We start from the raw sequence: 128,717 nt of genomic DNA on the forward strand, positions 1-128,717 counted from the left end.
AATGCAAACCCCCGAAAACCGCAAAAATCGTGTCACCACTGTGCTCGAGTCATTTCGCATTCGGGGTTGAAAAACGTTAGGAAGAAGAAGATTACAGTTTTGAAGAGCCGTGACATTTTTTGGTTTTGAACGGTCGTGGTTTGCTTTGGATTTTGATGGTCGTGTAGAAAGATGTAAATGTAGAGGCGGTAAATGTTTGCTCCAGTACTTTTCTCATCACTGTTTAGAATTCCATTCAACAACTCAAGGATAATGAAACAGCTAATAAGGATAGTATCGGAGAAAGAAAGGTAACAAGTTGGAGAGTGTGAGAGGGATGAAGCTACACAATCTTCCTTCGTCTGTCACCTGTAATAAATGAGTACGTTTGAGTTTCACACACGTAGAAATCAGACTACCCAAAAAATAAGTTATTTTTACTCAAATTTGGGTAAACTGCATTTAGTTTTTACCCCCGGTTGGGTTGTTTTGCCTCTCTCGCAACAGTAATGTTTTCAAAAACAGAGAGAGACGCACCGACCCAGCGTCGAAGTTCAATGGAATAAAGCCCCAAGCACAATGTAAGCGGCAGCGCGGTACAGCGGCAAAACGGCAAGCCCATCTTGAGCTACACTTTACTTGTCAAGTCAATGTTGAAAAGGATTTAGTCAACACTGGATTGATAAGTAAAGTGTAGATCAAGATGGGCATGTCGTTTTGCCGTTGTACCGCGTTGCCGTTCACATTGTGCTTGGGGCCTAAGCCAAATTTGGATTCTTTCGAGTTTATCTAACGTTAAGTTGTTTTAACCCATCACGGAGACTTCGAAAGCTAACGCTGGGAAGATTTTTTTGCACTGGGTTGTTTGTTTTTTTTTAGCCGCTGTCAAATGAAAACAACCTAATGATAGGTATACATCAGTTAACCCAAATTTGGGTTATCCCACGGAAGAGCCGAATGGATTATTGAAAGTCATTTTTGTCAGTGCTCACCGCATCAAAACAAAGGCGCCACTGTATATGGGATTTAATATTGTGACAGCATTGCTGCTCTGTCAAACACACAAGGCTACGGTGGCGCTATCTATACTTTCCATAGCGGCCGTTTTGGTTATTTTAATGATCCATTGCGTCAAAAGAAGTCAAAGTTGGGTTGATTTGCAGCTCCGTGCACACATGCAGCTGATTAAAATATATTCATAGCAATGGTATCAATAATGCCAAACACCAAATGCCAAATCTATCTACTTCGAAACGCTGCTGATTCCTTTTTTGCTAACAGTCATATCGAAAATAACAAATTCATAATCGAATCGAACAAGCCTAGAAACTCCCCGGTATTGCTCAATTAAATTGTTACCGATTGCCTCCAACAACAAAGGGACATGTTCAAAACCTAACCTCACCCAGCAAAACAACAGCAGCAACCAGTTCGTTTCCTCATCTGGAACAGCACATCCCCCCTGAATCTATCCGCCGCACTTCTCCCTCTATATCGGAGATGACAAACAAAATCATGCCGATCGGATCTCACAAAACTCTGTTGAACTGGAGGCTCTCTGCTGTAGCACATGACATTGTACAATCCAACCGACCGGGTAATGGCGATAGACGACTAGCAGCGGGGAGATGTATTTCAACCGATTACGAAAATCATAAATGTTGAAAGATCAAGTGCATGTTAAAAATTTGCATTTCGAATGCATGCCAACCATCAGCCCTGGCCAGGCTCCTAGGTTTACTAGGGTGGGCCATAATGAGCAACACACAAGTTGCCATTCAAAACAATACATAAGCAATAAGTTTTAGAGGAATCTGATCAATTTTGTAATCAATAAAAAACAATATATCTTATTGTTCTTTTCCAACCAATGTATGAGAAAATATGAATATATATAATATACATTAGAGTGATACGAATTTTGAAATTGTAGCTCCCCTATGCTTAAACGATTATAATTATGGTAAATAGCATCCTCCCAAAGTTTGAAGTGATTCGGAAGAAGTTTGACTGTGTACACGCCATTTGAAGTTTATATGGAGATTACTATGGAAAACGCCAATCTTTTGTGTTCAGCTCTCTATCTCTTCGTCATGAAATTTTATGGAAAAGTGAAAAAATTCTTCTAATGTGAAATCCTCCCAGCTACAACTTTGCCGAAGATCACATTTTGATTGGACGTCAGGATAAATTGTTAGGTATTCATCATCATAAAGTTGGTTTGCATGTAGCATGCTTCATCAACTGTTCGGCAGGCAACAGTGGTGCCAAAGACAAATTAAAGACCTTCATGTCCCTTGCAAATGTTCAAAAATTTTATGACTCATAAGGTAATCTAGAATGCCGTGAAAAGTGTACTGCGATGTGTCAAACTTGGGTACCTTTTGCACTACCGAGGGACCAAATGCAGTACTAGAAGTGGTACCCAATCTGAGCCCGAGTGCGACGGACCTGGTGGTGCTCCTGGCGGGTAGAATGAACCAATGCACGAGTTCAGTCGTTGACGTTTGAGCGGTGCCATGTTATTTACGTTACCATGGTAGCTAGTGAATACGGCACCGCTCAAATATCAAATTAGTGAACTCGTGCAAAGGTCCATAGATCAAAGTAATCCAGGCTACTATGTTCTACAGTCAAAAAAACAGTGTTGCTCTGAAAGTAATTGCATGATCATCTCAGCATGATATGGACCGATGCACGAGTTCACTAATTTGACGTTTGAGCGGTGCCGAATTCACTGGTTGCCATGGTCACATAAATAACACGGCACCGCTAAAACGTCAGATAGTGAACTCGTGCATTGGTCCATAGACTTTGTTATCAATAATAAGTTATTAATAACAAATTATCCTTAGGTCCCATCAAAATGTGGTCTTCGGCAAAGTTGTAGCTGGGAAGTTTTCACATGAGATAAGTGTGTTCACTTTTCCATAGATTATTATGACGAGCAGTTAGAGAACTTAACACAAAAGGTTTGCCTTTTCCATAGTAATTTCCATATAAACTTCAAATAGCGTGTACACAACCAAATTTCTTCCGAATCACTTCAAATTTTGGGAGGATCATTTTCATCATAATTGACATCGTTTAAGCATAGGGGAGCAAAAACTTCAAAATTTGCATCAGTCTAATATACATACATGTACTATTACGAATCTTAACTATACGTTATATGTATTGTGAAAACTTCAATTGTTCCAACCTGTATTATATTGCGTTTGTATTGTATTTTTCAGACCCCCCTCCCCATACAGTTGACGGATTCCGCTAAAATTGTCACACTAGCTTTGGAGGATCCAAATGGAAAAAATTGCGGGATGTAACTGAAGAATTTTAGTTTTTTATTTAAAATTGGGCCACCTCAAGGTACACTCTCGAACAAACGACGCGACCAGTGCAGTTCAGCTGTTTGCATCGATTGTGTTTGTTAGGTTTTTGCTGCCGGCTGGCTGACTATAAGCTCTTTCTATGACTTCTATAGAAATAATCTAACCGGTCCGGGGTTCTCTCTCTATCTCACTTGTTCGACACACGGCTCGTCGTAGTCGTCGATTGGTTCGGTTGTTGCACACAATCATTATTTTATTGTAAATTAATTGACGAGATTCTTAGTTTTCCGATGGAATGCTTGTATGGATTTTTTTGCGCTCGAAAGAGCCAGCATGTCCCGATTTCGTTTGATCGATTGTGGTCAGGTCGTGCATAATGTGGTAACAAAATCGAGCCACTAATGAGATGTTTATAGGCATTACGGCTAAGCAAAATGAACAGATGGATAGTAGTGTGCCGCGCGCGAATGCGTCAGAAATGTTCTGTCCTGTAACTTTTATACTGCCAATCAGCGTTTTAATAAATTTCGGCTGATGGCAGCCAAGGATTTTAGTTGTATCTGGTGTACCAAGGTCGTGCTTTCTTGAAACATTGTCCTGCGACGGAGAAGAGGATACAAAAGTGGAATATTTTAAGAGCCAAACTAAAGAAATCATCAAATACCCCATTGGAATGGAATCAAAGAAAAGATGTTATCTGAACAGTTGGTGAGTTTTTTCCAGTTGGAAAGCTTAATTTGTCTATGCAACAAGCGCCGACTTGCTCGTGTTTAATTAAATTTTAATATACCTCTCTGTTTTCGTCATTGCTAAAACTAACATTTGAATAGTTCGATATTATGTATGTCGACTAGTTTTAAGTAAGAGTCGTATATTCCCTACATGGCTCGCATCACCGACCATGGATGATTCCCAGATCTTTTTCCTCCCTCTCTAATCACACCCGTGATGATTGTAGAGATGCAGAGATAGTCTCGGTCTCTAGAAGCAACGATCATTACACAATAACGTTCCTTCCCCTTCCTAACTGATTGTAAGGACTTGGCCGGCGTTGTTACCTACCTTGATACCTTGATGGCTACAGCGTAGCGTCACGCCATTGCCGGGCGTATTGTAGAGCTCCATCTTCGTCGGTCTTGGGCGAAACTTCTCCAGTTGACCCGAACGTTTAGGGTCACCAGGTCCTCTTCCACTGCGTACAGCCAGCGTATTCGTGGTCTTCCCCGAAGCCGCCGACCTCTACCTGGTTCCCTGCTGAATATTATTTTCGCAATTCTTTCTTCCGACATTTGCACTAAGTGACCAGCCCACTAAAGTCTGCCGTATTTTACACGATTGATTTTATTCGCATCTTTGTACACTTGATACAACTCGTGATTCATGCGTCTGCGCCACACACCATTTTCGAGTTTCCCACCGAGTATTGTCCGTAGCATTTTACGCTCGAAAACACCGAGACCTTTCCGGTCTGACTCTTTCAACGTCCACGCTTCGTACCCGTAGAGAGCCACCGGAAGAATCAATGTTTTATACAGGGCGAATTTTGTTTCCGTTTGCAAGCTGCCGGACCTAAGCTGGTTACGTAGTCCGTAAAAGGCCCTATTCACAGCTGCAACACGTCTTTTCACTTCGCGGGAAATCTCGTCCTAATAGCACCCTCGAGTGTAATGTTGAACAGTTTATTCAAAAGTGCGTCTCCCTGCTTCAATCCATCCAAGGTCACGAACGAGTTTGACACCTCGTCTACGATCTGAACACTTAATTTCGAACCATCTAGCGCAGCACGTATCAGCCTAATTAGTTTCGCCGGAAAACCATTTTCAGACATTATCTGCCAAAGCTCATTTCTTTTCACTGAGTCGTACGCCGCCTTGAAATCAATATGGTGAGTCTGCAAGTTATACTCCCGGAATTTGTCTAGGATCATTCGCAAGCTAAACATCTGGTCCGTTGTCGAACGGCCCTCACGAAAACCAGCTTGGTATTCGCCGACGAAGGACTCCTCGAGCGGTCCTAGTCTGTTAAACAGAATGCGCGACAGAATTTTGTACGCCGAATTCAGCAGGGTAATGCCTGGGTGGCGGGCACTGGTACGGTATTGTGCCGCGCACCATTGACCGTTTCATAAAATCTCCGCATATCATTCCGGTTCATGCTTTCTTGAGCGTCAGCTACCACACTTTCTTCGTGCTGCCTTTTCTTTCTGCGGTGCATTCGCTTTTCTTCGGCTCTCGCTGCCCTGAACCGCTCTTTGTTTTGTCAGGTACTGGCCACAAGCATACGGCTTCTGGCGACATTCTTCATGTCTGTCACTCTCTGGCACTCTTCATCGAACCAGTCGTTTCATCTTCGTCGTTGACCAGTGCCAATCACTTCCCGCGCCGTTGTTGTCACAGCTTCGTGGATAAGGTCCCACAGGCTGTCGACGTCTCCAGCAACGTCGATTCTTCCCAACTGCTCGTCGAGTTGCTGGTGGTACTGTGCAGCTACCCCATCAGTCGACAAGCGTTGTATATTGAAGCGCAGCGTTCTGTCTGTTCTGGTACTCGTGACGCTGGACAACCGTGTCCGAATTTTAGATAATGATAATGAGAGAGATAATGATCCGTATCGATATTAGGGCCTCGGAAGGTCCTGAAATCCATGACATCTGAGAAATGTCGCCCATCAACCAGCACGTTGTCTATTTGGGAGCAGGCATCGCCACTCGGATGTCGCCAGGTGTGTTTGCGGATATTCTTCCATGCAAAGTAGGTACTGCTGATTGCCATCCCTCTAGCAGCAGCGAAGGTTACTAGTCGTAGGCCATTATCATTAGTAACGGAATGAAGGCTTTCCGTTCCAATGACGGGTCGAAAGAAATCTTCTTTCCCGATCTGCGCATTTGCGTCACAGATGACTAACTTGACGTCTTGTTTTAGGCACTCTCCGTAGGCCTCAAAGAACTCATCTTTCATGTCATCGGGCTTATCGTTCGTTGGCGCATATATGCTGATCAGGCTGTAGTTGAAGAACTTGCCCTTCATTCTCAACACACAGATTCGGTCGCTTACCGGTTTCCACCGAATAATTCGCTTCATCTGCTTCCCAATCACTATGAAGCCAACTCCACGTTCTGCTCTGTCGCCACCGCTGTAGTAGATGTGGAATTTGAATGAAGTGTTGGCGATGGGGTCCACCGCTCGGAATTCACGTTCTCCGGTTCTCAGGCAGCGTATTTCCTGGATAGCTGCCACGTTCACGCCGACATTCCGCAGTTCACGAGCCAGGAGCCCAACACGCGCGGGTTCATTCAAAGTTCTCACGTTCCAAGATCCAACTTTTCAATCGTTGTCCTTTATTTGTTGCCAGGTCTGTTGCCGTAAAATCAATCCGTTTGCTCTACTTTTGCCTTTCTTGGTTGGTGAAGAGTCTTCGATAGGCCACCTAACCAGAGTTGCGCTACCTACATCGTGCTAGAGGGGCTGCCTCCTCGATGCTGACACGATACAGCATCGTCCGCTTGTTTTTTACATGATGACCACGGTCATAGCCATCACAACAGTGCTGGGAATGGTAATAGTAGTAGGCTTGAATTTTCGCGAAAATCACGTGGCTCTCCCAGTACAGTAGTTCAAAAACGTGAATCTCATCAAGTAGCCTATGTTGGGTGCACAAATGTTCTAAATCATGAGTGTCATAGAAGGCTCTAAATGCGGAAAATGTAGCGGGAAATAGAACATTTTTCTACAGTAGTTTTGGGTTGCCCTTAGCAACGGGTGTTTTGCTATTTTCAAGGCATTTTGCCTACAGCAGTGATGGGCGTCAGTTTCACTGGCTTCGCTGACTGTGATTGACTTTGCTTGGCTACTGTAGAGTGAATTTCAGATTTTTTCCCAACCCTGATCACAACCATCCACCTTTATCAGGCCTTTGGACCTGTAGCTCTGGTTCTCAATAGTTTCGAGTTCTTTCGGACATGCTACTATGGTGAGCCGTCATGCGCTAGCGGTGTTAAGGATTGTAGCCCCTTAAATATCTACAAAATGGGTTACCTGCATGACCTGATTCGCTACTCATCTCATAGTAACGCACATGCGCTAGTGTCTATGTACGAGAAATCGCTAAAAGGTAACGCAAAAAATATTTGTATGGCGAAAAGCATTTGACGAAATATTTCTCAAAATTGGGAACTCTCTTCGAAAAAGTATTTGGTACCGGTTGTACGTGATCTTTATGGACAAGAACAAAGCAGGTAATCATCATTGCCAAATGAAATTAGCTCAAAAGGAAATTTTTTCTTAAGCAACATCCCTCATTGAGGTTTGAAGAATGAGTTTTCCCTATGGGATGAAAAGTTTGTACTTAAAATTCAAGTACTAACATGCTTGGGACATTTGTCAAAATTTCTCCTTAGCAATGGGTTACATGCATGCCCTGATTCGCTACTCGCCACATAGTAACGCACTTGCGCTAGTATCTATGCACGAAAAATCGCTAAAAGGTAACGCGAAAATTATTTGTATGGCGAAATGCATCTAACGAATTATTTTTTAAAAATTGGGAACTATTTTCGGAAAAATATTTGGTACTGGTTGTGCGTGATGATGATGGCTATCACGCCTACCAAATATTTTTTCGATTAAAGCTTTCATTTACGAGATATTTACAGTTAGATGCCTTTCCCCATACAAAATAAAACGAGAAAACTTCTGCTGATCAACTGTGGACAAGAGAAAAGCAGGTAATCCATTTCCATACAAACCTAATTTGTCCACTTTTAAATCACCACCTAAAAAGCTGCATATTTCACAGAACTCTATTTTCATGATAAGGATGGTAAGACATTTGAAAATTTTGAATCGCTCTACTGTATATACCGAATTAATCAACTTTCTTTCAGATTTGCATTGTTACTAATTCACTCAGTTCTTATTCAGTTAATCAATAATTCAATTTACTATTTGGTAATTTATTTAAATTCAAGAATAATAATAAGAAGAAAGGGAGAAACTAGAAAACTAACAAATTAACACTTGCTACACTAGAAAAATATTTACAGGAAAATTTTAATGACTATTAACACTTTAGCCCTCCGGGAGAATTGTTCAGGGGCGAAGAACTGCGCGAGAAAAACAAGCAATCACAACGAAAGATAGAGAAAGAGAATGGGTTACATGCAAGGCCTGATTCGCTACTCACCGCACAGTAACGCACATGCGCTAGTGTCTATGCACGAAAAATCGCTAAAAGGTAACGCGAAAAATATGTGTATGGCGAAATGTATCTAACGATTGATTTTTCAAAATAGGGAAATTTTTTCGAAAAAATATTTGCTTCCGGTTGTACGTAATGATAATCACTATCACGCCTACAAAATATTTTTTCGATTAATGCTTTCATTTACGAGAAATTTGAAGTAAGATGCCTTTCCCCATACAAAATCAAACGAGAAAACTTCTGCTGAACAACTGTGAACAAGAGCAAAGCAGGTAATCCATTGCACTGGTATTAAATAATTAAGCTTAAACACTGTAACTTTGAAATTCAAATTTTAAACAATAAATTTATTAATTTTGGATGGGAATTGACAGGATATTACAGGATGCGCTGATTTAATTTCACCTGATTACCACGTTTTACGGGCTTATCCGACCTATGGGTGTTCTGATGTCGGTAACTTCGTGTCTGGGCCACCTCAAGCCGGATCTGGACGCCTTCGTTCCGCTCAATTTCTCACTTTGATGATGACTCCACTATTTCGGCACTGGTATGAGAGATCGGCGGTTGCACTCACGACACGGTTAGGAATTTAGTTCCTCAATGGATTAAAATTGAGGTTTTAGGTCTTGAACGAACCGACCAATAGAAATTTAGTTACCAAAAGAGCCTTTTTCCTTGGCATTAACGTCCTCACTGGGACAGAGCCGGCTTCTCCGCTTAGTGTTCTTATGAGCACTTCCACAGTTATTAACCGAGAGCTTTCTTTGCCATTTTCGCATTCGTATATCGTGTGGCAGGTACGATGATACTTTATGCCCAGGGAAGTTAAGGAAATTTCCATTACGAAAAGATCCTGGACCCACCGGGAATTGAACCCAGACACATTCAGCATGGATTTGCTTTGTAGCAGCGGACTCCAACCACTCGGCTAAGGAAGGCCCCTAACGTACCGCAACTATTGGTACACCTGAAGAAAGTTCCAGCAGTTTTGGTGGTATTTCATCTATTTTGAAGCAATTCTAATGATGTTCCAACTACTTCGTGTATCAACAAACCAATACGTCGATTGGCAGTGTCGGTTCTGTGACAAATTCAATGAAATCCGTATAAGAGGCACTACCGCCACTATAGGAACACCCACAACTAATGGATCACTTACCCTATTTAGATAATGTCTGTACAATATCGAGCTAACTCTCTCTTACTCGATATTCCGCATCTCGATATCGAGTTAGAGAACCATAGTAAATAGTAGTTTACGGAACAAGTTGCAGAATAATGATTTTTACAGCACGAGTCGTAAGTTTATCCTACGAGGCTTGCCGAGTAGGATAATTACGACGAGTGCTGTAAAAATCGAGTTCTGCAACGAGTTACGTACAACATTTTTTGCAATTTCGTAGAAGACCACTTGAGGTTATCAGAAATTATATCGGAATGCATTTCACAACCCGCATAGAAAAAAACAGTTCGTCTTATTCTCCAAACAGTAAACTTCTTTTATCTGTTGTGGTTAATGTATAACATACGGTTTCTTTTAAGTTCAACAATATAAAATCTAAAGCTTTAAACTATTAATAACGGTTTCAGTAAGCTATTTGAAACTGTGACAATACGTCAAATTGTACATAAATTATCGAACAATATGGGGCCTAAAACTCGTGATAAATAGTAGAATTGTTACGCCACCTTATGTGGAATGATTTTTGTGCTACACACAAACACATGTGCATTTTACCATATGCTACATATATTAAACAGTTTGTTGAACAGTTGCATGCCTTGGTGTTAGTCATCGAATTGCCGTTGCAAATTTTTCGTTGTGTTCTGTCAAATTAATTTTTTTCGAAGTCAGCCACCATCGTTTCATATAATTTTGGAGCATTAAAACTGTGATAGACACCTAAGAAGTTTTTATAAGTGAGTATTTTTTGTCTTTTCAGTGCAGTAAATAAAAAGTAAATAAGAACGTAGGTACATTGCCGATTTTCTTTTTTTCAGCAACTCGAGCAAAAAGCATTCCATTATACCGCTACTTCTCAGTTTCAGCAAAGTGGAGAAAGTGTTCTGCTGACAGCTGTTGTTTTCTTATCCGATCGACAGAGAGGTGCCGATTGGCATCAAATAGAAATGTGGCCTTGTTCGCTCACCCATCGCTACTGTAGAAAAATGTGTTGTTCCCAAATAACATCTGTTTCCCGAAAAAAGTACCCAGCTTCTCAACCAATCGCGTGGATTGGCTGGGACTCGTGTGGATGGACCCAAGGAAAAGTTGACGACCAACGAAGGAGCCAACTCCAGTGCATCATATTTGCCGTTCAAGTAATGGTAGCAACGACTGCGAAACAGTGGCCTCCGGTAGGTGCCTCTTATGAAGGATCTGGCAAACCATATCTGAGATATAGACCAACGAAGACGATCGCACCCAATGTGATGGATTTTACTAAGGTGGCGCAGATCATTGATGCGTGCCACTAGTTCTCTCTTTCATTCTCCCGCTGTTCTTATGCAGCGCAAATAGTGACGTCACAAAAAATCCATCACATTGGATCGCACCCAGAGCTGTCGAGTGTACGGAGCACAAAGCATCCAGTGGAATACCCAGTTATGTTCAAATATCTCCAGCCAGGAAAAAACGGAGCAGAAATATACGATAAAGGATGAAAACACCGATGTCAATGGGTTATTTTGGTCGTAACCAGGTTGTTTGACGATTCCACGCGTGGGCAATAAAATATTCAACGGTGAGTATTGGGGATTTTTTTTTATTATCGTACAAATTGGGCCGAAGGGTCTCAGATTTTCATGAAACTTTTTCCACAGGCAGGGCTCATGGATATATGAATAAAAAAAAATTGAGAAAAATTCAGGGTCGCCTATTTTTCCGGAAAACTCAGGTGGAAATTTTTTGTTTTCCCTTGACACTACTTACTTTGAAAAATCATAACTCAAGAACGAAGCATCGTAGAAACAAAGTTTTTATATGAAAATTTAAGCAAATTTTCTCAAAAATCCAAAAAAAATAAGAACTAGAAAAAGTTTTCCACAAAATTTTCCACCGTTGGGAAAATTCGTAAAGAAAAGCCGGAAAAACTATGCCCGAACTCGTGGAAAATTTTCAAAAAAATATTTTCGAGAAGGTAATTTTATAAGCTTTAATCACTGAAATTTTTGGAATGCACTTTTTTTTCGTTTTTGAGTTATGGCCAATTTTGTGAAAAATGTCCAGATGTGCCATATAAGACTTTTCTTTGAAAAATCATAACTCAAGAACAAAACATTGTAGAAACAAAGTTTTTATATGAAAATTTAAGCAAATTTTCTCAAAAATCCAAAAAAAATAAGAACTAGAAAAAGTTTTCCACAAAATTTTCCACCGTTGGGAAAATTCGTAAAGAAAAGCCGGAAAAACTATTCCCGAACTCGTGGAAAATTTTCAAAAAAATATTTTCGAGAGGGTAATTTTATAAGCTTTAACCACTGAAATTTTTGGAATGCATTTTTTTTCGTTTTTGAGTTATGGCCAATTTTGTGAAAAATGTCCAGATGTGCCATATAAGACTTTTCTTTGAAAAATCATAACTCAAGAACGAAACATTGTAGAAACAAAGTTTTTATATGAAAATTTAAGCAAATTTTCTCAGAAATCCAAAAAAAAATATGAACTGGAAAAAGTTTTCTACAAAATTTTCCACCGTTAGGGAAATTCATAAAGAAAAGCTGGAAAATCTATGCCCGAACTCGCGGAAAATTTTTATTAAAATATTTTTGAGAAGGAAACTTTATAAACTTCAATTCTAGTAACTTTTAGGATGTACTTTTTTTTGTTCCTGAGTTATGGTCAATTTTGTAAAAAATGCAAAGATTTGCCATACATGCCTTTTCGTTTAAAAATCATGACTCAAGACTCATCATGACTTGTCGAACCGGTAATGGAGCACTTCACGCAAATTTTCATCTTTTCCGTAATCCACCGAACTCCATTCGAATGAAGCTTACTGATGAGGCCTTGGCTGATCGATCGTAGATTTGTCTTTACTGATTTGTGGCCGTCCAGTCCGAAGGGGTTACAGCATAAAGAATTGTATTCGTAATATTGAACTTTGTCCATTTCAACAGCTTCGGGAAAACTTTTTTCACTTTCCAAAAACTAATAACGAGGAATATACAGCTGATAGACAACACTTGCACTTTCTCACTGTTCTTTGTTAGTTTTTGGTAAACTTATGATTCTCAAGCCATTTCAACGCTTTAAACTTGAATTGGTGAATACCTATTTGTCATATTGTCTACCCATTTATTAAACTGTCAATTTTGTAGTTACCTAACAGGAAAAAATTGCCTACATTCTGATTGAAGATAATTTTGTTTCTATGTAGTTTCGTTCTTAAGAAATGTTGTTTATGAACTTATAAATTTGTAAATATATGGTTCAAACAGCTCATCCTAGCAATATTTGATCATGTTTTAGGAACGAAAAATGAGCGTATTGAAAAATATTGTAGGATTGGATCTTATTGATCGCTCTTTTCAAATATACTTTGTTTGAAAGCTGGAATAGTTAATTGGGTTTTCATTATTTGTTTTCATAAACAGTGAAAAATGTCCTGGGAAACTGATTCCATTTCAAAAATTTCATATTTTTGAGATAATTTGAACCCGGTTTGACAAGTCATGATGAGTCTTGAGTCATGATTTTCAAACGAAAAGGCATGTATGACAAATCTTTGCATTTTTTACAAAATTGACCATAGATCAGGAACTAAAGAAAAGTACATCCTAAAAGTTACCAGAATTGAATTTTATAAAGTTTCTTTTTTAAAAATATTTTATTAAAAAATTTCCGCGAGTTCGGGCATAGATTTTCCGGCTTTTCTCAATGAATTTCCCCAACGGTGGAAAATTTTGTGGAAAACTTTTTCCAGTTCATATTTTTTTTGGATTTCTGAGAAAATTTGCTTAAATTTTCATATAAAAACTTTGTTTCTACAATGTTTCATTCTTGAGTTATGATTTTTCAAAGAAAAGTCTTATATGGCACATCTGGACATTTTTCACAAAATTGGCCATAACTCAAAAACGAAAAAAAAGTGCATTCCAAAAATTTCAGTGATTAAAGCTTATAAAATTACCTTCTCGAAAATATTTTTTTGAAAATTTTCCACGAGTTCGGGCATAGTTTTACCGGCTTTTCTTTACGAATTTTCCCAACAGTGGAAAATTTTGTGGAAAACTTTTTCCAGTTCATATTTTTTTTGATTTTTGAGAAAATTTGCTTAAATTTTCATATAAAAACTTTGTTTCTACGATGCTTCGTTCTTGAGTTATGATTTTTCAAAGTAAGTAGTGTCAAGGGAAAACAAAAAATTTCCACCTGAGTTTTCCGGAAAAATAGGCGACCCTGAATTTTTCTCAATTTTTTTTATTCATATATCCATGAGCCCTGCCTGTGGAAAAAGTTTCATGAAAATCTGAGACCCTTCGGCCCAAACCCGTACGGTAATAAAAAAAAATCCCCTATTGTCAGATTATGTTAATAATCTTCCCTTCCCTTCCTTTAATTCGACGAGCACCAGAAAACACCGCTATTCTCCCATAAGAATCATATACTGCTTCGCGTCGAAAAATGGTTTAACCGACGTGCTAAGTTCGTTTTTTGTCCAATTTCACTGCGCTATAGTGCGCATTTATGCCCTCCGCCGTTTATGCACACTATTGAGAATCGAATTGCAACGCGGCGAAGTTGGTCAAAATACGAACTCCGCATGTTCGTTATCCCATTTTCAACGCGAAGCAATAAATCTTTAAACAGGAAGTAAAAAGTGTGACTCGTAGTTCCCTCAGAGGGAGGCCGCGTGAGTTTTGGGGCAAATACGCCAATATTTAGAGCTACCGATCATCAACTCAATTAATGATTTTTTTTTGTTTCCCGTTGCAGGTACGATACCGGTATCACTGACTACAATGACAATCGAAAGGTGGATGTTGAAATCCATTCAGTTGAACGTTATGAAAAAATACTCTAATGGTGGTAAGCTCCATCGAAGTTACGACGCCAATCGCGTATCATCCTCGATTTTACTATAGTAAAATCGAGGATGATACGCGATTGGCGTATTAACTTCGATGGAGCTTACCACTATAAATGTTATTACATGATGCAGCGAAGTTCAAGACAAACAACGAGAACAGTATCCAACATGAAAGCCAATCTATATTTTAAAAATGATTATTCCGTTTTCAATTTTCAAAGTCCATTCATTTTGCATGTTAGATTGACTAACAGGTTTTTTATATTCTACTTCGACGCTCTTGGAGAAGATTCATGGATAGGTAACGAAGCTGGACGCTATTAAGGTCATGATTTATTTAGTGATTAATATTGAAAGATTAACAGTTTATGTTACGAAGATTATGTTTATATTGGGCGTCTATTTAGTTCATATAAACCTATCCAGTCTTTTGTATATTTTAGAATTAGACGTAAATGTGTATACAAATGCATTACCGTAATCCGGGGTATCATTGATCAGCGGGGTAACATTGATCGGAATGACCCATCTCGTAAAACGTTCGTATCATCATTTAATGATGAAATATTTCCAAAGCATGAATTGCGCTTCTCCTTCTTATATTCATGAGCTAATGAAAATAAAGATGTTTACGCAAATTGCATTTACTTCATGTGTAAATTTAACAACTTTTTGAAGCAACGATTTTAATCGCTAAGGATGACACTACCGAAGATTCATGTCTCACATAAGTTGCGCAAGCTATATGAGCAAGGTAAATGTGATTCTTACTGAAAATGACATCGCCAAAAACGATTCCGTTGTCAAAACATTCAAAAGAATATTCAATTAGGCAACATTAACGAATTACTGTTAGGACTGTAGATTTTCCTTAGGAAATTGCCTACCTTTAGGCGTATTTCGCTGTTCGAGGTGTTTTTATTTTTGAAATAACTAAAAAAGTAAATGACTTGTAACATTTTGGTTTTCATATTCGGCTTCAGGGGCCATGATTTAAGTAAGTAACGACATGTTCAATATAACCGTACGTTGTTTACATGGATGATCAATGTTACCCCATATCAGCTAAATAAAAAAATTGGGGTGGGTAATGTCTATTACATTACCGCGGGGTTGACGTAGAACTACGATGATTAATAATTTGATTTGTCATGTGTATGAATTTGTAAGTGTACTAGTTTTGTGTTGTTATTGATCGGATGAAGTTTTCAGAAGTTAACTCTTTTTGGACTCATTTTGGTAGTCCTGAAAAGAACCATTTGTTGTTCGGTGGTTTCGAGAACCAGTGTTTGGTGTTCCAGGAATAATGCCAGATGATTGAATTTGTTTGTTTGGTCGTTGCTTCTTTGTGTTGCTTGGTTGGGTGATCGGTTTCTGGCTCCAGCTGTAGTTCGCCAAACTCCTCCAGTAGATTAGATGTTTGATAGCTCGGGTGCTTCGATCGTGATAATCGATTGAATAGGTCCAGTGCTTTGGTCTGTAGCAATATCCATTGCTTGAGCATTTAGGCTCTGTACATTGATACTCATCCATATGCAGGCTAGGGCACTATGATCCAGTATTTCACGTCTCAAAGCGTCACTAATCGATGATTGCCTAAGCGCTGCAGCTCATTCCTCAAGTCAACCCTTGGAATTGCTGCCTTTGGCGTGATGGAACTGGGAAGAATTGGTAGAGTTTGTCAAAAATAGTCCTTGCAGTGAAGTAACCCGCGACAAACCGACATATACCAATTGCTGATCCTGGCTTTTGTCATAGTCGTACATGTCGTTTACTTACTGAATCCCACATTCCTGTCCAAATAGTTTAATAACTGTTTTAAAAGAGAACGTTGATTTCAAGCAAATTTATAAATAGGGGTGGCTAGCGAAAATTTGACATCATTTGCTTTCCATTCTCCGCTTGGATCGCATCTCAGCAGGCAACAGATCGTCTTGCTCTGACCGGGCGTGCTTCTCAGGCACAGACATCGATAGCGAAGGACCTCCTTGCTACCTGTCTTGCTTCGCTCAAATCAGACTGTCGAGCGAGCGAGAGAAGATGCCGTCCGAAGCCAAAGTCATCACCGCTGCCGCCGCCAAGAAGAAGAGGAAGCAGTCCACAGGAAAAATTGCGGTCGAACTGTGAACACGGTAGGGCAAGTCATTCTCGCTTTGTGGTTCACCGCTTGTTTGCGTTCACCTAGCCATCGTCATCGCCGCCGCAAATTTGACCCGCGCTTCAAAATTTCGACTCGTGATGAAATCATCATTGGTGGTCAAGAAGCAATCCCGTTAGGAGCAAATACCAGAAGCCCCCTGAGTTTTGCTGGTCCGAGCAGTGTTATTTATCCGTAACAACATCGAAGCTAACAAAGCCATCGGTTCTTTTCAGAGCCATCAAATTTGTGGAAAAGAGTTAAAAGAGAAATATTTCCGACTTTATATATGACTTCTTATATTCCTAAATCAATTTCACAGTTTCATACAAAATTTCATTTGTCATGAATAATTTATGACTCAACATTTTGAGACTGTAATCGCAGTGCCATCGGGGTGAGTGCTCAACATTCCACAACAATTGTAAAATAGAGTGGCATTTCCAACAGCGTCTTTGATGTTTCATATATTGTGGGAACACTTTGATTAGCAAAATTATCACATGTAACAAAATTGCGACATATTAACAATGCTTTTGAAAAGACATTCTCATTGAACAATTGTAATAATTTTGGCACCCATGGATCAGAAATTTACCGGCATAATAAAGAAAACTATTGATTATCAATATCTCGTATTGAATATTTAGTTAATCTCAACCCTTCCAGCAATTCATGTTCGACCAATTTCTCACGCATTAGCATTCTCCGCAATTTTCAAGTAATTCTAAGCCCAACACATTATTGGCACATACCCATTTCCCAGATTGGTCGATCAGAAAGCGAAGAGCACAAAAGGGAGGAGCATCATCTGCTATTCTGAGGTTATAAAACATGCTTCCTTCGTCGGATTCAGTTTCATTCTAATTCCGCTTTCGAGCTGGTAAGAGCTCCTCCGAACTTGCTCAGCGAGAAGTACCTCGCTGCTAGAAATCTGCTGAGCTGTTATTCTTCAAGCTGCCAATCCAGCATCTGGTCTGTGAAATCGCTCAAGATTTCTAGGTTGACCGATCCGCGCTTCTAGATTTCGCCTCGTGGTAAACTCGTGGTCACAGCATCCAAGCTCAATCGGCCCTTTTCAGGGCCAACATACGTTCATAAAAGGGTTAATTGGATGATATTTACTGATTTATCTATAATGATCTAAATATCGCAGTATACTACAATTTGGTTCACATAATTTACCCCACATAATTACATGAATTTGAGAATTTACCACTGCAGCGCCGTCGGACCGTAATAACATCATGCTACTCAGCATTGTATGGTATTTCTAACAGCATCGTTGATTTATCATATAATGGGGGAACACTTCCTAAATTCTCGAGTATTAAATTGGAAAATGTATTAAAATTGCGACAGATTTTAAATACTGTTCAATAAACTGTTTCCTGACCAATTCGTCCCCTTAATGCTACAACTAGATAACTCGAAAATCAAAATTTTGAGATGTGCAACTTTGAAAGTATGACCGTTTAACAAGGTGATGGTTAATCGCAGTGATTATGATTTAAAAATAATCTTTAACTTGTGTATTTTGAATCACACGCTTAAGACCTGTGGATATTTTGCAGATCTAATTAAGAAAAATGTTTTGACATATTGAAGTCAAAAATTTCAAATTTCAAGTTATCTAGTTGTAGCATCAAGGGGATGAATTGTAATAAGCAACTATTGATCTGAAATTTTTCTACATGTTAGTCTATTGCGTTAATCTGAGAAATAGGCTATATGAAATTGATGTCTTGGCAAGGGATATACAAGATGAGCATTATGTATTAATTTTCCAATTTCCGTACTCGAGAATTTTGGAAGCGGGGGCCGTGATGCTCGGGATGGATTGTCCTCCATGACTGGTCCTGGCTGGAAATATTCGTGGGGAGAAACTCGACCCTTTGCTGCAGGAATTTCATTAACAACTCTTTGGTAAAGCAGAAATTTCTGATAAAAGTGAACTTTTTCAAAACAACTCTTTTTGATTGGAATATTTATCAACAACTCTTTGTTAAGTAAAATCATCCTTAATAACTCTTTGCTCCATCGCCAAACCAAACCATTTCATTGAATTCATCAAGTACAAGAATATGAATGGTAAGGAGAGGCAGATGGTGTATATTTTGCTGGCGTTACTTTCCAACAGGTCGCCGGTTGGCGCTGACTACTAATCCGTTCACTGAATGATTTTCAGTTGTTGCTTTCGCTCTCTGGTTCCGTTCGCTACTCGCACACTGCTGTGGCTTTCACGCGCTCTTCTTTGCTGCTCCGCTGCTTGATCCGTTCGTTATGCCGTTAGATTTGTGAATGAGCTGGGAGCAGAACAACCAGTGGTTTTATTTGCTCGAGCTCCGTTCACCGATGGCGAGTGGTGGGGCTCTCGCTTGGTTGTTTCGTCACTCCGTTCGCTACTCGCACGCGATTGGTTATTGCTTTCGCGCTATTTTCGTTGATGGTGTGATTCTTCGCTGAGAAATAAAAACTGCAACTCTTTTGATTTTTCATGCAAAATGACCAACTTTGATAAACTATATCTCAGTTATTTATGGACTGATTTCAATGAAATTTTAACAGAATATCAGACACAACTTAAATTTTAACATATGTTTTTGAGTGATTTTTCCAATCACACGTTGAAAAGCAGTAACGGTTTGACTAAAGTGAATTTTTTGACGATTTTTTATGATTGACATAACTAAACATATTGAAGGAATAGCTTCATGGTATCTTCAGAAAAGTTGTAGATTTTGACGAGATGAATAAGTTTGCTGAAGACAGTTTTTGTGTAAGGCTATCAGAATTTAAGATAAAAAGTTTGGAATTTTTCGTCGAAAATTACAGTTTAGTCAAACCGTTATTACTTATAAACTTGTGATTGGAAAAATTATCAAAAATATATGTTAAAATTCAAGTTAAATCTGATGTTCTGTGAAAGTTTCATTCGAAAATATTTCCATGAATATGGATCTAAGATCTAACTTACCAAAGTTGGTCATTTTGTATGGAAAATCGAAAAAGTTGCAAATGCATGCGAATAAGTTGGGGCCTTCCTTAGCCGAGTGGTTAGAGTCCGCGGCTACAAAGCAAAGCCATGCTGAAGGTGTCTGGGTTCGATTCCCGGTCGGTCCAGGATCTTTTCGTAATGGAAATTTTCTTGACTTCCCTGGGCATAGAGTATAATCGTACCTGCCACACGATATACGAATGCAAAAATGGAAACTTTGGCAAAGAAAGCTCTCAGTTAATAACTGTGGAAGTGTCATAAGAAAACTAAGCTGAGAAGCAGGCTCTGTCCCAGTGAGGACGTTAATGCCAAGAAGAAGAAGAATAAGAAGATGTGAATAAGTTCTCTGTTTATTCGACAAACAAGCTTAATATTTCATGGGTACACAACAGCAACAGAGTAGCGTACACAGGGATTTAGTTGAAATCTGGAAACGTAGCTCAATCTTGAAATCTTGAGCGATTTCACAAACCAGATTCTGGATTAACAGCTCAGCAGGCTTCTAGCAGCGAGGTACTTCTTGCTAAGCAAGTTCGGAGGAGCTCTTACCAGCTCGAAAGCGGAAATGAAATGAAACTGAATCCAACGAAGGCAGCATGTTTTATAACCTTGGAATAGCAGATGATGCTCCTCCCTTTTTGTGCTCTTCGCTTTCTGATCGACCAATCTGGGAAATGGGTATGTGCCAATAATGTGTTGGGCTTGGAATTACTTGAAAATTGCGGAGAATACTAATACGTGAGAAATTGGTCAAACATGAATTGTAGGAATGATTGGCATTCCCTAAATATTCAATACGAGCTATTGATAATTAATAGTTTTCTTTATTATGCCGGTAAATTTCTGATCCATGGGTGCCAAAATTATTACAATTGTTCAATGAGAATGTCTTTTCAAAAGAATTCTTAATATGTCGCAATTTTGTCACATGGGATAATTTTCCTAATCAAAGTGTTCCCACAAAATATGGAACATAAAAGGCGCTGTTGGAAATGCCACTCTACTTTGCAATCGTTGTGAAATGTTGAGCACTGCAGCAGCGTCCGCGAGTACAATCTCAAATGGTTGAGTCATACATTATTCACGACAAATGAAATTTTGTATGAGGCCGTGAAATTGATTTAGGAATACTAGAAGTTATAAATAAAGTCGGAAATATTTCTCTTTTAACTCTTTTCCACAAATTTGATGGCTCTGAAAAGAACCGATGGCTTTGTTAGCTTCGATGTTGTTACGGATAAATAACACTGCTCGGACCAGCAAAACTCAGGGGGCTTCTGGTATTTGCTCCTAACGGGATTGCTTCTTGACCACCAATGATGATTTCATCACGAGTCGAAATTTTGAAGCGCGGGTCAACAGCTCCTCGGCCGATGAAATTTGCGGCGGCGATGACGATGGCTGGGTGAACGCAAACAAGCGGTGAACCACAAAGCGAGAATGACTTGCCCGACCGTGTTCACAGTTCGACCGCAATTTCTCCTGTGGACTGCTTCCTCTTCTTCTTCTAGGCGGCGGCAGCGGTGATGGCTTTAGCTTCGGACGGCATCTTCTCTCGCTCGCTCAACAGTTTGATTTGAGCGAAGCAAGACAAACGGGGGCGTCCTTCGCTATCGATGTCTGTGCCTGAGAAACACGCCCGGTCAGAACAAGCCGATCTGTCGCCTGCTGAGATGCGAGCCAATCGGAGAGTGAAAAGTAAATGACGTCAAATTTTCTCTAGCCACCCCTATTTATAGATTTGCTTGAAATCAACGTTTTCTTTTAAAACAGTTATTAAACTATTTGGACAGGTATGTGTTATTCAGTAAGTAAACGCCATGAAGCTTTGATGTCTTGGCTTTCGATTGAGATGCTAATCAAGAAATTTCGTTAAGCCAGCGAAAAGTTATAAACGTTTAAAATATTTCATGCCAACGTAACGCTCTTGGTTTTGAAATTCCAATTTCACTCCTGTATAGAGAAGAGAGACGTACTTCTACGTCAAAATCAATTTAAACATTTATTTAAACATACTTAAATCTTTTGAAAACAAAAATATAGTATACAGAAACGAGCACTGGGTACCAGTACTTTTTTTTTAAAAATACAAAACTTGCGACATTTGGATTTTCAAATGAAAAATTTAAGAAATTTCTCAAAAACTGATCAATGTTACCCCGGATTACGGTACATATAAAATCATTTTGTTTTCCATGTACAACTATGTTAACTTACCTGAATAAATGATAAAGCGACAATTGAAGTAAGACGTATTTAATTATTTGACTTTCATTATTTCATTTTATTATTAAATCATTTCTTCCCATATGGCATGACTACAATGGAACAGTACCGTATAGGGTAAAAAAAACTGTTATGCACTATAAACAGATCATTACACATACATTATATATTTTCTTATTCCCTTATTGTGCAACCAAACCAGTACTGTTTGCTTAATAGTAAAATTGGCATAAAATGGATGGTATGTCAACTATTTGCCGAACTGTAAAGGCAAAATTGTGTTCGCGAAAATCGGCGTTTTAAAATGGTTACATAACTTAACCGCCTATTTCCCACATTGTTATTTATCCAATCACTATTTCCCAAACTGTCAAAACCGTTTGCGATTAAGTGAGCTTATTGTTATTTTGGATGTTAAGCGAAATTATTTGAATACTGTCGTAAATTGTTATAGATAATTTGGGAAACAGTACAAGTGTGGTTCTTAGTTATGCGGGAATTTCTGAAAAATTGTTGTGTTATGCTACTCAAAACAGTTGCGTAATGTGAATGCGTTGCGTAATGAATCATTACAGTACTGGTTTCAGTTGTATAAGGGGCTGTCCATTAATTAAGTAAGGGTTTATGGGGGGAGGGGGGGTTTGAGATTTCTTACGCGTTATACAATTTATTTTTAATTTTTATACCAAAAATCTTACCATGGGAGGAGGGGGGGTTGAAAAACCCCGAAAATTGTCTTACGTAATTAATGGATCGCCCCTAATGACAATTCCCGCACTGTATACTCCACTGCACTGTGACGTCACGCATCAATTTTGACAGGTACTGGTCCTGTTGTTTACAGTTTGGACTTAGTACTTTTTTCGAATCATTCTTAATTTCGTGAAAGTTTGCTGCGAGGAGAGGTCAAACCCACTGCAGATACCCACGGATCGTATTATTCTATCTTCCTACCGTGGAAAATCGTCACCGTCAGCATGCTGGTGATAGAAATGCGAAGATGAAAAAATGATGGAAAAAACGACTAAGTCCGAAACGTAAACAACAGGACCAGCAGCTGTCAAATAAGTGAGGTTAGGCTCGTCATATGCAGCGCTCTATACTTCAGTGCAGGAAAGTAGGCCGTTCCATGACAGATTGGCGTAATGAAAAACAGCCTATTACGATGAGAAATGGATTACCTGCTTTGCTCTTGTTCACAGTTGATCAGCAGAAGTTTTCTCGTTTCATTTTGTATGGGGAAAGGCATCTAACTGCAAATATCTCGTAAATGAAAGCTTTAATCGATAAAGTATTTGGTAGGCGTGATAGCCATCATCATCACGCACAATCGCTACCAAATATTTTTTCGAAAATGGTTCCTTACTTTGAGAAACAATTCGTTAGATGCTTTTCGCCATACAAATATTTTTCACGTTACCTTTTAGCGATTTTTCGTGCATAGACACTAGCGCATGTGCGTTACGGTGTGGCGAATAGCGAATCAGGGCATGCATGTAATCCATTGCAAAAAGTTGGTTTTCATGGCTAACTCGATGGTCCCTTGGATCGCAGTTGCACTGGTTTTGTGTTCTGTAACTCGATACCTCCCTAACTCGATGGTCCCTTCACTGTAGCTCATGACTTCCATAGCACAAAAAAAAATCGCGATGATTAATACCAAAACGGCCGTAAAAAGCCACTTGTGCGACTTATGGGACTGTCGATTCAGGGTACACGACCCTATTAGAATACTGTACTAGAGCAACGATTCCTTGTTGGAAATGATACTCGACCCGCCACCTAGCGACTGCTGGCTAAATCTTTCATCACTAGGGCAATCGCGAAACGAAGTAGCAACGTTCCCTTCTGTACTTTTCACTATATTCCCTAACCACTTCATCAGTGCACGTGACAGTCACACAATCGACTTGAAACGTCAAGCCGGCCGGCTTTTGGCGTTCTCTCTCACTCGATCGCCGCATTTCACTAACACAGACGCAGCCATCGAGAGAGCGACAGAATCAGATTGCCATGATTCGGTGTTGGTGAGCCGACAGCACACAAGTAAAACTCATAAACCCGTGCACTTGTGTTAGAGCAAGTATTGCCACTTCGTTTGGAAGCTACAGTTCTTGAGATGCGAAATATCAATTTTCGATAAATCAACGTGATAACATAACATCGGAAGTAGTGCGCTCAACAAACAATCTAGTGCACTATACAACGCACCATGTCCCACGATAGGTTTTGTCGCAAAGATTCGGAAGAAAGTCGATTTTGGTTTGTCGTAAATTCCGGATTTCATTCGGTCTACACAGAGTGTATCGGTTAAACTATAAAAGTAGGGTGGCCCATTCTTAAGCGAAGTATGCACTTCAACAGAAAAGTAATCGCCTATCTCGATGCGTGGGAAATTTCTTGCAAGAAATGCTCAAGAAAAGCATTTTTCTTTGATCGCAGTTCGCAGTTGAAAAGAAATGTCAATTCAAATGGAGCTCACTGTAGGAAATTTCTTGACCATTTCTAGAGCAGAATTTTTTACTTTTCTTGAGCGGAACAGCATACTTAGCTTTATCTGGATGTGATCGATCTGATAAATCATTACCATCCCAATTTTCTCGCATAATCTGTTATCTCGTCTTAATAGCCATTGGTGACCGAGTGTGTAGCTTGTTGTTACCTGGGAGGGAGGCACCGATACTACACACGAAATATAGAACAAAGTTTGTTTGAACAGCAAGATAACTCCAGCTTGCCAACAACAATCAAGGCAGGCTTGGGAAAAATCGCTAGTTTTCTTTTGTTGTGTACTTTCGATCTTTCCTGACAAACATGGAAAAAGGGCCACAGTTTTCTATGCACCAAATATTAATTTTCATTGGAAAAAGTAAAACCATGCGTTTTTCAATACTTTATATGAAATCAGTTGAAAGGTACCCACGTGACATTACTTGCATTATGTGCATGAATTGATTTTCTTTCAATTTTTGTCACTTTTGATGAAATGCGAAAATGTATTTTAATCAGTTACGCGCTTTTTCCATGTTAGTCCAATGTTTGAGATCTGGGCTCACAGTGACAGTTCGTGACAGCGGAATCCCGGCTCACTATGACGTACATAAATTTTGTATTGGTTTCTCCCTCCCAGGTTGTTACCAAGCATGGAATGGATTTACACGTTATTCAACAATGCTACGATGAAGAGAAGATTCGTTTGTGCTGTAGGGCGAGATCACAGGTTATGCGGGATTTTTTTTCCTTTGCTTTCTTTATAGAGCTCGGACCTAGTTGATCCATCTCGCTATGCGGAAATTTTGGGGATTGTTGCTTACGATTTTTGTAGTTTGATAATTTTAGGCCACCCTACGATAGTTATGCGCTTTGGCTTTCTCAATCTCTCTCAGCAAAGTACGTGTTTACCTCAAATACATTGAAAGCGCATTCGTCGTTGTGATTCCAAACCGAGTCGGGAGAGGAACCAAAAGGCAACCTAACCAGGGTTGCCACTAGAATTTTGAAAATGTCTGGCGAGTTCAAAATAAAAAGTCTTGCAAAGTCTGGCAGATACCATTGTGCAAATATACTACTAGATTTCAATTTCAACGGTAACAAAAAAAAAAAAAAAATATAAATTCACATTTAGGGGACGGACCTGGTGTAGTGGTTAGAACACACGCCTCTCACGCCGAGGACCTGGGATCGAATCCCATCCCCGAGATAGTCACTAAAAATTTCAGTGACGACTTCCTTCGGAAGGGAAGTAAAGCCGTTGGTCCCGAGATGAACTAGCCCAGGGCTAAAAATCTCGTTAATAAAGATAGAAAAAAAAAAAATTCACATCAGCACTAAAACATGGCCTTTTCTAAATGTTTAAGTCTGTATTGGAAAACATTCTAGTATTTCAGCTATGGTATTTATCAAATAAGTCCTTTATGTTTATTTACATTCTGGCACATAGATTCTTATGATTGTACAATTTTAAAGTCAAAACAATGAATCCCTGAGAAAGTTTCACCATGTCTGTTTTCAAAACTCTATATCAAATTTATAAATGAGAATTGCACTCTAGTAGAGTTGATCTGGACACAGTTTAAACTACTACCATCAGTTTTCCAATGAACAGAAGAGTCTAAATGCTATAATACCATTGCATAATAATCAAAGTCACTAGGGTAACCTCTCTACTACCATCATCATTTATCTACCACAAAACAATATTTTATTCACGATGACTTTTTTGTTTTTCAATAGTTTAGCAGTTCTAAACAACTCTTATGTTTTTGAAATCGGTATCGATATGGGGCTCTGCACAAAAATCAATCTCTCTCTTTCACTCTTCCATGAAATTAGTAAACAACAAGGCCATTAAACGTCAAAATCCCATACAAAATCAAAACAGTGCAGAGCCCCATTGAATCATTGGTTACTTGGTTTTAAAAATATTCCCCGTATAAAACTCTTTTGGCCACCATTTTGTTTTTACTTAATTTATAAAAAAAGTACATGGGCAAAACAATGTCAGGTTTAAAGGAGATTCTCTTAAAAAAATCATTTAGATTGGTTGAGTTATCTTCGAGAAAACTATAAATTACAAAATGATGTTTTTCGAAGGTTTCAAGATCTCTTTACGGTCAGGGTGGAACCAAACCCATGAATACTCAATACTCAAAAACGATTGACTGTTTAACGATAAACTTGCGACGATCGACGCGCCACCATATTTCATATAACGGAGGTTATTAGAACTAACTTGGAGGTGATGTTTTGGAGGTTATTTGGCAATTTGGAGGTTAAAATCACCTCCAAACACTAGCGATTTTGCGGTGGGATGTTGACGTTTGATCACGAATTGCACCGATTTCCTTCACTTCTACACTATAGGCTCTCACAAACTATTATTCTAAAAAGCGAATTTACCAATCACAAGAAAAATTCTAAATCTGCGTAATTGAAGTAAGTATGGCTACCCGTCGGTCTGTAAATTTGAAAAAGTCTTGCAAAACGAGTAGTTTGTCTTTTTGTCTTTTCCTCGATTTAAAGTCTTGCAGTGCCAGATTAATCTGGCATAATGGCAACCCTGAACCTAACCCAAACTTTGCATCGCGAAATCAACATAAAGAAAGTGCGGTTCTCTCCTCACACAAGTCTAGCCGAGGAACAGGAACGGTTCTTCACTGTGCAAATTTATCTCCCCTCGGAAAAGTAGTCACCGGATAGACCGAAAAAAAATGTCAGAACCAAGCAAGGACGAACTACGCAAGGAAATTGCCGGTAAGTAATTCTGCCTATTAATTCTAATAAATCGATTATGGTTTCGCGGTGAAATCGACAAAATGTGGTGGTTTGGTGTGGCCCATGAAAAATGGAGATTCTTTTTGGGGTTGATGCCGCTGTAAAAGCGCATTCGTTTGGGATGTGTTTGTGTGTAGGAGATTGGGAAAAATTACTGCTGGAAAATTGGTTTCAAAATGTAAAATTACAATTTTGCCTAAGAATAATTCTTGTGATTTTGGTTTATTTTCCTGTGGATGATCCAAGCCACCCTCCAGAAATAGATAGCTGGAATCTCCATGGTAATGTCGGGGTCGAATGGATGCCGGTCGATTGTTAGAGATCAAAAATGGAGAATTTTTACCTATCTACATACATGCATAGCCTTTCTTTGAAATCTGAAATGATTGGGCTCCCCTTTCAAGTTTTCTCCTGTAAATGTAAAAAAATTTATACATTAATCGAATTTTTGGTACAGTAAATTCTCCATAACTCGATATTCAATGAATCGAGATATAAAACATAAAAATTACGTTTGGAGAGACCATCGAGGTATCTATGAAAACCAAGCTTTACTATGGTTCTGTAGCTCGATATCGAATTATGGAGAGTTGACTGTAGGTATTGCTTTCCCACTGATTTTTCTCCAACATTTGCAATAGAAACATTGATAGCTGTCACATCGCAGCAAACTAGATGTTGGTCACACGAACAGCAGCGACATTAGCATAAGGTTACCAGACGTACTCTTTTTAGAGTACATGTACTCTTTTTGGCCTTTGAAATTTGTGTACTATTCTTTTTGCTTAATGGGCTCGAATGTACTCTTTTCTAGTGATCCTTTATAAGAGAGATACGTGAAAGCTGACATTTCTGTCAAAGTGCGAGTCAATCGAGCTGCGGGAGCTGTCAAAACGTGAGCCAAATGAACATGCGTTATATTTGTTTTGAACTTTTCTTGAGGAGTAATTTAATCCGCTTGAAATTATTTCGGTGAAAGTTGTTTTGCACAGAGCAAAAAGTATGAAGTATTTCTCTTTATTGAATGTTTGTCAATGAGATATTTAGTTGTTGATTTATTTTGCTATTTATTAGTTTGGAAATGTAGCTCAAAGATCTATAACGAAATAAAATACAATTTTTAGCAATGAGGAAGCCATGTCCGTATTACAATGTTATTCTCGACGCCGAGCAAACTCAGCACTGCAGATCAGTTGCCAAATTATTCCATTTTACTTCCGCTTATCTCTCATATAAATGATCACTACTCTTTTCTAGTTATTACTGACGATTGCCGAACATGTCAAATAATTCCCATGAAAACAGGAGATCTGAAAAATTTCGTTAAACTATAAAAAATTGACTGTAAAATCGATTTACTCAGAATCAATGCCCAGTATAGTAAGCAAGCATATTATAGGATTATAGAATGAAAATAAGATTGAATTTCGTGAAATCCATAATAAAAAGATAAGAGGAACTCAACTGTGAATGTGTTTGGCTGTGAATGTGAATATAAAAACTGTTTGCTTCAGTTAGGTAAAAAGGCGTAATTAGTGAATATTCCCAATTTTTTTTTGAAAATAAATTTTTTTCGTCAATAAAATTAATGCGAGAAATGACAAAAAACCAACTTTCATCGAAACAGAAAAATTAAGTAACACGTTAGTAAAAAGTGCATTTTAAACATTTTAAGATTTTAGGCTAAGCGTACTCTTTAGTACTCTTTTACAGAGTTGAAAAAATGTACTCTTTCCGGTGAGAACAAATATGGTAACCCTACATTAGCATACTTAGTTTATAATGCTTCTACTGGTTTTGCATTCGTCAGGATGGTCATGGAAACGGGAATTTGAATCAATCGGGAAAAATTGGGAATCCCAGTCCCAGATGACTACCGGGAAAATCATTTGAATAAATTCTCAAAGCTTAAAACACAGACAAACAGACGTGAACAAATCTTGATCAAAATCATAGTCACGAGAGCATGTACGCCCAATTCTAAAATTAGTTTGTTTGGCCGACAGGCCAACAGATGGCGGTAGTGTGTAAACGTCAAACGCGAACAAAAACGATGCGAGCGCTGCGGGTGGCGGATTGGCCACCTACCATATTTTTGAATCGAACGTTCAAAAGGTGGTCGATGGACAATGATGAGAGTGTGACGTCTGTTTGTCTGTGCTTAAAATTTGCTCATCATTTTATTCAGTAACACCTGGATATACAGTCGACTCTTCACATCTCGTTGTTCTATACAGATCGGACTCGATTATCCGGATTCCGGGATATGTTTTTTCAGTTTTTATGCATAAATTTGAGATAATTTAGTATATGAGATTTAACATTGTGACAGCATTACTGTTCTGTCAAACACACAAGGCTACGGTGGCGCTATCTATGTCTTTCCATAGCGGCCGTTTAGGTTATTTTAATGATCCATATACAAAGATATACAATATGAATGGTTTATCTGTTTTGAACGTAGGTAGGGAAAGAGTGTTTGAAAAAGGGTTTTTTGTGTATGTTGGTCAAAACTTTTCTTCTCAAGACCCCTAAATGCTTCTAGAAATAATTTTTGGTTACTCCACTGCATCATGTAAATAAAACAACGATAAACGAAAATATTTATGCTCTTTTATAGCAGATTTTAATTTTTCTTTTAATGATTCGATTATGAGCCTATGCATGCTATAAAACGTTTGACTTTTACTGTGCGCCCTGTTTTCAAGTTGCCCGTGAGAGAGAGCGAGACAGCACCAACACACGGCGCACAGTAAAAGTCAAGAGAACAAAAGAATTTATAGCACGTGCAGAGGCTCATTTGGAGTGGAAAAAAATCGATAGGGTGATGTGCTAGTATCCATCGTATTAAGCATTGGTCAGTGAGAACTGCAATTTTCCCAGTATTGCAGTGACTGATGCTGATACAAACCGATGCCAAACAATTCTTTCTCAAAACGGCTTTAGCATTGTACAATAAGATTTTGATAAATCTTGATCTCTTTTTGGAAATAATGTAAAGAAAATGCATCTTGGCGTATTCTCAATCCGTCGTATCGTTTTCAATTCTGTCGCAATCAGTTTCCAGATTCGTCTAACAACTTACGGCTCACTGTGATAAAGTTGTTGTTGTTGTTGTTGTTTTAGAGGGACTTTAACCCGAAGGCCATTCGTCCCTTATAAATCAAAAGACCTTTGGTTACTGTCAATACATCAAACGAAAGCTTTCAATCCATGCTCAGCAGGGAAAATATAAAAACTAATCAGAAACTTTGTTTTTTGTATTTAAAATGGTGGTGGCGAATACTGGACCACTTGCACCAGTATTCGCCACGATTTTAATTTCGGTTCCTGAATTCGCCACCTACGTTGATTTATTACGGTGTGATTGGAATGAAATCTTTCAGTGAAGAAGTACGAAGGTTTTCCATAGTGAAAATAAGTGCCTGGCGAAGTAAGTCATATAGGAGGGCAGAAAAAAACTTGTAAGGTTCCCCGGGGCAAGTGGGACATAAAAAAACGATAGTTCAAACAAATTGTTCAGAATAATTTTCAAATGTCAATATTTTGCAAATTCAACAACACGTTCACATTTTAGCACCATGTTTGCTGGTGTGTGCATGAATTCGGTCGAATAATTTCGAAATTGTGAAAACCTTAGAAGAAAGATGTACAATGAGCCATTAGACGCAGTTGCCTCGCTAAACGGGGCAAGTGGGACACATCCAGTTTTGTGCGTAAAACCACATCAGTTAGTCAATCGTTGCAATAATAGGATTGATAAATCATAGATATTTTATTTTGAGTACATATTTGATGTACAGAAGGCATCAACCATAAAATACATAACGTTTTAGGAAGAGACCCTACTTTTAATAATATGTCACATCGCATTTAATTTTAACTGAAAATTTCTCACAAAAAGCGTAAAGAGGTATAAAACATGTTCAAAATATATCATTTATAAGTTATCAATCAAAATGCAGCAAGTAAACGTTTAATAGTTGACGAGTTTTTGAATATGTTCTGTTATTATTGTTATGCATGACGGAAAACCACTTAATCATAGATGGAATGGAATGGGATTGTTTTCCGCAACTATTGTATTTGGTAGAAAAAGCAAATAAAGTTCAATAAAAATAGAAAAGTAATCGTTCCCATGATGTATTTAAATTTTTTTTCTATCGTCGCTCAATTTCGAATTCTTGTTTCAAAAATAAAAATAAAAAAAATATTCAGAAAAATTTGTCATTTTTTCTCCCTTTTCAGCAATAACGTAATTAAGATTGATTATTTTTGGATGAAAATCAATCATTTGAATGTTTTAATGCTACTTTCTAATAAAATGTTTGAAACGTGTAGAAAAAGTTTTTATTCTGGTGCTTGTTTTGATAGGTCCCACTTACCCCGGGTATTAAGATATTTTGAAGTAAATTAGACCATAGAAATTTTCATATGAAATGAAAACAAAATACCTGTTGATCGTAAGCAGCTTGTTATAATACTTAATGTTGTAACTTACTTGGTAATTCGATTTATGACACAATTATTTTTGCGAGCCAATGCAGAACCTGAAACGTGTCACAATTCATCATGCAAGTTGAAAATGGCGCTAAGCTGACAACTGATACAAGGAGCACATGGTAATAAAAATAACAATATTGTTTGTACTAAATACATTCCTTATCATTGTATCTTCAACTTTCTAGAAGAATGCCCCATTGAAAAACTTTTCCTAAACGAGCTATGATGGAAGGTCCCACTTACCCCGTATTCTCACTTGCCCCGGGGTACCTTATCATAAAGTGGTATGACTGGTGTCGATCGTTAAGCATTTCTCTCAAATCGTGTTCGTCCATGCGATTTCGGTGAAAAAGTGCAAAGTGGATAATTGAACTGAAGTTATTTAACGAAATACAGTAGTTTTATTGCATTTTTGATCTACAAGTGTACAAACCATAACAGTTTTCACAAAATTACACTTGAAAAATGAATCTATGTTGCAGGTAAGTTGGAATATCCGCCGTAGTGGACCATTTTAAGTTTGATACGACGGATAATAGCGCTTGCAACGGAGTAGAACGAAACCCTACTCCGTATAATCGAGTCCGACTTGTATCTCGATATCTCTCCCTATGTCGATGATTTTTGCGGTCCCTTCATTCCGCATACATTTTCACTCTCCATATCTCGATGTGATTTTCGTTCCCGATTTTCTCTTCGTATATCGATATGCCCATTATCAAAGGTTACTAGACTAGATTTTAGGGATTCAAAACAATTTGCGTAGACGAAATTATTCTGGTAACGGAGTGATTTTCAATCTAGTGTTTATTACAGGGTGGCCACCGAACCGGGAAAAGCGGGAAAAAGACAGGAATTTGGATCCACCGGGAAAAAGACTGGAAAAACCGGGAATTTGAGAAGATCACCGGGAAAATCGTTTTGTTCATTCATCTTCAAGCTGTAATCTACAAACCAACCTCCAAAATAAGTTATAGAAAGTAGTTATGTTTAATGATATTGCCATGAGGCATCCGTAATTTTGAACAAATATCTTTCAAACATTAATGATTTAATTTCTACATATTTGTTAAAAAAAATTTCACTCTTTTCTTAGCAATGTTTCAATTTTTTTTTTAATTTTTGGTCTTGCTTTGTCAGGGCTAATGTTTTTTCAACTTTTCTCTAAATTTTTGTAATCGACTTTTTGAATCGAAGTTTAATTACTTATTGCAGATTGGTTTAGCACTCTTCTGTAATTGCTGAATACCACAACTTGAGTGAGCCCTAAGTAAGTGCTTCTATATGTGTGGCCTTGTTTCATCCATACCTTGAACTCATTTGCTTTAGAGAACTCTTTATTTTTATGAAGAAAATTCAAAGGATTAAGAATTAAAACAATTTCAATGACGGTAAAGAACTACTTGGGCATCTTGATGATTTACTTAGGCACCTGGGGCTTTTGTCGGCCAAATTATCTAAAATTCAGCACTAAGATGCACTTAAGATGATTATAAACCAAAGCCAAACCTTGAAATTTTAAGAGAACGAGTCTAGAGAACCGAACAGAGCTCTGAGCTGAAATTTTGATCGTTTTATGCTCACCATAATGCAATCAATCCGTCAAATTTTCAAAGCGAACGGTTTTCAGGTTCTCTAGATCTTGAAACTTGAACATAAAAATTCGAAGCTTGTTTTAAATGTTATATTGTAGATAAATATGGTTATAGCATTCAAATTAAATTCAATTCAATTTCATGTCGTGTAGGATCTGTTTTTTTTAGCACAATTAACAATCTCTTTCCTATGATATAGAGCTCCAGAGCTCCATTGATTTCTGACGAACGCGAGGCAAATCGATTCAGATGAATACTATAATATGCCATAGTTTTCAGAATAACATTCTTTATAGATTAGAACAATCTAAGTCAAATTACTATGGAAAAACAATTAAAAAAATTTAAACTAATTTAAAAAAATGTTGCAGTGCTTTTCATAAAAACAATTTAGGAAAAGTCAATTAAAGTCGCTGGAAAAAATGAATAAAAAACGGGAAAATTTTGCAAAATATACCGGGAAAAAAGCGGGAATTTCAAAATCGAAATTGGGTGGACACCCTGTTATTAAACAATTCTCGAAGACTCATTCAAACAGACTCAAGTCAGAAAAGTTAACAAACTTACTTGATCAATCCTACGTGTTTCGCAGACGTAATTCTACAAGTTCCGCTCTAAACCAACTCGATTTTTCACTTTTAGAACGTTTAATTTACGGATTTACAAAACGACGAAAGTAAGATTCTTCACTTTCACAACCTAACCGCTACTTTCGCCGCTCCGTTGTATGGAAGACAAAATGACTTAACCACGAATAAAAACAGAACACTACTTGAGTCGATTTTACACTGGTACAAAAACGTCGTAAAGAACTGATTGAAACGGTTTATCATTTTATCATACAATTTTTGTGGGAAATGATAGGAACTACCTAGTGCGAGCTGATTGCATGTAAAATTTAAGCGATGTACACGGTAAAAAAAAATGTAAAAAAAGGGATTCATTTTAAAACAGTTTTTTTTAGAAGAGAGGTTGTGACTTTTCCTAATTAACTTTCTCAAAACCGTATGAAAGTTACTTACGTCGATTTGAAAAAGTAATCGAGATTTGTTCTATGTCTCGATCTCTCCTATCTCGATGGTTCCTTCGATATCGAGATGTGAGAGTCGACTGTAATATAATTCGTTTTTATTTTCGTTACCTCATGTCGAAGCTGATTTTATTTTTCTTAAATTTGATTAGAGAATTAATCCTAAATTTATGTTGTTTTTTTCGTTTTCAGCCGTTCAAATTTCTTCGATCCTTCTTTTATTTTTTGTCTAGATAAACCAGCTGAGGGCAAAAAGCCTCGTTAGTAAAAAAAAGTATTAGTTTCTACATAAACGTTCCTCTTGGAACATAGCCAATTTTTCAGCTTGGTATATTGCATAATTCTTCCTCCACTAAATTATCGCAGTAGCTGTTAAGTGCGGAAGTGCGAACAGTCCATTTTACGAGACGTTTTTGAACAGTTGATAGCTTATTTTTAGGACGATTTTGAGTTGATTTATGCAAAAAACGCAAATCGGCCATAAGTCGACATGGGACTGTTATGCGAATATGGGCAGCTTAGGAACATTTTTTCAAAGTACTAAAATATGGAATATGGACATGAGATACGTGAAAGAATTTTGAAAATAGGTTGGGCCGTTGCTGAAATATGGCTGATTGAAATTTAAGTTGTTGTTTGAGAGGGACTTTAACCCGAAGGTCATTCGTCCCTTTGACATTTAAGGTAATACTGATATTTGATCCTGGGGCTTCTAGTTATCACATTATATAAATCATTAATAATATCAAGGTGTCCGGCTTTCGAAACGTCCGACAAGTCGATGCAAAACAGTATGACCACTTTGGTTCTTTTTTACACAAATCTCCCAAATGGCGGGGAACGTGCCTCTGGAGCCGGCCTTCTTCTTCTTGGCATTACGTCCTCACTGTTGGCATTTTCGTATTCGTATATCGTGTGACAGGTACGATGATACTCTATGCCAGGGAAGTCAAGGAAATTTCCATTACAAAAAGATCCTGGATCGACCGGGAATCGAACCCAGACACCTTCAGCATAGTTTTGCTTTGTTGCCGCGGACTCTAACCACTCGACGAAGGAAGGCCTGAGCCGGCCTTCTGATACCCAGATATGACCACCAGATATGCTCGTATTATACAGATAACAGTTGTGTCAAATTTTACCAGTCTGCGTCATTTTACATTAAGTCATTTGGCGTAAGGTCATCTGACCCAACGCCATTTGACAAAAAGGTCATTTTTCATAACAATTTTTCATCGATAAAAGGTGAGTGCTTTGCGAAGACCCAAGCAGTCCGATTCATTTTCGCGCGCTCGGAGTGTTTTTTGGCTGGCTTTGTTCGCTTGCCCAGTGCTTTGCGAAGACCAAAGAAGTCTGATTCATTTTTCGCGCGCTCGGAGTGTTTTTTTTTCAGTTAGCACTTCATTCGCGCGCCATCGGAGTTATTTTATATTCCTGCTTATACGTGTTGACGCTGCGATTGTAACTGTTCAGTCGATGATGGATTACCAATTGGTGAGCTCGTTTCATGCTTGTAATAACACATTTGTATCATAACATGTATTTTTTTTATGAATTTGTTGATCAAACTATGAATAGTTCGTCACTTTAAGCGTTGACATAAGCGCTTATTCATGTTTTATAAAATTTCGAGATTCAAACCTTTGAATAGTTAAATAGTTAAGATGTTGACGCATTGATAGATAACTTTTTAAACAGAGGTTACATGAATCGCATCACTTATCAAGGTGAATCCTGATCATGTAGCTTTGAAACCCTCCCACTAACAAAACTCCTTCCCGTGGCAACCATGAAGATGCAGAGGTATACTCGGTCTTTAGTAACAATGGATGTCACACTAACATTCCTTCCCTTCCCCGATGACCGTAAGGACGTGGCCGGCACCGTTAGTGACATTACTAATTTCATAGTGCTCGAAAATGTACATTGAAGATGGTATGCTACTCCCAAGCTACATCTGTTGATTCCCTGTACAATTTCGATGATTCTTGTCAATCACGGAGTAGCAACTACAAATTGTACGGTCATGAATGCTCATGCTAATGCTCACAATTTTTCATCGATAAAAGGTATTTTTTGAAATAAGGGATATAATTCTAGTTATGCCAAATGTCCATTGAACCAAATGATCTTAGGCCAAATGAAATGCTCCCTATTTTACCCCCTATTTTAATTTTTTATATTTAATTTTGAATGTCTATAGCAGTCCTACCTTCCTTACCATTCCAGCCATCCTGAAGGATGCCAACCTGGAGGAAACAGCCGCCAAAAAGGTTCGTCTCCAGCTGGAGGCCAACCTGAAGTGTGATCTGTCCGCCCGCAAGAAGGAAGTGGACGACCTCGTCATGGAGTACGTTAACGCACAGGACGAATCCGGTGAGGAAGAGGAAGAGGACGAGGAGGAGGAAGAGGAAGCCCCCAAAAAGAAGCAATCGAAGAAGAAGAAGCAGGAAAGCGAAGACGAGGAGGAGGAAGAGGATGAGGAAGATTCCGAAGACGATAAGAAGAAGAAGGGCAAGCGGGGTGCTCCGGCCAAGCGAGGCCCGGCCAAAAAGAAGAAGCGCGGATCGGACAGCGAGGAAGAATCCGAAGGATCCGATGGCGGATCGGACGATGACTACAAGCCGAACAAGGGTCCCAAAGCCGGAGCCAAGAAGGCTGGTCGCAAGAAGAAGGGTTCGGATTCCGATTCGGACGAAGACTGGAAGCGATCGAAGCCGGCCAAGGCCAAGAAGGCCCCCGGAGCCAAGAAGGGCAAGGGAACGGGCTTCACTCGTCCCTACAACCTATCGCCGGAATTGGCAGCTATTTGCGGAGCTGATGCTCTGCCGAGGCACGAAGTGGTCAAGAAGGTTTGGACCATCATCAAGGAGCGCAATCTGTATGACCCGAAGAACAAGCAGTACGCCATCTGCGACTCCGAGCTGCAGAAAGTCATCGGCGTCAAACGGTTCCGCACATTCGGTATGCTCAAGTATTTGAAACCGCATTTCCTAGATTAGGATGGGAAATCTACATGATCCTTTCCTGCTTCGCGTAATTGTAAAATTGGGGGACTTCTTCCAAATCAACCTAATAACTGTGCAAAAATTCACACGGGATGGAAATCCTCCTTACTCTGTAGGTTTTAAGCGAAGGACGTGTAAGCTGATGACAAGATATGCCGTTCGTTAGGATCAATTGATCCTAAGCAGGGCAGAATCCTACGAACCTGGGTATAGAAGATATATCCTAATTCAAAGTATATTTTTAACATTTTCAATAACCAATATCAGACGATTAATAAACAAAAAAAGAAAACGGATAAGTAAGCAAGATGGCAGAAAATCGATAGATGATAAATTAGAGTGTTAATTTTAAGTGTGGAAGTTTGAACGACCATATAACGACGCAACTATTTCGTTTAACTGTGTAATGGGAAACCGTGGTAATCGCGAATTTCTCTGAGTAACAAAAATAAAGTATGAACAAACCGGAAGCTGCTTTGACTTTCACTTAGTGATAGCAATATTGTGAAAATACCTCTTTCGTTTTTTTTTAGTTGTCTGGATTAGACCTACCGGTCCATAAAGGCAAGTCATGTGAATGGGAGTGTTTCAAGAATGATTGAATTAATCGTACACGAATAGTGTTGTGCGTACACGAATTCTCTCTGCTCTTGGAAGTTTAAAACTACCTAAAGCAATAAAGCAGTACTTTTCAGTATTATTTTTTCTAATATTGATCCCTTTACGATCCTTGTTTGGACCCGTGCCTTCGATGTTTCGTTGGACCCGTTGGCGAAAGTTAATGGTGGTAATCCTTCTTGGACACCGTCTTGGGGAAAAAAAAACCTCTTAGGAGGTCACGTCTTCTTTCGTTTATTCACTAAACATGATTGCAACTACAAACAAAAGGAAGGGCGAATCTCTGAATTCACAACTTCCTTCCAAAAAAGTGGGTTTTGCTGTCACAAAACGTGGCAAGAATGGAAGAAAGGACGTTTTTCCGGAATGCGATCTTTCTTCCAAGGGTGAAATGAATAATGTTGATAATTGCATCGAAATGAGCAATCAGTTCGATGCTCTAGACCAATTTTCCGAACACCAAATCGAAACAGTCTCTAGCCCATTATATTATCAAGTGGCGAACTCGCTAAGGGCGAAAAGCCACTCTAACAAGGACGGAAATCTAGTGATCATGACAAAATAAATGATGCATCGCGGTTGTTCTTTATCCTGCGATCATAGCTACAACGATTAACCTTTTGTCGTCAAGTTATCATAACAAACTGCGCTCTAATAAAGATAAATAATAATAATAATCTAGCCCAGGCTCTTTGATTCAAGTGAGGAAGCTAAGAGTGACGCCTGTCGTGGTCAGTTGTTCCGAATTTGGGGGATTTAGGCAGGAGATCTTGAACTCCATTAGGGGAATCAAGGTGTAACCTATGAGTCGACTTATCGATCGAAAATAGTCGTAAGCCACGTGTTTGGTTACCTATCGCTAGTGATTTAAGCGCCACCTTCAACTGAAGGATCACTAGTACTGTTAATGTCCGGCCAAGACTCTTTTTTGAGGGCAGGTAGTTATTCCCAATCACCGTAAACTCACTTCCAATTCAATACCAAAATTCAACCATAAAAACCAATCAGAAAACTACCAAATGAAAAACCGAACTATCGAATAAACTACTCGAACCCATATCACACCATTCGAGCACTGATGGAGGCGGATGGTTAATTACTTAGACCTAAAGGAGTTACTACGAAAGAAATAATTCTAAAAAATCAATGAGAGATCAAATTCAAAACTTAATTCTAAAACGTTTCCCAAAGTAATTAATAAAAAAAAAGTAAGCACAAATTCAAGTTAAAGTATTTAATTTTCAACGAAAGAGTGTAAGAGCAAAACTAGTAACTAAGATAGCTATCTACTAATTTATTTACATTTATGTACAATTTTTCAAAAATTCTTTTCAGAGCTCGAGTCAAAGAGTGCACAAGAACGGGCTTACTTGCTGGCCAGCTGGCTTGGGTTCCAACGACGGTTGGCTTCACGTGGCGTCGACGCACTTGTTGTTCTTCGGAGAGGTTCGAGAATCGTCGTATTCTAGAGAGGCCGCACAGCAGATTCTTCGGGTATATTGGCGTCTCGGAGGGTGGTGGACGGCTGCTTGCCCCCCTAGCGACGACCGAGCGTGGAACGGGCACGTACAATGGGCTCCAGACAAACACCCACGTTGAATGGGTTTAGCCTCCTTTAAGTACGACCGATTTTGCTTCACACTCTTTTTAACGTTAAAACCACTTCCGAAAACAAACTAGACTAGTACAATAATTCACCGTATTTCAGGCTAATATCAACTTTAGGTTTTGAATCAATCACTTTTGTAATAGCTTTTAGGTTTAGAATTAACAACTTTTCTTCACCACGGTTTCCACCAAAATGAGATCTGCCCACAACTGTATATTGTATACCGCCCTGTTTTCTGATTGGTCCAAAGATGGTTTCCGGTTTTTCTTTTCAATTTTTAGATGAATTTGGATTGGCTAGGAAAAGGGTTTCCGGTTTCGGGCTGAATGGCAAAAGTCTAGCACTCCTAAGCTTATTCCATATTGAGTCGAGCATGTTTTCGCCTGTGAGTAGGCAACCCACCTATCTCAGACATTTATCGTTTTGGTACTAAACCCGTAGTGAGGCTACTTGACAACAGTTGGCTTAATACATCACAAATAATGTTGCCTTCTACAAAGCGGCTACATAACACGCTAAAATTGATAAATGAATTAAAAGAAGTATTACTAAATTGATCAAACAATCAATAACTAATTTATAACTAAACTTAATGTAACAAAGACATTTGTTACAAAGGTCTCCTTCCAAATCGCAAAGTAAGGAGACTGTCGCGTTTTGCCGGAAACTCTTAAAGATCGCGAACTTCTTTTCAAACATCTTGAAGAGAAGAAGCACAAATTTTTTACTTATGACAACAAAACTGAACGACTTATGTGACATGAGAACATTTCCAGAAACCTGGAGGAAATAACCAGAACCCCACTCAGTGCCGTACTGCCCATAAACGCATGTCAGTCCCATGTTTGCTGGATTTCCTATTCACATGGGACAATTATGCGTTTATGGGCAGCGTAGTTACCAAAAGTGGGGTCATGGTACAAAAAATTGTCGCATGGACGTTAAATGCATGATTTGCGGAGGTTCTTCTCACGCCAAGGACGTCTGTCCAGTGAAGGAAGATATCGATTAGGGTTGTCCGACATTTCGCGGTAAACCATTTCGCGGTATGGTTTTCCCTACGAGTTGCACTGAAAATGGTTGACATTATTACTAGTAACATTTTCATTGGTGATTTACCCTTCTTTTGAACACAGGCAATCCTTCAAATTGCAATGTCAAGATAGATGAAACATCTCGGTACATACCGCGAAATGGTACACCGCAAAATGGTACTGACCGCGAAGTGGCATGTTGCCAAATGGTACACCGCGAAGTGGATTACCGCAAAATATTATACAATCATCGATTAGTTCATATGCGCCAATTGCATGGGCAATCATAAGTCCCAATTTTTGAGCTTGCCCTTCGCGTAGGCAAGTCGTCGAGGCTCGTGCCAGGCAGATGAAAAATAATATCCGTTACGATAACGGTCGTTTCCGGAATTTGCCTATCGAACAATGCACATTTTTCAGTTAACGATCGCTTGATCAAGAATCATACCCATCAGAAAGATCATAATCATGCTCATTCACAAATTAATTTCAATCCGTCGGGTCGCCCTTCGAATCTTTTAATATCGAATGTATCTACCCACGGAAAATTCTTTGCCGATATCGTAGCAGGTAATTTGAACTCCTCCACTATTCGTACTATGAGTAGGGGTGATCGGGGCAATATGGACCGCCTAAGGAAAACGTCATGGAATGCATAGAAAAACAGCAAAAATTATGGTTTAAATGCAAGTGACTTGTACTATAAAATGTTATCTTCCATGTTACGTAGATAATTAATGTTAACATCAACTTGCAAATTATTTCAGGAACTTTTTGGAAAATCATGTTTTTCTACGTGGTCACTAACCATATGAGGCATTATGAGCCACCTCATTCAATCGAATGATTTCTATTAAAAAGGGTAGAGAAGAGTTAGTGGTGAAGAGTACATTATTGGAAAGGAAATTGTATTAGCTTTGTTTGAAATTGTTGATTCTAGCGGCTTATTTTTTAAAGATACATAATACATAGTAAACAGACCATGTTATACTAGTACTATATTGCGATACTTGGTCAACGTATTTTCTAACAAAGTGTTCCACTTATAATGGTGCATAGAGATGACTATGCAGTAAAAAAATAATCTGGTATATTTAGGCAATGCATTTTTATGTTCAAAATATCGTTTGTTTTGCTTAAATCTAGGTGGTTCGTTTTGCCCCGCCTCTCCATCTTGAAAATAATGTATTGTTTTTCAATAATTTTGTTTACGAACAAATCTAGTTTTGCTCACGAACTGTTCATAATGATCACAAGTCTCAATGGATTGGTAAAATTTACCAGAATTATATATATAATTGTCTTATAGGCTTAATTAAAAACTGCTAAAATTATAAGCTTTTCATGACGAAGCGGGGGCTCATATTGCCCCGTATGTTCATATTGCCCCATTGCCCCTACCCATTCTACTTGTTTCAAATCATATGGAAAAACCCTACCGCCACAGGTAACATCTACTCCGCCTCTTCGTCTAACGAAAATTCTAATAGGAAATCATCAAATGTACCCAATTCAAGTGATATGTCTGCCTCTGATTTTAATTTTCTAACTGAAAAATTTACTAATTAAATTGTTATTTGATTACGTTTTTCTAATGGATCCAACAAATAATAATTTAAATATTTTAAATTGGAATGCTCGTTCTTTGAATGGTAAAGAGGACGAGCTGTTTAATTTTCTTACAGTTAATAACGTGCATATAGCAGTTATTACACTGAAATGAATTTTATTGTAGAAACTACTGAATTCATGGCAAAATTTAGAACTGCACCAACGATTTTCAACCGACTACATTAATCTGTTAACTCTACCAAAACATAGTCAACATCACTACACAAGAAAATTTGTTCTGTTGATTTAACCAGAGTTGTAGTATTTTTGACTAGAAACATTCTTGATTTGAGAAGTTTAGCATCATACTTTTGACCACACTTTGTTGTTCGGTGGGTGTCACGGATTGAAATACAATGCTTTGTAGTGGATGCTACTATGGACATAGTCAAGTTTACTGCACTGCTCAGTGACCATGGATTCGGTAGATCATACAACAAAATTTATTTGCGTGTACTGAAACATATTTAAAACCTGGATCCAAACTTAAAAAAGATCCTAACTTTTTTTGTTTATCGTAATGATCGACTTGATGGGGCATGTGGAGGAGTTGCAATCATCATTCATAGGCGTATAAAACATCAACTGTTTTCGTCATTGGAAACTTTAGGTGTTTCTGTTGAAACACAGTTTGGTAAATATACTTTCATAGCTGCCTGTTTGCCTTTCTAATGCACATCAAGTTAATTTGCTCCAAACTGACTTGCGAAAATTGACTCGCAAAATTTTTTGCCATTGGTGACTTTAATGCGAAACATCGGCCATGGAATAATGCTCAAAGTAATTCCAACGGCAAACATTTATTTGATGAGTGCTCTTCAGGATATTTCTCAATTCAATACCCTGATAGCCCTACATGATTTTCCTCTTCTAGAAATCCATCTACGATTGATTTGGTCTTAACTGACTCTAGTCATCTTTGTAGCCAATTAGTTACTCATGCTGATTTTGATTCTGATCACGTCCCTGTAACATTTCAAATATCCCATAAAGCGATTCTCAACCCTATCAGCTCCACTTTCAATTATATTTATATATATATATATATATATATATATATATATATATATATATATATATATATATATATATATATATATATATATATATATATATATACCTCTCTAGTCAATCGCTGATAGCGATCCTAAACCTACATATATATATATATATATATATATACACAGGAAGTTAGGTTTAGGATCGCTATCAGCGATTGACTGGAGAGGTATCGGCATCGCTGTGACACTTGAATCCAAATCAGCAGACCCGTTATCACCAATGACAAACGAAAAAACCATAATTCATAGGTGTGTGAGTGAAATTTGACTCTGGAGTATAAATTATGCTCCCGATAAGGAGGCACAGCTTAAGCTGTCAAATTCCATAGTGAAAAAATAGGACATCATCACTTTGGGGAAACGACATTCGGGGAAAAGTAGCACAACCCTTTTGAACGGCAAAAATTGAAACATTTTATGTGAAACTTTTCCCATACAAAGTTGAGTGTCCGGAATTTAAAGCTGTCCGTAATATGAATTAAAACGGTATTTGTAGCATTCATTTCGGTGCATTTGACTGGAACTGCTCAAAGTCCAAAGGAGCAGCACATGGGCATCTGCATTGTTTTTATTTTGCATGGGATTTTGACGTTTACTGGCCTTGTTGTTTACTAATTTCATGAAAGAGCGAAAGAGAGCGACTGATTTTTGTGCAGAGCCCCATAAAAAATGCAAAATCAGGGGCTACTACGATGATTTTGATGGAAATTTTTGAGATAAATCGTTCTGAATTTACCAGGAATCAAATTTTTTCTTGCAACGCGCAATATCTGAAACGTCTTGATGCGAAATGTATGTACCACCGCCAATACGACAGGTGGTCTTTCATGGACATGAGACCTGAACCATGCTGAAAAAGGACTTGTAGTCTTCGAGCGCCGAGTTCTTCGAAACATAGCTGGCTGTGTACAGGTGAACGGTGTATGGCGTCGGAGGATGGACCACAAGCGAAAATTTAATGTGAATCCTTACATTAAAGGTGGCCAAGCTCAAAGAGTACGATGGAGAGGGCATGTCGCAAACTGGTTGGCCTTTGGGATAGAAGCTTAGATGAAGACCACGATAAACCTTATGGTAGTTGTTCTAAACCTGAGCAAAATTATTTAACGTGATTCATGGACGACCCCTTTCGTGTGTTAATCAATCTTCAAACTCATATATTTACAGCTCTTCTCATCAAGTCCAGGGTACACAAAGCGAGGATCAACTTTTGCCAGTTCTGCGTAGGTGATGTTGAAATTTTCTTCGAACCCAGCCTTCCGGGCAGCAGCCTGTGATCCGGGCCCCGTGAAACATGTCGAGGTCAACTTCAAACCCATTCCCTTACAAAGGGGAACTCTTGCTCGAAGCAGTTCGGTTGCAATGCCACGCCCCCGATAGACTGGGTCCACCGACAGGCCCATCGCGTTCAGGTACTGATCCACTCCGTAACGTTCGAACACGTTGGCCTGGTGGGAGATGTACTCAATCGTAGCGATGATTGTTCGGAAGATATCGCTTTTGAGCTGAAATCAAACAGATGAATATATCTTGAACATTTCTTCTTGGTCAGTAAGCTAATTTCTCACCTTGAGTTCGTCCTTATCGTATTTGGAAGCCACTCCTAGTATGTTGACTCCCACGATTGCATCCGACCCCTCTCGGAAGCAAACCAAAGACAATCGTTCAGGAAGCATGATTTTCCACAGTTGTACCACCTCTTCCATGCCAATCACATCCTGATCAAGTCCCTTAGCTTTGTTCAGTTGCTCATCGCGCGCAAAGTGCTCGCTCATGTGCCGGATGGCATCCTCGAAACGATCCTCCGGAAGATCCTGCACCGTATACCACTCCAACTGGCCATCCTCCTGTAAACCCTTGGCTTGGAACCTGTGCCAAACCTTGGGATAGGGAACCTCTGCTGGACGCTTCCAAACCATCTGCAATCAGTTCTAATTCAAAACTGAACAAATCTACCGTTCGTTGGCCTTATCATCGGTCGAGAACCGAAATCGAATGGTGTGCGGTCAAGTTCCCGTCCCTTGGTGAATGAATTATTGTTTTTTCGTTTGTCATTGCTGATAACGGGTCTGCTGATTTGGATTCAAGTGTCACAGCGATGCCGATACCTCTCCAGTCAATCGCTGATAGCAATCCTAAACCTAATTTCCTGTGCGAGGTTGTATTCGCTGATGAAGGGCAGGTTTTCGGAAACAAGAATACTGCATCCGTTTGGAAGAGATTGATTTATTGGAGATTCACCCATAGACTCATCATCTTAAGACTTTTGTCTTTTATTCCACGATAAGCAAAGTTAGGCCTTACCTTGGCAAGCTCATCATACGTAACTTCCCCTTCGACCTGGAAACCGGCCTTTTCGGCAGCACGTTGCGACCCTTGAGCGGTAAAGTCGGTAACGGTCACAGGTATCTGGAATTCTTGGCACATCGGAATCCTGGCGCGCAGCATTCCCGTTGCAATTCCAAGCCCTCGGTAGCGACGATTGATGGCCAACCCAACAGCCGTAAGATATCGATCCACGTGAAGGCGTTCGAAGACGTTGAATCGCACGGTCATCATGTATTCGTGGATTTCTATGATATCTCGGGTAGACTGACTACGAACCTTTAACGGTGATGCTTTAAGATTGCGGTCGATTCCTGAAGAAAGTCTGATTTGAAGCTCACCGTAATAGTTTTCTTAGCGTCGTTAATTGATTTCACTAGCAGCAAATTGGTACCGATGATCTCATCCGATCCTTCCTTGTAGCACACGAGGGTCATCTTCTGATCGAAGCACCATCGCCAGAAGTCGTGTTGATCCGTCAGAGCATCCGGATCGTTGATAATTCCTGAAAATTTGCTTAGCAGTATATTTGTCGAACACAGCAAACTCTTCTTATGACCAGTTTTTCACAACAATTCAAAGAATACATTGTTATAACAAAAATTTTGATTTATTTATTTCATTGCTAAAGTGAAAATTAAAAATAAAGGAAAAATCCTGATTAATGATGAAGATATTCAAAATCTTGAAAAGGTATAGGTGAAAATTAACGTTCATGATGTTCTAGGCCCAGATAGCCGTAGCGGTGCACACGCAGCTATTCAGCACGACCATGCTAAGAGTGTTGGGTACGAATCTAGCCTTTGCACATACCTTTTTTTTTAAAAAACCTGCACGTCAATGCTTCCAGTGGACGATTTATTCTTTGAAGGAAGCACTACACTAGACAACGGACTAGCATTCCTCACGAAAATTTTTCCGGACTGAAGCGGGAATCGAACTTACACTCCTTTACTCGATGCGGCTAAGTGCTTGATAACACTAACCACACGGCCACGAGGCCCAGGAATTAACCATACTTCTTCTTATTCTTCTTGATATTACTTCCTCAATAGAACAAAGCCTGCTTCTCAGCTTAGTGTTCTATGAGCACTTCTACAGTTATTAATTTTCTTTACCAAACTTGCAAATTTTCGCATTCATATAGCTTGTGGCGAATACGATGATACTTTATGCCCAGGGAAGCCCAGGAAATTTCCATTACGAAAAAAATCTGGACCGAACGGGAATTGAACCCAGACACCTTCAGCATGACTTTGCTTTGTAGCTTGGCTAAGGAAGGCCCCTAAGAAATAACTACAGGAAATCATCAAAAATTCCACCAGGAATTGCTCCTATCAAATATTTTCCGGGGAATTCCTCCAGAAAATCATTCAGCGATTAATTCAAACATTCCTTCAGGGATTCCTACATGGTTTTCTCTAGAAATTCCTTTTGAAATTCTCACAAAGACAGAAGCGTCACGAGCCCAAACCAACCACCTGTGCAATAAGAAATATATTTACTAAGTTTGGTTAATAACGCCTTGGTTTTGGGAACTTCGGAGTTGGGAAACTTGGGAGTTTCTTCGGAGATTCCTTTAAATATTATATCATGATTCTCCCTGAAGTTCCTCTAGGAATTCTATCAGGATGTCTTCTTGGGGTTTGATCGCCTTATCAGGAGTAGATCCCCTAAATCTTTCGGGGAATTTCATCAGGATTGATGGAATCCCTCCAGTCCTCTAGTGGAATTAAATGGTATAGTACTAAATTAGGTTTTTCATCTACTTATAGGTATTCCACTAAACAGCTCGAAGATTTATTATCATCAAGGCGTTATTACATTGATGAATGTTTGCCCTTTACTGGCATATACCATGTCCGAAACATAGTTTTGGGAACTTGTAATCAGAAGACATAGTGTGTTTGTTTAACAAATTGAGACATGAATTTGTGAAAAAATACGCGTTCTAGTGAGACTCGAACTCACGACTCCGAGTACGCTAGACCGGCGCTTTAACCAACTAAGCTACAAAACACCTTAAGATTCTAGACCGCCGGTCTAGCGTACACGGAGTCGTGAGTTCGAGTCCTACTAGAACGCGTATTTTTTCGCAAATTCATGTCTCAATTTGTCAAACAAACACACTGTGTCTTCTGATTACAAGTTCCCAAAACTATGTTTCGGACATGGTATATGCCAGTAAAGGGCAAACATTCATCAATGTAATAACGCCTTGATGATAATAAATCTTCGAGCTGTTTAGTGGAATACCTATAAGTAGATGAAAAACCTAATTTAGTACTATACCATTTAATTCCACTAGAGGACTGGAGGGATTCCATCAATCCTGATGAAATTCCCCGAAAGATTCCCCGAAGGATCTACTCCTGATAAGGCGATCAAACCCTCACATCCTGATAGAATTCCTAGAGGAAATCATGATATAATCTTTAAAGGAATCTCCGAAGAAACTCCTCATGGAACCCCAGGAGAAACTTCTGAAAGAACTCTTGTAGGAAGTTCAGGTGGAATCTCTGAAGGAACTCCTGATGAAATTCTCAGAAGAACTCCTGTTGAAAGACTTAGGGAAACTCCTGATGGAATCCCTAGATAATCTTTTGATAGAATTCCTGGAGGAAATCCTAATGGAATGTCTTAGAGAACTGCTAATGCAATCCCTGGAGGAGCTCCTGATGAAATCCCTAAAAGAACTCCTGATGTAATCCCTGGAATTCCCTGGATGGATTCCTGACAGTATGCCTGGTGGAACTCCTTATAAAATCCCAAGAAGAAATGCTGATGGAATTGGGTCCTAAAATGTTTAATGAATTCTTGTTTATATTTAATAATACGAAAGAGCATGTTATTGCAACTACTTTAGCAAGTTTTCGAGCTCAAATAACGGCTATAACATTTTTAAACTTCAATTTTAAAAATGGTTCCAAATATTAACCTTGACACTTGTGATCTTGTTTGACATTCACTTTTTCGACAAAAATGCCACAGGGCATATAGTTTTAACACTGGGGTTGTTCCTATCTGACATTTTGGAAGGGACACGGAAAACAAAATATACCCAACATTTGAGTTTAAACCAAAGGGTGTGACAAAATCTCAAAAATCATAAAACCAAACCAATCATAAATCATAAACCAATTGTAACCTCCCAAAAAGGTTACATTTGTTTTTTGTAAATATTTCATCTTGTAAATAGTACTCTGTTCTTCTCTTGAAAATATTAAGGTAGTTTTAATTAGGAAATAGGAATTTGAATTTATTAATAAGCGAAAAACAAAACTGAACTCAACCGTAATCCAAAACTGAATTGAAAAAAAAAACATCGAATGCATTTCTCTTGAACACCCCAACCTCCATCATAACGCCCACTACCAACACCACCGTTACGGGCTACCACAACTAGTCACAGCGGCCCACAACTGTCATCGCCACGACGCTGGTAGCCGATCGACGCCGACGGCGTAATAAAACTGTTTACCACCGTGGGATCGCTCTCTATTAGGTGAACCACCATCAGCACCAGAAGTGTTCGCGAATTCACTCCGTTTCTTTTCGCTTTATATTTTTACACAGTGAACCGCCATTAGAAAACTACACGGGAAAGCCGTAAGTGCGCCACGTTTTTCTGTAGTGCGGCCCGGTAAAGTGTTCAGTGTCGAAGTCCTCTGAGTGGTGCTGATCTGAAGAAGTGGAGTATCTGGTGAAGACGCTGGTGTGCTAGTGTGATCCTGCTGGCCAGACCCGATCGTGGCTCCGGATCTTCCACAAATCGATCTGGGAATTGAAGACGCCGATCCGGCCGACTGGTTTTCACCCCGGTCCAGTGAATCACTCCCTCCCATCGCTGCAGGACAGACGACCACCCCAGCCCAGAGAAGGTCCCCAAACATATTCCTCACATGGCTCCGATACGCCCCGACGGACATGCCACCTGTTCCTGGAGTGGAGAGAAGTTGACGGGTTCATGGACAAGGTTCCGTCCGCGCTGGTAGGCGCCGAAGCAAGCCGACCGAAGAAGAGCAACCGCTGCGTCGAGACGCTAAAGGTGTGTTATATCTTTATTCCAAACTCCCAAACCTTATTTCCTTTATAAAAGAAATGCGGAAATTATAGAAATCTAAATTATGCTTTAAGAAATTTCTACCTTTTTTTTAATTTTCGAGCTGAGCCCTATTTTTGCCTCCTTTTCTTTTGTATTTGGTCCACCTTGAAAAAGGATTTCGACGTAGGACTACGTTTTGAGTTTTTAAAGGGAAGTTTTTCCAACCACCCCCCAATTTCCTCTTGGAGCCATCAAAACGACCCTGAGGCCCAGGACAAAGCCCGGTTGGGGACAATAGTGGTTCCCAACCTAAAGAATCTCTAACACAATGAAAAACATTTAAAAATTGAGTAAACATGTGTTTCTGCCCTAAACTTAAGCGTTTGGTGCTAAAATTGAGACAGGGCCTTAGGACCCTATTCATTGAGGAACCACTGATATAATCTCTGGAGGAATTCCTGATAGAATCTTTGGAGGCAATCCAGGAGGAATCTTTGAAGGAACTCTTCGAGGACTTCGTGGCCGTGCGGTTAGTGTTACCAAGCCTATAGCCACATCGAGTTAAGGAGTGTGGGTTCGATTCCCGCTTCAGTCCGGAAAATGTTTCGTCAGGAACAAATTTCGACTGTGCCAACTGGCGTTTTTTTCCTCATCTGTAGAGCCTTTTAACCACCGCTTTCATTATTTAGGAATATTGTGGCGTTGCATGTTAGTCTGTTGTCTAGTGTGGTGCTTCCTTCAAAGGTCCTTTTTTTCTTTTTTAAACTTGATAGGATCCCTGGAGGAGCTCATGATAGAATCCACAGAAGAACTCTGATGGAAGTCCGAAAAGTACAAGAAATGCTGTTGGGATCTCTTGAGGAAGTCTTGATGAAATACTTGGAGAAATTTCTAAAAGACTTTCTCCAAGGAACTTCTTATAGGAATTCCAAGTAAAATCTGTGAAGAAACTTCTGATGGAATCCCAATAGGAATTCATAATAAGATTCCTGATGGAACTCCTGATAGAATCCCTAGATGAACTTCTGATGTAATCCCTAGAGAAACTTTTTATGCAATCCCTGAAGGAATTCCAGGTGAAATTTCTGAAGAAACTTCTGATGTATTCTCTAGAAGAACTCCTTATGAAATTTCTGTAGGAACGCCTGTTGAATTTCTAAAGAAATTACTGATAAAATTTCTAAAGAATTTCTCGATGCAATCCCAGGAGAAACTCCTTATGCAATCCCTAAAAGAAATCCTGATGCATTTCCTTGAGGAATTCCTGATATGATCTCTGGGAGAATCTCCAAAAGAACACCTGATGGAATTCGTAGAGAAACTTCTGAAACAACCCCTGTAGGAATTCCAGGTGGAATCTCTAGAAGAACTCCTGATGAAGTCCCTGTAGGAACTCTCAATGGAATCCCTGGTGGAGCTCCTGATGAAATTCCAAAAAAAAAAACTCTGATGGAAAGGTACTTGTTGCCAACGCTAGCAGCACTGCGGATTTGAATACAATATCTGACCGTGATACCCCTCGATCACGCAGTGTGCGCACCAACTGACACCACAGAAATGTCTCGAGTCATGCGTAAGTCTATATGCGTGACATACGTCAATGCCAGGGAATGAGGAAGATAAGATGTTTTTTCGCAAGTCATAGGTGAAGGAATATTGTATTGAAACTAAATTTATTTCTCGAAGTTAATAGTAAGCTTACAAAAGTATTTGGATCGTTCTGCATTTTATTGGACTAAATACCCGGTTTGCTGCACTGTAAGTTGTAGTAGATTATTAATTATTGAATCCAGTCCTGAAATACAAATGAATTGTTTTCGCATTGGTTAGCACAGTCAGAACCAGTCTGTTATAAAGTGAATTTAACGTTTGCTGGTGATTATTATATCGGTTTGTAAGTTAATAGTTATTCTACCCTTAATGCCAAGATAGTTACATATGTTGTTCTATAGGGTTTTATACCACTAGAGTACCACTGGAAGCATATTGTTGGGATAGAAGAACTAAGGAGACCAGTTTGTAAGTAACTAGTTAAACCTAACCTCTCTCAATTACTAATAAAAATTACCCTTAGCTTAAAGAACTCGGCACAAGGACATCAACCGTGCGATTCTACTAGAAGGTCCGAAAATTTTCCCAACAAATCTTTAAGAAACTGCTTCGAACATCAAGAGTAAAGATGCCCGAAACGGATCGGTTCGACTGCAAGCTCTGCCGGAGGTCGAATAACGTGGACGATATGGTCTTTTGTGCGGTGTGCCAGGAATGGTATCACTACCCAGTGCGTAGGAGTAACATCAGCGGTGGCCAACGAAAGCTGGATGTGTGCACGATGTGCGGCTTTGCCATCGTCCACTAGGATCGGGGAGCTATACGGAAGCGATCCAGTATTCCCAGCTACTGTAATCAACGTCCCCATCACCTAGGACCACCGAATCACTGCCGGCCGTTGCTCCAACTTCCTCCGTGGTGTCGCTCGGCACAACTGCTGGGCTTGCGCTGGCCACATCGGCGGGATTATCAACTGTATCTTCGACTGTACCTCCTGGACTGGTGTCGCCCGCCGTCGCTGGGCCGTCCGGATGGGTACCTGCAACGACGACTACAGTTACTACGACTAACTATGGCCAATCTCTGCTAACGGAACAGGCGCGAGCAAGCCCTGCAATGGGTTCAGGACCATCGAGCATTCCTGGAGCAGAAATTGGAAGACAGCCATAGAAAGGAACTGGAGAGAAAGAAAGCACTACTGGGACAGCTCACGAATAACGCCTTGCAAAGTGTCATCAGCGGGGCGGCAAACAGCTTCAATGAGCAGTCCTCCGCGGTCGGCGGGTACACAATGTCGGAGGCTGGCTGGAAAGGATGATCGGCGAGATGGAACATCTGTCAGTCACACCAGCGACGCGCGGGGCCACAAGTGACAGCATCCGTTACACCCGTACTCAACAGTTCCACACCGACGACTACAGGTCCTGCCAACCAGTACGTATGCGATCCGTCTCTATCATCACTGCTGCTTGGAGTGCCTAGCGGTGTGTCGAGGGTTCCCATAGGTTTTTTGTCTGAAGGTCAGTATAGTACTATGCCATCTATTCCTTTGTATGGGTACACGCAACCTGGGTTGGATCACTCCAGACAAATCAGTGCGTTGCCATTAGCACTCAGGCACCTCTCATGGGTTTATCGAATGCAAGTCCGACTAACGTGGTAACGGCCTGCCCGACGGTCCCAACAGCGTCGATTCCGCAGGCACCAGGCTTCGGGGGGTTAACATTTAACGCAAGTGTACCCAAAATACATCCGAATCCTACCATATCACAATCTCCCATGGGCGGGTATTATCCAGTGAATTTGCCTCAATCACTCCCGCTACAGTACCCAGTGGTTCCAACGCAGCAGCAGTTGTTGGCAAGACAAGTTATGCCCAGAGATCTCCCACCGTTTCGGGGGGATCCTGAAGATTGGCCGCTGTTCTTCACCGCTTACACCAATTCGACGGCCGCATGCGGGTACTCAAATGTGGAAAATTTGGCTCGACTTCAACGAGCGCTGCAAGGAAAAGCCTTCGATGCAGTGAAAAGCCGTTTACTTCTTCCAGCGTGCGTCTCTCAAGTGATGTCCACCCTGTACATGCTGTACGGCAGACCGGAACTGATCATTCAGACATTATTGGACAAAGTTCGCGAAACTCCGGCACCTAAGGCGGATAGGTTGGAAACGCTGATTACCTTCGGCATGGCGGTTCAAAACCTGTACGACCATATTGAAGCAACTGGGCAAATGGCACATCTTTCTAAACCCAGTCTTACTGCGAGAGTTGGTGGACAAGATTCCCGCTCAGCAACGCTTAAACTGGGCGTTGTACAAACAACAGTTTTGCTACGGCCGATCTACGTACCTTCGCTGGATTCATGTCCATGCTAGTAGCAGCAGCTTCGGACGTTACAGTCACTACGGATTCGCAGCAGTCGCGGTCGGGACGAGGAGAGCGTAATAGGGACAAAAGCTTCCTTAACACTCACGCTGCCAGTGAGCCAATCACGAAGCAGAGTAACCCAGAAGATGTGCCGAAGAAGTTAGAGATCAAGGAAGTGCTGTGCTTGGCGTGTAGCGGGCGTAACCACAAGGTAAAAGATTGTGCGACGTTTAAAAGGTGGGAATGTAGACAGCCGGTGGAAAACCATCCAAGATCATCACCTTTGTCGTACGTGTCTGGGTAAACACGGTCGGCGTCCTTGCAAGGTACAGGCGGTTTGCGGCGTACAAGGCTGTCAACAGCGACACCATGAACTGTTGCACTCCAGCGCGCAGAAGCATGGACCACCGACCGAGGAAGGTCAGAACTCCACAAGGCAGGATGATTCTTCCGAAGAAGGGCTAAACGCGCACCATGCTACCAAGAAAGCTACACTATTTAGAATTCTTCCTGTTACGCTAACGTGGAAGGGAAAATCAGTGGAGACGTTTGCGTTCTTGGACGACGGATCGGACATGACTCTGGTCGAGAAATCGATCGCGGAACGCTTGGGTATCGACGATGGTGAACCTCTACCCTTTGTCTAACGTGGACCAGCAACGTGACTCGACAGGAACCGAAGTCGCAACGAATTCGTCTGGAGATATCTGGAAAAGACAAAACCGAACGGTTCACCCTAAAGGACGCAAGGACGGTTTCTAGCCTCAACCTACCGAAACAGACGCTGAAGTACGGAGATTTAGCACGGCAGTATTCTCACCTTCGCGGTCTTCCGGTCACCAGTTATGAGGCCGCATCGCCCGGTATCCTAATCGGTTCAAACAATGCCAGCCTGACTGCAACGTTGAGCCTGCGCGAGGGTCAACTAGGCGACCCTCTGGCCAGCAAGACACGGCTTGGCTGGTCGGTTTACGGTTATACTGCTGAAGGAGTGAGGACGAAGAATTTCACGCTGCACGTATGTGATTGTCGACGCGAAAGCCAGGATCAACACCTTCATGATCTCGTCAAGCAACATTTCACGGTTGAAAACGTCGGTGTTTCGGCTGACAGAGGACCGGAATCAGAGGAGGATAAGCGTGCCCGTCGGATCCTAGAAGCGACAACGAAACGCGTTTTCAAACAGATTCGAGACCGGCCTGCTATGGCGCCATGACCATGTGGAATTTCCGAACAGTTTTCCCATGGCTATGCGGCGTCTACAATGTTTTGAGCGAAGGATGGCGAAAGATCCTGTGCTGCAGACTAGCGTCCAGGAGCAGATCCGCGAGTATCTGGAGAGTGACTATATCCACGAGGTGACGAAGGAAGAAATAGAATCTACAGACCCTAAGAAGGTTTGGTATTTGCCATTGGGTGCCATTAGGAATCCGAAGAAGCCGGGTAAAATTAGGCTTGTTTGGGACGCGGCGGCGAAAGTAGGGGGAGTTTCTTTCAACTCTAAACTCCTGAAAGGACCAGACCTACTGACCCCTCTTGCTTCGGTGCTATGCAAATTTCGAGAACGGCCGGTAGCTGTGTGCGGGGACCTGAAACAGATGTTTCACCAATTCAGAATACGCCAGGAAGATGCGCACAGCCAACGGTTCCTGTACAGAGAGCATCCTTCGCAACCGGTCAGGGCTTTCGTGATGGATGTTGGTACTTTTGGAGCCACATGCTCTCCTTGCCAGGCTCAGTACATTAAAAATCGTAACGCAGAGGAAAACGAAGAAGAGTTCCCGGAGGCAGCAAGAAGCAATTAAGGAGAAACACTATGTCGATGATTACCTCGACAGTTTTCGACACTGAAGAGGAGGCGATCAAGGTCGCGCTGGAAGTGGACGGAAGTCCATGCTCGTGGAGGCTTCTGCATCCGGAACTGGCATTCTAATTCGGACGCTCTTCTAAAACGGGTCGGGGAACCCAGATCAGGACAACCAAAGGCTATCAGCATCGATTCAGAAAGCGGAGCCGAACGAGTCTTGGGCCTCTTGTGGTTGCCAAAAGAAGACATCATTGCCTTTTACAGCAACCAGCAGATGCACGATATTGCTCAAACGAAGCGAAACATCCTGCGTTGTGTCATGAGCTTATTCGACTCGCAGGGAATCCTGTCACACATCACGATCCAGGGACGGATGATCATCCAGGACACCTGGCGCAATCAAACCAATTGGGAGACGAGGTCACGGAACCCATCCGTTTGCGCTGGTTCCGGTGGATAAACTGTTCGAGGAGGTCGGTCAGATGAGGCTTCACAGATCTTACTTTCCTGGTTTCACTGCAGCAGAGGTCGGTTCTGTTGAGCTTCATGTTTTCACGGATGCCAGCGAGGAAGCGTTTGCTTGCGCAGCCTACTTTCGAGCCACGATAATGGGAAGGGTGCACGTTACGCTGGTGATGGCCAAGGCGAAAGTAGCACCATTGAAATCTTTATCGGTTCCACGTCTTGAGTTGATGGGCCGCTTTGCTGGGAGCGAGGCTAGCTAAAGCGGTGAAGGAGTACCATACGCTCTCGATAGCTCGCCGTGTATTGTGGACAGACTCAAAAACCACTTTGGCATGGGTCCAATCACAACATCGTCGCTACCGACAGTTCGTGGCGTTCCGCGTGGGAGAAATTTTAAGTAAAACGGAAATCACTGAATGGAGATACGTTCCCACGCAACATAATCCGGCCGACGACGCCACCAAGTGGGGAAAAGGTCCCAGCGTAGACGTAACATCTCGTTGGTTCCGTGGACCTGACTTTCTTCACAGGCCTGAAACAGAATGGCCGGAGCAAAGGTCGACGCAGTCTTGGGAGACGGATGAAGAATTGCGGCCCTGCATGGTGCACCAGGAACACCTTGTCGAAGATGTCTACCAGATCAGCAAGTTTTCCAAGTGGGAACGTTTGTTAAGAGCAGTGGCTTACGTCCATCGTTACATCATGAACTGTTTACCGCAGAAGCAAAAAGCAGGAGTTAGTGACGGGATATCTGTGCCAAGAAGAACTGCAGAGTGCAGAGAACAGCCTATGGTGCTCCGTGCAGGCGTCTGCATATCCGGATGAAGTAACCGTGCTGAGACAAAAGGAAGGGAACCCGAAGAAACACATTGAAAGGACAAGTACCGTTTACAAGTTGTCGCCCTTCTTGATGAGCATGGCGTGATGCGGGGTGGATAGTCGTATTGGCGCAGTTCCATATGTCACGTACGACTTCAAGTTTCCAATTATCCTGCTCGCCATCATCACCTCACTAAGCTGATTGTTGACTGGTATCATCGACGATATCTTCACGCTAATCATGCGACGGTACTAAACGAAGTTCGTCAACGATTTCACATCTCCAATCTGCGTACCGTAATAAGGCAAGTTGCGAAGGAATGCCAGACTTGCAAGGTCGACAAAGCTGTTCCGGTGATACCAAGGATGGCGCCCCTACCAGAGTCTCGTCTAGCGGCCATGGTGCGGCCGTTCTCTTACGTGGGGCTCGATTACTTTGGACCTGTCCCTGGTCCGGATTGGACGCAGCTGCGTTAAACGCTGGGTGGCCTTGTTTACGTGCCTTAACAGTGAGAGCCGTGCACCTGGAGGTTGCTCATTCCCTCTCAACGGAATCGTGCAAGATGGCAGTACGTCGGTTTGTAGCGCGGCGTGGATCGCCCATCGAAATCCACTCAGATAACGGCACAAATTTTCAGGGGGCTAGTCGGGAACTACGAGAGCAGTTATCAGCGATCGAGCAAAAACTGGCGGAAAGCTTCCACCGAACACCAATACAAAATGGGTCTTCAATCCTCCATCGGCACCACACTTCGGTGGCTCTTGGGAGCGACTCGTGAGATCCGTCAAGGTGGCACTCGGTTCATTATGTAGCGATCGGCATCCGGACGATGAAACCTTGCTGACTGTCATTTCGGAAGCTGAAGCTATAGTTAACTCCAGACCATTAACCTCCATTCCTCTGGAAAACGTCAACCAGGAGGCCCTGACGCCAAACCACTTCATCTTGTTGAGCTCAAATGGCATCGCTCAACCTCCTACGATGTTGGTGGAGACAATGAAGGTCACTCGTAACGAATTGGAACATGACAAGGCAGCTCCTGGATCAATTCTGGCGGCGGTGGATCAAAGAGTATCTTCCGACGATCGCCATCAGAAGCAAATGGTTCAACGAAGCCGAGAAACTCAGGGTGAACGACCTTGTGCTGATCGTGGGATGAAGGTCAACGCAACGGATGGGCAAAAGGCCGGGTGGTAGCGGTCATTCCAGGAAGTGACGGTCGCATTCGTCAAGCGATGGTTCAGACAGCTGGAGGATTGTTCCGTCGCCCGGCGACCAAGTTGGCAGTGCTCCAGGTGCAAGGTAATGGTAACGCAAAACCAGAAGCGGAGTTACAGGAGCGTTACGGGTCGGGGGATGTTGCCAACGCTAGCAGCACTGCGGATTTGAATACAATATCTGACCGTGATACCCTCGATCACGCAGTGTGCGCACCAACTGACACCACAGAAATGTCTCGAGTCATGCGTAAAGGCTCAAACGCAATGATAGCGGAACGGCAACGGAATGCGGAACCGGTTCGCCAGCATGAAATCAAAACATCTCGACTGAGCTAACAACGAATGAAATTGGATCAACACTGAGTCGACAAGCTGATTATAGTTCATGATGGCGAACCGGTTCCGCATTCCGTTGCCGTTCCGCTATCATTGCGTTTGGGCCTTAAGTCTATATGCGTGACATACGTCAATGCCAGGGAATGAGGAAGATAAGATGTTTTTTCGCAAGTCATAGGTGAAGGAATATTGTATTGAAACTAAATTTATTTCTCGAAGTTAATAGTAAGCTTACAAAAGTATTTGGATCGTTCTGCATTTTATTGACTAAAATACCCGGTTTGCTGCACTTGTAAGTTGTAGTAGATTAATTAATTATTGAATCCAGTCCTGAAATACAAATGAATTGTTTTCCGCATTGGTTAGCACAGTCAGAACCAGTCTGTTATAAAGTGAATTTAACGTTTGCTGGTGATTATTATATCGGTTGTAAGTTAATAGTTATTCTACCCTTAATGCCAAGATAGTTACATATGTTGTTCTATAGGGTTTTATACCACTAGAGTACCACTGGAAGCATATTGTTGGGATAGAAGAACTAAGGAGACCCAGTTTGTAAGTAACTAGTTAAACCTAACCTCTCTCAATTACTAATAAAATTCTCCTTAGCTTAAAGAACTCGGCACAAGGACATCAACCGTGCGATTCTACTAGAAGGTCCGAAAATTTTCCCAACAGTACTCCTGATAGAATCCCTAGAGGAACTCCTGATGGAATCCTCGGAGAAATTCCTAAAGATATTCTTGAAGTGGATCTACTAGTTTTGGCGCTGCATTCTTGGGTAATCAGAATGACTGTTTAAAAATTTTGCCCCACGTTTCGACTCTAATCTGAGTCTTCTTCAGGGGAGAATTCTGTTTAGTCGTATTTCATATGGTCTAACATAAAACTGTCGGCGTCAAGATTGGGGAAATACATCGGATAATTCTATTAAGTGAACTGTAGCCTATGTTTTTTAATGTTTGTCTTAATAGAGCCACTACGTTACACTGCCAGCTGGCAGTGTAAAGTAGACTCGGATTAGAGTCGAAACGTCGGAAGAAAATGTAAAACAGACGTTTTGATTACCCAAGACCTCAGCGCCGTAATTAGTAGCCTTCAATTCTCCCATATCAGTCGAAATCTCTCGTTTATGATATTCTTAAGGATCTCCTGATGGAATCATTGGAGGAATTCGTGATGAAATCCCTAGAAGAACTCTCATGGATTCCCTGGAGGAACTTCTGATGGGATTGCTACAGGTACTTCCTGATGGAATCCCTAGAGGAGTTCCAAGTGGAATCCTTGAAAGGAACTCCTGATGGAATCCCTAGGAGAACTTCTGATGAAATCTCCAGAAAAAACTCTTGATGGAATCCATAGAAATTTCAGATGGAATCCCTGAAGGAACTTTCAATGCAATCCCTAGAGAAAACTTCCGATGGAATCCCTAGAGGGACTCCTGATAGAAACTCTTGAATGAATCCATCGTGGAATTCATGATAGAATCTTTAGAAACACTCCTGATGGAAATCCTGGACAAACTCGTGTTTAAATCCCTAGAATTACTCCTGATGGGGGTCGACCCATTTCGCATAAAGACGTTTTGCATAAGGACGTTTCGCATACGGACGTTTGGCATAATGGACGTTTCGCATAAAGCAGTTTCATATAAGAACAAGATAGAATTTTGAAGAAGGCATATAATTTTGATTATGCCAAACGTCCTTATGCGAAATGTCCAACCCCACTTCTGAATCCCTAGACTTGGGACTCTAGGACCCCGTAATCCGGGGGCCAATTGATCACTATTTTATAGCTTTTTGTTGTTTTAATCCTTCGGAATTCAAATATGGTCAAATAAATTTCGACAAAATCAGCACCTATTGATCTTTATCAGTTAATGTAATCGACTTTTCAATGCAATAGTAATTTAACAAATCATTAAAATAGTTATAATATTAAAAAAACAAAATGACACACTGGCACTATGGTCCAGGAATCAGTTTTACGCGGAAAGATGCATTTTGAGCTTTTAGAATGAAACATTAGACAAAATGTTCTTCTACAAAGTTGTTTGTATTAGTGAGGTCCATTGTTTCTTGTTATTGAAAATTAGGGTGGACCACATTTTCATAGAAATTGTGTAACTAACTTTCTTATTTGTAGAAATTATATTATATATGCTTCAGCAAAGTTGTAGACCATTCAATTTCAAAGCAACTTTGACAAAAAGTTTTTTTTGACCGATTTAGAGCTATTTTTCTACGGTGACATAGGGTGGTCCGAACAAAAACTGGTTTTCTGGCTCTAGAGTTTTCAATTCAATTTTCCATCAAAGTAGTCTATGAAACACTTTTAGAGCTTTGAAAAAATGCGTAATTTGGTGAGTAGAGAAATTCGCTATCTCCTTCCGTTTGGGAGTTATTGTTGTTTTTCTCTCAAAAACATGCCTACTTTGATTGAGAATATCTCTGATTGTAACATAAAAATAACTTTTGACGGCATTCGAAAGACAAAATAAAAATTGTATAATATATCAAAAAAATTACAGATGTGTTATTTTTGTAACTCTAATAAAATGTCTTAGCAAATGAATATATTTTATCACAAAAACCTTAATAAATTTTGAACTAAAATAGATATCAACAATCTTTTTGAATGAAAATTTGCGTTTTGTTAAGTTCTAAAAGTCGTTCATAGACGACTTTGTCAAGAAACTAATATTAAAAAAAAATTAGAGTTGAAAAACTTGTTTTGTTGGACCACCCCTGCGATGATTAGGAAAAAAATGCTCTAGATTTGACAAATTTTTAGCTACAGAAAAACTTTTTTTGGCAAAGTTGGTCAAAATTTCAAGTTCTACCACTTTGCCTAAGAGTATATACCAGTATTTTAGCAAATAAAAAAGTTGTTTATATGATTTGTGTGATATTGTGGACCACCCTAGTTTTAAATGACACAGTATGGAAGCTTACATTTTAAGAAACAATTTTGTAGAAGATCATTTTTGTCTAAAATTTGATTATCATGCTCAAAATGCAAAATAACAAAGAAATACATACTATGAAAATCTTCAAAATAGTTTTTTAAGCCCTATCTTTCTTATTTCAGAATTCTCGTCAAAGCGGTCTATGGACGACTTTAAGAACTTAACAAAACGCAAATTTTTATGCAAAAATATTGATGATACCTATTTTAGTTCAAAAGTTATTAAAGTTTTCTGCTTTTAAATCCTTTTTTTTCAGGGCATTTTGTTAGAGTTAAAAAATACACATCTGTAATTTTTTTGATACAATATAACATTTTATGTTGTCAAAGATATTTTTTTTTTGTTTGCCCCAATCAGAGATATTCACAATCAAAGTAGGCATTTTTTTGAGAGAAAAACAACAATAACTCCCAAACGGAAGGAGATAGCGAGTTTTCTTCACTCACCAAATTACGCATTTTTCAAAGTTCTAAAAGTGTTTCATAGACTACTTTGATGAGAAATTTGAATTGAAAATCTAGAGCCAGAAAACCAGTTTTGTTCGGGCCACCCTATGTCACCGTAGAAAAATAGCTCTAAATCGGTCAAAAAAACTTTTTTTGTCAAAGTTGCTTGAAATTGAATGGTCTACAACTTTGCTAAAGCATATATAATATAATTTCTACAAATAAGAAAGTTTAGTTACACAATTTCTATGAAAATGTAGTCCACCCTAATTTTCAATAACAGCAACAAAGACCTCACTAATACAAACAACTTTGTAGAAGACCGGTTTTGTCTAATGTTTCGTTCTAAAGTTCAAAATGCAATCTTTCCGCGTAAAACTGATTCCTGGACCACTGTGCACTGGGGCGAAATTGATAACAAAAACAGGGTTATGAGTGAAAAATTTCCCTATCTTCTTAATTTGGTCCCCTGAATCTGAAAATGATGTCAAATTTTTTACAACTCGAGTATTTGATCATTTCATTGGCAAAAATAATCTTTGAAAATCTGCCTTTTACGCCAAATTTTCCTTTAAATAAGCACATTATTTGAGAATTAACGTTTTTATGAGCAATAAAACTATACCTGCCACGCTGTATGATACCAAAAATGAGTTCAGTATACTTAAGCTGACACAACATTTTAAACACTCAAAGTTGACTTGTAGGCATTTAGGGCGATTCAAGTTTTAAAAATGTTTGAAAATCTCCCATATACTCTTTACCATCCTAACCAACTTAATTGTGTTCTGTGAAATTTTCAGCTTTCTAGGTGGTGATTTAAAGGTGGCCCAAAGACAATGTAGGTTTATATGGAAATCACTATGGAAAAACTTTGAGAAATGTTCCAAACACGCTAGTACTGTAATGTGAATAGAAACTTATCATGCCATATGAAAACTCATTCTTTAAACCTTCATGAAGGATGTTGCTGAAGAAACAAATCCCTTTTGAGCTAATTTTGTTTGCTAATTTCTAACTGCATTGCTTACACCTTCAAAAAGTGTGAATATATCTATGCAAAACTGACCTTGTAAAAATGAAATACCGGGTAACTTTGGGCCAATATTTTTACAGCAAGCTAATGCCATAAAAATAAAAACAATGTGCCATGTTTCAAGAATAACGTTATAAATAGCCAATAGATAGTCATATATTAGTTTTTTGACGTTCCTACTAGCCATGAGATGCATTGAAAGAGGCGGTCAAAGTCACCTCCTAGGCCTAATGTCACCCCGCACGGCGGTACTTCATAATCATCATTAGACATCTATAAACTAGAAAATATGGAATGTCTGTGGAGCCAACGAAACTTTCAGCATTTTTAGGAGGAAATGTTTTTTTGATACCGAACTGATCAAATTCGCCTAGTGACCAATTTACCACGAATTGCCGGTACTCCTGATGGAATCCTTGGGAGAACTTTTAAAGGAAGGGAGGTCTTCGAAAGGAATTTCTAAAGGAATTCTTGCAGGAATTCCTAGTTGAATCACTGGACAAAATCTTGATTAAATTGCTGGATGAATCAAGCAGGAATTACCGATAAAATCCATGAAGAAATTTTGGTAGACTTCCTAAAGAAATTCCTGCAGCATGACATGGATGAATTCGTGATGAAATTCCTGATAGAATCCTTGTAGGATTTCCTAGTACAATTCCTGGAGGAATTCGTTATTAAACTTTTGATGAAATCACAGGTAAAACTTCTGGTGGATTCGTTAAAGAAATAGATCAAAGGTTACGGGAAAATAATAGTGGAATATAAAGAGCGCACATTTGCTAGATCGCCATGCCTTCAACACTGCGTAAAATCAGGCATTTTTGACCTGTGAAGTTTGACGTGCCACCTATCTGCATCGCCAGTTCATGGGACGCCGAAGTTTCAATTTGTATTTTCAGTAGTTCAGTTAAAAGTAAAAAAATATTACTGAACCTCAGAAGTTTTCAATCAATAAGCTGAAAGTTCGATATTTCGTATGATTTACAATTCGTGCCCAGTATAAAAAATTACCGAACAAGCAAATCGTGATTGACATTTGCGCACGGTTGAAGAAGGCTTCACAACTTCTTAAGTTGAAGTATAGTTCAATATTCTTACAAACCTCTATTCGCAGCAAGTGGTTCATCGGCAGCAAAGTTCTCGGTATAGTGTCGGATTGCATCCTCGAAACGATCATCAGCTAAATCTTCCACACGATACTCCACTAGATGATCACTGGGTCCAGATCCTGCAACATCTCGCGAGTAGAATCGATACCAAACCTTCGGATACGGAACCGAAGATGGGCGTTTCCAAGGCATCTCGTCGAGAGAACTTTTGGATTGAAACTAAGTAAGTGTTTTATTTCTTTCGATGCTCAAAAAATGAACAATGCATCGGCTGCTAACAAACTGATAAGGAGTACAACAACAGCTTTGTTGGATGGCGTGTAAACATTTGTTGAGAGAGATAAAGTTGGAGGGGCTTGCTATTAAAGCCATCTTCCACGACTGATTCGGTGTTTCCTCTTCTGCATATTGAAGTTAAAAACTTTATTTTCATACAATTTCGCAAAGTTTTATACATTTTGCTTCATTCTCTTTAATGAATCTTGAATAAATTACAGAGAAGATAGGGGTTGGTAAACAGAATCTGAGCAAGCATCAATCCATCTGGTTTAGTCATCTCAAATCATCGAAGAACTCCTTTCCTCTTTACAACAATCGACCCACTTTATTCGACTTTCAAGCTCATACTCTTACAATACTTACCGGGAATGCCAGGAAATTCGAACCTCGGGTCGACCTTGACCAGTTCTTCGTACGACATGACGTAGTTATCCTCGAAGCCGACCTTACCGGCCGGAATTTGCGACCCAATGGCCGTGAATACCGTCGAAGTGACCTTCAACCCGACGGCCTTGCACAGTGGAATCCGCGCCCGGAGGATCTCCGTGGCCAGTCCTCGACCACGGTACTTGGGCACTACGGATAGTCCCATCGCTGCCAGGTATTGGTCCACTTGGTACCGTTCGAACACGTTGCTTCGGTCGGAGAAGTACATCACCGCGTCGAGCACGTCCCGCCAGCGATCTCCATTGCACTATTTGTAGTAAACGAATTACATTGATATATGAGGCATTTGAATTGCAATACGCAACTTACGGTGTAGTCCTTCTTGTCGTCCTTGTCGGAGACGTACGTCATGTTGATGCCAGCAATCTCGTCGGATCCCTCGCGGAAACAGATCAAGGCTACCCGATGCTGGACAAGTTCACGCCATACGTCGCGGATTTCCTGCACACTCACCGGATCTTCGGCCAGCTCTGGAAGAAGAAATTGAAGGGGATCGTTTGTAGATTCATGAATTTAAACAAATTTTCGTGACAAGTTAGAATGTGAGAATTATCGAGCAATCATAAATTTTCAAACAGTCTATAAAGTACATTCCAAGGTAATCTACCGCCGTCCATCGCCGCTGGCAAGCAGATCTGTGGGAAGTTATCAAGCCGGTTTCGTGGACGGGAGATCGACAACGGATCAAATCTAACACTAATGTCGCAAATACCAAGTTCCCACACACCACCTATTCATCGATTTCAATGCGGCCTATGATACCATCGACCGCGAAGAGCTGTGGAAAATTATGGACTGGTCAGAGCAACGTATTGTTGCCGGCGTGCTTACTACGGACTCCACAAGAATTTGCGGTCTGGTAAATTTCACCTCCGTAGTAAGTGTACCATGTACAAGTTGCTAATAAGAACGGTAGTCCTCTACGGGCATGAGACGTGGACATTGCTCGAAGGAGACCTGCAAGCGCTAGGAGTTTTTGAATGACGTGTGCTTAAGACGATCTTTGGCGGAGTATGTGAGAACACCGAATAGAGGAGAAGAATGAATTACGAGCTTGCGCAACTCCACGGTGAACTCAGTCTCCAGAAAGTCGCCAAAGCTAGAAGGTTACAATGGGCACATTGTGAGAATGCTGGACAACAATCCCTCAAAAATACAGTCGCCTCTCCACATCTCGATATCGAAAGGACCATCTAGATAGGAAGAGATCGAAACATAGAACAAATGTTTAACGAATACTAGATTGAAAATCACTCCGTTGCCAGGAAAATCAAAAACAAACAGATATCATTTCGTCTTCGCAAATTGTTTTGAATCTCTAAAATCTAGTCTAGTAACCTTTGATAATGGGCATATCGACATACGGAGAGTAAATTGAAAACGAAAATCTCATCGAGATAGAGAGACATCGAGATGTAGAACATCGAGATGTGGAGAGTCGACTGAAACGTTAATTTCGAATCCGGCCGATATAAGACTAAGAGGACGCAACGAGCTAGGTGGTTGGACCAAGTGGAAAGAATTTGAAAGTGTGGGACGATCGAGAAACTGGAGGCAAGCAGCCATGCACGAGAAAAAATACTACTATTTTAGCTGACTGAACCCATTCTTAAAACTACCATGGAATTTTAGAGCAAATTACTATGTTTATGACGACGATACGAGCAGGTGGAAAACAAAGCAGATCAGCGAAGCCGCAGATTCGGATTTGTCACGGGAAATAAAACACGCGAGCTAACTTTGAACGGTTTAATTAGAGTTAAAATGAATATCAACTCTACGCGGGAAATGTGCTTTTAGGAATGAGCATAAATGTCAAACGTACCTGGGGGTACAACAATGCGCTAGTAATCATACTCACGGGGGGTGCTTGGATGCACCGTATACTTAGCCGGAGGTAATCATCGTTCTTCTACACTCCTCCTCGATGAGCAGCCTCCGAACTCTCCGGAACTCCGTTACTCCAAGCCTAACATAATGCGGAAGCGGTCGTGCTTCAGCGGTCCCAGCGGCTTGGTCAGTATGTCGGCTGCCATTCGATCTGTCGGGCAATACTCGAGTGCGATCTGCCCCGTCGAACACAGCTCCTGCACGAATTTCTGTCTTGTGTCTATATGCTTAGACCGGCGGTTGACACGCTCCGTTTTCACGAACGCGATACAACCTTGGTTGTCTTCACGAATCGTAGTAGCTTGCTCCTGACGCTCACCGAAATCCACCAATAGTTGCCTCAGCCAAATCGCTTCCTGACAGGCCTCGCTGATGGCAACATATTCCGCCTCCATAGACGAAAGGGTTACGCTTGCTTGCCCACGACTTGCCCACGAGATCGTTCCGCCGCAAAACATGAAAGCGAATCCTGAGGTAGACCTGCGACTTGCCATGTCGCCGGCCCAGTCGGCGTCCGAAAAGCCTTGCAATGCTTGATCTTCACCACCCAAACGTAGACAATAGCCGTTCGTCCCCTTAAGGTAACGCATCACTCTTTTCGCCGCCACCCAATTTTGCTCCGTGGGTGCAGCAAACTTTCTTCCAAGGACGGCCGCACTGTTGGCAATGTCCGGCCGAGCCACGACCGAAAGGTACAAGAGACTTCCAACGACACTTCTGTACTTGGAGATGTCCTTCAACAACGCACTATTATCTTCGCTCTTCACGTAGTTCGGGTCCATCGGCGCCTTTGCCGGTTTTGCTTCACTCATACCGTTGTCTTCGAGCAGCTGACTTATGTAGTTCTGCAAACGAATCGTATACACGTTCTCTTCACGACGAACCTCCATGCCGAGGAAATGGCGTACATCCCCCAAGCATGTCACTTCAAACTCCGCCTTCAATCCGTCCGTCACAGCATCCAGTTCCTTGGAGATCGCCGACGCCAGTAGTATGTCGTCGACATACACGAGCAGAAACACCTTCATACTTCCACAGCCTCGCACGTACTGGCAAGGATCGGCCGATGATTGCTTGAACTGTAACTTGACCAACACATCATGAAGACGCTTGTGCCAGCATCGTGCGGATTGGCGTAATCCGTAGATGCTCTTTTTGAGTTTGCAGACGTAGTTTTCTTTTCCTGGAACTGCATACCCAGGAGGCTGGCGCATATACACCTCTTCTTCCAAGATACCGTAAAGATATACTGTCTTAATGTCGAGGTGCCTTACCGCCATCTTCCGCTTGGATGCAATCGATAGCAGTGTGCGAAACGTTGCGTGTCGGGTCACTGGCGCGAACACATCTTCAAAATCCTCCCCGAATTTCTGAGAGAATCCTTGGGCGACGACTCTTGCCTTATGTTTCGCAATGTTCCCTGCCTCGTCACGCTTCAGCTTGTATACCCACCGCGAACCTACGACTTTCCTTCCTTTCGGCAATGGGACAAGTTCCCATGTCTGGTTTCGCTTATGGGATTCAAGCTCGTCCTCCATCGCATCTCGCCATTCCTTGGTCTCCAGCGCTTCTCGAACGTTGACTGGTTCCTCCGAAGCACACGCTACGTTCTCAACAGCGAAATCAAGAACGTACTCTTCTAGGTTCCGCGGTGTCTTACCATGCGTTTGACGCTGCGAGCGACGAACTGGTTGCACCTGAGTAGGCTCTTCTTCTTCGTCGTCATCTGCCTCTGGATCCGGGCCAGGCTTCTCCTCATCTTCAAGCTTCAGTGGATCTCTCTCCTCCTCAACGGTTGCTCTCTGCTTCTCGTTGGCTTCCGGCTTCAGCGGCATATCTACCGACGAACTACCGTTCCGCAGTTCCACAAAGCGCGCGTCGCGGCTGACGGTGATCAGGTCAGTCTCGCAATCCACAAAACGGTATGCTTTGTGATCCATCGAGTAGCCCACAAAACGTAGCTTCCTCGATTTGCTTTCTAGCTTTCCGCGCTTCTGATCTGGAACATGGACGAAGGCCTCTGCACCAAAGATGCGAAGGTGAGCCAGATCCGGCTTACGGCCCCACCATAGCTCATAGGGGGTCTTCGGGACACTTCTTGAAGGCAAACGGTTTTGGAGATAGGTAGCGGTTAACACCGCCTCTCCCCAGTAACGCTTATCCGTGCCAGAATCGATTAGCATACATGTAGCCATCTCCGTAATGGACCGATACTTGCGTTCGGTCACACCGTTCTGCTGGGGAGTGTACGGCGTCGTGAACTGCGGCATGATCCCTTCGGCGCGATAGAAGGTCTTCAGGTCGTTGTTGCAAAATTCGCCCCCTCCGTCGGAACGAATGGCTCCAGGCTTCCGGCCGAAAATATTCTGCGTCCATCGAACGTAATCCTTAATGTGCTCCGCTGCATCCGACTTGTGCTTCAACAAATATGTCACCGTGAAGCGGCTATAATCGTCGATCAAGTGCAGAACGTACCGATTTCCACTAGGGGTCGTGGTTTTCATCGGCCCGCACAAGTCAGTATGCACGATGTCGAGGATCCGCTTGGATTTACGCTCCGTCACCGGGGGAAATGGCTGCCTAGCGTATTTCCCCTCGAGGCAACATTCACAAATAAGACGCATGCCACAGTCACCTACCTGAACACCTGTTGCTAGGTTTTCCTTGAAGAGTCGTTCAGTCGCTGCCCAGTCTCGATGGCCGAATCGCCGGTGCCACTGGTGCTGGCAATTCTCACGATGCTCACCAGCGACGGCCTTGTTGGAAACTTCCAGCGTTCGAAGGTAGTACAAACCTCCGTAGCGATAGCCTGTTGCCACCACGTCTCCTCCTGCATCAGCAATCCGACAGCCTTCGCCATCGAAACTCACCGCAAGGTTCTTTTCTGCCAATTTGGCCACTGATATCAGGCTTGTCGAAAGCCCTGGAACGAACTTCACACTCTTCATGTCAATCTTCACCGGCTGACCGGCACCGTCCACACCACTAATCACTCCACTGCCTTCTCCGAGGATCTTCGTCTTCTGTCCATCAGCGAGCGTGATCCACCCGCCAGAAAACTCACTCAGCGTATCGAAAAACTCGCGACTGTTGGTCATATGGGCGCTGGCCCCACTGTCAATGACCCATGATGACGACCGAACACTTTCCGAACCGGTAAACGCCACATTTCTTCCGTCGCTCTGTGCGGCTTTCGCTTTGGGAGCTGCCACTACCTTCTGCCTTCTGCGCCTTAAACTTCCGGCAATCACGCCGAATATGACCCGGGCGCTTACAGAAGTGGCACACGCGAAACTCTTTCGTTTTGTTGTCGACCGACCGCATTGCTTTCTCCGATTTCGAACTGGAACTACCACACTCGCGCTCCAAACGACGATGATATTCATCCATTAGTTTGGATTTGACGATATCGAGCGAGATATCATCATCTTCACGGCTATCCAGAGCCGCCACAATGCCATCAAACGAAGGAGGCAAACTTCGCAGGAGCATGCACACTTTGGTGTCTTTGTCCAGCTCCGTGCCGGCCGCGTCTAATCGATCGTCTAATCGAACAGTTCATCCACCTCACGCAAATGTTCCTCCAAATTACCGCGCTCGGGGAGGTTAACCGCACACAACTTTTTCAATAATGAAACTCGCACCGAACGCGTCGTCTTTTGGTGGTACGATTTCAGCGCGCGGAACACGTCATGAGCACTAGCACTATGTTTGATGAGCGGCAGCTGGTTATCTTCAATCAGCAACACCAAAGTGGCCTTCGCCTTTCGATCGGCGGTCTTCCACTCATCGTCCTGTCCCTCTTCATCAGGGACGGGTTCACTCACAACAGTCCACAAATCTTCCCGTTGTAACAGCATCTCGATGCGCACCTTCCAGGTTGACCAGTTTGTGCCATTCAACTTGGCAAAGGCAAAACGAGAATCAGCCATCTTGGCAAAAACACTACCGCTATTCCGCACTCGCGACGCTTGTCGAGAACAAAAGCTTTTTCACCAAAGCCACCGGTGGCTCCGCACTCAGCAGCAGCAGCGCACCAACACACACAAACGCCGTCGAACTTTCGCGATACTCCGTCACTTCCGATCGGCCTATTTCTTCCGCAATTTCTCAAATCCTACTGCTTCCTGGGACACCATAACCTGACGACGATACGAGCAGGTGGAAAACACAGCAGATCAGCGAAGCCGCAGATTCGGATTTGTCACGGGAAATAAAACACGCGAGCTAACTTTGAACGGTTTAATTAGAGTTAAAATGAATATCAACTCTACGCGGGAAATGTGCTTTTAGGAATGAGCATAAATGTCAAACGTACCTGGGGGTACAACAATGCGCTAGTAATCATACTCACGGGGGGTGCTTGGATGCACCGTATACTTAGCCGGAGGTAATCATCGTTCTTCTACAGTTTATAGTACCTCCCACCACATTACTGGTATATTTCACAGAAACCATCCCGGATAAAAACGTATCATTCAGTGAATGGAATAAACCATTAATGTACAATATAACGTATTGGATACAATACAGCGTATTGTAATTGAATGTCGAAGCAATATTATTCTTGTTTGGATATACAATTCAAAAACAATATAATATATTGTAACAGAACATTGTATTGTTGACGTAGAAGTACGTCTTTCTTCTCTATACAGGAGTGAAATTGGAATTTCAAAACCGAGAGCGTTACGCTGGCATGAAATATTTTAAACGTTTATAACTTTTCGCTGGCTTAACGAAATTGCTTGATTAGCACCTCAATCGAAAGATAAGACATCAAAGCTTCATTTCGTTTACTTACTGAATCCCACATACCTGCCCAAATAGTTTAATAACTGTTTTAAAATAGAACGTTGATTTCAAACAAATCTATAAATAGGGGTGGCTAGAGAAAATTTGACGTCATTTGCGTTTCACTCTCCGATTGGCTCGCATCTCAGCAGGCGACAGATCGGCTTGCTCTGACCGGGCGTGCTTCTCAGGCACAAACATCGATAGCGAAGGACGCCCCCGTTTGTCTTGCTTCGCTCAAATCAAACTGTTGAGCGAGCGAGGAAGATGCCGTCCGAAGCTAAGCCACCACCGCTGCCGTCGCCTAGAAGAAGAAGAGGAAGCAGTCCACAGGTGAATTTGCGGTCGAACTGTGAACACGGTCGGGCGAGTCATTCTCGCTTTGTGGTTCACCGCTTGTTTGCGTTCACCCAGCCATCGTCATCGCCGCCGCAAATTTCATCGGCCGAGGAGCTGTTGACCCGCGCTTCAAAATTTCGACTCGTGATGAAATCATCATTGGTGCTCAAGAAGCAATCCCGTTAGGAGCAAATACCAGAAGCCCCCTGAGTTTTGCTGGTCCGAGCAGTGTTAGTTATCCGTAACAACATCGAAGCTTACAAAGCCATCGGTTCTTTTCAGAGCCATCAAATTTGTGGAAAAGAGTTAAAAGAGAAATATTTCCGATTTTATTTATAACTTCTAATATTCCTAAATCAATTTCACAGCTTCATACAAAATTTCATTTGTCATGAATAATTTATGACTCAACCATTTGAGATTGTACTCGCGGACGCTGCTGCAGTGCCGTCGGGGTGAGTGCTCAACATTTCACAACGATTGCAAAATAGAGTGGCTTTTCCAACAGCGCCTTTTATGTTCCATATTTTATGGGAACACTTTGATTAGGAAAATTATCCCATGTGACAAAATTGCGACATATTTAGAATGCTTTTGAAAAGACATTCTCATTGAACAATTGTAATAATTTTGGCACCCATGGATCAGAAATTTACCGTCATAATAAAGAAAACTATTAATTATCAACAGCTCGTATTGAATATTTAGGGAATGCCAATCATTCCAACAATTCATGTTCGACCAATTTCTCACGTAATAGTATTCTCCGCAATTTTCAAGTAATTCCAAGCCCAACACATTATTGGCACATACCCATTTCCCAGATTGGTCGTTCAGAAAGCGAAGAGCACAAAAGGGAGGAGCATCATCTGCTATTCCAAGGTTATAAAACATGCTGCCTTCGTTGGATTCAGTTTCATTCCATTTCCGCTTTCGAGCTGGTAAGAGCTCCTCCGAACTTGCTTAGCGAGAAGTACCTCGCTGCTAGAAGCTTGCTGAGCTGTTAATCCAGAATCTGATTTGTGAAATCGCTCAAGATTTCAAGATTGAGCTACGTTTTCAGATTTCAACTAAATCCCTGTGATCCGCTACCCTGTTTCTGTTGTGCACCCATGAATTATTCAGCTGGTTTGTTGAATAAACAGAGAACTTATTCACATCTTTTTCTTCTTGGCATAACGTCACCACTGGAACAGAGCCTGCTTCTCAGCTTAGTGTTCTTATGACACTTCCACAGTTATTAACTGAGAGCTTTCTTTGCCAAAGTTTCCATTTTTGCATTCGTATATCGTGTGACAGGTACGATTATACTCTATGCCAAGGGAAGTCAAGAAAATTTCCATTCCGAAAAGATCCTGGACCGACCGGGAATCGAACCAAGACACCTTCAGCATGGCTTTGCTTTGTAGCCGCGGACACTAACCACTCGGCTAAGGAAGGCCCCAACTTATTCGCATGCATTTGCAACTTTTTCGATTTTCCATACAAAATGACCAACTTTGGTAAGTTAGATCTCAGTTATTATGGAAATATTTTCGAATGAAACTTTCACAGAACATCAGATGTAACTTGAATTTTAACATATATTTATGAATAATTTTCCCAATCACAAGTTTATGAGTAATAACGGTTTGACTAAACTGTAATTTTCGACGAAAAATTCAAAACTTTTTATCTTAAAATCTGATAGCCTTACACAAAAACTGTCTTCAGCAAACTTATTCATCTCGTCAAAATCTACAACTTTTCTGAAGATACCATGAAGCTATTCCTTCAATATGTTTAGTTATGTCAATCATAAAAAATCGTCAAAATATTCACTTTAGTCAAACCGTAACTGCTTTTCAACGTGTGATTGGAAAAATCACTCAAAAACATATGTTAAAATTTAAGTTATGTCTGATATTCTGTGAAAATTTCATTCAAATCGGTCCATAAATAACTGAGATATAGTTTATCAAAGTCGGTCATTTTGCATGAAAAATCAATAGAGTTGCCTTTTTTTTCTCAGCGAAGAATTACACCATCAACGAAAATAGCGCGAAAGCAATAACCAATCGCGTGCGAGTAGCGAACGGAGTGACGAAACAACCAAGCGAGAACCCCACCACTCGCCATCGGTGAACGGAGCTCGAGCAAATAAAACCACTGGTTGTTCTGCTCCCAGCTCATTCACAAATCGAACGGCATAACGAACGGATCAAGCAGCGGAGCAGCAAAGAAGAGCGCGTGAAAGCCACAGCAGTGTGCGAGTAGCGAACGGAACCTGAGATCAACGAAGCGAAAGCAACAACTGAAAATCATTCAGTGGACGGATTAGTAGTCAGCGCGAACCGGCGACCTGTTGGAAAGTAACGCCAGCGAAATATACACCATCTGCCTCTCCTTACCATTCATATTCTTGTACATGATGAATTCAATGAAATGGTTTGGTTTGGCGATGAAGCAAAGAGTTATTAAGGATGATTTTACTTAACAAAGAGTTGTTGATAAATATTCCAATCAATAAGAGTTGTTTTGAAAAAGTTCACTTTTATCAGAATTTTCCTCGGAAAATTTCTGCTTTACCAAAGAGTTGTTAATGAAATTCCTGCAGCAAAGGGTCGAGTTTCTCCCCACGAATATTTCCAGCCAGGACCAGTCATGGAGGACAATCCATCCCGAGCATCACGGCCCCCGCTTCCAAAATTCTCGAGTACGGAAATTGGAAAATGTATTAAAATTGCGACATTAAAATCAATAAATTGTTTCTTGACCAATTGTAATGAGCAACTTTTGATCTGAATTGATTTTTCTACATGTTGTCTATTGCGTTAATCTGAGAAATAGGCTATATGAAATTGATTTCTTGGCAAGGGATGTACAAGATGAGCATTATGCTGTTATTGCATCCCGACGGCACTGCAGCAGCGTTCTTGGAACATCCTCAAATTGTCGTATTGTCGATTATTCGTGATAAATCAGATATTGTATGATGCTACGAGATGAATTAAGAGATTATAGCAAGTTTTTGGTAAGCACATTAAGAAATATTACTAGCTATATTATCACGAGAAGTTCTTACTAGATCGAAAGTGTAAATGAAATGAACCGAATCCTGTTGTTGTTACAGAGGGATTTTAATCCGAAGGTCATTCGTTCCTTAAATGAACCGAATCTGTCAAAGATAGTATGTTTTACATAATTTGAATTGCAGACGTTGCTACTCCCTTTCGTATTCTTCGCCTTCTTCTGATTGACCAATCTAGGATAAGGTACATGAAGTTGATGTCTTGGTTAGGGATTTACATATCTTGGAAAATTCACATGCGCGTTCGTATGGACAGTAAAAATATCAACATTATTTTAATAGCTTACAATAAATTAAAATCACGCATGATATTCAATAGTTTTCTTTATTATGACGGTAAATTTCTGATCCATGGGTGCCATAATTATTACAATTGTTCAATGAGAATGTCTATTCGAATGCATTCTTAAAATGTCGCAATTTTGTTACATGTGATAATTTTGCTAATCAAAGTGTTCCCACAAAATATGGAACATCAAAGACGCTGTTGGAAATGCCACTCTATTTTACAATTGTTGTGGAATGTTGAGCACTCACCCCGACGGCACTGCAGCAGCGTCCGCGATTACAGTCTCAAAATGTTTAGTCATAAATTATTCATGACAAATGAAATTTTGTATGAAGCTGTGAAATTGATTTAGGAATATAAGAAGTCATATATAAAGTCGGAAATATTTCTCTTTTAACTCTTTTCCACCAATTTGATGGCCCTGAAAAGGGCCGATGGCTTTGTTAGCTTTGATGCTCTTACAGATAAATAACACTGCGGGATGTTATCAGTTGATTGCCATGGTCAAACGGGGAATCCTCAACTCAAATGTATAAATTTGAGCAAGTTATTTGCTTATACGACGAACCGAAAGATTCGTGGCGTGGATGACGCACAACAGTAACAGGTAGTGGATCACCGAGCTTAAGTTGAAATCTGATGATGGCGGCGATGACGATGGCTGGGTGAACGCAAACAAGCGGTGAAGCACAAAGCCAGAATGACTTGCCCGACCGTGTTCACAGTTCGACCGCAAATTTTCCTGTGGACTGCTTCCTTTTCTTCTTCTTCTTCTTGGCGGCGGCAGCGGTGATGACTTTGGCTTCGGACGGCATCTTCTCTCGCTCGCTCGACAGTTTAATTTGAGCGAAGCAAGACAAGACAAACGGGGAAGTCCTTCGCTATCGAAGTCTGTGCCTGAGAAGCACGCCCGGTCAGAGCAAGACGATCTGTTGCCTGCTGAGATGCGATCCAAGCGGAGAATGGAAAGCAAATGACGTCAAATTTTCTCTAGCCACCATTTATAGATTTGCTTGAAATCAACGTTCTCTTCTAAAACAGTCTAAAAACTCTCAGAAAACAGTTATAAGAGTTCAAAATATTTCATGCCAACGTAAGGCTCTTGGTTTTGAAACTCCAATTTCACTCCTGTATAGAGAATTTTTATTTTACTTTCAAGCTGTGCGGCATAATCAAATGCAAACGCATTCAGTTCCCGATGGTTAGCACCTGTGCTTTTACTGTTCATAAGTCGCAAGGTGGAACTTTCCCCGAGGTCGTGTACGACTATGACAAAAGCCAGGATCAGCAATTGGTATATATATGTTGGTTTGTCGCGGGTTACTTCACTGCAAGGGCTATTTTTGACAAACTCTTCCAATTTTTTGACGTTGGATAACGTCTTACGGCAACATACTGGGGTACAATTTCGAAAAACGAAAAATCGCTCGCGCCACGAAAAGTTGTTAGATTTTGACTGTTAATAACTTACTAACGCCCGGATAGATTTTCAAGATTCTTGCACCAATCGATTGGAAATCTTTCTAATCTACTCCAACAATAAAACTATTGATTATCATGACTAAACTATTGAAAAATTGGGAAATATCGAAGCATGTCTTATTTTTTATAGAAAAGCACATTTTTCTTGTGTATTCCTGACACAGACATCATTGCGCGATATCTTAGCCACTTTCGTCATTCAAAGGGAAACGCCCCTTTCGGTCTTCTTCTTACTTCTCTTTATTATCTCGTGTTCAGTCGAAGCCAACCAAACTCGACTTCACGCGCGCATCAGTCAATCGTTGACCAGCAACCGAAGAAGGACTCATATCGGAATAAAATTTACACGTTCGTCGCTGCTGCTGCTGTTTATTCCCAAGCTAAAAGCTGCGGGTTCCGTGTAATCGCTCATCATGGCCCTTGGCATCCAGCTAGCCCATCGAATTCGTGGAGAATGCGTCCAGAAACCTTGATAATTACCGTCGGAGGAGTGAGCAAACCATCGAATACAAGGATGGACAAGAGAGCACAAAATTACCGACCGCATTTTAATTTAATCGTTTTCGGTGATCTTTTGGTGTGTTTCTGTCTATCAATAGAATGAAAACCCAGTTTGATCGACGGTGACTACCACCAACCGTCCTTTTCAGGACGACAATTTCATTTTAAAAGAGTTGTGAGAATTTTCCACCGTGAAGAGCGACATTACTGATGATTGAATGTGATTGATTCAGATTTTGGTCAGTCATTTGCACGCAACCATAAATGGGAAATAAATTTCCCATTGTGCGCGCGCGGGGCGATCCTCGACAGTGTGTGCATGAGTCGGATAAATTGCGAACGGCACTTGAATGAAGAATTCCTCCCGGTTTGTTTCGCATTTAGAGATGATCGCATAATGCCGTTGTCGCCGTCGCTACCTAAATGATACTAGAGCGATCAGTATCAACTCGTCGAACACAGAGCTAAAACTAATAAGCAACAGCTTTGTTGACGTTTCGATTTGGTAAGACATTGTCGAACGAATGGAAATACGCACACAGAAAAGACTGCTACCGCCGCCCGACCCGAACGACGGGAACCTATGTTAAACATTGTTTGCCATTTATCTCCGTTGAAAACTAATCATCCGAAGCTATAATTGATAACTAAATAAATTATTGAATCAATTGTGGCCCTGAAAAGGGCAGTTGTTTGAAATTGTGCTTCAATGCAATTTCAGCACGTTCGCCACGGATACGACGAGTATCGAAAGGCTTCGGAACCCACTTAAGCAATCAATCTTAGTGGATCATGCGTGGACCCTCAAGCGGAATATTTGTTTGTTGAGCAAAAGTTATCGCTCATGCTTCTTCTTCCATCGACCGGTTGAAGAGTTAATCGAACCAACCAAATAATAACACAAAATGTTCATAATAGGTCAACAATGGCATGCAACAAATAGTGTGAAAATTGATTAGAAGAGCACTTATTTTCGACCTACAAGAATTCTGTGCCAATTTTCGGATTTTCATACAAAGTAGGCCAAAACCGTATCGAAAATCGGTCGAAAGTTAGTGTTGGGTCGAAAATTGGTGCTGTTCTCTCAGAAATCTTTCATAAGTTCGTGACGGTCTCAAGCCAGGAAATAGAAGATGCTAATGTTATCCAACGTCGATTTGGCGGTCGTATCTCGGAAACAACCTCTTACTTTTTAAGTTCAATCACGCCAAAGGCAGCAATTCTACCAAGAGGGTTGACTTGAGGAATGAGCTGCAGCGCTTAGGCAATCATCGATTAGTGACGCTTTGAGACGAACTGCGTGAAATACTGGATCATAGCGGCCAAGCCTGCATATTGATGAGTATCAAAGTACAGAGCCTATAGCTTATGCAATGGATATTGCTACAGACCAAAGCACTGGACCGATTCTATCGATTCTCACGATCGAAGCACCCGAGCTATCAAACATCTAATCTACTGGAGGAGTTTGGCGAAACCGGCCAGAAACCGATCACCCAACCAAGCAACACAAGGAAGCAACGACCAAACAAACAAATTCAATCATCTGGCATTATTCCTGGAACACCAAACACTGGTTCTCGGAACCACAGAACGACAAATGGTTCTTTTCAGGACTACCAAAATAAGTACAAAAAGAGTTAACTTCTGAAAACTTCATCCGATCAATAACAACACAAAACTAGTACACTTACAAATTCATACACTTGACAAATCAAATTATTAATCATCGTAGTTCTACGTCAACCCCGCGGTAATGTAATAGCCATTACCCACCCCAATTTTTTTTAATTGGTTTTATACCTTACAATTTTGGTCAAATTCCTATTTTCGCGTAAAACAACTGTTGCTTTTTTCTATGTAGCTTTGCTGAAAGAAATAAACAAAACAAGTTCAGAAAGCAAGAAATGTTGGGTGAAAAATATTCAAAAAGTGAAAATAAGTAGTTTTTTAGAAGTCACTTGACATTAGCTGTAACGACGAATGCAACCATGATACAGTTCGTTGAATTGTTTTTAAATTGTACAACAATACACGAATTGCTAATCAAGACAATACATGAACATTATATCGTATTGTATTTTCAAAATGTTTGTATGAGAAAATATCTATATTTGTATTGTTACGATACTTAACCACCCATACATTATATTGCAAAAATCTCATATACTATACAGTGAACTGTTCAAAACAATATATTGTACTATAATTGTATTGTCATTTTACATATACTGTATTGTATTTCCAATATATTGAATGGTACTGTTACAATACGTTATATTGTTTTTGTATTGTATTTTTTATTCGGGATATTCATCAATCTGATTTCGACAACAGACATGGTAAAATCAAGCGCATTTCTTGTCTGCTGAAAATTGTCGGTACGCCAGTTAACTTAGGGGATTGACTTAAGCGCTGCTAGTTTTTACCGCACATTTATTTTTTTTTTTGAGTGTGAGACGGGGTTAGTGGTCTAATGGCTATCGCTTCTGCTTTGCAAGCAGGAGGCCGTGGGTTCAATCCCAGGCCCGTCCCTTTCACATATTTGTAACATTATTCCTAATAGCTGTCTTTCTCTCGTCATTATGACGCAAACATCATCAGTTCTATCTATCGCTAGAATTGAATTTATCGACTTAACCGCTTACCACAGTGGTATCCATACGGTCGAATACCTCATCCATCACTAACAAAAAAGAACACTCCTACTTCCAAGGTAGCTGTTGGAAATGCAGGAGATTCTCCGGTTTTCTAGTAACAACGGCTATCTAATTAACATTCCTTCCTCTCCCCAATGGACATAAGGACGTGGCCGGCGCCGTTATCAATCTAGAAATGTCCAGGGTAGTGTGATTGTACATTGAAGATGGTAAAAAAAAGCTAAAACCCAAGCTTCATCTGAGTGGTTCTCTGTGCAATATCACTATCCTGATTGATCACGGAGTAGCAACTACGAAGTGTATGTTCCATAAGTTGATCTTTTTTTTATCACATTTTTTTTTGAGTGTGGTTTATTGGCGTACAGTGAGAACAGCGTAGTGGTTGAAAATACTTTATCAGAGGGTTAAATCAAATACACAACGCCACTTGATTTGTGCAGACTAAATTCGCAGTTTATTTCGAATATTTTACCATGGCACCAAATTGTTACCAATCGTTTGGGTAACAATGAATTTGTGTGGTGGAAAGGCAAGCTGATGGTTCAGATTAATTGATTTGTTATATTTTTTTTATGTTGTATCGTCTAAATTATTTATTTAAATGTCTAAGTGTACGACAAACGTTTGTCTCCACGGTTCAGTGTTTGAGTGATGTTTATTTTACGCTTAGTAGCTTAAGGTGTCTTTATTTATCTATTTTGTTGTTGATTCCGATTGCAGATTTGTTCTTTATTTATTTATTTATTTATTTATTTATTTATTTATTTATTTATTTATTTATTTATTTATTCATTTATTTATTTATTTATTCATTTATTTATTTATTTATTTATTCATTTATTTATTTATTTTTATTTATTTATTCATTCATTTTTGTATTTACAAATTTATGTATTACCCAGATTTTTTATTTACATTATTATTCAGATTGTTTATTTATTTTTCATATTACATAAATTTCATAATGCGTTATTTACAAAAAAAGGAAAACAAGTGTAAGGTTAGGAAATGTTAAGGCTTCGCATGTAGCCCAATCGGAATCTTATTTTTAAAAGTTTTGTAAGACACCTTGATAACTAAAACTTGTTTAGAGTGTAAGGAACTCATCGCTACCAAGACCCACTCATCATTAGAAAGGAAGACGAGTTCTTGATATCTGTCATCAAGGACATGGGAGTTGGATAAGGGTAGTGGGTAGTGGAAGGACCCCCCCCTTTTTACGACTACTATAAAGGGGATGGGAAGATTTTGACAAACTCTCTTTTAAGTTTGGTCAGGAGAAATGATGGAAGTGACGGTCCGGTTTTGTCCGCTACCATACAAGCCGGTTTAGTTCCGCGAGTTATTAGAATACAGTGATTAAAACTTACGTACTAAATAGAATTTAAAACCCAACAGCGATAATACCGTAAAAAACGTTGAAAGTTAAAATGTACGGGTCAGTGTTGTGCCGCACCACGGACGATCAGCAAAGTGCACCTGAAAGATGATAAGTCATCGCAAAGTCAGTGCTGGTCGAGTTAGGCACCATTGGCCATTACGTGCAATCAATGCCGAGCGAGTACGTGGTGCTAATGAACATAATTGTGACGTCAGTAAGAAGATTTTGTGGTGACCGACGGACATTTTGTATTTCGTGGTATTACGCCAAGACTGTTGGTGTCGGTCAAAGAAAAGGTGTTACTCGCTCGAAGACCACAAACCCAAAATGTGCGCAGTGTACCATTTCCCGGACCCTTTGGAACAAAGGCCAAACGCTACAAAGGCCTATACCGTCAACCCCCCCCCCCCTTTTTGTCTATTATGTGTGATGCTGTAGCTGTGGAAGAAGAAGCACGAAGAAGTTGAAAACCATTAAGAAGAAGACCCATAAGAACTCCAGAAACGATCGCCTACAAGAACATCTGAAGCAGTAACGGCCGCAACGTACCGGTGAGCTCAATCCATAGTAACCCCCCCCCCCCCCTCTATCAAGTCTCTGAAAAAAAGTTGTTAATTGTAAAAAGTCTGTTTAAAATTGATGTATGGCCCGTCTGAACCACAGCTAATTAAATTTAAGGTTATTTAGAAAAAATCTTGTTTTCCGTTGTCATTCCATTGTTGTATTGTCCGCCTTTTCACCACTCAGTTCGGAAATTCTCCCGGAACCCTCCTAAAACGACCCTGAGATCCAGGTTATACAAAAGAGGCCTTGAGCGCCCACCCCGGATGTTGCCGTCGGCTCTAGACCAGTAGCTTGGGGCTTTGGCAGATCCCCTTCTGGGACCTAGCATGAATACCTGGACCAAAGAGATTCGTATCAAAATGGATAGTAAAAATTACTATATCATGGTTAAAAAAAATTGTAGCAGGCCAGAATCGAACCGAGGATCTGGCGATTGTGAAGCGCAAACGCTTACCGCACGGCTATCGATACGGTTGAATGGAGAGGAAACAAAACGCAAATAAAAAGCGGTCATGATAGCTCAATCGTAGTCGAGATAGTAAATTTAAAAACTCGTTCATGGTTCTCATTACTTCAACGCTTGTTTCAGTGGCGCAGGTCATGTCTTGAATTCGAGCACGGTTATCTATAATCACGAGTTCAAGAAATACCATACTGAACAGAGCTCTGTACATTGCAGCGTAGAGAGCTTAAGAAAAGCGAATTCACTGCAGAGAAAGAAGGCAGCACAAAAGGTGTCTGATAGCTGAAGCACAAGATGTACATGTACCGGAACGATATGCAAAGATTTTATGCAACCGTTTACCGTGCGACACAATTCCATAATGGTGCACGTCTTTTGCAATGATCGAGAGGGTAATTTGCTGGCCGATATAACGGCGGAGTTATCCAGGTAAAAGGAGCACTTTCAGCCGTTGTTGAATAGTGAAAATGGAAATGTAGTGAGAAATACGGTGTACGGTAAATCGGGATAATGCGCCCCAACCGGGCAATACGCCCACTTCAATTTCAAGGGATTGAAGCTTCTTTAACACGTAAATATGATAAGATATCTTAAATATCCGCGAAAAAATGATGTTGCGCATATTAGATCTTTGAGAAGTATGAACAACTAATAGAATTTCCAAAAATATCGAAAATCAGCTTTTTGGCGTAAAATTTTGCGTCAGATAAGCAAGCATCGTTGTAAATGAAGCCCATCCTTTACTATTGTATACTTATTACAAAATCTTTTACCAGAAGAAGACAGCTAATGCACCCTTTTAAGCTGAGCAAGTGGTGGAATTCTCCTTGGCAACATTTATACAATGCTGTGGAACTTTTTCTACGGGAGGGGCATATTGCTCGGTTTGTTTTGAAACGTCAAGATTTGGACCGTTTCCAAGAAACGACTTGTACACTGTTTAGAAGCTACCTAGCAAGAGAAAGTTGCATGCAGAACATGACCAACTAAATAAATGCTTTTGCTACTGCGATAGAGCAGTTTTTTTTCCTTAAGGGGGGCGTATTACACCTGTTTACCCTACAGAGATGATGACGATTAAGCTGCGGAACCATCGGCCATAGGAGAGGTTAAAAAGGCTATAAGGCTACTCTGGGATTCTTGTGGAAATATTAGAAATCTGGTAAAAAGCTTTGGTACTCGGGAGGGAATCTATGAGATTCCGGTTATTTCACTTTTAGAATTTGGTGGGTATCTTCGAGACGGTGTATCTGTGAGAATCTTTGAGATTTCGTAGGGATTCCTGCATCTATGGTATTTTGATGTTAATTTTTGGAATTCTTATAAAAATCATTGAGATTCCTGTGATTTTCATTTCCGTTGCGATTTCAGAGGAAAAATTTAAATCTAAGGACTGTTCATTTTATAAAGTGGACACCTTGTTTATGCTATATCTTTTTTATTTATTGATGAAATCGTAAACGGTTTTCTGTGTATCGTTCAACTATTATTGTACAATGTTATGAAAATACAGAAACTTACAAAATGCTTTCGGTTGAAGAACTAAATAGTTTTTGCAAAAACTCCTAAGAAAAACTGTTTGTTAAGTTTAAGCATTATTTTTCGCATGAAAAAAATCCTAAATTTAATGAACAAATTGTATGTTGATATCCTTTACTATTCAACTTAAGGTAGAGCTTTTAAAAACATCAATAATATTCCATCAGTTCCTGACGCTGAGTCACTTTAGTGATCTATTCCTTATCTTTTTACTACTAGCAAAAAAGTAAAGTAATAAGCGTGTTCAAAACTGGTTCAGATTACTAAAGAAACTATATAAGTATAAAAAAAGCAAAATCTTGAGTTTTAACCGCATTCTTGGGTACCAAATTTACTCTTTATGGTCGTTTTATTGAAAAATCCCATACTTTTAAAATTATATACGCATGTTTATCGATCTAGAGCAAACTGTAAGCGTTTTTCTCAAAATATTTTGATAGGTAGTCTCAGAATAACACATTCTGAAAATAATACATGCAAAATAAATTTGATTTAATTCAAGCAGTGTTCCCAATCTTGATGATTGTCATTGTGCTTTGAGTGGTCTTCTGAAAATAAATTATTTGTTTTTCTATTGTGCTTAAAATATGACGTGGGGACCTAATCAGCAACTCTATGAAGGCGTAATTTATTTTTATTATAAATACTATATTATTACTTCCGTCTGGACGTACTTTAAACCTTAAAATTCTACTCATATCAGTTCCATTTAAATTTAAGATATTTTTCTTTAAAAAAATGATAAAAAATGATTTTATGATATCTGCAAAATTGCTTCTCCAAAAATAACTTGATATTTTTTAGCAAGCTTCTAATTGATGATGCTTTCTAAGTACAACCATTTTTTGAAAATAAAAAATATAAATTGTCGAATTTTCCTGCCGATTTTTAATAATCCTTGATTTTGATGACCTCCAAAAATCAACCGTTCTAAACGTTGTGCCTTATTAGTGTGAAATCATATTATTTTGGTAATTTTTTTTATTACCACAGCATTGTACAATATTAGTCGAACGATGTACAGAAAACCGATTTCGATTTCATTGATAAATTAAAAAGATATTGCATGTCCAAAGTGTCCACTTTATAAAATGAACAGTCCTTAGTATAAACCTTTTAAATGTTGGTAAATATCTACTGAATTCCGATGAGAATTTTTGTTATATCGATTTATTATAATTTTAATGGGAATCTTATTCATGGTTACATAATTTAATTACTTGTTCCAATGTGTATCAATAACTGGTCGGTGTTCAGATAGACCGATCTTATTGAAATCGATCGTAGGGCAGAGGAGGAGGCCTTCGTGCTTGTGAAGAGGGAGACAGTGGGGATAGGCCTTCGGGACTTCTTGGAAGGCCACGAATGTGCTGGTTCCCCAGCATCATTTTCAGCTGAATAACAGTTTATTCATCTAAAATATACTCATTGAAGTTGACTAGGCTGTTACTCAGATACTAATGTTGTACGCAGTCGAAGAGGACTTGGGAACCCTACCCAAGTAACCATAAGCACTAATAATAAGCCTTTAATCAGCATCATAGATGCGTACATGCATTATAATAGCACCACAAATGCTTACACACCTTGTAACAGCCTATAGATAAGAACTACGGATGACCTGTTCCGGTGGTAAGAGTCCACCAAACGGGGTAACCCCAATTCAAGGTGTCAAGCGAAAAACCGTGCTGAGGAATGAATGGTCGAAGGGGTGGAAAAGATGTTCGGCCAGTAACGGAGCCTGTGGGGTACCTGGGCACCCCTCACAGTACTTTGTCCCTTACCGCGTTAATGCAGGGCTCTGGCGTGGTGGACCTCTTTTCCCGTGCTACTCGTGGGATTCAATAATGAGTACAATATCTAATCAAAATAATAGTAGTAGTGCAGGTAGTAGCAATAGTAGGGAAGCGAACCTCTTCGCAAGAAGTGGGTTAGCTAGGTCTCCGTTGAGGAGAGTGGAAGCAGGAGGAGGCAGCAGTGCACGTAGTGCCAGTGCTGGAAACCATATTTCATCCCCGGCTAACGCATCGGGTGAAGTTATGGATGGAGCGTGGTTGATGAGGGCCATCAATAAAAGTAGAGAAGGGCTCTCTGCGATGGAAGTGGCTGCACAGCAGCTCGACTCCATAATTGACTTTGCGTCCTCGAAGTCTAACATCAGCAAGGACCTCAAGCAGGCCCTGCTCAGACTTTGTAAGTCAATGCTGGCGGCCAAGCAGAACCATGCTGAACCCATGGTGACTGTGGCTGCGGCAGAACCCGTGGAATTGAAGGTGCCGAAGTCTACCCAGACGGAACCCTTCGTCTTCGCAGGTAGCCCCAAAAGTGTGGAAGCGAATGCTTACAACAAGCAATCGCAGAAGCGCGCGAGGCAGCCGTCAGGGGAGGAGCTACCCGGTGACCTTTGAGAGGTCCTCCATCACCACAGGTCAGGGCGGAGCAGGGGGGGGGGACGCCCCCTGGACAACAGTAGTGAGAAAGAAGAAGAAGAAGAAACAGGAGAATCAGGAGCGCAGGGATACCAGGCCTAAGAAAGGTAGGAGGGTAGGTGCCAAGCGCGAAAAGGGTGATGCGATCATCATCAAGACGGAAGAGTCCAAGTACTCGGAAGTCCTGAAGGCGATGCGCAGTGACGCGAAGCTTGCGGATCTAGGAGCCGACGTACGCAGTGTCAGACGCACTCGTACAGGTGAAATGATCCTCGAGCTTAAGCGCGACAAGGAGCACAAGGGCGCCGCCTACAAAAGTTTGGCGGAAGAGGTCCTTGGCGAAGGTGTCGAAGTGAGGGCTCTGACGCAGTCAGTGACTCTGAAGGTGATGAACCTTGACGAGATCACCAACGCAGAAGAGCTCGTCACGGCACTGCGGCAACAGTGCGAAGTTCAGGTGCCCACCGCCGCCGCTACGGAAAGGTCCGGCAGGTACTCAGGTGGCCTTAGTACACCTACCTGTGGCGGACGCAAATAAGTCCGCTAAGGTAGGTAAGATCAAGGTTGGTTGGTCAGTATGTTCACTGAACATACATGAGCAACCGGTGATCTGCTTTAGGTGTAGTGCCAACGCGAACCCGTGGGGAGGCATCACAGGATCGTTATGGCGAAGACAAGAGGACCACGGAGCAATCTCCACAGATGCTGGAGGGGATCATCGAGGGGCTCTTTCCGCGCCACAACCCTAGCCCATGGCCTCCTTTTGTAGGACAGCCGGGGATTGGGGCTGGCGATGAGGATAGAGTAACCGATGAGGAACTTGTAGGGATTGCAAAATCCCTAAGCATGGGGAAGGCACCAGGTCCAGACGGAGTTCCAAACCTTGCCCTCAAAGTCGCAATCTTGGAGGCTCCCGGTATGTTCAGATCTGCTATGCAGATATGCTTCGACGAGGGAGTATTTCCAGATGCGTGGAAGAGGCAGAGCCTGGTACTATTGCCAAAGGCGGGGAAACCACCCGGTGACCCGTCGGCGTATAGGCCAATATGCTTGATTGACACGGTGGGGAAAGTGCTCGAGAAGATCATCCTCAACAGACTGTCGAGGTACACCGAGGGTGTAAATGGTCTCTCAAGCAACCAGTTCGGCTTCCGGAAAGGGAGGTCCACCGTAGACGCTATTCTGACGGTTAAGAAAACCGCTGAGATAGCACTCCAGCGTAAGAGGAGGGGTATTCGCTACTGCGCAGTAGTGACTCTGGATGTAAGGAATGCATTTAATAGTGCCAGTTGGGCGGCTATTGCTGATGCGCTCCTGCGTCTGGGGATACCCGAGTACCTGTACAAGATTCTCGGAAGTTACTTCCAGAATCGGGTATTAGTCTATGACACAGAGGTGGGTCGGAAGTGCTTTCACATAACCTCAGGAGTCCCGCAAGGTTCCATCCTGGGTCCGGTGTTATGGAATGTCATGTACGACGAAGTGTTGAGATTAAAATTCCCGGCGGGTGTGGTCATCGTTGGCTTTGCCGACGATATTACGCTGGAGGTCTACGGTGAATCGATCGAAGAAGTGGAATTGACTGCAGCCCACTCGATCGCAATTGTGGAGGAGTGGATGAGCTCCAGGAAACTGAAATTGGCTCACCACAAAACTGAGGCTGTTGTTGTCAACAACCGAAAGTCGGTGCAGCAAGCGGTGATCAGTGTAGGCGACTGCACAATCACTTCGAAGCGCTCCGTCAAACACTTGTGGGTGATGATCGACGACAAGCTTACCTTCGGTAGCCATGTCGATTATGCCTGCAAGAGAGCCTCCACAGCTATTGTGGCACTGTCCCGGATGATGTCCAATAGTTCTGCGGTGTACTCCAGTAAGCGTAAGCTTCTGGCCAGCGTCGCTCCGTCCATACTGAGGTATGGTGGCCCGGCTTGGGGCACGGCTTTGAGTACCGATAGCTACCGTAGCAAGCTACACTGAAATGAATTTTATTGTATAAACTACTGAATCCATGGTAAAATTAAGAACTGCACCAACGATTTTCAACCGACTACATTAATCTGTTAACTCTACCAAAACATAGTCAACATCACTACACAAGAAAATTTATTCTGTTGATTTAACCAGAGTTGTAGTATTTTTGACTAGAGACATTCTTGATTTGAGAAGTTTAGCATCATACTTTTGACCACACTGTGTTGTACGGTGGGTGTCACGGATTGAACTACAATGCTTTGTAGTGGATGCTACTATGAACATAGTCAAATTTACTGCACTGCTCAGTAATTTTCACCAGATTATAGTAAACCTAACAGATTTTTGTAGTCGGTTGAAAATCGTTGGTGCAGTTCTTAATTATACCATGGATTCGGTAGATTATACAACAAAATTTGTTTGCGTGTAGAGTACTTATAGGCTAATGTGCCTGAGGGTTGCGAGCGCGTACCGTACCGTGTCACACGATGCACTCTGTGTCATCACCGGTATGATGCCTATTGGTATCCTTATCATGGAAGACATAGAGTGTTTCGAAAGGCGCGGCACAAGAGGCTTACGCAGGACTGCCAGACTGGCCTCCATGGTCAAATGGCAGCGTGCGTGGAACAGTTCCACCAAGGGAGTGTGGACTCACAGTTTGATTCCGAGGTTAGATATCTGGGTCAATAGGCGCCATGGGGAACTAACATTCCACCTAACACAGGTCCTTTCGGGCCATGGATGCTTTAGACAGTATCTACACCGTTTCGGTCATGCGGGTTCTCCCGAATGTCCAGTTGGTGCAGGTTTAGAGGAAACGGTGGAACACGTTTTGTTCGTGTGCCCGCGTTTCCGCACAATGCGTGACCGCATGTTTGCCACATGCGGTCGGGACACGACTCCGGGCAATTTGGTCCAGAGGATGTGTGCAGACGAGTTTGGCTGGAATGCAGTTTCATCGGCTATCACCCACATCGTCTCGGAACTCCAAAGGAGGTGGCGTGTGGACTCGAGGAGTTACTAGTGCAGACGCTAATCAACAGGTGGTCCAAGGGTTCGCAGTCGGCTACGTAGGTCATACCGGTGCCCTACGGTCGGAATCGACCCTTACAGCGATTAAGTGGCCGCGGGGAGAACATCCTGGTAGCGCTGCTGTCGTGGCGCCGGCCTACTGGGTGGATACGAGCCTCTGGTTGTTCGGGGCAGGTGGAGGCCCCTTCGTCAGTAATCCCAGCTGGTGCTAGCTGATAGGGCCTGAGCCTTCAGTAGGTCAAATTGCGAAGCCCGCAGTATCAGTTCTTGATACCTGCGGTGTAGCTGGGCGCGGGCTTAGTGGTCGACCCTGCCTGCTTTCAGCGGAAAACGGGAGGTGAGGACCACCCGGGAAGCTGGCAATGCGCCAACATGCTACCTTGGTGGACCCCCCTAAGCGTGTCATCGATGTTCGTTGCTGCATGGCTACGCAGCTAACCTGGAGGATGCGATGTGCAATAGCCCCTCTCCGAAGCAATGCCTTCTTGGTGGTCCCGGAGAGACGAAGGGTTTGGCGGCAATGGAAATGGTTTAGTGGGTCGGGGGTGTAGTCCTGTTTACTGCTTGTATGTAGTAAATGGTCCCCAACCCCACACTCCTGGACCTCGGTCCGGAGTCTGTTGAGCAGATTATCCCCCCATTGCTCAAAAGAAAAAAAAAAGCCTGATGCATACAGGCATTAAATAAGCACTATATTGGCTTTATATTCGAATACAGGGCATGTTTAAATGCCATCCAGTGTTTTGACAGATGTACCACGTGCTTTGTGTTTGCATATAGTGGTAAGAGGGAGTCAAACATAAATCTTCTCACTACTACAATTGCCGGGTTTATGACGGGGAAAAGTGATGGTTTAAATTGGTCACTTTTCTTTCCAATACTATTCATCTTATGTGGCCGTAGGAGCAAAGGAGCAGGACAACAACTCAACAATACGGGTGTCGCAGGTTCGAGACGCACAATGAGGAATTTCATCATCATAAAACGAGGATCAAAATGTGGCAATTGCAAGTCCTCAAAAGGATGAAAACTACCAAAACGAATATGTCTGATACGGAGAAGTACTATCTGAATCATTTTATTACATTTTTTGCATACTATTAGAGGTTTCCGTTTTCATTCATTCATTTATTTACCTCGTGTACCAGTTGCTTGGCCGCATACGCGAAAGCTCCCTGGCTGCGTACGCGAATGCACAAAATATTCGCCCTAAAAACCTGGCGAAAATAACTGACGTTTCTCACGTGGTCTTATATCAGCATTAGTGGTGCAGAGAAGCACGGTTATATCTTGGCACTATAATGGCACGCTATTTCGCCTTTTCTGGCATTATAATAGCATTATATGCGTATATAAAACTGACATGCATCAAATGATTACCCTATATGCGCATATAATGCTGTTACCGTGCCGCATTATCGTGCTTACTGGTTACCCAAGTAACCAAGTAGTTTATTCCAAAGTTTTGTAAAAAAAATCGAAGAATTTTCGCCGTTGGTCAAAATAAACTAATCTAATATTTTATCTAATATTTTATTGAGAAACCTTTGTTCATAAAGGATGACTTTAGAACCTACACAATCCTCATCAGAGGTTACTTGAGGATTTTCATTAGAAAAAAAGAAATATTGCACAGATTAAAAAAAATCTGTTGTAATTTCAAAATTTTCTTGACAATTCCTGAAGAAATTCATGAAAATACCCCCGGAAAAAAAATCGTTGAAGACTTCCTTAAGAAAATTATTGGAAGAATCTTACAGACATCTTTGGATTAATTTCTGAAAGTATCCACAGAGAAATTTATAAGTCAAATCTCTAAGAAATCCTAAAAGACAAGTTTATAGGAAATCTATGAAAGTCCTGGAGGCATTACTAGAGAATTTATTGGTTGCATTTCAAAAGATCTTCTAAGGTGAATTCTTGAAGGAAATCCTAGAGAAACGACAGAAGAATCGCTGGATAAAACCTGGGGGGGCGTAGGACCCCACTGAAAAAATCTGATAGAATTTTTGAGTGAAATCCTGATGGTTCTCTGGTGGTTTCTAAAATATTTTTTTTGGAGAAATTCCTGATGATTTCCAAGATCATTTTTATTCCTCAGAGAAATCCAAGTGGAGCTCATGAGGTAACAAAGTAAAATTCTTGGAGGAATTCCTAAGAAAAATTATTGAAATAATGCCATGGGAAAAAAAATCAATAAATGAACTCCTGAAGATTACTTTGTGGACTAATGAAATTCCTACAGAGCATCATGAAAACAAAAACACATTACAGTAATAGGGCAGTAATTAGTAGCCGTAAGGTTACAAGGAATAAAAACATGTTAGATCTTAGAGAAATTTGTGGCTTGACTCTGAAATAATAATTAGTATCTTCTCGTTCGTTTTAAAACGGGGTAACTTTGATAGTTTTTTCGACGAAAACTTCAATATTTATGTATGCTGTTTCAAAGAATTACAATTTATATTTTTAAAACAAGTACTGACATCCTAACTATCGATTACACTTGATAGATTGCCAAAAGATTTATTTTGAATGGATATATTATTTTTCATATAATCGAAAGTCGGTTTTCTGTTTTGGGCTAAGTTTGATAATGGAGTATGAATCGAACAACATTGAATGAATTTCTGAACATTTATAGGGTGTTGCATACTTCTAGGCGTTTAACGTTATATGGAAATTTCTGACTTAGATTACAAAAATTGTCCCAGTTTGTAAAAATGGGTTTCGCTAAGAGATTTGACACCGAATTCATGTGCTACTATAACTAGGCTGTCAAGGATAAGTGATGAACTCATTATGACTTCATCAAATAGTGATCGTAGAACAGATTGTTCGTAAGCGTTCCAAAAATGCTAAAATCTCGTATTTTTTAAACATTTGCATAGAAATGCTCAAATGCAATTGATTCCATTGAAAATAGCATTCACATGAAGTGTCATACTAATGCTCTTTACTTTTGCATTCGTCTTGCTTAACTGATTAACAGAAACTTCGTTATTTCGTTTAATATGTTGTGGGTCTCGAACTATCATGATTACTCGCATTATCAAAGTTACCCCGTTTTACGGTACCTCTTTGGTCTTTTTTCTGTCTCTTCTTGGTTTATGGTAGGTATCTATTTGATCTATTTTTCAGGCAACAGCTTTCTTAGTTCCTATTTTCAAGGCCCTTAGTCGGTGTAAATTGCAAAAACGATCATCATGTCTAATCGCTTATCAAAGTGAATCCTGTGAGCCAACGAACAAACATCCTTCCCAGTGACCTTTGTGGAGATGCAGAGGCAAACACGGTCTTCAAATGGCAAAGGTTACACCCTAACATTCCTTCCCCTAATCCCAACTGACTGCAAAACGTGGCCGGCGCCGTTATTGACCCTGTATGAATAGAGGCACTGAATTATGCACACTGAAGGAGATTATAGCCAATCCCAGCCGAACTTCTAGTTGATTTTTTGTGCATCTTCACTGACTTCGGTCAATCACGGAATAGCAACCATTGATATGTGTAGTCAGCCTAAACTAAACTAAGCTAAGCTAAATTGCAAAAAAAAAGTCCATTTCAATATAACATGGGAAGAGTCAATCCAATCAAAGTTACCCTGTGTTACAGTACCAAGTTAAAAATCGCTCGTGAATGATTGTGTTACCGTCAAGCTATCATTAGCCGTGCATTTAAGAAAAAAATGCACTTCAAAATATTATTTAATTTTTCCAAATTGTTTGAAGCGTACTAGAATACCACTTCGTAGCGTGCAATTATATAATAATTCAGGGAAAAATCTAAAACTAGTGATGCATAACAAAAGAAATACTCAAAAATTATGTTTGAAAATGTCATGTTAAGGTCGCCTCATACCGTTCTATTCACCGTGCGTGTAGTTTTCGTCATGATTTAATTTTGTATCTTGAAGAAACGTTGTTGATGGAACAATTATGTTGCTAGTAGTGTGCGCATTAATTTTTAAGAGTATTTATATCTTCATTTACAATAAAAACCATAAAAAGTTAAAAAATTGGCTAAATAATTATTTTTTCATTAAAATCGTTATAGGAGGTTTAACTGTTTGTCCAAACCATTCTATGTTCACTCAAAAACTAAATATGAAGTAGTTTAATGACGACATAACAATAAATCTTATATTACCGAATAATTCCATGCCTTTTACACTAATGCACGGCAATAGGAACCATATATATTGAAAAGGATCCATTCACCGTGCATATGGGTTTCGACTGAAACATAATAAAAAAAAATCTAAATTGCATAAAATCTCATTGCTCATACGATGAAATACATCTTACTAATAGTATCCACAGTGAAAACGTGTTGAAATTTTGAAAAATTTCATACTCTATCGTTAAAATGAAAAATGTGAATTTTTAGCATTTCTACTAAGAGTGTTGAAAAATCTCATTCTCAAAAAGAATTCACATGATTTTGACTACATAAACTAGGTTTTTCAAAATGCATTGTGACAAAAACTACTAATTTTATCAATTTTATCTTATTTTGCTAACTAAAGAATAATTTGTGAAAATTGTATGAATATTCTGTAGGAATTTAATATGTGCACGGTGAATGGAGGCCGCACGGTGACTGGTGATTTAACGGTACTGTAATTTCTTCTTCAAGCTTCATTTTCTATGAAAAGTATAAATTCTCATTCCTTTCTGCTTATTGCTGATGCATTATTTGATTGGACTCAGTTAAACTTGATTGAGCTTACAGTGCCTTCACCTTTCGCGCCTCTCCCCCCAAACAATCCAAACACTAATTTTATCAGTTGGACGCTGGCAAACAAAGTTACAAGTGCAATCATTCTGTGTCAATAGAGTAAGTCTAACCTCGAGCATTATGACAGACTGTGAGGCAACACACCGATCTGTTTACAGGAAGGCACACAACATATGTCGGGCGATAGATTATCTTGTTCAAATATGATCCGACAATTTGGCTAAGTGGACGAGCAACCGTAATCAATAATGAATATCGACAATTTCTTGAATCGGTAATGATACCGACAATCATAGCGATTCCAGCGAACACATTGCATATGCTAATTTGCTAATTCACCACTACAGTGACGAATGTTATCAACCGGTGCTCTATGCTTGATGCTGGGAAACATTCAAGGTCATCTCAATCAACTCAATGCTCATCCACATACTTACTCTTGGCCTCGCACATCGGCTCGTCGTAGATGAAGATGTTCAACATGTGGTCGATGGCCTCCTCGAAGCGTTCCTCCGGTAGATCCTGAACCACGTAGTTCACCATCTGGTCACTGTCGACGTCCTTGGCCCGGAAGGTGTGCCAAACCGAAGGATACGGAACATTCGCCGGTCGCGTCCAAACCATCCTCGACCTTGATCCTGAGGGTACTTTCACAATTTAAAGGACTCCTGAACAGTTGCGGAAATGCACTTCCTCGTCTAGTTCACGTAGAACTGATAACGATGGGTGAGCGAAACTTTGCGCTCAGTCACTGCCGGTGGAAAGTGCTCCCCAGCGACTGAATGTTTGCCGGTATTTGGCGGGTGTATTTCAATCGCGCGATGAGAGCTTCGCAAATAGTAGCTAAGGGACGTGCTTTCACGGTGAACCGATAGAATTGAGTAGCAGCATCACAGTCCACAGCGAGGTGGGGTCGGAATGATAGCACGTTTTCGCACTACAAAACGCTTGATCACAGACAAACATACGTACTACTTAGTACATTTTCCATTAAAAACCATAGCCTATTTCACAAATAAGCCTCTGATGGGCATGTTGCACGAAATACGATTATGTGCAACAAGGTCGGCAGATGACGCTAGTTAGAAACGCCAAACACGAAGGAAAACGATGCGAACGCCTCTGATTGTGAGATATGAAAGCTACGAAAATAGAAATGATTGTTGAATGCGTGGTCGATTAATATTTCTGTTTGTCTGTGGTTTCATTGTGTTGTTTGAAAATGCGCGCAGACGCGGTAGAAGCCGCGTTTCAACGTTGATACTGTGGGCTGGGCGGCGGTGTGGTAGCGTGACGGGCAAAGAGCACGTTGTTATCAACCCATTGGAGTCCCGGCGAGCCGAACTTACTTTGTTGAACCAAGAATCACTTAGAAATTAAATATTAAACCCTTTGTTTACACACATTTAATGCAATTATTATCGAGCAAAACGAAAAAAAATTTAGATAGAAGAAAATCGTTATCCCAAGAAAGCAATACAATGAAGTACTTATGCTTCGGTTTTCCAAGTACCGTAAAACGGGGTAACTTTGATAATGCGGGTAACTTTGATAGTGCGAGATCCACGACATACTTAACGAAATAACAAAGTATCTGTTAATCAGTTAAGCAAAACGAATGCAAAAGTAAAGAGTATTGGTATGACACTTCATGTCAAAACTATTTTCGTTGGAATCAAGTGAATTTGAGGATTTTTATGCGAATATTAAAAATTTATAAGATAATAGCATTTTTGAAACGCTTACAAACAATCGGTTCTACGATCTCCAATTGATGGAGTCATAATAAGTTCGTCGCTTATCCTTGACAGCCTAATTGTAGTAGAACATGAATTCGATCTCAAATTTCTTAGCGAAAACCATTTTTACAAACTGGGACCATTTTTGTAATCTAAGTCAGAAATTTCCATATAGCGTTAAACGCCTAGAGGTATGCCACACCCTATAAATGTTCCGTAATTGATTCAATTTTGTTCGATTTATACTCCATTATCAAAGTTACCCCAAAACAGAAAACCGACTTTCGATTACATGAAAAATTATATATCTATTCAGAATAAATCTTTTGGCAATTTATCAACTGCAATCGACAGTTTGGATACCAGTCCTTCTTCTTTCTGGCGTTACGTCCCAACTGGGACAAAGCCTGCTTCTCAGATTAGTATTCTTATGAGCACTTCCACAGTTATTAACTGAGAGCTTTCTTTGTCGATTGACCATTTTTGCATGTGTATATCGTGTGGCAGGTACGAAGATACTCTATGCCCTGGGAATCGAGAAAATTTCCTTTACGAAAAGATCCTCGACCAGCGGGATTCGAACCCACGACCCTCAGCATGGTCATGCTGAATAGCTGCGCGTTTACCGCTACGGCTATCTGGGCCAGTACTTGTTTTAAAAATATAAATTATAATTCTTTGAAACAGCATGCATAAATATTCAAGTTTTCTTCGAAAAAACTATCAAAGTTACCCCGTTTTACGGTACTTCTAAGTACTTATGCTTTCTTTTCTTAGATTCGCAGGATTGGGAAGGTCAAAATGATTACACGGTTCGAACAATACCTGCACATTATTAGGGTGTGACGTTCCATCGTAATTTACATGATTATGATTGATAATTAGGTAAGGTACCGTGGGGTAAGTGGATACAGAAAAATCAATAGTCAACTTCATTTTTATGCACAGCTAACGTTAATAATGTAATTCAAACTTTTTTCTGTGGATAACAAATGAGGGACTATTATACTTCAAATCGTCAATTATTTTGATTTTTCTGATTGTTATGTATTGAGCATGAGGTACTTGAAAATTTGCGTCAAATGGTCAACTTGCTCCACCATGGTGGGGTAAGTGGATCACCTATAAAAAAAACTCTATTCTTAAAACAAATGTGATGTAATCATGTATAGTAAGAATGATATTACTGTCATTCTTGCTATAAGTGCTATGTTATATATTTTGATAGCTTTAAAATAAAAAAAAAATCTTTATTTTATCAAAATATTATGGGAAATATTTTTTTTCCTTACTTTTATTTGTTAGGCACTCCGTGCTCTTGGCCACTACTATGCCGAGTATCAATCTATTTATAGTTCATATTGCTATTTCTCTCATACCGAGAGGGTAGAGGAGAGTGCTGTCGTTCGTTCAATCCATATCCATATCGAAGTCCATTGGTGTGCGGTGGTTCATTTTGCCATGTTTCCGTGTCGTGTGAATCAACAGCCTACAAAGAGGGTCAGTGTATCTCAGTCACTATCTGATACTGACGAAGGATGGTTGTGTTCCTCAATACACGGTCCTCCGTGCGGCGTCTTCTGGTGGCTGGACGGAGTTTTTGTGTAGGGGGATTGGGAATCGAACCCATGACCTTCCGCTTGCGAAGCGAAAGCGTAACCTCGAGGCTACGGGACCCCCCTATGGGAAATATTTGTATATTAGTTTACACTTATTCGAACAAAAACAAAAGATGTAACTAGAATATTTTGGAGAAAATTCATCCATTTTATACACCTGAGTTATACAAAAGAATTGAGGATTATTCAAACGATGTTTTCGAAAGACACTCGAAGATTAAAAATATTAATTACATTTACTTTTGTTCAACATACTGAAATCTTTTTATACTATTTATGGAAATATTTATATCATCTGTCTAGAACAATCGATATGGTCAAAAAACGTACGATAATATGCTTTCAGCTGGAGAATTTGTATATTTTGCTCTTTTGCATTTCAGCTTAAGAAAACCACGAAAAATGTTGTTAGAATTTTTCAATTTTCATTTTTTTTTTGTGCAAAAAGACTGTACAACACTTTTAGGTGGATTCATTTAAATTTTCTCAGGTCAATTTGGCTAGGAATGAAACTTGATGACACTAAAGCTTATTCAAATCCGCGTAAGTAGTCTGCTAATATTCGATAACAATAGTTGATCCACTTACCCCATCCCGTTAAAAAATGCGGGTAAGTGTACCATGACCAATTTATCCGTATTTATTTACAAAAATTACATTTTTTCATTGTGATTCATACAATTAGAACTGAAATGTTCACCATGTGTTGAAAAAACTATTAGTTTTCGATTTTAGGTAGAGATACAATGGATTTTTTATCGACAGAAAACAACTTTAAAATGAATTGATTTTTGCATTCAGCAAATTTGCTTGTGTTAGTGCACGTGTAGTATCAGTTTTGCAGTAGTATCAGTGTGTACGTGAGAATATAATCTGAAATTAAGCAAAGGTGTGAAAACATTCGAAATATTAAAGTATTTATTCTTATTACGGACAAATGATCCACTTACCCCACTGCTACACTTCCCCCACGGTACCTTACTAAAATTTCGTTTACGGTGTTACGCCAATTTAGTCGGTCCAAAGCTGTGTCTCGCCAACTACGATTTCGGCCCACGCTTCTAAGATCTTGTTACACCTTAACAAGCCACGGCGTGTATATGAGAAAGGTTTATCACAAAAAAATAGGCATCGCTAAATCTTTCACCATTCAAAAATATAAGTTTTTAGCTTTCATTTGACGTGTTCCCCAAAAAAAATCCACCGAGGGATCCCGAACATTTTTTTTATTTAAAATTTGTGTTCTTTAGGGTACATTATTTTCAAATGTAATCATTGTGGAAGGCAGTTTCGTTGGCCTTAAGCTCGATGAAAGCTTCATTTCCATATGAAAGTTCATAAATATAATATACATACATGTATATTAGATTTCATTAAGTTAAAAACTTAACTGTCCTATGTGATTTTGAGGATTTAATGAGCTATTTATTTTATTTTATTTTATTTTATTTTATTGATGTACAAGGGGGTCAGGGGCCAAGTCTCCAGCATAAGTTTGAAAACTCATACCGTCCATAATACACCGAGGGATTTGGAGTTTTGGAAGTAGGCAACGCAACATCTTTGACCAGAAGGTTCTTTAAGTTTTGCTTTTACTCTAGACTTCCCCTACACGTATGAATGATGCAAGGTCGAAAAACATGAATCAGTCATACATATAACGGTAGTGAAGTGTTTTGCCTAAGGATATGTGAAAGGAGGGATTTTGTGTGGTGTTTTGTAAATCGCTCTGTGGAACAAATTTGTTATTAGTTAAATAATAAGTTCATTTGATTTACCTTTCAATTAGTATTCAATGATTACAGAAACTTTATACTTAACAAAGGCGTGGAGTGCAGCAAGCTAGGTGGGCGGATCAAGTGCGCATCGATTTGGCGAGCGTGGGGCAGAACCGAGAATGGAGAGATGCGACCGCAAACCGACGTTTTCTCGGCCATTACGCTGCCATGATAAGAGATGCCTTTCCTCTTCGATGAATTATTCCTCGATGCGGGTTAGATATGAAAACAAGGATAAAGAAAGAATGAATGTTAGTGATTGTTACATGCTTGATGGCAGTATTGGCGTACATTGAAGTCATACAAAATTCGCTCTTTGGATTCCCACGATAACAATCCCTGAAACTAATGATAAACAACAAAAAAAGAATCCGAAAGAGCGAGAACCTTGATGTTTCAATGTATGACAATCCAGCTTTATTGCATGTAAGAAGTTCTTGGTGATATTCTCACAACGGCCATTCAGAATGGATCGACGGATGTAAATAAAAGATCATTAAGATAAAATTAACGCGACGACATGTTAGTAAGCTCAAAACGATTATTGTATTTGCAACTGTTAATTTAAATAGTTAAGCTAAGGGTCAGTCATTGTATATAACTTTATAGATAAGCAGAAGTAAATCACGAACGCGAATCCATCCCATCTTCAAATGCACAACACTTCATTCTGGAACTTTAGAACGTCCATGTTGTAACTTGTTCACACAAGAAATCTGCCTCGACCGAGTTGGCAGAACGCGCCCATACCCCTTTCTGAACCAAAGGACAGAGAACGAATACCATGATACCTTAACTACAAATACAAAAGCTACTTCTATGTTATTTCCACTACTACGCTCACAGTAATTATGTTATGATCGTTAGAATAAAAACGATAGAGGTTACTACTACATAATACTACTCAAAGAACGCTAATGTCGCCAGTGTTGGTGTGATAAATGCAAAGTAGTGCAAGAATGCTTAGAGAATTAAATTTGTTATAAATTACAGCATTTTGTTCAACAATATTATATTATATTATAAAAAGATAGTTAAAAAATGAAACATTTCACTAACAACAGTGCCATCGGTTTTCTAATTATTATACATATATCAGTAACACTACTAAACCATCTCTAATACCGCTACAACCTACCTTACTAAATAACGCAAGACCGTAAAATGCCGTAATTCAGAACATTTTGCAATATTTCTCAAAAATCGTAAATTATTGTTAATGATAATTTTGATTGGAATTATGATGCATTACCAGCATATACAAATAGCGGTATGGGTAAATTTCAAATTTTTTCTTAAATTTCAACAAATTTTGGACCAAATACGCTTACGGATTTAGGCGATGCGCTGAATTACGGCACCTTACGGTATTACTAAGGTAATAATTACTACATTGTTAGTAAACCTAACATAAATGCCTATTTTCAATGACCTGTGAGACGCAGAGACCACCCGCACCCACTCTTGCGCCTCGTGGTCTACTGAAAAAGATTTATGTATATTGAACTAATACTACTATTAGAAACTAGTGGTCCCGGCAAACTTCGTCTTGCCATCAAGTAGGCTGTTGAAAAATGTCATGGGAGCTCCCATACAAAATAACATATTAGTACTCCCCCGTTTTACCAAATTTTCCAAAAACTTCCCTAAACTTTTTCGTCGCACGAACACGTCGGAACCCTTCAAGAAGACAACAGTGAAAGAATTGTGCAAATAGGTTGTCCCGTTCTCTAGCCATTTCGTGACATACAAACACCACTCCATTTTTATTTATATAGATAGTGCTACTGAAGAAGGTGATCGTTGGTTTCCCAGTCTTGTTAGTGATTTGAGTGTTAGTAGAGACTGGTAGTAGGCCCTGCCGGTCCCTCCAGTATTACGCGTAGTTATCTGGTGTTAGATCATGCGACAGTAACTAAACTCATGCTGAAGGTGTGATAAATCAAGTGTTAAATATATTTAAGCATTGAAACACATGTCATTATTTAACTTAAAACTATTAGACTAGCTTACATTTTATAAGTTATAATTACGATAAATTTTCGCGATCAATATATTAGCATTAGAGTAATTTTTCACAATATCAACAATATGTAATCACTTGATGAATCACCGTCAATCCCATCACCTATGAACAGGGATTTTGAGGATTTAATGAGCTATAGGACACTTATTCGATTAGATATGTTGGAAGTTCGACTGTTCACTTATTCGTACTGTGGAAGTATTACGAACCGAGCACTGTTTACTTTCATGGATAGTATACATTGAATTTCTTCTTCTTCTGTCTGGCATTACACCTTTGCTGGGACATAGTCTGCCTCCCAGCTTAGTATTCGTTGAGTAGTTAGTTATTATTGTAGAATTTTCTTTGTCAATCAACCGTAATTATTATGAGGTTCATAACAAGTAGAATGGATCAACATTACAACAGCTTACGAAAGTAAATGGAGTATGGAACCGCCCAAGCCTTAGCAAAAAGATGAAAAAAATCCTCATTAAGCATATTATTGAGGCACCCGGAGGAAGTGTCAATCCAAAGACTTATTTAATAGTATTGAAATTATTTTGATGTTTTTAACATAGAATTTAAAAATTTAACAAGCATTAACTGCCGTGAATCGCAAGTCAGTCCCATCTGCATTTTCGTCAAAATTGAGTTGAGTTCAGTTTTCAACATCTTTTCCAATGCTCTTTCAGCTGCACAAATGAAATAATATGATTTGTTCGGAAAAATTAGGAAATAACAGCAAGTCATTTTGTCCCATAATGAAAAGTAACCGCATATCAGTCCCACTACAGACTTTCGCACAATGGAACACAAAAATGCAACTTGTTTTGATCATCTTTATATTTTTCTCGGTAAGATATCATAGTGATAAGCAAGTTGTGAAAGTTTCATTAAGATTGGAACATGTTCCAATCCTCTGGAATTTTTTGAATATTCGTATGGAAAACGAGTTTGAAAACTTCAGAGCCCATTTTCTCAATGCCTACTTTTTACAGATTGGACTGACTTGCGATTCACGGCAGTTAAGTGGAAGAGATTTCCTGTAAAATCAAACCATAAAACATAATTCCACCGTGAAAGCGGTTTTCTGACAAGCATAACAACAATAATAGAATTTTCACAATGACTACAGTAATTGAATCACGTAAGAAAGTTTTATCATTTTATACTCCTTTTAGGGCCGATTTTTTCACCTTTGCTTAGGTTGTAAACCACGTTTACCCATACGATTAAACCAGGTTTAAGGTCTAAGCGGTGGTGAAGAAACCGCTTATTAGATATTCAAATAATATATGTTTTCAACATGAAATATGGTTAATTATGTGATTATTAGCAACGGTAAGTATTATGAGATTAACAAGTCAAATTTCATGTGCCCGGCGGAGTTGAGTAACTGCAATTTAGAGTATATTTTAAAGACTTTCTTCTAAGGGTTTCAATATCTCGAAAAGATACCTTCCCATTCGTATGCACATCAGCGAATATAGGGTGCGCTATCATTGTTCAATTTATATCTGTGCGATATTTTTATTTAACTTACAATTTTGCAATTTATTTGAGCTTTTTCATGAAAACAACATCAATCACGTGTGGCTGCATTTATTGGTCGTAGTAAAATGAGCTCCATGCAGCATGCATTTTACATTACCTTTTGAGTTCGCCAATAGTCCAAGATTTTCTAGCATACACTTTGCTTTTCAAGTAGCTCCATAAACTTAAGTCAGGAGGAGCCAAATTAGGATCTCCAAAATCAAATAATATGTGCCTTTTTTATATCAGATGTCCATGGAATTCCCGTTGCAGCAATATAATGAACAAACTTCCTAAGATATCGAATTCCATCGACTGTTTCGCACTGCTTAAAAAAATGACTCAATGATTCTTTTGATGCGAACGCTGGTCTTAACTGTTAGTACCGTAATCCGGAGTAACATTGATCAGCGGGGTAACATTGATCGCAATGATCCTTCTCGTAAAAAGTTCCACTCAACATTTATCGATAAAACATTTTCAATGCGTGAATGGTGACTCCTTTCCTTCTATTCATGATCTATTGAACATTATGGTTTTTGCGCAAATTGAGTTGTGTTCATGCGTAAATTTTTCAACTTTTGGAAATAATTATTTTCATGATTATGGATGCAACGCTCAAAGAATCATGCGTCACATGAGTTCTGAAAACGTTATGAGCAGAAGAAAAGCAGTTGTTACTAAAAATGACATCGCTGAAAACGATTCTGTTGTCAAGACTTTTATTACTATGATCAGTTAAGCATAATTCAAAAATACTATTAAGAATGCACAAATTCCTTAGTAAATTGCCTACATTTAGGCGTATTTCACAATTCAAGGTGTTTTTAATTTTGAAATAATTCAAAAAGTAAATGACTTGCAAGAGTTTGCTCTTCATATTCGGCTTCAGGGACCATGATTTTAGTAAGTAATGATATTTTCAATATAACCGAATGTTGTTTTCATGGGTGATCAATGTTACCCCATATCAGCTAAATCAAAAAATCACTTTAAACATTTTTTATACATGTTTTGAACCTTTAGAAAACAAAATACAGTATATATACACGAGCATTGGGTGTAAGTACTTGTTTTAAAAATATAAAACTTGCAACATATGCATTTTCAAATGAAATTTTTCAGAAATATCAAAAAAAAAATGATCAATGTTACCCCGGATTACGGTACTTGGTCATGGAAAGGCTTTTCTTGAATCTCGAATAGATTTCTGTTCCTCAAATAAGGCTTTTTTGCTTATTTATGAAGCCAGATGGTGCCTGTTGACCACGATATTTTCAAAGATATAACAGTTAAGTTCACACAACTGCAATACTATTGTCAATTCAAAGTGTTACTATTTTGGCATGTTGTTTCGGTGTAGAGTTATGCATGGTTAAAAGTGTACTGAATTGACGTTTCCAAACCATGTCGAACCAAATCAATCGGGTAATAAATGTCAAAGTTATTCAATATTCACACACCGACAAGGTGACTGATCCACTAGATATTAAAAATATTTGGAATTGAAAACTTTATTGGAAAATTTACTGACTTACTTATAAGTTCCACTTGCTTCGTCCATCTACTAGCACATCAACTGCCCTTCTACGCATACTTGTACCATGTTCTATATAAACCTTATAGACCGCGGGACAAATATGCGTAGAACGACAGTCAACCATTATACTAAATAAAAGACACAGTTTTCAACAGATTAAACGATCTATCTCCTCTTCCTTATTATCTCACTACCAATCTAGTTAATCAATCATCTTTATGAGGGATTGAACCCTGAGAAAATTGAGAGAATTTCTCAGGTATCGCTCTCTGTAACTATCATAACATGCTGCACATTATGAGAGACTGTTTATCGTATACTGCTACAACTTTGATCAGATTGAGGGGATAGTAGTGCATGATAAAACCCCTCTAAACATGCTCCAAGCGTGGGGGACACTATTGCTATTGGAAGTTCGTGGATTGTTCATCGTGCAGTCAAGAAAAACACCTATCCCCAACGGTAAACAAGCGACAAAATTGGATTTTATCATCGCTCTCTCTTTGGGGCTCTCGCTTGCTGCTTCCCTTTATCAGACTTGTTACACCTCGCGATACAATGACGATCGTGAACCGCAACAGATGGGATGTTTTTCTTTGCTTGCTTTGATCGTGCTTCATACTCAAATGAGAGTGAATTCTGCAATGCCTGATCTTTAAACATCATATTAATTGTGAAGCAAGCAAGTGTTATTGATTTGTAAAAATGTCTTAAAAAAGCCTCTTTTTTCGTATCAATCGTTTTTAGCTTAAATTTGTACGGAATTTAACACTGAAATATGTAATTGAAGAAAAAGCAACGTGAAATTGTTATGATATACGTTATTTTTTTCAGGATGGTTGATTCGATCTAAACGGTCGAGAACATTTTTCTTACATACAATATAAAAAAAACATTAATGAACGATTGACGAATCAAATTTTCAGTTAATGAGTAACCGAAGAACTCTTACTTCAGAAGCTGGCTTTGTGTCAATAGGGGTATAATTCCAGGCAGAAAAAAAGAAAATGTATCTATTCTAAACATGAACAGAAACAGTTATACATTAGAATCAAATACACACTTAAATTGCCAATCTAAGTTGTGCAAATCTCGGTTAAATGTCGTTTGCTGACATCTTAGTAAAAGTGACGTTTGGTGTCGGCACCAAAAGGTGCTGTTTTAAGTCAATTTGATTTTATGCTCACATTTCAGTTGAAATTAATTTGCTGATTGCTCAGCTGTGCGGATCTCGGTAAAAGAATGAAAATTAGTTGAACTCAACTGAGTGTGTCCTTTACAGTTCGAATATGTGTCCTATGGAATATTAAATCCATAAGATCACATAGGACAGTTATGTCCATTACAACATGTAATCTTATATATCTTTGTTATATCAACTTTCATTTGAAATTTGGGCTACCATCGAGCTTGAGAGAAAAAAACTACCTTTTATCATGATTATATTTGAAAATGATGTACTTCAAGAAACAAAAATTTAAAATAAAAAAAATGTTCGGGATCCCTCGGTGGATTTTTTAGGGGAACACGTCAAATGAAAGCTTAAAACCTATATTTTCGAATGGTGAAAGAATTAGCGATGCCTATTTTTTTGTGATAATATTGTTCTACCAGGGGCCCAAATAGCCGTAGCGGTAAACGCGCAGCTATTCAGCAAGACCAAGCTGAGGGTCGTGGGTTCAAATCCCACCGGTCGAGGATCTTTTCGGGTTGGAAATTTTCTCGACTTTCCAGGACATAGAGTATCTTCGTACCTGCCACACGATATACGCATGCAAAAATGGTCATTGGCATAGTAAGCTCTCGGTTAATAACTGTGGAAGTGCTCATAAGAACACTAAGCTGAGAAGCAGGCTCTGTCCCAGTGGGGACGTAACGCCAGAAAAGAAGAAGAAGATTGTTCTACCAGACACGCCGTGAAGCCACATCGCTTGCTGCGCTACACACCTCCTTGTACCAATCGACGCTAACACCAATTTTGCAGGATTGTTGTCCGGTAGTCTTGCAACATGCCCTGCCTAGTGCTTTCGCCATCTTCTGGATACGGGGTTCGCCGAAGAGCTCGTGTTTCATTCACCGACGTCACACACCGTTTTCCTGCACACCGCTAAATATAGTCTAAGCGATTGTCCGACATTTCCCCGAAAACCATTTCCCCGAATGCAATTTCCTCGAATGATGTTTTCCCGAATAAACTGTTTTTCCCGAAAACTATTTTCCCGAATGTACCATTTCCCTGAAAAAAATCTTAATGTTAATTACATCCTGAAAGATATTCATGATCCAGCTGCCAAAAAGTATTTAACGTGCTAGCTGATGTAAGAGTAGATTAATTTGTTATAAAATCCATTTTTTTTTTTTTAAATCTTTATTTGAGTGTATTTTAACGCACGAGGGCTAGTTCTACACTATATATAATCCATGTGTTTTGAGTTATATATGTTCAATATAATGTGACACGTGCATTTGACTCAAAGTAACTTAGATTTTTTTTTGTGACAGCCTGATGATAATAGCAAGCACTTGATAGGCAGTTTCATTGGAAGCGGTATCTTTTGAGTATAGATATTTGGCTTATGGACATTTGACCGAATTAACATTCGGCTTAGTTTTGCCTTCTTAGAATAATAGGCTGTTCTTTATATTTATACTATTTCAATATTTAGCGGCACTTAGCTGATTGTATTTCAATTTGAATGTACCCTTCTTTTGATAATGGGCTATTCTTTCACTTTGTTTCGCATTACTACGCAAAGATGCCTTATTCGACCAGACGTCCTCATATATGTCCACTAGCTTAAACGTAATTTCATTATACTTAGTAACAGTAGCTAGAGTGAGTCCATTGATCCTTATACAGTCGAAGCGCGTTATAACGACATCGCAAGGGACCGTCGCAATAGAGAAAAGTCGTAATAGAGAATAGTTATAACATCGAAATGTTTTTCATGGGACCGAAAAATGTCGCTATAGAGAGCTTTTGTCGTTATAAAAGTTGTCGTTATAACGAGCTTCGACTGTAATCTATTACATCTTGCACTACTTAAACAAACCTCGAGTTTTCTTTCTAGAGACTTTCAAAAGACAACATGCTTCTCTATTGATTTTGTGACAGTGAATATCATTTTACCAGATATCTTTTATATGTATTGGATAGAAACAATTTCGCCGAACGTCAATTATTCCGAAATTTTAAATTTAGTCGAGAACGTCAAATACATTGAGCATGTTAGTTGTGAATACTGGAAATGCTAAATATTAATAATTAAATAGATAAAAAAAACCTAGGAGCCTTCCTTAGCCGAGTGGTTAGAGTCTGCGGCTACAAAGCAAAGCCATGCTGAAGGTGTTTGGGTTCGAATTCCGGTCGGTCCAGGATATTTTCGTAAAGAAAATTTCCTTGACTTCCCTGGGCATAGAGTATCATCGTACCTGCCACACGATATACGAATGCGAAAATGGCAACTTTGGCAAAGAAAGCTCTCAGTTAATAACTGTGGAAGTGTTCATAAGAACACTAAGCTGAGAAGCAGGCTCTGTTCCAGTGAGGACGTAATGCCAAGAAGAAGAAGAAAAAAAACTATTTGAAAAAAAATAGATCGAAAGCATTGAAAATGCTTGTCCATTAACCAAGTGGCCCCAAAATTATCAACTATTTTGATGCCAATGATTATTGGACCAGTAATATAAGGAAGAACAACCTATGTTCTAAAGAAGGAATATTTATAAAATTGAAAACAAACATTTTTTCGTTATTAATTGTAGTTCAAAAACATTAACCATCTACTTATGTTTTAAGAAACATAAACTACTAACGCAGTAGTTATGATCGAATGATAGCCTGAACACGATGTGCTAAACTGTGAGATGCATCCCAAATCAACTTAGTGACTCATTTATAATTTCTAAGTGTTCAAGAATCAAGATCTCATTCGGGTCACGTCTTTGAATCCTGAAAACTGTTTTCAACCAGTCAAACTTTATTTCATAATACTGCCGTCAGTGTTGCATTTGAACGCGTTCAGTTTGCGTTCCAGTTCAAATTTTTGAACGAGGGATCAAGTAGGCTTGAATATCGATCAGTTCAAAATTTTGAACCCAAGGGAGCCGAAAAATGAACGCGAAAGGAAAATTGTTTTCATGGCAGATTTCAAACATGTTTAAAAGCAGAAAGGCTTGCAAAAGATGTCAAGGAACACTTAAGGTTCCATACATTGTGCGTGATATAAATTCAGTATTGTTTAAAGTAGTGTTTTAAGGTGTTGTGCTTCACTGTGCATTTTAAAGTTATGAGCAGCGTCATAATCTTGCACGCAAGTTCACTGTTTGCTGCGTTCTCGAGCAAAATTAGAACAAAATTAGTTCACTTTTGGCTCGCGTTCAGTTTGAAATGCATCACTGACTGCCGTTGCCCGTCCAGTCAGATGTCATTGAGATGAATTATGTTTGGAGAAACGACATCATGTATCAGATTCGTTCAACTTTTTATTATTCTTTCTAACCCGACCTTTTACATTTTATGCATTTTTTTACGATTCTTAGCATAATAAAATGTGAATATCGAACTTGATTTTTCTGACATATTTTTAAAAGCAGACCTGCCAGCTTTTATAACAAAGTCATTCGTTCGAAGTGATTATCTAACTAGCTGAAGTCTATGACATCGATAATTAAAAAAATAAATAAAAAAGTTAAAAGTTAAAAGTTGGTTAAAAGCTTTTGGGAAAACAGTACGGAGATCACAGCAAGCTGCACGCGCGAACAGACGTGTTTCAAGTCAACTGTCACGATTTATCTCCTCTCCGCGTATAATTTTAATTCGGCTGATGAGTTTGCAATTCGGCTGGTGCAAGAACACATTTTCAATGGGTTTGACTAATATTTTTACAATTATAAATAACGCTGCGCCAGTTTTATAACTGATCGACTAGTGTTTCGTGAAAACAAAAACAAAATGCACGTCAAAATATCGTTTCGGCTGTTGGAAGTGAGAATCCAAATTAGTACTTATGTTCATGCGGAAAAACTATGAAGTGCTGCCCGGAAACGATTCAAATTATAATTGGGTTTAACGTGAACATTAGTCAAATAATAATCATAGACGAAGTAAAGAAAAGTTATAACTTGTATCTGTGGCTTATGCTAGATAAAAATTTAACTTTCAAAAATCACATTGAAGGCATTCAAGCCAAATGCAACAAATATATAAAATTTTCCTATTCACTTATTAATAGAAAATCATAACTTTATCTTAAGATCAAGCTTTTGATCTCCAAACAAATGTTGTATTAGAGTGGCCCTGCTCAGTATAGGAGAAAAATAAAGTTGCATAATTCCACGGGGCCGCCCAGAATTATTCCTCAGGGTAAGAGGAAGTCTTCCTAAAAATTTCAGCTCATTTGGTCGTTCCATGAGCTGGCGCATTTCCAGCCCAATCATATGGGAATCAGTAAATCATATACTGTTTGGTTCAGGAAAATTGATGATCGCGTTCAATTGGACCCAGAATGTCAAAAACACTACTTGATGTAATAGCGAACAATATTGTAGAAGGTTGTACACGATAAAAATTTATAAAGTTGGTGTTTAAACTATCTGAAGTAGATCTACAATACAGCTCTGTTTTTTTTCAACATAGCATGATGGTTAGGGGAAGGGGTGGTAAAATGAACACCTTAAGGATATCATTTTGTTTCTTATAGTAAAACTATGCATTTCTATAGTTCTATCGCACAACATCAAAGGTAGGGATGATATCTAAAGCAGCGACACGAATTAAGACGGAAAAGGCTAAATTTTCACACATTTTTATCGTTAGCAAAAAACGATGCAAATGTTCATTATACCTGCACTATGTGGGTAAAATGAACAGCTGTTGGTGGTAAAATGAACATCATGAAAAAAAAAACATGAGCAAAACAAATATTTTTGAATATTTTCATTGCATATCCGAAAATATATCCATTAAAGATTGTAACCCATTCAAACAAAATAAAAAAATATATTAGAATTGACATCATATCATAACGATATTCACCCCACTCAAAAACCTCAAGACCTTCGAGCAAAAATTACGTCAATTCTAATTTTCAAACGTGATTTTCTAAATTCTTATTTTTGTTTAATATTTTCACTTCAATTGACCTCCGTATCAACCCAAATACACCGATTCTCAATCGTCCGTGCATGATAGAAATTTATTGAAATTTGATTTTTCTCGGTAAAATGCACGGTGTTCATTCTACCACCACTTCCCCTATCACTAGGCGCATCATAGCCACCTATGACGCTGGTCGAGCTGCTGCGCAAGACGCATGCATATAGAGCGGTTCCATATGAATTCGAATGTCGGTTTACTTTTGTATTTTTTGATTTGCCTGAAATTTGGCATATGCTTTCTTTATACCCAAAAATGCCTATTTCCATTATTGGTTCGCCATTTTTACCACAGCGTTACTTTTGAGAAAGGACTAAGAAAAAAAGCCTTAACAATTTTCAAAAAAATTAAAACTTAGAAACTATTGGTCTGATCGGTTTGGTGTCTTCCGCAAAGTTTTAGGTTATTATTGGAACTATCCGGAAAAAATATACACTGTAAAAAAATGTTGTAATATTATTTTTATTTCCATTTTCTCAAAAATAGTATTTTGATTTTTTTTTATTTTTTATACTTTAAAGTAGACAAAAAATGGAGTCTTTTGCTCAGTGGGTCAAGATAGAGAAATCATGGATAAAAAATTTATGATTTTTTTTAAAAAAAAGGTTGATTTTTCAATATGGTCTAAATAAACTTTTTGAATGCTTTTGGACCCGATTTTATGAAAGTACGCAAAATTTGCAACAAAAAAGGTATATGAAAAAATTTTGCTAATTGCTACCGTTTCCGAGATACAGCGATTTTAAAATTAAATTTACTGAAAATTCACAACTTATGGTTGTTTTCGGATGTTTTTCGAGTTGATAAAATAAAAAATATTTTTTTATTTTTTATTTCATGTTCTTATAGGGTTCCGGTGCCATTAGTGGACTACCTAAGCTATAAAAAATCATAACGAAATAACGAGAAGCCTTAACAGAGATCTTTTGGCGTCAACAGAAAGATTTCAACCTCTACTATATGGGAAAAATATAAAAAGAGTGATAAGACTAATTTTTTAACATAAAATCGCTTGAGCCACTATTGGTACACGTGTTCCAGTAGTTGCGCTAGTGCTCCAGTAGTAGACGTTCGATAATGATACAAGGAATTTTAAACAAAATGGTGAATTTTTACACAGGTTTAACATTTTTCCCTTGGAACGGCAACTTATATCTTCCGAACGAAGCATAAAGATCATCTCTGGAGCTTTTCTTTATTTTTATACATCCATTTTTAAAACTGCTTCCACCCGTTGATCCACTACTGGAACACGACGGCTACTACTGGTGCAAGGGAGCACATTTTTTGCACAAACTTAATTATTTTTATGACTTTTTGATAAAATAAAAAGCTGAAATTTGGCAAATCGACTAAACTAGATACGATCTAATCATCAAAAATAGCACATGTCGTTTTTATCGAAAAATGTACGTTTTATTCCATTGTCCAATCTACTGGTACATTACAACCATTGGTACCGGCACCCTACAATGATGGAGCGTCCTATTTTGATACAGATTTCTTACTTTTTCATAATGTTTACAATTTTTTTACTTTCATTACAGTTTGAAAATTGCCTAACTTCTATTTTATCTACGGAAACTGGAATAAATGAATGGTATTTTTGTGTTCTCTGAATAGTTATTGCTTTCGAATTCATTAAGCTGCTTCTTGATATGTTCATACTCTGTTGTAGTTGCATAAGAAAAGAAAATTTGTGCTAGTTGCTCCTCCTTTCGCTTTTGAGCCCAATCAAATAATTCCTTGGCATTTTTGATGGGATGTTCACGTTCTTTAGCTAGACTAGCCCTTGTAGCCATGCGTTTTATTGTTCCCCCTAATGCATCGCAGGGCCCTTTGCCATGCGATGTTGCGAAAAAATGCCATTCAACATCTATATCATACTTGTTTTTAATTATGAATCGTGGTTTACGGCTAACCAGCTGAGTGGAAGTTTAACAACTACCGAAAAGCTAAACATTACATATAATTTGCGATTGGATTAGATGGACAAATTGATGTGAAGATTTACGAAAAAGTTACACGTCTTCTCAGTGAGAATCGAACTCACGACTCCCCGATCTCTAGTTGGGGCACGTTACCACTACGCCATGAGAGGACTCATGAACGCAAAAGTTAACCTGAATTCGATTTCAGCTCAATAATCACGTGGTGCTTTTTCGCAAAGTGCACCTCTTTCGGAAGAATTAGATGCCCATCCAAACTAGCGTTGTGCAAATTTGACCAGAACATCGATGTTACTGAATCGATTCGAGTTCAATATGGTGAATCGATTCATCAATTTAATCGAATCATTTTAATCGATGTTTTTGAATCGATTTAATTCTCAGGCTCATATAAAAATTTACAAAAAACAAGCTCTCAAAATTAGACCAAATGCAATTAGATTTGTATATATAATTTCTTCAATTACATAACGATTGAAACTAAAAATTATACATTCAACGTTTTAAAACTAGGCTTGTGATTCATCAACTCTTTAAAAAATTCGAATCAATTTCATACTTGTAAATCGAAACAAAAATCGATTGAAGAAAATATATACACTCGATTTTGAGTGATCCTAACATCGATTCAAAATATCGATTAATCGGAACGAAAAAATCGATGTTCGGAACATCGATTCAAAATCGCCCATCGCTAATCCAAACACAACGCTTTCTATATATATCCAATGCCTAGCCCGAGAGCGCATTGTTTTTTAGGTATAGGAATAGCACACTACACTAGCCAGCAACTGCGCTGGCTGAGGTTTCTATTGTGTGGGCTTCCACACGACGACGTTCTCGACGTTCTCAAACGACCGGTTACGGAACATGAGGCCGTTGCTCGATAAATACTTGTTTTTAATTATGAATCGTGGTTTACGGCTAACCAGAGATCGGGGAGTCGTGAGTTCGATTCTCACTGAGAAGAATTGTAACTTTTTCGTAAATCTTCACATCAATTTGTCCATCTAATCCAATTGCAAATTATATGTAATGTTTAGCTTTTCGGTAGTTGTTAAACTTCCACTCGGCTGGATTCATGAGTCCTCTCATGGCGTAGTGGTAACGCGCCCCAACTAGAGATCGGGGAGTCGTGAGTTCGATTCTCACTGAGAAGACGTGTAACTTTTTCATAATTCTTCACATCGATTTGTCCATCTAATCCAATTGCAAATTATATGTAATGTTTAGCTTTTCGGTGGTTATCTATATCATACTTTTTCTTAAATTGGCAAAGACTAGGAAAGTTCTTTTTATTTTTATATTGTGATGCAGCTCCATCGGACATGAAATAAATTTTGTTCAAATTTAAGTGCTTTTCTTGGCGTATAAAATTAATCATTTTTGAGATAAATTAGTTAACGGATATAGAATCATACCGCAAATCTTCGGAAATTACTACAAAGCTTAAATGATTGAGCCATTTTCCTTAAAATAAATCGCAAATGGATGAATAGTTGCTTTGTAATTTTTTAACTTTTAACATTTTTTTTCATATTTTCTTGAAAATAACATATCAAAATATCACAATGTTGAATGTTGAAGTTGTGTTTCATTAAAAAAATAAATACATCATTTTTACAGGGCACATTTTTTATTTCGCCTCATACCATGAAAAATTACCAAATCAATATTTTTTCAAACATTTTAGTCAAAAAATATCTGCTCTTTCAGACAATGAACAAATTTCTAGGCTTATGAGCCTCGAAAAACATTCGAAAATGACCGAAAATTGAAAATTATATCATAATTTTGTATTAAAATCGCTGTTTCTTTAAAACGGTAAAAGTTAGCCTGATTTTCCCGTAACCTTTTTTTGTTGTAAATCTTGCGTACTTTCATAAAATCGAGTTGAAAAACATTAAAAAAGTTTATTATGACCATTTTTGAAAATTCACCTTTTTACCCTTCTTACAACCATAAGAAGGGTATAAAGATCGCTTGAAAAACCGACTTTTGATCCGAGGCCTGGAGGGCCAAGTCTCATATACCAATCGATAGAGCTCGACGAACTGAGCACATGTCCGTGTGTGTGTATGTGTGTGTGTATGTGTGTGTATGTATGTGTGTATGTGTGTGTGTATGTGTGTGTGTGTTACAAAAATGTCACTCAATTATCTCAGCCGTTTGTCAACCGATTTAAACACTTTTAGCTCTAAAAGAAAGCTACAACATTCCCATAGAACGCTATTGAATTTCATTGCGATCGGACATTTCGTTACAGAGTTATGATTCGAACAGTATCGTGAAGTACTAGAAAAAGCATATTCTAATATTTTCAACTGTCTGCATTTTGATCGATATCTCAGCCATTTTTGAACCGATTTAAGTTCTTTTATCGGCTAATGAAAGCTTTGAAATTCAATCATAAGCCTTCAAATTTTCATTGAAATCGGATTACTAGTTTCAGAGATATCATTGGAAGAATTTTCTAATGTACTGGAAAAAAAAATTCTCTGAAATATTCATTTTTTTACATTTTGATCAATTTCTCAACTATTTTTAATCCAATTTAAGCTCTTTTTTCGTCGATTGAAAGCTCGGATATCATTCACAACCATATTGCAATCGAATTATAAATTACAGAGATAAAAATCATTATTTTCAAAAATCTCTAAAATTCCCCTTTTTTTTAATTTAAACTTGCACATAAATCTTAAAAAAATCGCTGGCAAAATCATTTTAGGACATCAAATTTTCATTTTTTGATATTATTTTACAGGATGGCAACATGGGTTTATAGACCCTCTTAAACTATGATAATAAGCGTATGAAAACTAATAAAGTTCGATATCCGCCTTTTGACGTGCAGTTTCCTGGACTTTTTCGCAAACCATTAAACTAATAGGGCAGATAGAACATAGTCACAACATCCTAAAGTTTAGTTATACACCGGGGATTCGCTGGTTGGAACACGACTGCCTTCCATCTAGAGAATCCGACCCGTTAGTAGGAAAGACTGACAGCTGGTGAAAATGCTCCACACGAACGCATCTGGACAGCAAATCGCCACAAAACGCACATATACATACGCATTTGTTCTATATATGGAGACTTCAAAGCGACGATTCTCAGACGTCAAATTTTCTGTTGACATTTGAGTGCTTTTAGTTGGAATATTTTCCAACCAGCGAACATCCAACCATCGAGTCATTCCATGTAGCGGAACCCCAACGAGCGAATCCCTACTGTTCTGGTACAAGGTTCCAAATGAATGATGAATAATAATTATCTCATACCTGTATGGAAATGTAAGAAGGGTTCAGTCTCACCATCGGTGGATTAAGTCAGGTTTTTTAAAAAAATATCACTTTTTTGTCCATGATTTCTCCATCTTGACCCACTGTGCAAAAGACTTAATTTTTTGTCTACTTTAACATATAAGAAAATAAAAAAATCAAAAATACGATTTTTGAGAAAATTTATTTTTAAGCTTTATTTTCAAAATATAAAAAATTACAACATTTTTTTACAGTGTATATTTTTTTCAGATAGTCCCAACAATAACCTAAAACTTTGCGGAAGACACCAAACTGATCGGACAAACCGTTTCTAAGTTATAATTTTTTGAAAATTATTAAGGATTTTTTTCTTAGGCCCTTCTCAAAAGTAAGGCTAAAGTCAAAATGGCGAACCGATGATCCAAAAAGGCGTTTTTGGGCATAAAGAAAGCATGTGCAAAATTTCATCCAAATCCAAAAATATAAAAAATGAAATTTGGGAAAAAAGTCGTCATTTTCTGTGGAACCGCTCTATGTGTGAATGTACGGAAGTTCTGATCTAAGCCTAACTGTTAGCAACTGAAATGTTAATGAAAATGAGCTTATTTATAAATACAGATACAACCTTCTGCAATTATGTTCATTACGGTATCAACTAGTGTATTTGTCATTCTGGGCCCAATTGAATACGCTCAATTAGTATACAGAACGAAACAGTGACAAATTGTCAATTTTCAATATATTTGAAACAAATATCCCATACAAACTTCGAATTGAATGCGCCAGCTGGTGGTGCAACTAATTGAGTTGAAATTTTGAGAGACCATTTTTCTTACACTAAGGCACATATCTAGGGGATGCTCCGTTGAGTTTTACAATTTTTTTGTTTAAGGTGAAGAGAAATCAAAGCCACACCTAAAATTTTCAAGAGCACAGATATGGAGAACCAAACATCCGTTTTAGTTTAAAACTTAATCGATTGGTCACTCGCTGGTGGTGACCAAACGATTAAGTTTTCAGCTCAAACAGGTATTCGGTTCTCCAGATTCGTGCTCTTGCAAATTTGAGATTTGGCTTCGATTCATCTTCACCTTAAGGGCCGGGCTAATGTTGTATGCTGTACCAATATGGACTAGCTGTTGTTATACCAGGGAGAAAGCTCTGCAGAGGATTCAAAATAAAATTTTGAAAATGAATCTGAAGCTCCCTAGTCCGTGGTATAGTACTAATGAGTTACGTAGAATATTCTATGTTAAAACGTTTGCGCAAATGTCGAATAATATAATAAGTTATTTGTTATTCTACATCTTTGACAAAAAAAGTCACACAGACTGCTTAAAGATCCTTAATCCTATTTTTAAAAACTAGTTTACTAATGTTAAAATCAAAGGCGTCATACACATCATTGAATAATCTGCTACATCTGTCAACCGGGTTGTGAAATCCGTATGCAGTACGATGTCCGGGGGTCCACAGCAAGTTGAAGTTGCGAAGTTGTCGAGTGGGCGCATGAAAATTAACGCATTGAAGAACACTGCTACAGTCAATGTGATTGCTGACAATGTCAAAAATAAATAGCCTTTGTAGAAAAGTGTGACGACTTGACAAGGAGTGTAGTCCTATTAGCGCGCATCTATGCTCATATGCAGGTAGATTATCGGGATCAGTCCACGGAAGTCGTCGGAGAGCAAATCTAACAAACTTTTTTTGGATCCTTTCGATTCGCGTTACGTGTACTGCATGATACTGAGCCCAAACTTGTACTCCATATTCAAGAACGCTTCGAATCAAGGAGCAATAGAGAGACTTCAAAGCGTGCACGTCAGTGAATTCCATAGTGTTGCGACGCAAAAAGCCGATCATAGAGTTTGCCTTCGCGATGACCATAGATATGTGCTTGTTGAATCGCAATTTGTCGTCCAAGATGAGCCCGAGATCCTTGATGGCATCAACTCTTTCAAGCGGGGCATGGTCGATCGTATAATCGAATTTGATTGGGCCATTCACACGTGCGAAAGTGATAACCTTACACTTGGCAGCATTGGCTAACATCCCATTGATTCGACACCATGAAGTTAATCGATTGATATCCTCCTGGAGTGCACAACAATCAAGAATCGATTTGATCACACGGTAAATTTTTAGATCGTCGGCATACAGTAATTTACAGCAGTGTAGTTGATCACAAATATCGTTGACGAAAAGTACGAAAATTAGAGGTCCCAGGATAGCAGAATTTTATTTGATGAGTGCTCTTCAGGATATTTCTCAATTCAATACCCTGATAGCCCTACATGTTTTTCCTCTTCTAGAAATCCATCTACGATTGATTTGGTCTTAACCGACTCTAGTCATCTTTGTAGATAACTGATTACTCATGCTGATTTATATTCTGATCATGTCCCTGTTACATTTTAAATATCCCAAGAAGCGATTCTCAATCCTATCAGCTCCACTTTCAATTATTTACGAGCCGACTGGAATATATATAAAACGTATGTTGACTCTAATCTTGATGTTAACATTTCTTTAGAAACTAAACTTGATATTGACAATGCTCTTGAAACTTTAACAAATTCCATTGTTGAAGCCAGGAGCATTGCAATTCCAAAATGTGAAGTAAAATTTGAATCCGTGATTATAGACGATGATCTTAAACTCTTGATCCGTCTTAAAAACGTGAGGAGAAGGCAATTTCAACACACTAGCGATCCTGCTATGAACATTGAACATTATATGGCAGGATTTGCAGAAAGAAATCAAGAAACGATTTGCTCAATTAAGAAACAAAAATTTTGAAAATAAAATTACTCAATTGGACCCTGGCTCTAAGCCCTTTTGGAAATTGTCGAAAATCTTGAAAAAAACCTCAGAAGCCAATACCGGCATTGAAAGAGGAAAACAAATTATTACTAACTAATTGCGAAAAAGCTCAAAAACTTGCTATACAGTTTGAAAGTGCGCACAATTTTAATTTAGGACTTGCTAGTCCAATTGAAAATGAAGTTACTCAGGAGTTCGAAAATATTCTCAATCAAGAGAACGTTTTCGAAAATGCCTGGGAGACTGATTTGGAAGAAGTGAGAACTATTATTAAAAAATTCAAAAACATGAAAGCTCCTGGCGATGATGGAATTTTCTACATCCTTATCAAGAAACTTCCAGAAAGTAGCTTATCATTTTTAGTTGATATATTTAACAAATGTTTTCAATTAGCATATTTTCCTGACAAATGGAAAAATGCTAAGGTTGTTCCAATTTTAAAACCAGACAAAAATCCTGCAGAAGCTTCTAGCTATCGTCCAATCAGTTTGCTTTCCTCCATCAGTAAATTTTTTGAAAAGGTCATTTTGAACAGAATGATGGCCCACATCAACGAAAATTCAATTTTTGCCAATGAACAGTTCGGATTCCGCCATGGACATTCGACCACTCATCAACTTTTACGTGTAACAAATTTGATCCGTTCCAACAAATCTGAAGGCTATTCTACTGGTCTTGCTCTTCTAGACATAGAAAAGGCATTCGACAGTGTTTGGAAGGTTTGATTGTAAAATTAAAAAACTTTAATTTTCCAACATACATTGTTAGAATAATTCAAAGTTATCTGTCAAATCGTACACTTCAGGTTAATTATCAGAACTCCAGATCTGAAAGACTTCCTGTAAGAGCTGGTGTTCCTCAAGGTAGCATTTTGGGACCAATATTATACAATATTTTCACATCTGACTTACCTGAGTTACCTCAGGGATGTCAAAAATCTTTGTTTGCGGATGACACAGGCCTCTCCGCCAAAGGACGAAGCCTGCGTGTCATCTGTAGTCGATTGCACAAAAGTTTGGATATTTTTTCTTCATACTTGCAAAAATGGATGATTTCTCCTAATGCTTCCAAAACTCAACTAATAATATTCCCACATAAACCAAAAGCTCTTTATTTGAAACCTTCAAGTAGACATGTTGTCACGATGAGAGGGGTTCCAATAAATTGGTCAGATGAAGTTAAGTATCTAGGGCTCATGCTAGATAAGAATTTAACTTTCAAAAATCACATTGAGGGCATTCAAGCCAAATGTAATAAATATGTAAAATGTCTCTATCCCCTTATTAATAGAAAATCAAAACTTTGTCTTAAGAACAAGCTTTTGATATTCAAACAAATTTTCAGGCCAACCATGTTGTATGCTGTACCAATATGGACTAGCTGTTGTAATACCAGGAAGAAAGCTCTGCAGAGAATTCAAAATAAAATTTTGAAAATGATTCTAAGACTTCCTCCCTGGTATAGTACCAATGAGTTACATAGAATATCCAATGTTGAAACATTGGAACAAATGTCAAATAAAATAATTAATAATTTCAGACAAAAATCGTTACAATCTTCTATTGCCACGATTAATGCGTTATATGTTTAGGTTAAGTTAGGTTAAGTATATTCAAAGCGTTTTTTTTTCTCTTATAAGCAGGTGAAATCAACTCACCTGTAAAAAGTCTGAACTGCTACGGCAAATGAAATGTAATATGTTGTTAACAAAATGTTAATTAAATCTTAAATTTGTTTTACCAAATTAGGATGATAGTGTTGTCTAATAACACAGAACACCTAGATATAAGAAATGAATGTAATGTTTGGAAAGATACTAATAAAGAAATTAAAAAAAAAGAGGTCCCAGGTTACTACCTTGCGGGACACCCGAAGGAATGGCAAATACGTCGGACTTAGCGCCGTGAATCTTGATGAATGCTTTCCTTGACGATAAATATGATTTTATCCAGCTAACAACCCATGCCGGAAGCCCGAGGCGGCTCAGTTTTGCTATAGCGATAGCGTGTGGTACTTTGTTAAAAGCTTTGGAAAAGTTTATGTAAACGGCGTCTGTTTGTTGGCGTTTCTCATTGCTGCGGATAACGGTATTGGTGAAGCTCATCAAGTTCGTAATTGTCGAGCGCTTTTTCACAAATCCATGCTTAAATTCCGAGATGATACCATGAACTGCGGGATACAACTTGTCGTGCAGAAGGCTTTCCAAAACTACATCCAGGCAGTTGAGATTCGAGATAGGACGCACTCTATGAAAGTTTCCGGACTTGATGCACGAAGATGCACATTTCCTGATGAAGAACGGCGGGATGCGATCTTGGCCAGGTCCTTTCGAGACGTCAACTGAGCCGAGGGTTTGCTTGATTAATTCGAGGCTGAAGTCAGGCCGTGGCAGAAAGATGTTGTAGGATGGTAATTGGTCTATGTACTGCTGTGAAGTAGGCGGTTGATTATTATCGAAGACGCTCCGGAAGAAATCAGCAAATAAATTTGCCGAGGAGGCATCACAGGAAGAGCTATAGTTGCAGTAGGTAAGGTCTGTAGGAATGCCAGATGATGAATGAAATAATTACAAATTTTAAACAACAATATCTGCAATCTTCTATTGGCACGATACATGAGTAATATATCTAGGTTAAGGTAGGTTAATATAATTGAAAGCGTTTTTATCCTATAAACAGGTGAAATCAACTCACCTGTTAAAACCGCTACGACAAATGAAATATAATATGTTGTTAATGAAAAGTTAATAAATGCTTAATTTAGTTTTACAAAATTCGGATGATAGTGTTTTGCAATACAGAACTCGTAGATATAAGAAATGAGTGTAATGTTTATTCTAATAAAATATTTAAAAAATCTGCATGTAGGCTTCAGCCATTCAATCCGCTCAAATCAGCAGCAGCTATTAATCATGCATGAACCGTATACGATTTACGCCGTCCTGTGTCACATTCTCAATTAGCGAGACAACGGCATGATGTCAATTCGTCAGTTTTCTTCCACTTCGACTCAACGCAGTCATTATCTAAATTGGACTCATCCATGCACTGAGTTACATTAGCTGTACGAGAGAGTTGTTCTAACTAGACTTAGACGAGAGCTTGAGAACCTCTTTCTTGTGTGTGAGATTTCAGCAAGTGCTGAGCACATGACACAGCAATAACAGGTTTATCATACGTTTATTAGTCACATATCGTCCGTCAGCTCGGTTGTACATAAATATATTCTCTGTGCCGACCTTATCTGATATCAGCAAAATAATATTATGAGTTCGTGGCATCGACCTTCAGGGATCGAGTGGCCCCGTGTTTGGATTCGCTTTCAGGCCCGCGATGTGGACAGCGATCGGATGGTCGAATACCGGGTGCAGGATCTACCGGAGGACCGAGTTCGGGATGCGATCGATCATATGAAGACGCACTTTCTGCGAGACGAACCGATGTGTGGCAGTGTGGGGTTGTACAAAGATCCGGATGCTTTGGAGGAGTTTGATCAGCTGTGGCAGGACGTTGCCCGGCAGCGGGTGGCCGTGGTGTGCTTTCGGGAAGGATCCGATGAGATTGTTGGCTTGAACATGCTGACGGTGGTTTCGAAGGCCGATTCCAAGGATTTGAAGGTGAGTTCATACGATATGTCAAATTTTTTATATTCTATTTAATTGATCTTTTATGCAAATTAACAGTTCAAAAGCTCTGCCCTTCAAACGGTGTGTGATTCGTACATCGGTTTGCTGAAACAGGCCAACATCTTCGAGAAGTATGGCATCGAAAACTACCTGTCGGCGTGGGGTCTTTCCGTATCGCCGAAGTATCGTGGTCGGGGTGTTGGAACGGAACTTCTCCGGGCGAGAATTCCGATGTGTAGAGCCATGGGACTTACGGTGACGGTGACGCTGTTCTCCAATCCTGGGTCGCAAATTCCCGCCGCTAAAGTTGGATTCTACGATGAGATTGTGGTGACCTATAAGGAGCTGGAGGAGCAAGGCTACCATTTTCCGGGAGTGCCGTACGAGTTGAACAAACTTATGACCATGGTTGTTGAGTAGGTTGGAAGAGAATGTGATTGTGATGCTGGTGCGTTAAATTTTTAAAACAAATCGCATAGAAATTAGGTTTAAATTAGATAATCAAAAATACCGAAATCTTGTTATTAACATGTTAAGTACGCATTGTACTCTCGTGCTGTACACACACAAGTTCTTTCTGCTGACGATTTTTTTCACAACTTATTAAAGCAATAAAACAGTACTTCTCAAATCAACAAAAACAACAAATAATTGTAGTTTTTTTTTCTTCAGGTATACCTATTGATCCCTTTGATTTTTCATTGGACCTGTTGACGGAGGTTAAATTTAGTAAGCTATGGTAATCTTTCTTGGAAAACAAACAAACAGAAACATGAATCTTGGAATTCACAAATCGCGTTAAAAAAGTGGGATTTAAAACTAGCGTGGCAAATATACAAAAAAAAACATTTTTTCGGAATACAGGAAGATTGGGCATTCTAAAAAAATGTGATATTTTTGTAGAGTTAAATGGATTATATTAAAAATTACATCAAAATAAGCAACAAGTTCGATGTTTAAGACAAATTTTCCGAACAGCCAATCGAAGCAGACTGTAACTTAAGTATTTTGATTCAAGTGCGGAAGCAAATGGTGCCGCCAATCGTGACCCGTATTTCCGAATTGGATGGATTTTAAAGGTTCTTAGATCGACATAAAACACGTCTGATTATGATTAACGTTACAGACAGAATATTTTATTCAAATTAAAATTCATGGCTTAGGGTAAGTGTTCCCTTAGTTGTGGGTGTTCCTATAGTTGCGGTAGTGCCGTTTTCACTGATTTTATTACATTAACCACAGAACCGACACTGCCAATCGACGTATTGGCTTGTTGATTCACGGAATAGTTTAAAAGAGCGTTGAAATTGCTTTAAAACTGATGAAATATCACTAAAATTGCTAAAACTTTATTTGCTTGTACCAATAGTTGCGGTAAAGTGTTCCTACACGGGAAAAAATCTGATCCCATTATCATGATTCACGAATCATGAAAATTATAAATTGCTCTTGGGACGAAATCATGATTCAGACTCATGATTTTTGAAGCTGAGCTACCACTAACATGATTCAGAGCAACCATTTTCATGAGCTCCAAATCATGACCATGAAAAGCGTTACGCACACGGTGCAGCTGTCAAAACGTGTTTAGCAAAGCTTGTGCAAAGCATAGTTGGCTGCGCATTCACGGAAAAGTTGCCCTTTTTTTTAAAAAAAAGTTCACTTTTATTGCCGGTTTCCTGCGCCGCTGTTGCTCTAATGTCGTTCCTGCTCTACTATTCCGTTCCTGCTCCGTTGATATCGAGCTATTCCGGCTCTGCAGAACTACCGTTAAGTGAAAAAAACGCATGCAATTCAATACAAATGCTGACAATTTTCCACCGTCTTCTCTGTTTAGCCGTTTCATTCTGTTCCTTTCCTGCCGTGGCTGTTGCCCGTTCCGGCTCCTGTGTACCCGTTCCGGCTCCGCATTGAGGGAAAATTCTTCCGGCTCCGCTCTACTAACTACCGGTAAGTGATACAAAATTAATCCATTTTTGCGCCTGTAATCGAAATCCATTTTGACCATTTTCCACCGTCTTCTCTTTTTAGCCGTTTTATTGTCCCAGTGCCACTGTCGCCATTCCCGCCGCGGCTGTTGCCGTCCAATAGGTGCATCCGTTCCGGCTCCGCATTGAGTGACCAGCTCCGCCCTACTAACTACCGGTAAGTGATACAAAATTAATGTATTTTTGCTCCTCTAATCGAAATCAAATATTGACCATTTTTCACCGTCTTCTCTTCCGTAATAAGCTCCCGATTTTGTTGCCGTTCCGGACGTTTCGTTTTCAGCCTTGGCTGGTTCCGCCCAGTAGGTGTTCCCGTTCCGACTTCCCCCACAACTACCGGTAAGTGTTACAAAATGAATCTATTTTTGCATCTGCAATGGAAATCAAATGCTGACCACTTTCCACTGCCTTCTAATTCGTAATTAGCTTCCATTTCCATTGCTGTTTTGGGTGCCCCATTCCCACTCCTACTATCCTGTCCATAATCATATAGTCGACGTAAGCACTACTGTAGTTTTCAACACAATCTCTGTTGTCTAGCAACAAATAATACAAATTTAAATATTTTTATCAGGCAGACATTCAATCTGCCGCTCTACACATAATTTTCCCATGTTAGTTTTTGACTCTTTCTTTCTGTCTCGACGTTCCTACTAAAATTTGGCCTGCCTCTTCAACTCAGTGTTCCTTTAGCACTTCATAGTAATTAATTGAAGAGATTTCTTTGCCTGCCATTGCACGAATAATGATTGTACATTGTGTGGCAAGCACAATGATAATCTATGCCCAGGGTGTCGAGAAAAATTCTTCCTCGACCGGATCGGGAATCGAACCCGTCGTCTCCGAAATGGCGATCCAAAGCCTTAACCACTACGCTACCTGGAGACCCAAAGTAACTGCATATCAGCCCCATGATGGAATTGAACTGACCAGGAATCATCATAAGGATCTGCTTTCGAGGTCATTCTATTTTTCTATAATTTATTATAATATTCTAACTTCATTGTAACTGTAACTTTATTATCGTACATACATTATTGACCCAATTTTGTCAGCTCCTGTTTGGAGAACATGTTTTGCTCTCCTTTAAAATTTAAACATATTTTTCAACTTTTTATCGCTCTATTTTTTAGTTTTCGAAAGCAGTTTGATGATAAACCAAAAAGATTTGGAAAATTTTCATTTGTAAAATGATGACAGCATAAAGATTGTCGCAAAATGGAGCTGACAAAATCGGGTCCATGTTGTATATTGGCTAATTATAAGTGATTTTTCAAACATTTGCATGAATTATGTAGTTTGAAACTTTGATAACGATTTTCTCAATGCCAACTTTTTTCATATGGAACTGTTTTGCAGATACAGGCAATACATTACACAAAAACAATCTAATAAGAAGAATTTGAATGCTTGATACGGCTGACAGGTGAACTGTACATTGCATCCCATTCAAGATATTTGAAAAAAAAAACATCGTTTATAATAACTCAAACATTGTATTTTATCGAAAGGCACAGAAGTTCGGAAGCATAATGGAGCCGAAGTAGAAAAAACATCGTTAAAAAGTTGAATGCAGTTCTCTGTCTAAGCCAATCAGTTCACAGAACAGAGGTGAGTTATTAAACGAATTAGAAAGTTGGTGAGAAAATGATTAAGTGAGGGACTTAGTGAGAATATGGGTGATTGGGTGAGTTAGTGAGAAAATGAGTTTGTGAAAAGTTCAGGGAGAAAGTACGTTAGTAAGAAAGTAAATTGGTTGGTGGGAAATATGTTGATGAGAAAGTGAGTTTGTAAAACAATATGTTGGTGAAAAATTGAGTTGATGAGAAAGTGAGTTCTTAAGAAAGCAAGTTAATAAGAAAGTGAGTTCGTGAGGAAGTTAGTGGGAATATGAGTTATGGAGAATGCGAGTTAGAAAAATATGAGTTAATGAGAATATGAGTTCAAGTCAGTTGATGAAAAATGAGTTGGGAAGAAAGTGAGTTTGTGAGAAAATGAGTTGATAATAAAGTGAGTTGTTACAAAGTAAGTTAATGAGAAAATGAGTTGATGATAAATAAGTTGACGAGAAAGTAAGTTGGTGCGAAAATGAGGTAGTGAGAAAGAGATTTAATGAGAAAGTTAATTGGTTAGAAGGTAAGTTTGTAAGAAGTTAAATTGGGTAAAACTAAGGTGATTTCTAACTCACTTTTCAATCTCATTTTTTCACCAATTCACTTTCTCATAAACTCATCTTCTCGCCAACTCATATTGTAACCAATCCACACTCTTTCCTATAAGCTCACCTTCGTACCAATTCACCAACTTACTAGTTTATTTTCTCACCAACACGTATTCTCATCAATTTACTTTCTTATTGACTCACTTTCCACCACCAACTTTCACCAACTCACTTTTTACCAACTAATTTTCTCTTCAACTTACTATCTTGCCAACTCACATTCTTACAAAATTATTTTTTAACCAACTCATTTTACCCACAACTCACTATCTCATCGACGCACATTCTTGAGTTGAGAAAGTGAGTTAGAAAATAAGCTGGTGAAACGGGAATGGAAAAAAGAAGTTGGTGAGATACTGAGGTGAAGATGAAGTTGAGGAGAAATAAAAATTTTAGTTAAAAAGTAATAGCATAGGCATAAGCATAAGCATATACAGTGTTCGTTCGATTCTGGTACGGTGCATTTTAGGCACTGCTCGAATTTTGCACGGTTATATTTTGGCAATTTTGTTGTTCGATTTTTACACGGTTAGATTTGGGCAACATAACTGTTCGATTTTGGCACAGCATCTCCACAGTCGTCTCGGGAAGGAACTTATGTTACTAAGGTAGGACAGGCGATGAATCAGAGAGTCCTATGGCTGGCGATATGATCCACCAAAAATATAATCTCCACGATAATTGTGATCCAAACACAAACACGATTTACCTTGACCTGATGCTCACCCCACGCAGGGCATTTGTTTTTCATATCAATAATTTTATTGAATTATCAAAGAACGTACTTTTTGCAAAAGTAGATTTTGTTCTAGCATGAAAAGTCTGGCAGAAACTTTGTCGAAAATATTCATATTTTTGTATAAAATGATAATAGTGCGCCGCGCTTCTGATAAAAAATGTCAAAGGGCGCCGTGATTACAAAAAGTTTGGGAACCCCTGCTCTAGCTAATCCATATGTAGTTACTAATAGCTGATATTACCAGTTAGGAATACTACAAGCAACTTCTAAAGGTACTAAAATGACAGGTAACTTCTTAAATTTAGTACCATACACTTCTAGTCAAATGTTTGGGGTCACCCCTTGAAAAACATGTAAAAGTTTTATGGTCATATCTCTGCGAATTTACATCAAATTTCAAATCTTTTAAGCTCATTTGAAAGATAAGGAATGAAACTAATTTTGTACAAAGTTGGCAGGCAATATTTTTTTACATTTAATATATGAAAAATTGACACAAAAGTCATTTTGGTCATCGACCAAAAGTGTTGGGTCACCCCTTAGTATGAAGCAGTCCATAAAAGTTTGAGTTCATTTTCGTAAGACTTATAATGAGTACTATTCATTATCCTTCACCAGCAGTGTAGAAATATAATTTTGAAAAAAAAAATGATAGAGATATGAACGAAAAATTGTTACATTTTTTATGAAAGAGACTCAAAACTTAAGTATTGCAACATACTAAGGGGTGACCCAAAAATTTTATCAATGACATCAGTTGATATTTTTTGGAATACCTTTTTTCCTAGATTTTTCCGCCATGATCTCTTAAAAGTGGCTGAGAGGGTATAGAACTAGGCTTCTATTACAACCTTCATCTCAAAATTTGGTAGGCGCAATTGAAAATATCAAAATTTTGGGTCATTTTTCCATACACTATATGGTCGATGTCCAGTCAGACCGGACCATGTATTTTTCAATGATTTTAGAAAAATGTCCTTCAGGCACTTGGGATATCACATCAAACGCTTTATTTTCTGAAATACCATAGTTCTTTTATGTAATAAAACATCTCTAACAAAATAGCATCGAAAAGTTCAGAGTTGTCAAAATTGTTGGCTTGTCTACACCTGTCCAAAATATCGCCTAGTTCACTCTGACTTAACACCGACCATATGTAAAAATTATTATCTGCAAACTATGTACAAAGTTTAATTCTTAATCTTTCAGATGAGCCTAAAGGATTTGAAATCGGATGAAAATTCGCAGAGATATTACCATAAAACTTATATATGTCTTTCAGGGGGTGACCCCAAACTGTATGTAGGGAGTGTATGTAGGTACTCTATGTGTAGTAGCATTTACCAAAGAACAAACCTTCATCATTTCAATAAACAAGAAAATAATACAATATTATCTACAAATCACCACACATGAAAAGTCAACTTTACGCACAATAATAGTTAAAATATTATTCTGTCTTTCACACTACAGTAGTTCTTTACAACAAATGAAAGTATCAACGCAATTTTTGTCGTTACATCCTCCTCAGAGTCATTAGCAATGCGCACCAAAAATCATGATCAAATTTCAAAAACGTGATTTGGTTTTATGGTGCCAACAAATTCAACCAGAATCATAAATGATGCGCACCCAAAATCATGATTCCAAATCCCAGTATCATGATTTCACTTTATGGTCCGAAAATATAATGATAATCATAAACGATGCGCACCAGAAATCATGATTTGGGATCCCAATGGCATGATTTAGCTGCATGATCCTGTAAAAAACGACCGGAATCATAAACCATGCGCACCTGGAATCATGATTCTAAAGCCTAAATATATGATTTAGCTTTATGGCGCTTGCAAACCCGACCAGAATCATAAAGATGCGCACCGGAAATTATGATTCCAAATCCCAACATCATGATTTAGCTTTATGATTCTGCCAAAAGTATAACGCACTGACTGCGTTACGGGTGCACCGAATCATGATATCATGCTTTCGAATCATGGTGTATTTTCATAAACTGAAAATACCCTAGGCTCCAGAAATCATGAGTCTTTTTTTATGATTTTGGGATCCGATTTTTACCCGTGTATAGTGGAGGATCCCATAAGAAATCA

General features: G+C 39.5%; 6 protein-coding genes and 1 long non-coding RNA gene across 7 annotated transcripts; 4 read left to right on the forward strand and 3 right to left on the reverse strand.

The window, feature by feature from the left end:
- Positions 1–10,105: 10,105 nt before the first annotated feature.
- Positions 10,106–14,568, forward strand: LOC110681560. The gene is made up of 3 exons (XR_002503263.1): positions 10,106–10,430; positions 10,512–11,254; positions 14,449–14,568. It is a non-coding gene; the product is annotated as an uncharacterized LOC110681560 (long non-coding RNA).
- Positions 14,569–26,983: 12,415 nt separating this feature from the next.
- LOC5576914 (upstream activation factor subunit spp27) lies at positions 26,984–37,783 on the forward strand. The gene is made up of 2 exons (XM_001662961.2): positions 26,984–27,156; positions 36,535–37,783. The coding sequence occupies exons 1-2, from the start codon at positions 27,114–27,116 to the stop codon at positions 37,305–37,307; spliced, it is 816 nt and encodes a 271-aa protein (XP_001663011.1). The 5' UTR covers positions 26,984–27,113; the 3' UTR covers positions 37,308–37,783.
- A 6,575-nt stretch (positions 37,784–44,358) lies between these two features.
- On the reverse strand, positions 44,359–45,260 carry LOC5576915. The gene is made up of 2 exons (XM_001662962.2): positions 44,815–45,260; positions 44,359–44,751 (listed from the first exon to the last, which is right to left on the reverse strand). Exons 1-2 carry the CDS (start codon positions 45,163–45,165, stop codon positions 44,383–44,385), a joined length of 720 nt encoding a protein of 239 aa, XP_001663012.2. The 5' UTR covers positions 45,166–45,260; the 3' UTR covers positions 44,359–44,382.
- A 196-nt stretch (positions 45,261–45,456) lies between these two features.
- On the reverse strand, positions 45,457–63,988 carry LOC5576916. The gene is made up of 3 exons (XM_021857638.1): positions 63,742–63,988; positions 45,913–46,076; positions 45,457–45,850 (listed from the first exon to the last, which is right to left on the reverse strand). Exons 1-3 carry the CDS (start codon positions 63,938–63,940, stop codon positions 45,473–45,475), a joined length of 741 nt encoding a protein of 246 aa, XP_021713330.1. The 5' UTR covers positions 63,941–63,988; the 3' UTR covers positions 45,457–45,472.
- A 337-nt stretch (positions 63,989–64,325) lies between these two features.
- LOC5576917 lies at positions 64,326–94,515 on the reverse strand. Its single transcript, XM_001662964.2, has 3 exons — positions 94,062–94,515; positions 64,784–64,944; positions 64,326–64,721 (listed from the first exon to the last, which is right to left on the reverse strand). Exons 1-3 carry the CDS (start codon positions 94,246–94,248, stop codon positions 64,353–64,355), a joined length of 717 nt encoding a protein of 238 aa, XP_001663014.2. The 5' UTR covers positions 94,249–94,515; the 3' UTR covers positions 64,326–64,352.
- Positions 94,516–121,106: 26,591 nt separating this feature from the next.
- On the forward strand, positions 121,107–122,253 carry LOC5576918. Its single transcript, XM_001662965.2, has 2 exons — positions 121,107–121,649; positions 121,716–122,253. Exons 1-2 carry the CDS (start codon positions 121,299–121,301, stop codon positions 122,076–122,078), a joined length of 714 nt encoding a protein of 237 aa, XP_001663015.2. The 5' UTR covers positions 121,107–121,298; the 3' UTR covers positions 122,079–122,253.
- Positions 122,254–123,066: 813 nt separating this feature from the next.
- LOC110681561 lies at positions 123,067–124,372 on the forward strand. The gene is made up of 4 exons (XM_021857640.1): positions 123,067–123,428; positions 123,496–123,608; positions 123,690–123,803; positions 123,891–124,372. Exons 1-4 carry the CDS (start codon positions 123,357–123,359, stop codon positions 124,066–124,068), a joined length of 477 nt encoding a protein of 158 aa, XP_021713332.1. The 5' UTR covers positions 123,067–123,356; the 3' UTR covers positions 124,069–124,372.
- The last annotated feature ends 4,345 nt before the right edge of the window (positions 124,373–128,717 follow it).

The sequence above is a fragment of the Aedes aegypti genome, chromosome 1 (genome assembly GCF_002204515.2).
Source record: "Aedes aegypti strain LVP_AGWG chromosome 1, AaegL5.0 Primary Assembly, whole genome shotgun sequence".
In the NCBI taxonomy this organism is placed as follows: Eukaryota; Metazoa; Arthropoda; class Insecta; order Diptera; family Culicidae; genus Aedes; species Aedes aegypti.

What these genes read in the sequence shown, in the direction of transcription:
- LOC5576914 (XM_001662961.2), top strand. Translation starts at nt 27,114, where the DNA reads ATGTCAGAACCAAGCAAGGACGAACTACGCAAGGAAATTGCCG. An exon ending in ACTACGCAAGGAAATTGCCG is followed by an intron (nt 27,157 to 36,534) that starts GTAAGTAATTCT and finishes TTACCATTCCAG; the next exon opens with CCATCCTGAAGGATGCCAAC.
- LOC5576915 (XM_001662962.2), bottom strand. Translation starts at nt 45,165, where the DNA reads ATGGTTTGGAAGCGTCCAGCAGAGGTTCCCTATCCCAAGGTTTGGCAC. An exon ending in ACGATAAGGACGAACTCAAG is followed by an intron (nt 44,752 to 44,814) that starts GTGAGAAATTAG and finishes GTTTGATTTCAG; the next exon opens with CTCAAAAGCGATATCTTCCG.
- LOC5576916 (XM_021857638.1), bottom strand. Translation starts at nt 63,940, where the DNA reads ATGCCTTGGAAACGCCCATCTTCGGTTCCGTATCCGAAGGTTTGGTAT. An exon ending in ACCACTTGCTGCGAATAGAG is followed by an intron (nt 46,077 to 63,741) that starts GTTTGTAAGAAT and finishes GCAAATTTTCAG; the next exon opens with GAATTATCAACGATCCGGAT. An exon ending in ACGCTAAGAAAACTATTACG is followed by an intron (nt 45,851 to 45,912) that starts GTGAGCTTCAAA and finishes TCACCGTTAAAG; the next exon opens with GTTCGTAGTCAGTCTACCCG.
- LOC5576917 (XM_001662964.2), bottom strand. Translation starts at nt 94,248, where the DNA reads ATGGTTTGGACGCGACCGGCGAATGTTCCGTATCCTTCGGTTTGGCAC. An exon ending in GCCGATGTGCGAGGCCAAGA is followed by an intron (nt 64,945 to 94,061) that starts GTAAGTATGTGG and finishes TTCTTCTTCCAG; the next exon opens with AGCTGGCCGAAGATCCGGTG. An exon ending in ACGACAAGAAGGACTACACC is followed by an intron (nt 64,722 to 64,783) that starts GTAAGTTGCGTA and finishes TACTACAAATAG; the next exon opens with TGCAATGGAGATCGCTGGCG.
- LOC5576918 (XM_001662965.2), top strand. Translation starts at nt 121,299, where the DNA reads ATGAGTTCGTGGCATCGACCTTCAGGGATCGAGTGGCCCCGTGTTTGG. An exon ending in CCGATTCCAAGGATTTGAAG is followed by an intron (nt 121,650 to 121,715) that starts GTGAGTTCATAC and finishes GCAAATTAACAG; the next exon opens with TTCAAAAGCTCTGCCCTTCA.
- LOC110681561 (XM_021857640.1), top strand. Translation starts at nt 123,357, where the DNA reads ATGTCGTTCCTGCTCTACTATTCCGTTCCTGCTCCGTTGATATCGAGC. An exon ending in CCGGCTCTGCAGAACTACCG is followed by an intron (nt 123,429 to 123,495) that starts TTAAGTGAAAAA and finishes TTCTCTGTTTAG; the next exon opens with CCGTTTCATTCTGTTCCTTT. An exon ending in CTCCGCTCTACTAACTACCG is followed by an intron (nt 123,609 to 123,689) that starts GTAAGTGATACA and finishes TTCTCTTTTTAG; the next exon opens with CCGTTTTATTGTCCCAGTGC.